This window comes from Heteronotia binoei, chromosome 18 (genome assembly GCF_032191835.1).
Source record: "Heteronotia binoei isolate CCM8104 ecotype False Entrance Well chromosome 18, APGP_CSIRO_Hbin_v1, whole genome shotgun sequence".
NCBI classification, from domain to species: Eukaryota; Metazoa; Chordata; class Lepidosauria; order Squamata; family Gekkonidae; genus Heteronotia; species Heteronotia binoei.
In genome coordinates, this window is record NC_083240.1 from 40288427 (window position 1) to 40408954 (window position 120528).

Sequence of the window (120528 nt, forward strand, 5' to 3'; positions counted from 1 at the left end):
GTCATCCCAGGTAAAGTTGAAGGCGGGGGGGAACGAGAAGCAAGAGCTGGAAGCCCAAGGGACCCTTTGGGTGGACTGAATGTTTCTCAGTGTGGGTAGCCCCCAGTCCCCCGCCATTATTTCCCTCGTCCGTCCCCATGGGGTACAGCAAATCGCATTTGAACACAGCCAGGGCTCTCTCTCTTGGCTCTTGGATGGCAGCTGGGTGGGTCAGATGTGGCCCAGGTGCCTGGCTGCCAGTCTCCCCGTGTCGGCCCTCAGACTTGCAGCCTGTGGGTTTGTCTGGAAGCGATTCCTGAAAGTATCGATAGTGCTGTTGTTGTAGGGCTATTCGAGCCAGTTTATCATGCAAAGATGCTGATGTGGAGTGCTGAGTGTATAGGTAGTTGGAGCCTTTTGGAGCTGTTGGCTCTCAATGTTCTCGCCCGTGTATCTAAAAATGCTCCCATAAGCATCTGCTTCCATTAGCACTCTGTAGCCTCAGCAGGGGAGGAGAAATTCAGAACAGGAAGCTTGGAATCCATTTGGAAAGTAGTCTTCTTTCACTTGCTGGCCCTCTTTTGGTCAGCTGAACCAGCTGCCCAGACTTATACACTGGGAGGCTTTATAAAACTTGCCGCTAACTGGAGAAAACAGCATCCAGTTCTACATGTTTGGTTTTTTTCAAAGAGGTGGAGAAAGTGTTTTAAATACCTACCGGGCAGTCTGGAGGCTGTACAGCGTAAAAAATAATGGGGTTCTTGGAAAGCCCTGCTGGTGCGGATAAAGCCACACATGTCTGTGCGCAAGAGAAGATGAAGGAAATGATGATATTGGATTTATACCCTGCCCTACACTCTGAATCTCAGAGTCTCAGAGCAGCTTATAATCCCCTTTACCTTCCCTCCCCCCACAACAGACACCCTGTGAGGTGGGTGGGGCTGAGAGAGCTCTTACAGCAGCTGCCCTTTCAAGGACAACTCCTGTGAGAGCTCTAGCTGGCCCAAGGCCATTCCAGCAGCTGCAAGTGGAGGAGTGGGGAATCAAACCCGGTTCTCCCAGTTAAGAGTCCATGTACTTAACCGCTACACCAAACCGGCAGGTGAGAGGTTTTGTTCCATCATGAACTCTTTTTTAAACATGTTCCGTCCATAGGCTGCATCTTGCTGCTTTGGTACTTTGCATGGATAGGTTGGGGGTTGCAGTTTTTTGTTCCTGTTTTTGTTTTGCACTGCTCCTAAATATTTTTAAATCTACTCAGAAAGGAGACGAAGCTGTCTGTTAAACAGGCAGCCAATCGGTGCTGTGTAGCCTCTAAAGGAAGGTGGCCATTTTGTGACTGACACGTGGGGACAGGTTCCCTCGAGCCCAGTCCAGGGGAGAGGGCTGCCTGTCTCTTTGAATGGCAGGGGGTGGCCCTTCTGCAGAAGGCTTTCTCCTGACGCTTTTCTCCTGGCGACACAAAGCGGGAAAGCTGAGTCTAGTCACGGCTTCTCAGAATAATTGCCTCACGGGACTGTTGCGAAGCTACCGTGGAGGAAATGAAGCCCTGCGTGCCCCCTCGTGATCTCCTTTTGGGAAGGGCAACCTGGATTACTAAGACCGTTAAGCGTATCCAAGCGTCTGCTTTAGAAAGTATAGGATGTGCATACCGGAGTGTGCTTCTGCATAACCTCTCCTGAGTTTTCTTAAGACTCCTAGGAGAGATGCAGCTGTCTACTGGGTAGGAGGCTGAAAAGAACCCCAGATCCATGCCCCTCTGTGGTGAACCCCAGTTGCCCTGCTTGAAGTGACCCTAGAGCACAGCCCTGGGTGAAGTGACATCATACCCAGGAAGCCTTTGCTCCTTTGCGATCTGGGTCTTGGGGACGTAATCCTGTTTCGAAGCAACAGATAAATCTTACCTTACCCGTTCTTTGGTTTTCGTCTATGTAACTGTGCTGTGAGCAGGTGCTTACGTAAGAAGGTTAGATTTCTTTTAATATAGGCACTCTTGGTAGAAGTCTTTTGAGACTCTGGCTTCTCCCTTTGCTGCCCCCCCCACCCCTGCACCGTTCTAAAACTGTTGTTTTCGAACTACCGGGGCAGGGACCTCTTCTGTAAAGCATTACGTGGGTGAGTTTTGGGTTACAAGGCCGCCCTCTTAGCATTTGAACCATCCTCACACCCCACATCCCAACAGAGTTCGGTGGACGTTGTAAGCCTCCAACCCTGTTTTAGCAAGGCCATGTAAGCGAGCGTGCGTGATCTTGGGGCTAGTTCTCAAGAAGGTTGTGGGCTTGGCTTCGTTGGGTTTTTTGTATCGGCACAAAATGCAGCTGATTGCTAAGCAGGATGCCAGGAGCTCTGCTGCCGCCTTCTGAGTCGGGGCAAATTTTGCTTGATGGGAATTCAGCTCTTGGGTAGGCTAAGGTGGTTGGATGCCATTGTGCTGCTTTTTCGGTTCCAGCACCGGTAAAAATACTTGGTTTGAACCTGTTCTTTTAATGAGCTCCCCAGCCTGAATGAGCTGTTTGAGGAGGCATAAGATTGCATCCTTTGTTCTAGATTTGTAGCTCCCTGTTATAAATCCCCCTGTCCCGTCCTGGCTGAGACGGGACTCCACCGGGAGCCCCCCCCCCCCCGCACCCCCTGGGGCCCAGACATACCTCACCAGCCTCCAGGCGAGGTCCCGACGGCTGAGGCACCCACTAGTCCGAAGAGCAGATGTGCCCGCCCCCGGGCCCAGGGAAACTGGCGGAGCCGCGGTTGCAGCAGAGAGAGCGGGGAAGGCCGAACCCTCAAGCCACAGTGGCACCCCAGCAACCTCAGCAGACCCAAGAAGGGCACGCTGCTGGAAACCCCACCTCAGCGTCCTCACTTATGAGTGAGGGTGGAGTCAGCGGGGGGTGGGACCTGGGAGGCGGGGAGAGGGCCAGGGGAAGGATAAAAGGCCAAAGGCTGAAGGGTCGAGGAGGAAGCAGGCTGATTCAGCGCAAGGGCAACAGAGAGAGAGGGAGTGGAGCCCAAGCACAGCCGGGGAGGGGCAAGAGTAAAAGGAGTGAAGCAACCCAGCTCTGCCCTCCCAATTCTGAGACCTCCGGGACGCCTGGATGGGCCCACGGCAGAGTAGGGCACACCCAGAGCAGCAGCCACGGTGGGGCCACCAGGGGCGTGACACCCCCCAAGTGAAGTCATGGCCCACGTTTCATCGACCATGTGCTGCATGTATTGCGCTGGCAGTGGTATTATCAGATTGTGTATAGTCTTGGCTCCTGCAACTATGCAGATGTAGTTACAGGAGCGTCATGCATAGAACTCAAGGAGACTGGGCATCCATTTCTGAGAGCAGGCCTGTCTAGGGAAGTTTTGGGTTTGATTCCAGTTTCCTATCCTGAAGGCTGTGAAGATAAGCTGGGAAATGAATGCATGAAGCTGCCTTGTACTGAATCCATCAAGCATTGATTGCCTGGACTGTCAGCAGCTATCCAGGTTCCCAGGCAGAGAGGCCTTTTAGAGGATGAGAGGTTTACAAGATTGTGCACAGCATAGAGAAAGTAGAGAAAGAAGTCCTCTTCTCCCCTTCTCACAATACGAGAACTCGTGGACATTCAATGAAATGGCTGAGCAGTCAGGTTAGAACGGATAAAAGGAAGTCCTTCGTCACCCAAAGGGTGATTATGTGGAATTCACTGCCACAGGAGGTGGCGGCAGCTGCAAGCATAGACGGCTTCAAGAGGGGATTGGATAAACATGTGGAGCAGAGAGGTCCATCAGTGGCTATTAGCCACAGGGTATTGTTGGAACTCTCTGCCTGGGGCCAGAGGTGCTGAGGATTGAACCTGGGACTTCCTGCATGGCAAGCAGTGGCTCTACCACTGAGCTATGACCCCTCCCAGTGGTTAAAAATTGGGGCAGTTCCTGGTTATCTCTGATCCCCAAATTGCTCAGGCCTTTGGGCACTGTGTGCTCTGCATAGCTTTGTCCTTCCCTCTGTTTTAACGAAGCAGAACAAAGCAAGCAGAGGCTGATTTTCATTTAACGGTTTGAATCTGGGTGTCCCCCCTGTGTGTAACCGACAGGATTCCCTTATCCACAAACAGCCAGCAAGTGACGTCCTCCCAACCATCTCGTACCATCTCCATAGTATGTCTGTTGTTGTTTTCTACTCGCCAGGTTCAGGGGGTGGGGCCTGATTGGAACTGTGGCATGAGAGGAAGCATCTTTTAAGCCTTAAAACCCCAAGTGCCATCAAGAGGTCCACCAGTGGGGCTGGAAGCCCTGCCACTGTCCCGCCCCCCCCAGCACAAGAATACAGAGCATCACTGCCCCAGACAAAGAGTTCCAACAATACACTATGGCTAATAGCCACTGACGGACCTCTGCTCCATATGCTTATCCATTCCCCTCTTGAAGCTGTCTAAGCTTGTAGCCACCACCTCCTGTGGCAGTGAATTCCACATGTTAATCACCCTTTGGGTGAAGAAGGACTTCCTTTTATCCGTTCTAACCCCATTGCTCAGCAATTTCATTGAATGCCCACAAGTTCTTGTATTGTAAGAAAGGGAGGAAAGTACTTCTTTCTCTATCTTCTCTATCCCATGCATAATCTTGTAAACCTCTATCATGTCATATATATATATAAGAGCCCTGTGGCACAGAGTGGTAAAGCTGCAGTACTGCAACATGGCTTCTCTTATGTTCACTTATGTTCTTTCCTGCACCATAGTGGCTGATCCAGATCAGCCCCCAGTTGCCTGGTTTTTTAAAGAGAACACCGGGTGCAGCGTTGGAAGTTTGGCGCACCAGTTGCGTAGTTGAGCCCTTATTCTCTGGAGCTGCGATTCTGTAGTGCAGCTTCACCGCCAGCAGAACAGGCTTCTAAAGCAGACACTTTCTTCCCTCATGTAGTTCTCCTCTGTGGCTTCACTGGGGAAGCTGCATTGGATCCATAGCAGCGGTGCACATCTCCACACCAGCGATGGTTTGTTTGGATTTAATCCACCCGGACTTCATTCCACGCACTGCTTTAAGAGAAGGGTTAACCGATTTAACTTGTTGTACCCCACCCCTCGTGAACAGCTGGTAACCTGTTCCAGAACAGTACCGTATACATTTTTCTTGTACCTGACCCTGATTGTTCAGAAGGGTGCACCTGGTAGGAACTTCTAAGCGTCCAGCATCCTAGAGGTTTTTCTCCTGTTCTAGTCTGTCTTTGGGGGTGGGGGATTGTATCATTCATGTAGTGAAGAATGCTGCAAAAAATGCTCTGTGCACTTTCTCATTTGCAGACATTCTGCAGCACCAAGAGCTCTTCTTAAAGAGGTGAAAATGTGACACTTGGCATTAAAAAAAAACATTTTGCTCCAAAATGTAGAGTTGTGTGTCTTTAAAAAAAAAAAAAAAAAAAGTTCTGTGCCTTCACTTCAATAAGGTCTTTTATTCTTTGGAATACCAAGTGGCTTTATCGTTTTAAAAAAATACTGATTTTTTTTTTCAATACTGTTTCTTTTCCTAAAAAGAAAACTTACAGACCAGTGACTTCCATAAGAATCTTTGATTACTACGGAAACGTCTCCCATGCGCTAGGAATGGTCTCCCGTGTCTAGAAACAGTACGTTTGTTCTCTCCAGCAGAAATGTCAGGTCTGTTTCAGCATTCGTTGCTTAAATATCTTGTCTGGCTACATTTAAGTAACCCACAGAGTTAAATAAGATGCAGGACTTTCTCCATTCATGAGTTATTTGTGGCCCCAGTTACTTGGAAGTCCAAAATTTTGAAGCCTGCGTTCGCATCAGCTGAATCAAGATCAGAACTTCAGGCTGCTTCTGAAGAATTTCAGTTGTATGAATTTGAGAGAATGGCTACTTTTAACTGTTTTCTGTAATGACCAAGGGTAGAATTCTAGCAGGAGCTCCTTTGCATATTAGGCCACACACCCCTAATGTAGCCAATCCGCCAAGAGCTTACAAACAAGAGCCTTGTAAGCTCTTGGAGGATTGGCTACATCAGGGGTGTGTGACCTAATATGCAAAGGACCTCCTACTAGAATTCTACCCCTGGTAATGACTGATGGTAACCTGATGGTGCAGTCTTCCCTGGCTGGGGCAGTCTTACCTGTGAGCCAAACTAGATGTTACCTCTTTTTCATGCAAGCCCAAATGGGCTTGGAACTGTGGTGTCTCCCCCCCTCCCTCAGCAGTTTCTTTTATGAAAACAGCACTGGGGAAGGGGATTTATTTTGCTGCTCTACATGGAGTAGAAACTGATGAAATACCCCCCAAACACACTTTCCATGTAAGAAAATTGCTGGGGGGGGGCAGGAACCCTTCCTCCCCCTTCAGTGCCATTTTGAGCCAATTTGGGTTCTCCTTTTAAAAAAGAAGTTCCAGTTCCCCGCAGCTGCTGTGTGGCTGTGAGGAAAACCTGAGAGAACATGCAAAAAACACATAGCAAAAAGAGAAAGTCTGTTTTGGCTTTGTGGAGTAGTCTGGGCAATTGCCCAGAGCCCCAACAGCCAGTGGAGGTGATATACTATATGCCCTGCCAAGGAATCCATAAATTTTGTCACCCATTGTATAGAATGAAAAATCTGATGGTGTTTTCATGTATTTCAGTTTTCTCTGTTAGCAACAACAACAAAAAAAGATTACAACAGTTCATTCCAGATGTCTCCCTGCCCTTCGCAAATGACCTATTTCACTTATGCTTCATTGACGGATTTTGAACGATGCCTACACACGATCAATTGACTTGGGGCTATTCGTTAGCGGCGGTGGTTTTTCGAGCATGGCGCTTTATTATTGTTCAAAGCGGGATGGGTGAGAATAAATGTGGATGCGGGAAGTATGTTCTTGCCCCGAGCCCTGGAATCACTTAAGACCGCTCCATTCTCTGGAAAGATGAGGTTTGATTCGGCATCCTGGAACTCAGAATCCATTGACTTTGCATCTCTGCCCCTTCATGGCAAGCAGCAGTAAAATAAACGTATCAACTCAATGCCACTGTGCATCTCTAGACCTAACAGTGAACTGGATGGTTCTTGTCAATCCGTAAACAAGGCCATAGCCAGGATTTCATGTTTGGTGGGGCCTACAGCAGCATTTTTTTTTTGTTTGGGGGGCAGGGTCTAGGGGGCCACCCGGTTTGGCCCGAAACACTTTATCTGCTTCTCAAGTAAAGTGACAGCCCCCCCCCCCCCCCGCATTTGTCTAACTCAGTAAACCTTCCAGTAGGCTTCTACCCCACCAACAACAACCTGAAGCCCCTACAGTAGCAATGCTGCACTTGTTCAGACCAGTGGCAGTGAGCAAAGGGGGCAGATTGGAGGCCTTCCAATGGAGAGGCCATACAGATGGAATTGGGGGCCTGAATGGCAGGGGCCTGGCCCCCCTGTGGCTACGGGCCTGTCAGTAAAGCAGCCGACAAAGACTACCCTCAGATGAGTTAGGAATAGGGTTGCCAGGTTTGTGTTGGAAAATACCCGGAGACTTTGGGGATGGAGCCGGGAGAGGCAGGGGTTTGGGGAGGGGCTTCAGCATGGTCCAATGCCATAGGGTCCAGCCTTCCAAGCAGCATTTTCTCCAGGGGAGCTGATCTCTGCCAGCTGGAGATCGGTTGTAAAAGCAGGAGATCTCCAGGCCCCACCTGGAGGCTGGCAACCTTAGTTTGGAATGTATACCTGGGGGCGGTCCTCAGATATGCAGGAAAAAAAGATTAACTGGTGGGAAGCCCCCCAAACATGTCTGGTAAGGACTGAACACGTTCTAAGAATTGCAGATTTATGCCATGCCCTTCTCTCTAAATCAGAGACTCCTCTATCTTCTCCCCCCACAACAAACCCCTTGTGAGGTGGGTGGGGCTGAGAGAGCTCTGACAGAAGCTGCCCTTTCAAGGACAACTCCTACGAGAGCTCTGGCTGACCCAAGGCCATTCCAACAGCTGCAAGTGGAGGAGGGGGGAATCAAGCCCGGTTCTCCCAGATAAGAGTCCACGCACTTAACCACTACACCATGCAGGCTCTCTACTGAGAGACGCTGAACGAAAGCCGTTTAGTCATTTGAAAGGGGGGAAAGTAGTAGGGGATTGGGAAATTGGCCAGCTCAAGTCCCACATAATCCCTGCAAGAAAGGTTTGTTTGTTTGGGGGGGAGGGGAGGGCGTTCTAAATAACTAATCTCTCCCCGTGGGAAATACCTTGCAGCTGCTCTGCTAGGGATGCAGATCTAGCTTAATGAAGCACCCATTTAAGCAATGGCATTTTTGATAAGACTTTGAAATTTTTCATGCTTAAAATATCTAGGCCACATATAAATGATCTGATCTGCTGCCAAGTCTCATTGGGAAACATGTCAACGCGGCGCCATGTCCTTCCTGGCGTGACTTGGTCCATGGGGTCGCCAAGAGTCGGACTCGACTGTGCGACTTGAACAACAAATGTCCTTCCTGTGCACAGATGATTAACAACAAAAGCCCACGCTGGAAACAGAAGCCGCACATTTTGCAGGCGCAGCCAGGCCTGGAGTACACACCTGAACCCTTTGCCAGGTTTCCAAACCTTGGGAAACATTTAAACATCTACAGCGATATATAAATGCTAAATGAAACGAAACCTTTTATGTAACTGGTGAACAAATTGTGCGTGTACGGCTTTTTTGTAGCAGGAACTCCTTTGCCTATTAGGCTACACACCCCTGATGTAGCCCATCCTCCAAGAGCTTAAAGTAGGCCCTGTACGAAGAGCCTTCTAAGCTCTTCGTACAAAGAGCCCTTTAAGTATATAGAAACCTTACCCTTTCGTGTCTTACATCCCCTATCCTCTGCTTGTATTTCTAAAAACTGACTGTGGGTTCTAGCAGCCTATTTTGATATCGCAGTGCATTGTTTTTACTTTTGAGCACAGAGAAAGCATGATACCTTTACTGTGGTAGGCTTAACCCAAGACTAAAGCATGTTATGGAGGCGCTTTGAATACTGGTTTAAGGAGAGAGTTACTGTTTGAACATATGAAGCTGCCCTATACTGAATCAGACCCTTTGTCCATCAAAGTCAGTCTTGTCTACTCAAACTGGCAGCAGTCTCCAGGGTCTCAAGCTGAGGTCTTTCATACCTATTTGCCTGGACCCTTTTTAGTTGGAGATGCCGGGGATTGAACCTGGGACCTTCTGCTTATATATGAACATTTGAAGCTGCTTTCTACTGAATCAGACCCTTGGTCCATCAAAGTCAGTATTGTCTACTCAGACTGGCAGTGGATCTCCAGGGTCTCAAGCTGAGGTCTTTCATACCTATTTGCCTGGACCTTTTTTAGTTGGAGATGCCGGGGATTGAACCTGGGACCTTCTGCTTCCCAAGCAGATGCTCTACCACTGAGCCACGGTCCCTCTCCATGTTTTCATGCCCTGATTGTCCATTTCCTGAAAAACATCTGGCTGGCCATTGCTGTAAGCAGTGTTCCCTCTAAGCTGAGTTAGTGTGAGCTAGCTCACAGTTTTTTAGCCTCTAGCTCACACATTTTTGTCTCAGTTTCGGAAAAATGGCCCCAGAGCAAACTAATGTATGCAGTAGCTCACAACTTTAATGCCAGTAGCTCACAAACTAGAATTTTTGCTCACAAGACTCCACAGCTTAGAGCAGGGGTGTCAAGCATGAAGTTTGGGAGCTGAATCAGGCCCCCGGAGGGCTCCTATCAGGCCCCTGAGCAACTGGCTATCATCTGCTTTCTCCTCCCTCCCTCTTGCTTCCTTCTGCATAAAGGCTTGCTTTGCCAGATTCTCTCAATTGCACAGCAGAGCTACTGAGCCAAGCCTCTCTTCCTTCTATTAGTTGAGGCTCCTCCCCCCCGCAGTCCCCTGGGGAAGGCAGGAAAGAGCCAGAGCTTCCTTTGCCCAGTTCCCTGGATCCTGTGGGAGAGATACAAAGAAAGCATCTTTAAGACCAACGAGTGCTAACATTTTAATTTATTTATTTATTTATTTATTCGTTATTTATATCCCGCCCTTCCCACGAGTGGCTCAGGGCGGCTTCCAAAAATTGGTCAACCATAAAAATTAAACAATTTAAGTATATAAACAATTAAATATTTAAAACAGTTAAAACCTTAAAAACCAGTTAACATTTCGATTACATATAAACAGACGTCTGGCCAAGTTACATCGAGTTTTCATCCTAGCTAGGTGTAAGCTAGCCGGAAGAGGGTCGTCTTACAGGCCCTGCGGAACTGAACCAGGTCCCGCAGGGCCCTCACCTCCTCCGGCAGCTGATTCCACCATGTGGGGGCCATAACGGAGAAAGCCCTTTCTCTGGTGGATTTCAAGCGGGCTTCTTTTGGCCCGGGGATAGTGAGGAGATTTTGGGTTCCTGACCGCAGTGCTCTCTGGGGAACATGTGGGGAGAGACGGTCCTTCAGGTAGGCAGGTCCCAGGCCATATAGGGCTTTAAAGGTAATAACCAGCACCTTGTACCGGACTCGGTATATCACTGGAAGCCAGTGCAGAGTCCGAAGACCCGGCCGAATATGTCCCCACTTTGGGAGACCCAATAACAGCCGGGCCGCGGCATTCTGCACCAGCTGCAATTTCCGAGTCCGGGACAGGGGCAGCCCCATGTAGAGGGCATTGCAGTAGTCCAACCTCGAGGTGACCGTAGCATGTTTAAAGTTTTTAAAATATATATATATTTGTGTTTATCTGCGTTCTTTATACAAATTTATATCTCTGCTATCTGATCTTAAATAAGTACACACATGGCGCAGCCCGACATGGCTCAGCCTGACCCGACATGGCCTGGTCCAACAAGGTCTCATTTATGTCAGATCCAGCCCTCATAACAAACGAGTTTGACACCCCAGGCTTAGAGAGAACATTGGCTGTAAGGTGTATTTTATGGGTCCTTGGTCTAATCCAGTAAAGCTTCCGCTGGGATCGAAGCTGCCTTACATGTTGAGGGGAGGGACTGGCTCAGTGGAAGAGCATCTGTTTGGCATGCAGAAGGTCCCAGGTTCAATCCCCAGCATTTCCAGTTAAAAGATCTGGTGTTGGGTTATGTGAAAGACCTCTGCCTGAGATCCTGGAGAGCTGCTGCCAGTCTGAGTAGACAAAACTGACTTCAGTGGACCAAGGGACTGATTCAGTAGAAGGCAGCTTCATGTGTCTATCAAGATCGGGAGCCTGTGCAGTGTAGTGGTAGGAGTTCCAAACTAGGATGTGGGAGGCCCAGGTTCAAATCCTCACTCTGCCTTGGAGACTTGCTAGGTGATCTTGGGCCAGTCACAGACACTCAGCCTTACCTACCTTACAAGGTTGTGGTGAGAATGAAATGGAGGAGAGACGCACTGAGTCCCCATTGGAAAGAAGGGTAGAGTATCAGCGAAGTAAATGAGCCAGTAAATGAGCAGACTCTTATCTGGGAGAACCGGGTTTGATTCCCCACTCCTCCACTTGCAGCTGCTGGAATGGCCTTGGGTCAGCCATAGCTCTCACAAGAGTTGTCCTTGAAAGGGCAGCTTCTGAGAGAGCTCTCTCAGCTCCAGCTACCTCACAGGGTGACTGTTGTGGGAAGGGGGATAAAGGAGATTGTGAGCCACCCAGACACTGATTCAGAGAGAAGGGCAGGGTATAAATCTGCAATTCTTCTTTTTCTTCTTCTTGTCTCCTCTGCCTGGCAGAGTCTCAGGTTGAGATTGTTCCCACTGCCTGCTGCCCGATCCCTTTGACCAAAGATGCAGGAGATCGAACCTGGGACCTTCTGCGTACCAAACTGATGCTTTGCTGTAGAACCAGAGCCCTTTTCCAAAGGCAGGGAGTTAGTCCTCTTGTGGGAATTGTGCCATATTTGGGTGTGCTTTCAGTCCCAGCAGTCCAAGTAGGTGGAGTGGTGCAGTCTACACCGTCTGTTTGCGACTCACACAGTTTAACAAGCCAGGAAAACCAGCATTCTGATCTGAGCGGTGGAGAATCTTGGGCATGCAGAAGGTCCCAGGTTCATCTTGAACTCCTGGCTTGGCTGGAGGTTTTTTGGGTGCCGCTACTCAGATGTTTCCCTTTGTCCTGACCTGTGTTGCACATTTACGCCAACATTACTTCCCTGAGAAGTCAGAACAGTCTACTCTCACTGGCAGCGGCTCTGCAGGGTCTCAGGCAGGGGTCTTTCCCATCAACTGGAGATGCCAGGGATTGAACCAGGGACCTTCTGCATGCCAGGCAGATGCTCTGCCACTGAGCCACGTCCCCTCCTTCTCATCTTGTGCTTTAAACAGCATAAGTGTGTGTGAATTTTGAGCCCAGAATGTTGAGCCGGAGGGCAGCTGGTGCAGTTGAAACTGACCAAAGGGTGGGGGGGGGAGGCTGATCGGTAAGGTGGGGCGTCAGAGCATTTATTTATGTATTTTGATTTATATTCCACCCTTCCCACAAGCAGGCTCAGGGCAGAGCACACGATAGTCTCTAAAATACATCAAATATAATAAATACATAGAAAGTACTAAAAACAACACATTAAAACTCTTCTGGTTACGCTATATGCATAATTTCAAAGCATAATTTCGTGGCACTGGATCACTAGACAGCTTCAAGAGGGGATTGGATAAGCATATGGAGCAGAGGTCCATCAGTGGCTATTAGCCACAGTTTATCATTGGAATTCTCTGTCTGGGGAAGTGATGCTCTGTATTCTTGGTGCTTGTGGGGGGGGGGGGCAACAGTGGGAGGGCTTCTAGTGTCCTGGCCCCACTGATGGACCTGATGACACCTGGGTTTGTTGGCCACTGTGTGACACAGAGTGTTGGACTGGATGGGCCATTGGACTGATCCAACATGGCTTCTCTTATGTTCCTATGGACCTCTGGACAGCACCTGGGTTTTTTGGCCACTGTGTGACACAGAGTGTTGGACTGGATGAGCCATTGGCCTGATCCAACATGGCTTCTCTTATGTTCCTATGGACCTCCTGACGGCACCTGGGTTTTTTGGCCACTGTGCGACACAGAGTGTTGGACTGGATGAGCCATTGGCCTGATCCAACATGGCTTCTCTTATGTTCCTATGGACCTCCTGACGGCACCTGGGTTTTTTGGTCACTGTGCGACACAGAGTGTTGGACTGGATGGGCCATTGGCCTGATCCAACATGGCTTCTCTTATGTTCCTATGGACCTCCTGACGGCACCTGGGTTTTTTGGCCACTGTGCGACACAGAGTGTTGGACTGGATGAGCCATTGGCCTGATCCAACATGGCTTCTCTTATGTTCCTATGGACCTCCTGACGGCACCTGGGTTTTTTGGTCACTGTGCGACACAGAGTGTTGGACTGGATGGGCCATTGGCCTGATCCAACATGGCTTCTCTTATGTTCCTATGGACCTCCTGACGGCACCTGGGTTTTTTGGCCACTGTGTGACACAGAGTGTTGGACTGGATGGGCCACTGGCCTGATCCAAAACGGCTTCTCTTATGTTCCTATGGACCTCCTGACGGCACCTGGGTTTTTTGGCCACTGTGCGACACAGAGTGTTGGACTGGATGGGCCACTGGCCTGATGCAACATGGCCTTTCTTATGTTCTTATCACAAGATCCTCTTATTCTTGGCTGTATAAAGTGGTGAGCTTCAGAGCCATTCTGACCCTGGCATGTAGGTATAATTTTTTTTTTACAAAGCAGGTGCAGTTGTCTCCCCCAGCCTTATCTCCACGCCAGGAAAATTCACCTGCTCTTAAAGGCGTAGGAGTGAAAAAGAAAAACACTGGCAATAGTTGTATCCTTGAACTAAGAAGAACTGTTGTATCCTTTGAAATTGGTCCCATTGACTGGCCAGAGGCAGGTATCTTTGGTGGTCTACAGAGGCCCACCAGGACCAGTCCTTAAGAAAAGCTGTGTAAGGTTTGTCATTCAGCGGATGGTGGCCTGTCCCTCCTGAGGGTCCTGACCCATAGCTTGTTTTAGCACAGCGTCATTGTTCCCTTCAGCAGCTGCTTATGAATACGCCAGCTCTGCTATCTGGGATCCTTTATCGGGGAGATGCTGAGTGTCTGGCCTGGGTCCTCCTTACCCATGTAAAGCATGGGCTCTCCTCATTGGGCAGTTGGCCCTCCCATGTCTCCAGGCTCATGGTATTTGTTTAGTTTCTTGGCCCTCTTCCTTCTTCCCAGCCAAGGCAGCTCTGGATTGTGCGAGACTCGCCTTGGGTTAATAGCTGAGCCAGCATGAGAGCCAGTTTGATGTAGTGGGTAAGTGGGCAGACTCTTATCTGGGAGAACCGGGTTTGATTCCCCACTCCTCCGCTTGCACCTCCTGGAATGGCCTTGGGTCAGCTATAGCTCTCCCCAAAATACCTTCCAAGTTTCAAAAGGATTGGACCAGGGGGTCCAATTCTATGAGCCCCCAAAGAAGGTGCCCCTATCCTTCATTATTTCGAATGGAGGGAAGGCATTTAAAAGGTGTGCGGTTCCTTTAAATGTGATGGCCAGAACTCCCTTTGGAGTTCAATGATGCTTGTCACAATCTTGCTCCTGGCTCCACCCCCAAGGCTCCTGGCTCCGCCCCCAAAGTCCCCAGCTGTTTCTTGAATTGGATTTGGCAACCCTACATGGAGATTTGGGGGTGAGGCTTGGGGAGGGGGAAACCTCAGCAGGGTCCACCCTCCAAAGCAGCCTTTTTTCTCCAGGGGAAGTGATCTCAGTAGTCTGAAGATGAGCTGCAATTCCTGGAGATCTCCAGGTGTCACCTGGAGGTTTATATAAACACACAAAAAACCCGTGGAAAATTAACAAACAATATTAAAGATGATTTCATCGATATTAATTAATCAAAAACACTTTTCGCAACTACATGTCACTTAGCAAGGTACAAAACATTAGAACAGGGGTCTCCAACCCCCGGGCCGGGGACCAGTACTGGGCCGTGGCCTGTTTGAGATGGGGCGCACAGCCTCGCCAAACCCCTCCGCCCCCGGCACCTCCTTTTCTCCCTGTTTTCACCATTTTAAGGCCGGAGAAGGGAAGGCCCCTTCCCCGGTCTTAAAATTGTGAAAATGGGGGGAGGAGGAGGTGAGGCTGCACCGATGGCGGCGGTGAAGGAGGAAAACGGAGCGGGGGAGGCTGTGTGGATGGCAGCCGCAGAGGAAGGAGGAAAACGGAGGCAGGGAGGCTGCACAGACAGCGGCTGTGAAGAAGGAAACGGGAGGAAAATGGGGGGGGGAGGTGGCGAGGCTGTGCGTGGGGGGGCAAAGGAGGGAGGAGGAAACGCTGCAGGGGGGAGGCCGAATTGGATGCCCTCACCCTGCTGGACCTGGGGCCGTGGCAAGCAGGCCGGCCCTGGGGCTGGTCCCTGGGGCCAAAAAGGTTGGGGTCCACTGCATTAGAACTTTCAAAAACCAGCGTGCGGAGAATAAAGAATAAAGTCTTCCTTTTCAAATTATTTCCCATTCATCACAATTTTAAAAGGAAGACTTTACTCTCCACACGTCGGTTTTTGACATTTTTATTGTTTTGTACCTTGGTTGAGAAAAGTGTTTTTGATTAATTTTGATAAATTCATCTTTAATATTGTTCGTTAATTTTCCATGGGTTTTTTGTGTGTTTATAGAAATTGATCTGTACTGTGGTACTCTAGGTTTTGCGTCACCTGGAGGTTGGCAAGCCTATGCTCTGGGCTTTCTCCCTTCCCTCCCTTCCCTCCCTTTCTCCCTTCCTTCCCCCCCTCCCTCTTTAGCTTGGAGAAAGGTCGACTGAGGGGTGACATGATAGAGGTTTACAAGATAATGCATGGGATGGAGAAAGTAGAGAAAGAAGTACTTTTCTCCCTTTCTCACAATACAAGAACTCGTGGGCATTCGATGAAATTGCTGAGCAGACAGGTTAAAACGGATAAAAGGAAGTACTTCTTCACCCAAAGGGTGATTAACATGTGGAATTCACTGCCACAGGAGGTGGTGGCGGCCACAAGCATGGCCACCTTCAAGAGGGGTTAGATAGAAATATGGAGCAGAGGTCCATCAGTGGCTATTAGCCACAGTGTGTGTGTGTGTGTGTGTATATATATATATATATTTGGCCGCTGTGTGACACAGAATGTTGGACTGGATGGGCCATTGGCCTGATCTAACATGGCTTCTCTTATGTTCTTATGTTCTTCAACCCCCAGCTTCTAGGCAGCACTTAGTAGGAAAACTTGGTCATCTGGGATTCATCCCTGAAGTAATGAGCAGCAATGGGCTACAAGTGTTTCGTTTGCCAGCCTCCAGGTGGCACCTGGAGATCTTCCACTATCACAACTGACCTCCAGACTTCAGTTCGCCTGGAGGAAATACATGCTTTGGAGGATGGATTAATGATTTGGAGTTGGGAGTAAGCAGTGAAGTGGCCAAGTTTGCAGATGACACTAAATTGTTCAGGGTAGTGAGAACCAGAGAGGATTGTGAGGCACTCCAAAGGGATCTGTTGAGGCTGGGTGAGTGGGCGTCAACGTGGCAGATGAGGTTCAATGTGGCCAAGTGCAAAGTAATGCACATTGGGGCCAAGAATCCCAGCTACAAATACAAGTTGATGGGGTGTGAACTGGCAGAGACTGACCAAGAGAGAGATCTTGGGGTCGTGGTAGATAACTCACTGAAAATGTTGACAGTGTGCGATTGCAATAAAAAAGGCCAACGCCGTGCTGGGTATTATTAGGAAGGGAATTGAAAACAAATCAGCCAGTATCATAATGCCCCTGTATAAATGGATGGTGCGGTCTCATTTGGAATACTGTGTACAATTCTGGTCACCGTACCTCAAAAAGAATATTATAGCATTGGAAAAAGTCCAGAAAAGGGCAATTAGAATGATTAAAGGTTTGGAACACTTTCCCTATGAAGAAAGGTTAAAACGTTTGGGGCTCTTTAGCTTGGAGAAACGTCGACTGTGGGGTGACATGATAGAGGTTTACAGGATTATGCATGGGATGGAGAAAGTAGAGAAAGAAGTACTTTTCTCCCTTTCTCACAATACAGGAACTCATGGGCATTCAATTAAATGGCTGAGCAGTCAGGTTAGAACAGATAAAAGGAAGTACTTCTTCACCCAAAGGGTGATTTACATGTGGAATTCACTGCCACAGGAGGTGGTGGTGGCTACAAGCATAGCCAGCTTCGAGTGGATAAAAATATGGAGCAGAGGTCCATCAGTGGTTATTAGCCGCAGCTTATTGTTGGAACTCTCTGTCTGGGGCAGTGATGCTCTGTATTCTTGATGCTTGGGTGGGGGGGGAGCAAAGTGGAAGGGCTTCAAGCCCCACTGGTGGACCTCCTGATGGATTTTTTGGCTGCTGTGTGACACAGAGTGTTGGATAGGCCATTGGCCTGATCCAACATGGCTTCTCTTATGTTCTTATAATTCTCTGGCATTATACAGCCCTGAGATCCCTTCTCTCTCCAAACCCTGCGCTCTCTAAGCTCCACCTCCAAAAAACTCCAGGTATTTCCCACCATAGAGCTGGCAACCCTAGAACTGAGAAGGGGGAGAAAGCTTTTTTCCCTTCCCCCAAACACTGGAGAGCCAGTTTGGTGTAGTGGTGAAGTGCGCAGACTCTTATCTGGGAGAACCGAGTTTGATTCCCCACTCCTCCCCTGAGTCCCCTTGCACCTACTGGAATGGCCTTGGGTCAGCCATAGCTCTGGCAGAGGTTGTCCTTGAAAGGGCAGCTGCTGTGAGAGCCCTCTCCAGCCCCACCCACCTCACAGGGTGTCTGTTGTAGGGGAGGGAGATAAAGGAGATGGTGAGCCGCTCTGAGATTCAGAGTATAGGGCGGGATATAAATCCAATAACATCTTCTTCTTCTTCTTCTTGAACTTGGAGCAGGGGTGGGAGGGGGAGAGACACCCAACGAAGTCAGTGGGCAACAGATTCAGGACAGGGATAAAAGAACCTTTTCCACATATGAGGTTTAATTACCTTGTGAAAGTAGCTGCCCGCTTGTATGTATCAATGGCTGTAAAAGGGATTTGGCAACTCCGTGGAGAATAAAGCCATCAAAGGCAGCTAACTGGAGATTGAGAGGGGACTCGATTGCTCTCTTTAAAGATTTGAAAGGCTGTTATTTAGAGGAGGGCAAGGAGTTGTTCCATTTGGCAGCCGAGGATAGGACCTGAAGCATTGGGCTCAAATAACAAGCAGAAAAGTACTAGCTGGATATTAGGGGGGGGGAATTTTATGGTCAGAGTAGTACAGAGGTGGAACCAGCAGCCTAGGAAGATGGTGAACTCCCCTTCATTGACAGTCTTCAAAACACGGCTGGATGATTGTCAGAGATAGTTTAGGCTGATCCTGCATGGTGCAGGGGTTGGACAAGACGGTCTTTATGGCCCCTTCCAACACTATGAATCTATGATTCTAACTGGAATTTGCAGGGTAAGTGTCGATGTATTTGGAAATGCCAGACTTTGGTCTCTGTGCCTACTGTGGGCTTTCAAAGGCATCTGGCTGCTGTGGAAAACAGGACATGGGACTAGGTGGACCACTGTTTGCGTCCATAGGACTTCTCTAGTGTTTACCAGGCGGCAAGCTGGTACCACAGGGCAGAGCACATAATATGAAATGTGGAAAACCTGCTATATGAGCTCTTAAACAACTGGGGGAGTCACGGAACAATATAAATACCTGGAGGATTGCTGCTTAAATTACAGATGTTTTTTAAGTTTTCTTTTTCTTTTTTTGACACAAAGTGTCACATGCAATGAAGTCCCAGAAAAAAAAATCAAAGACAATACATATTTCCTGCAAGTGTCGGATCCAGGTTCGAATCTTCGATGAAAACTTGGTGGGTGACCTTAGGCCACTCACACCCTCTGAGCCTCCCCTACTTCTCAGGATAAAATGGAGGACGGGAACAATGTCAGCTACTTCGGGTCCCTATTGGAGAGAAAGGTGAGGTATAGATGAAGTAAATAAAAATGATGCAACCAGGGCTATTTTTGTAGAAAAAGCCCAACAGGACATATTTGCTTATTAAGTCACATACCCTGACACCAAGCCAGCTGGAACTGCATTCCTGTGTGTTCCTGCTCAAAAAAAGCCCTGAATGCAACAATAGGGACCTGAAGTCTCTGGAATAAAGTTACACTCACTGTGCAGTCCTTACTATCTCCTAATGGCTGCTGTCCTGGATTTAATTTCTCTACTGAGCTCCCCAGAATTGTTTCTCTGTGTAGCCGCTCCTCGATTCCTGTTTTCATTACTGCCACGTTACCATCATAAAAACATTAGCTGCTGCTGGAGGATGCAAAGCCAATCCTCGAATACCATATGCGTTTAAAGATTGCTGGTGCGTCCTCTGTTGCCATGCTTCGTTTCCTGTAATCATACTTGTAACTTGCACATTGAAATATTTGCCCGCTGAGGCTGTGGAATCGCAGCTTATCTGCAGAGTGTAGATTTAACTTGTTCCAGAGTAAGAATGACAGGGCAGAGGAGTCTTTGTATCATCGCTATTGCCCGGTTCTCTTTTCTATACCTTCAGGAAGGCTTGAATGAAAGGAAGATGCCCAGGGCTTTTTTTTGTCGTAGGAACTCCTTTGCATATTAGGCCACACACCCCTGATGGAGCCAATCCTCCAAGAGCTTACAGGGCTCTTAGTACAGGGCCAACTGTAAGCTCCAGGAGGATTGGCTGCATCGGGTGTGTGGCCAACTATGCAAAGGAGTTCCTGCTACAAAAAAATGCCCCAAAGATGCCTAACCATAAATGAAATTCAGAGCTTTTTCTTTGCCTTCCATAGTAGCATAAGATCATTTTTCATTAGATCCAGTCAAAATATTGCAGAATGCCACAATGGTGCATTTCCCCAGAACCAGAGCCGGATTAACAATTAGGTCAAGCAGGCACTGGTCTTTGGGCCCCCCTGCTTTTAGGGGGCCCAGGCTGGCTTTCCCCCATGGTTTCTCCCCTGCTTGCAGCCTTTCGAGTCTGCATGAGAAGCCAGCAACTGAGCTACTCTTTGCCCGACTTGCCTGGTGCAGCTGCTGCTGGCGTCACCAAGTTTGCCTCTCTCTGCCTCTCCCCCGCAGCTTAGTAAAAGGGGCTTTTGAGAAGGTGCCTGCAGGCTGCAGAGGGGGCCGTGGGCGGTGGGGCGGGCACTCAGACGCTGAGATGATTTGTAAGGGGTCCCCCAAGATTTTAACTGCCTAGGGGCCTCCACAGGGTTTAATTTGCACTGCCCACCAGAACTCATTAAGCTAAACATTGAGTATGAACTGGGGGGATGTTTTGGTGTACTTTGGAGGAGTCCCAAGTTTGTAGATTGTAGCTGGTTTGGTGTGGTTTTTAAGAGGAAGAAAGGTGCTGCAAACTTAATTCGATGACGTGCGCATAAGCAAAATCAGAAGGACGACGAGAGAGCCAGTGTGGGGTAGCGGTTATATTCTAGGAAACTCAAGTTCGAATCCCGTGGAAACTTGCCGGGTAACTGGGTCAGTCCCACGCTCTCAGCCTAGCCTACCTCACCGGGTTGTCGTGAGGATGAAACGGAGGAGAAGAGAATCGTGTAAGCTGCCGCGGGTTTCCGTTGGTGAGAAAGGCAGGGTATAAATAAACAGGAAATCTCCCTTTTGAAATCGTAAGAGCAAATCGTTCGCTGGATCCTTTCCCCACCCAGACCGTAATACGCTGGGCCCTGTGAGGTTGAGAGAGCTGCAGGAAAATGATACAATCCTTTCTACTAACTGAGGTGGAGAACAATTTTACATGATGCACTAGCTAGCAAGCCAAACTGGGTGCTCTAAGGTGCCAACACTGTCTGTATTCACAGTCCTGTGATACTTTCAGTATTGCCAGCCCTCATTTTGGGCAGGAGCTTACAGGAGCAGAGCTCCAGAACCTCTAAACGTTATTGTGCTTTTTCTCGCTTCCACCTCCTCCCCCTGCCCCAAACCCCCCCCCCCCCATGCTTCTGGGCTCCATTGTTCAAATTCCCTGTGAAAATTTTGCTGAACTCTACGATTTGACAGACTTTCTCATATTTTCCCCGACAATAAATGGAAAAATAACCGAAACATATCAAGCAGACAGATGGAAATCTTCCTCATGCCACTGTGGCCACATAGGAGAAAGTAATTGAAAAGCTATGATGGGAGTAAGGTTTTATTATGGCCATGATAATTCAAGAAGCATTTTAAGGTAGAAGCTGAGCTGATATAATTTCATGCACCTTCCAGTGATGTCAGGGGGTGTGTGGCATCTGCAAATGAGTTGTGCTAATGAGCTCCAGGACCTCTTTTTCTACAAAATGTTTATCTCATTACATATACTAACCCATCTTCCATTATATTTTAATGTATTCTTTTTTCGAATAGCAAATTAGAGTTATGTTTATATGTGTGTTACATGTTTAAATCAAACCTCTGAGAAACGTAGGCCCTCATTTTAACCCAGAGCGAATATTACAAAAGACTCTCATTTATTGCACTTCACATCTGAAGTTGACGGATTCAAGAATGAGTCAAAGTTGATACTAAGACTACATTTATTGATAACCGGTACTCTGGCGCAAGCCTCTAGCTTGCTAAGAATGAAACCAATACATTGATACATGGGTTTTAAGATACACTTCAAAAACATTCCTACGGGGGGGGGGCGGGTTTCAGGAGGAAACATTCACACATAACTACCAGATACTTTCTCAGGCGATAGCTAGCCGTTTGTCCTTGTATTATCATGCAAGGCTTCCTCCCACCTCAGGCCCTGAGAAGGCGCTGACTATTTCCTTCACACCAGTTGCAAATCAAAAAAATAAAGGGGGGAAGGGAAGTAGCTAAGGATAGAACATTCTCAGCAGTGGATCCATTATGATTTTAACCAAGCCTGATGCTTAGGCCAAGATCCCCCAGTCTTTAGTCAGAATCAGTCGATCTTGACAACACCCAGGATACTTCTTGGGTTTAGTACATGGACATCAATCTACTATTCCAACTTAATTACCCTCCGTTGTCATTTCAGCCCAGTTAACATAGTCTAACGAACACCAGACCCCAACTTGTGACTCTTTTAATCTGCTAAAAAAACTTTCCCATGGCTCTGCATGCTAACTCACTGCCCACTTTCTCTATATTTAGGACTGCTGGCCATTCCATACTGTTGTCTGATGAAGTGGGCTTAGAGCACACGAAAGCTTACATTCGGAATAAAATGTTGTTGGTCTTAAAGGTGCAACTTGACTCTTGCTTTGTTCTACTGCTTCAGACCAACACGGCTGCCCACCTGGATCTATCAAAATTACCCCTGGGGCATGGGCATTGCACTGTTTCCGTTCTAAAAATGGACAGATACAGTCTTTCTGGCAGATAGATCCAAGGGGGCAGCCATATTGAGCTGAAGCAGCTGAACAAAGCAGGAGTCAAGTGGCACCTTTAAGACCAAGTAAGTCTTAAATTGAAGGGCCCCTTGGCGCAGAGTGCTAAAGCTGCAGCACTGCAGTCTGAACTCTCTGCTCACGACCTGAGTTCGATCCCGGCAGAAGCTGAGTTCAGGTAGATGGCTCAGGTTGACTCAGCCTTCCATCCTTCCGAGGTCGGTCAAATGAGTACCTAGCTTGCTTGGGGGGTGGGGTGGGGGAAGCGTAGATGACTGGGGAAGGCAATAGCAAACCACCCCGTAAAAAGTCTGCCGTGAAAACGTGAAAGCAACGTCACCCCAGAGTCGGAAACGACTGGTGCTTGCACAGGGGACTGACTACCTTTACCTTTACTTTTTAGTCTTCAGTAAGAGGCAGTGCAGCCTCTCGCCACCAGGTGTCAGAGTAACCCCATTTGTTTATCTCCCCGCCCTGTCCTGTATCCGTCTGGCTTCCTCGCCCGGAGTATTAGAATTCAGCAAGAGAAGGTATCTCCGGGCTGTCTGCGAATGATGCAGGATCTGCAATGCAGCGAGCTGAGTTGGTTAGAAAAGGAAGATGCTCCTCCAAGCTCGAAAGAGCCCCGCAGCTCTTCGCCAAAAAACATCCAAAGGTCTCTCCAGTGCGAGGGCGGCAGCGTGTGACTGCACGTAGCTCACGGATTTTGCTGGGCTTCTCACAATTTCTAGAAGGAGGAAGGTAGCGGGGAGGGAAACGTCGTGCCCAACGGTAGCCAAAAGGAGACTCCCCCCCATACACACACACACCAAGATCCTTGGTGTTAATCCACAGGCTTGGTGTGAAGGTTGTTTGTTGCAGACAGCCCCCGTCCCCCCCCCCAAAAAAAAAAATGCTGGCGAGAGGGCTGTTTCAGCCTTGGGAACAGGGATGCCAGCCTCCAGGTAGGACCTGGGGATCTCCTGGAATTACAGCTCATCTCCAGACCAATACTGCCTCTAAGCCATGGAGTCCCATGAGCAAAACATTCTACTTTGTGAGCTGTTGCATGAATTAGCTTGCTCTGGGGTCATTTTTCCTGAGCTGAGACAAAAATGTGTGAGCTGGAGGCTAAAAAGCTGTGAGATAGCTCACACTCACTCACCTTAGAAGGAACACTGCCCCGGGGTCATCCTGCCTGAGCTAAGACAAAAACGTGTGAGCTGGAGTTAAAAAGCTGTGTGTTAGCTGATGCTAACTCAGCTTAGGGGGAACACTGCTCCCGACTGCAGAGATCAGTTCTCCTGGAGGGCTGCTTTGGGGGGTGGACTCTGTGGTATTATATCCTCCTGAGGTCCCTGTCTTTCCCAGACTCCGCCCTCAACATCTCCAGGACCTTCCAGACCTGAATCTGGGCACACTAACCCCCTCCCCATCCCCTGCCAGTGGTAGGGTGGGGTGGGGGGATGGACATGGCACTGTGGCAGCCCTATGTGGGGAGAGCACAGGCTGCTAAAGACTTCAATAGAAGGAGGAGGTGGGGCAGATTGGTGGTTTAGGAAAGGAAAGGTCCCCTGTGCAAGCACCAGTCGTTTCCAACTCTGGGGTGACGTTGCTTTCACGTTTTCACGGCAGACTTTTTATGGGGTGGTTTGCCATTGCCTTCCCCAGTCATCTCCGCTTTCCCCCCAGCAAGCTGGGAACTCATTTTACCAACCTCAGAAGGATGGAAAGGTGAGTCAACCTCGAGCCGGCTACCTGAAAACCCAGCATCCGCCGGGGATCGAACTCAGGTCGTGAGCTTAGGACTGCAGTACTAACACTCTGTGCCACGGGGCTCTTAGATTGGCAGTTTAACTTCCGGCAAAATGTCCTAGTGGGCCACTGTCCCTATAGAGTCTGGAGTTCTCCCAGCATTAGAACTCACCTCTAGGTGACAGAAAAGAGTCCCCCTGGAGAAAACAGCTGCTTTGGAGAGTGGCATTGGATCCCACTGAGAGATCTTGCTGCTCTCCCTACTACTTCTTTCCCAGGTGCCCCCCCCCAAAAAAAATCTCCAGTTGTTTCTCAACCCAGAGTTGGCAGCCAAGCCCCGCAGCAACTCTCCCAGCGCCTTTGGGGGTTCCTCCCCTCTGCTCCGCCCCTTCTTGGGAACTGGTGTCAGCTGATCACCTGTTGACTCCACTTGCACAGCTGCTGTCTTGTGGGATGAGGATGGGTCAATATTCATGGCTGGAGCCAATCAATTCACAGCATCCCCTAAAATGCTGCCATTGGGGATGGCTGAGCAGCTGGGACCGTTTTCACTTCCCAGTCCATGGCTGTCAGAGGCCTGCTGCATTCAGGATTCCAGAAGTATGATCTTGGGTATATGAGTATAATTTATATTGAACCAAGAACCAGGCCTCATTTTGGGCAGGAGCTCACAGGAGCAGAGCTCCAGAACCTCTTTTTGTGTTCTTTCTTTCTCTCCCCCCCACCAAATACTTGCTTCTGTTCAAACCCCCTGTGAGAATTGTGCTGTTTTGACAAACTTTCTAATATTTTTCCCCCGCAAAAAAAAAAAGGGAAAATATATAGAACTTATAAAGCAGATAGGTGGAAATCTTCCTCATGCCACTGTGGCCACATAGGAGAAAGTCATTTAAAAAGTATGATGGGATTTAGATTTTATTAGGAAAGTTATAATTCAAACAGCATTTTAAGGTAGATGCTGAGCTGATATAATTTGGTACAACTTCCGGTGATGTCAGACATATGCAAATGAGTTGTGCTAATAAGCTGAAGCTCAAATACTTTGGCCACCAAATGAGAAGGGAGCACTCCATGGAGAAGACCCTGATGCTGGGAAAGACAGAAGACAAAAGAAGAAGGGGATGGCAAAAGAGGAGATGGCTGGACAGCGTTACTGATGTAACAAACATGAATTTGAGCAGACTTCGGAGGATGGTGGAAGACAGGAGGGCCTGGCGTGACTTGGTCCATGGGGTCGCAAAGAGTCGGACTCGGCTGTGCGGCTGAACAACAAATGAGCTCCAGCACCTCTTTATTCATTTATCCCATTCTATTTTAAACCACCCTTCCTTGAAGGACAGGGTTCAGAGCAGTGTGCCGCACTATCCACAACTGCATCATTAACACATCAGTAAAACTATATATAGAATCAACAGCGCAGCGAATAACCCAAAGGGGGCGCTAAAAGTTCTGCTGGAGCCACTGTCTCACAGGGAGATAGCGGGTGGGAGTGCTAGAAAGATGTTATCCTCAACCAAATGCCAGGCAGAACGTCTCTGCCTTACAGGCCCTGTGGAACTGTATCAAGTCCTGCAGGGCACAGATGTTGTTTGGCAGAGAGTTCCACCATGCTGGAGCCAGGGCAAAAAACACACCCTGGCTCTGGTTGAGCACAGCCGGACATGTTAAACCAGGGGCATCAATCAGGCCCCCGGAGGGCTTCTATCAGGCCCCCAAGCAACTGGCTGTAGTCTGCTTCCTTTTCCCTTCCTCTTGCTTCTGCATCACAGCTTCCTTTGCTAGGCTTGCTCAACAGCACAGGAGCTACATAGCAAAACCTCTATTTTCTCCATTGGCTGAGGCTTCTCCCTTGGGGAAGAAGGAAAGTTTGCCAGGCCTCTCTCAATTGCACAGCAGAGCTACTGAGCCAAGCCTCTCTTTCTTCTATTGGCCGAGGCTCCTCCCCCTCTTCATCCCCTGGGGAAGGAAGGAAAGAGCCAGAGTTTCCTTTGTCCAGTTCCCTGCATCCCATGGGAGAGATACCAAGAAAGCACCTTTAAGACCCAATGAGTGCTAATGTTTTAAGCATGTTTTATTTTAAATTTTTCTTTACAAAATCTTTAATTGTGTTTGTGTCCTTTATAAAGTTTATACCTCTGCTACCTAATCTTAAATAGGTACACACATGGCCTGGCCCGACACAGCCTGATAAGGTCGTTTATGTCAGATTTGGCCCTCATAACAAATGAAAGAATAACAGTTTCACTATCTTGCCATTGGATTCTAACTTTATACTATTTTGCATGCTTAACTACCCACCGGCTATACCTAGCACATATGAACATGAACATATGAAGCTGCCTTATACTGAATCAGACCCTTGGTCCATCAAAGTCAGTATTGTCTTCTCAGACTGGCAGCGGCTCTCCAGGGCCTCAAGCTGAGGTTTTTCACACCTATTTGCCTGGACCCTTTTTTGGAGATGCCAGGGATTGAACCTGGGACCTTCTGCTTTCCAAGCAGATGCTCTACCACTGAGCTCACTGTGCCCCATTTCATTGTCCATGTAGTCTATCTTCCTGTCTCACACAGTGGCCAACCATTTCCTCTGGACGGCCAACGAGAGGGCTTGGTGTCAAGGCCTTCATAAGAATGTAAGAGCCCTGCTGGATCAAACCAATAGTCCAGAGGTGGCCAACGGTAGCTCTCCAGATGTTTTTTTGCCTACAACTCCCATCAGCCCCAGTCAGCATGGCCAATGGTTGGGGCTGATGGGAGTTGTAGGCCAAACAACATCTGGAGAGCACCCCTGCAATAGTCCCTCTAGTCCAGCATCCTGTCCCACGCAGAAGCCAACCATTTCCTCCAGATGGCCAGCAACAGGGCAAAGAGGCCGAGGCCTTCCCTTGATGTGGCCTCCTGGCTCTGGGACTCAGAGGATTAATGCCCCTGAATGTGGAGGTTTCCCTCAGCCACCAAGGCCAGTAGCCATGGATAGACTTCTCCTCCATTTATCTCTCCAATCCCCTTTTAAGACTTTTTATTTCTATGGCCGTCGCAACATCCTCTGGTACTGAACTCCACATTTAAATAACTCTTTGCGTCAGGTTGTATTTCCTTTTGTCTGTCCTAAGCCTACTGTCCACCAGCTGTCTCCACCCCATATGCATAATGTTATAAACCTCTGTAGGGGTGGAATTCTAGCAGGAGCTTCTTTGCATATTAGGCCACACCCACCCTGATGTAGCCAATCCTCCTGGAGCTTACAAAAAAGAGCCTTAGAAGCTCTTGGAGGATTGGCTACGTCAGGGGTGTGTGGCCTAATATGCAAAGGAGCTCCTGCTAGAATTCCACCCCTGAACCTCTGTCATGTTCTCCCCCCCCCCCCTTAGTAATCTCCTTTCTAAACAGAAAAGTCCCAGACTCTTCAGCCTTTCCTCATAGGGACGGTGCTCCAACCAACCCCCTCATCGGCTCTGTTTTGGGAAATACCATGAGGGTTTTTTTTGGGGGGGGGAGGGGACCTGAGGAGGGTGGGGTTTGGAGAAGGGAGGGAACTCACCACAATACGATACAGTCCACCCTCTGAACTACCCATTTCCTCCAGGGTCACCGAACTCTTTAGTCTCGAGATAAATTGTAATCCCAGAAAATCTTCTGGCCCTCCCTGGAGGTTGGCAACCCTCTAAAAATGCTTAAGGCTATGCACTGGTTTCCCTTCAGATCACATACATCTTTTGTCTTTTATTAAAGAATGCACAAGACTCTTTAACTTCAAAGAAGTGCTGACTGAATGAATACAGCATGTAGCAAGAGAACAATGGCCTTTGTCAACATGTCTGAGGCATGAACTTGGTCTTGAGACTTGGAATATTAAATTCTGAACATGTGAAGCTCCCTTATACTGAATCAGACCCTTGATCTATCTAGGTCAGTCTTCTCTAGTGAAACTGGCAGTGGCTCTCCAGGGTCTCAGGCTGAGGTCTATCGGAGGGCTTTTTTTGTAGCAGGAACTCCTTTGCATATTAGGCCACACCCCTCTGATGTAGGCAATCCCCCTGGAGCTTAGAGTAGGCCCTGTACTAAGAGCCCTGTGAGGTTCTGGAGGATTGGCTACATCAGAGGGGTGTGACCTAATATGCAAAGGAGTTCCTGCTACAAAAAAGGCCCTGGGTCTATGCCATATTAATCTGTGCAGTTTTGGAGATGGAGAAGTTAGCACACCTCTGCATCATAGTATCTTGGATCCTCTTTTCTGCATTTGACTCTTCAGACTAGTACTCTAATAGCAATGGATGAGCATATTGCCGCTAATAATACAATCCTTTCAGTTGCACCCAAAATCAAATATGGAAGCATACATTTGGAATACCAGCAAAATAGAATCGAAATGAAGATGAAGGAGGAGGAGGTGGAGGAGGCGGTGGCATTTTTTATACCCTGCTTTTATTCTACCTTAAAGAGTCTCAAAGTGGCTTGCAATTGTTTTTCCCTTCCTCTCCCCACAACAGGCATCTTGTGTGATAGAAAGAGATTGGCCCAAAGTCACCCAACAGGTTTTCTATGGAGGAGGAGTGTCAGACCCAGTTCTCCAAATTAGAGTCCACCACTCTTAACCCCTACAACCGGCTGGCTCTCAGATGACTGTTTTTGCATCAGTTGTATAAACAGCCTAAGCAGGCCTGAACGAAACGGAAACTCTTGAGAAGGTAACATGCAAAAATTAAGAACCCAAAATGGATGCCTGTGTATATCCCTCATGTGGTGGGTGCAGATGCTCAGCAGCCCAACAAGGGGTTTTCGACAGAGAAGCCTCCCCCCAGACACATACACACACAAACACACACTTTATCACAGAGATAAGTGTTTTGCTAATGGGACTGATAGCACAGACCCACCATGCAAAGTTGCTGTGAGGATTGGGAAGAGGATCTAGTGTGAAAGACTTTGGAGAAACCTTAATACAAGCGCCGTACTAATATAAACAACGGAGCCAGATGCATGCTAGAAATCCTGATGACTCTTATGTAGGCAGCCTATTATGCCAGCCTTAGTGAAGAATTGCATGATAATTTCACAACAGCTAAGCTGGCTGAGACACAGACTCACTGAAGGTCTGGGTGAGCAATCAGCTGAATTGCAAATAACCAGTGGAAAGGATGTGTGTGTGTGTGTGAGAGAGAGAGAAGAGGTGGGCGGATTGTTTTGGAGATATTCCCCCCCCCCTTGGGAGCCTCTTCTGCAATGAGTTAACACATAGCTGCACGTGAACGCTCTTTGGCGCAGATGGTCTCTGTTTTGCTTTGGGGATAGTTCTCTCTCTCCCTCCCCCAAGTTTGTGTATAAACTTAGTAGAAAGGTGATAGCCTCACTACATCCTGTATTATGGCTTAGACCAGGGGTGTCAAACTCATTCGTTATGAGGGCCGGTTCTGACATAAATGAGACCTTGTCGGGCTCAGGCTGGGCCATGTTGGGCCGGGCCATGTGCATACCTATTTAAGATTAGGTAGAGATATACACTTTATAAAGGACACAAGCAAAAACAATTAAAGTGTTTTTTAAAACTTAAAACATGCTTAATACATTAATACTTGTTGGTCTTAAAAGTGCTTTCGTTGTATTTCTCCCATGGGATCCAGGGAACTGGGCAAAGGAAGCTCTGGCTCTTTCCTTCCTTCCCCAGGGGACGAGCCTCAGCCAACAGAAGGAAGAGAGGCTTGGCTCAGTAGCTCTGCTGTGTGATTGAGAGAGCCTGGAAAAGCAAACCTTCCCTCCCCCTTTTCTCCCCAAGGGAGGAGCCTCAGCCAATGGAGAAAATAGAGGCTTTGCTCTGAAACTCCTGCGTGATTCAGCAAGCCTGGCACAGCAAGCTGTTATCCAGAAGGAAGCAAGAGATAGGGAGAAGAAAGCAGATGACAGCCAGTTGCTCAGGGGCCTGATTCAGTCCCTGGACCACATGTTTGACATCCCTGGCTTAGACTATGTTATGGTACCAGCAGTTAGAATGCTTGACAGTGCAGGCTTGAAAACTTGTGGGGCAGAAATGCAGCCAGGGTGTTCTGGAGGGGAGGGGCTTCCCAGGTCAACCTGGTGTAGTGGTTAAGGTGTTGGAGCTGGAAAACCTAGGTTTGGATCCCCACGCTACTGTGGAAACTTGCTGGGTGAGCTTGGGCCAGCCACACACTCTCAGCCTAACCTACCTCACAGGGTTGTTGTGAAGAAAAATGGAAGAGAGGAGAATGATGTAAGCAGTTACAAAATCCCCATTGAGGAGAAAGGCGGGATATAAACAAAGTAAATAAAAATAAAAAACTAAATAAAAAGAGCCCCGTGGTGCAGAGTGGTAAAGCTGCAGTACTGCAGTCGGAGCCCTCTGCTCATGACCTGAGTTTGATCCTGATGGAAGCTGGTTCAGGTAGCTGGCTCCAGGTTGACTCAGCCTTCCATCCTTCTGAGGTTGGTGAAATGAGCACCCAGCTTGCTGGGGGGAAAGTGTAGAGGACTGGGAAAGGCAATGGCAAACCACCCTGTAAAAAGTCTGCCATGAAAACGTTGTAAAAGCAACGTCACCCCAGAGTCGAAAACGACTGGTGCTTGCACAGGGGACTACCTTTAAATAATAAAAAAATGCCCAATCCTGACAAATTAGTTGAGGACGTGGCTACATTCAGGGCTTTTTTTGATCAGGAACACAGTTCCTGCTGGCTTGGTGTCAGGGGGTATGGCCTAATATGCAAATGAGTTCCTGCTGTGAAACAATGGTGATGTCAGGGTGTGGTCTAATAAGCAAATGATTCATGCTGGGCTTTTTCTACAAAAAAAGCCCTGGCTACTTTACATATATTAGCAGCTCCCCTGCGGCATCAAACCAAAGATCCATGTAGCAGAGCAGCAACTAAGACAGGGGTGGCCAACAGTAGCTCTCCAGATGTTTTTTTGCCTACAACTCCCATCAGCCCCAGCCATTGGCCATGCTGGCTGGGGCTGATGGGACTTGTAGGCAAAAAACATCTGGAGAGCTACCGTTGGCCACCCCTGGACTAAGATGCTTCCAGGAAGCACGCGAGCAACTATAAAGGCAAGCTGCCGTATCCCAAGTGTTCAGGACTTATAGGTACACTGCCTCTGCAGATGGAGGTTCCATTGGACATTACCTGTCTTATGGTAGGCCCCGTCTTTCATGAGAGGGTCTAATCCTTTTTATCTGACCAGGTGTGCATGTGCAGGAAAGCTCATACCTTGCATCAAACTTTGCTGGTCTTAAAGGCACCGCAGGACTCAAACTTTTTTTCTTTTTACAACGATCAGCCATTGCTCCGGTAGTGAATTTCCTGTTAATTATATATTGTGCAAGGAAGTACTTTCCCCTCCCATTGATAGCCACAAAGTCATCCCGGAGTTCTCATATCTGTCAAATTTCTCCTTCCTTATGTGAAACACAACGTTGTGTACAGATTGCTGGTGTATACTGAGGATTTGTGCCCACCCAAATAGGCTGTGATTGGCATGCAGTGGTCTTTGACTTGGGGACTTAGTTTCACAAGACTACTAACATGCTTGTGTGTGTGTCAAGTGCCATCAAGTTGCTTCCAACATAAAGTAACCCTCTGAATTACTGACCTCCAGATCATCATTGACAGCCTTGCTCAGGTCTGAGTGCCTTGGCTTCCCTTCTTGAGTCAATCTGTCTCGTGTTGGGTTTTCAACTTTTCCTAGTAAGATTGTATTTTCTAGTGACTCTTCTCGTAAAGTGACCAAGTACGATAGTCAGGGCTTTTTATGCAGGAAAAGCCCAGCAGGAACTCATTCGCATAGTAGGCCACACCCCCGACAACAAGCCAGCTGGAACTGTGTTCCTGTGCATTCCTGTTAAAAAAAAAAAAAAAGACCGGACGATAGTGTTAGTTTAACAGAGTTGGAATCCAGTGGCACCTTTAAGTCCAAGGTAAAAGTCTTCATAAGCAGCCGCGTGGCGCAGAGTGGTAAAGCTGCAGTACTGCAGCCCGAGCTCTCTACTCATGACCTGAGTTTGATCCTGGAGGAAGCTGGGTTCAGATAGCCAGCTCAAGGTTGACTCAGCCTTCCATCCTTCTGAGATCGGTATAATGAGTACCCAGCTTGCTGGGGGGAAAGTGTAGATGACTGGGGAAGGCAATGGCAAACCACTCCGTAAAAAGTCTGCTGTGAGAATGTCACGATGCGACATCACCCCGGAGTCGGAAACGACTGGTGCTTGCACAGGGGACTACCTTTACATTTTTTTTAATAAGTGTTCATAGAAAATTTTGTTGATCTTTCAGGGCCACTGGACTCAAACGTTGTTCTTCTGGCTGCTGTAGACCAGCACAGCAACCCACCTGCATCTAGCCTTAGTTTAGTTATTTTAGCTTCTCAGGACAGTTCAGGCTTGACTTGATTCTATCACCCAGTTATTTGTCTTGTTGGCGTCCATGGTATCTGTAAAATTCTCTTCCACCATCACGGTTCAAATGAATCACCTTTCTTCCTGCCAGCTTTATTCATAGTCCAAGGTGCGCACCCATCCATAGCAATGGGAAGCATTACTGTATGAACTATGGCATAAACGTGTGCTTAGATCTTTTAACATTAAAGTGTCTTCTGGCAGCGAGACGTACAGAGGAAGTAAAAATGAAAAAACATTTATGACATCTGAAATGGAGCGTGTCCGTCTAGCTTGTAAGGAAACGATCTACCAACATGAACTCTTCAAAAGCTGTGTGCAGCTAAGACCTCGAGAAATGGTTTGCTCCTTTTGACTTCCTTGTTGAACCTTCTGTTTCCTCATTATGCCTTTAGCCACTTTCCTCAAAGTTTTCTCAGGATTGCATAAAATTCATGAGAAGTCCTGTATTATGTAACGCGGTTTCCTCTCTAGATTTGACCTTCTGACTTTTCTATTTGTTTTTTTAAAATGTTATATGTGCACGTGTGTTTCTGCCTGGAAGTCATGGTGACCTCTGATGACTGACTCCTACTGGGGGCCTGGAGGATATTCTGAATAAAGCCTGCTTCTGCCTCCCAGCCCTGGTATTCCTTGGTGGTCTCCCATCCAAGTACTAACCAGAGTTGACCCTGCTTAAGCTTTCTGAGATCTGATGAGATCAGGTTTGCCTGGGCTATCCAGGTCAGTTTGACCCTCTCCCTTTTTGTCTTTCTTATTAGTCTGAAACTTCATAGTAGGAGATGCATTTTCTTTCTCCTGCACAGAATCAGTATAGTTCTGGGTGGAAATATTTGTGTTTTGGTTTTCTTAGGAAAGTTTGAGGTCAGTTGTAGAGGAGATCACTAGTGCGTACTTGAATCCCATATAGAACTGGCAGATTTTGGCAGAATTTGCCGCAGCTGTTTTCATCAGAACAACAACAGGACGAAAATCAGCTGGAGAATGTAACTCACATCCATTCCACTTTCAGTGCATTTTGCAACTGGATTTTAGCGTGTGAAACAGCAAAATCCACTCACAAACAGTTGCTGAAGCGGACTGAAATAGCATTATGTAGCGTATCACAAGCTCCGTGGTGCAGTGTGGTAAAGCTGCAGTACTACAGTCCGAGCTCTCTGCTCACAACCTGAGTTCAGTCCCGGCAGAAGCTGGGTTCAGGTAGCTGGCTCAAGGTTGACTTAACCTTTCCATCCTTCTGAGGTTGGTAAATTGAGTACCCAGCTTGCTGGGGGGGAGGGAAGTGTAGATGACTGCGGAAAGCAATGGCAAACCACCCCGTAAAAAAGTCTGCCGTGAAAATGACTGGTGCTCTCACAGGGGACTATCTTTACCTTTTAGTGTTCACACATGCAAAACAATGCAGTTTCAATCCACTTCAGCAACCACTTGCAAGTGGATTTTGCCATTTCAGACTAAAATCCAGTTGCAAATGGTCACCAAAGTGGATTTAAAGGCATTCTTTAGGCCCTGACCCTGGATAGGCCAGGCAAGGCCAATCTTGCCAAATCTCAGAAGTTAAGTGAGCTTAACTCTGGCAAGTACTTGGATGGGAGACCTCCTTGGAATACCAGAGCCCGAAGGGCAGGGGCAAGCTTTTATTCAGCCACTTCCCTGAATATCTTCCAGGCCCCCAGCAGGGGTCAGTCACCAGAAGTTTACATTACTTCCAGGTGCAGAGCAGACACACACAAAAACTATTATTTAGCATATGTGAAAGCAACATTCACTTAGTTTACAAAAGGTGTGTGTGTTGGCATGCATTAACTGTCTTAGCCCAACAACAAAAAGTCAATAGATCTGATGGCAGGTGAGTCTTCCTGGGGAGTTTCAAGGCCTCAGGGAATGATCCGTGAAACGCTTTGACCTTTTACTGTGTGGTGTAAATTCTAAATCGTTACTGTTATCAGGGAGTTCCCCATTTTACACAATATGGCTTTTTAAAAATGCAAGAGAATGCACCAGTCATGGAAGGATGGCTTAAGGAAGTTCGATTTACAATGCCTGCAGCAAATGCTCCCACTTACAAAAGAACTTGGGAAGGGAACAGATGTTCTCAAAGTCAGTTTATTCAAATGTGGCTTGAGTTTATTATTTTTTTCTCATATTTAGTTTAATTACTTAGATATATGACAGAATCATAACTAAAAAAACCCAAATTATAACAAAATTTTCATACACACAAATCAATATCTATCCATACAGAGGTAGAAAGTGAACATAATGCCCTGTTTTCTCCCCAAAAAACTAATTGATAGATTTACCTTATTTTCTCCAATACCTGTTTAGTCTAGTTGAACTTAGTATGCATTATATTACATTATTTGTAACCAATCATAATTTCTTCAATTTCTTAGAAGCTTCTTGCTTAGATATACCATGTGTGAAAGCTATTAATATATCTAATTCAGCTATATCTAAAATGGTAACTATCAATTCATCTATTTCAGGTATCTTACTTTTCTTCCAGTATGATGCAGAAAATTCTGGCTGCAGGCTTGAGTTTATTATATATTGGGGGTGGGGAACAAATCTAAGAGTTTGCAAGAGATGAGATGTTGAATCTTGTTTAATGGGTAAATTGTTGTTCATTGCCCTGAGCCTTGTGTGTACTGGGAAGGGGGGGGGGTCTAAAAGTTTAATTTATAAATAAATATATAAAATATAAATTCTTGCTATATTTTTTGTCCCTTTCTCTCGGTCTGTGCTGTGATTTATCTGGTCAGCAATAGCACAAATTATAATCATATAACATTCAAATTAAAAGTTGTTTGCTTTGTTAGTCTAGAGCAGGGGCAGTCAAACTTGATTAATGGAAGAGCCACGTAGAATAAATGTCAGATGTTTGAGCTAGAAGGAAGGCAAATAGATGGGGGGAGAGGTGGAAAGAAAGCAACTTTAAATGCATTCTCCAAGCCACCGGCTGGCTTAGCTTGGAGAAGTGATTTAAAGAGACAAATGCCTTCTCCAAGCTGGCCTACGGGGCAGTGGGGGCTTCGAGAGAAGATTATTTTGAATTTATATCCCACCTTATACTCTGAATCTCAGAGCAGTCACAATCTCCTTTACCTCCCCCCCCCCCGCAACAAACACCCTGTGAGGTAGGTGGGGCTGAGAGTACTTTTACAGCAGCTGCCCTTTTAAGGACAGCTTCTATGAAAGCTCTACTGACCCAAGGCCATCTCAGCAGGTGCAAGTGGAGGAATGGGGAATCAAACCCGGTTCTCCCAAATAAGAGTCCGCACACTTAACCACTACACCTGGCTCTCAATAGAGAGCCACACAATATGTTTGAAAGAGCCACATGTGGCTCCTGACCCACAGTTTGGCCAGCCCTGGTCTAGAGGTTTGATCTGTGCGCCTATGCTGAGTCTGGGAGCCAACTTCTGCTGTATTCAGTGGTCCTTGTTCCTAAGTAAGCCCATGTCAGTTTGGTGTAGTGATTAAGTGTGTGGACTCTTACCTGGGAGAACCAGGTTTGATTCCCCACTCCTCCACTTGCAACTGCTGGAATGGCCTTGGGTCAGCCAGAGCTCAAGTAGGAGTTGTCCTTGAAAGGGCAGCTTCTGGGAGAGCTCTCTCAGCCCCACTCACCTCATAGGGTATCTATTGTGGGCAAAGAAGATAGAGGAGATTGTAAGCCGCTCTGAGACTCTGATTCAGAGAGAAGGGTGGGGTATAAATCTGTGTCTTCATGTCATTACATCAGTACAGTGCGATCCTCTGCACGCAATCACGTAGAAGCAAATCCCATGGAGTTCTGTGGGTCTTTACAACCGTGTGAGTTTGCGCCATAGTGGCTAGCTCTCTTCCCCCCTAAGAGCCTGAGGCAGTCCCCCCAACCCGAATCCCCTTTCCCGTGTCTTCCAGAGCGGGCCCAAGGGCTGTGGCCTCAGCAGCTGGCTCAGGAGCTTCTCTTAAGCAGCCAGTTGGCTGCTGCAGCTTCCTGAGCCAGATGCTCTTGAACCTGATGCAGCCACAGGATTCCCATCTCTGGCCCACAGCAGCAGAGAAGAGCCCGGCAACCTTAAGAACATAAGAGCAGCCATGTTGGATCAGGCCAATGGCCCCTCCAGTCCAACACTCTGTGTCACACAGTGGCCAAAAACCCCCCAGAAGTGTCCATCAGTGGGGCCAGGACACTAGAAGCCCTCCCACTGCCGCTCCCCCCCCAAGCACCAAGAATACAGAGCATCACTGCCCCAGACACAGAGTTCCAAGAATAAGCTGTGGCTAATAACCACTGATGGACCTCTGCTCCATATGCTTATCTTGAAGCTGGCTATGCCAGGGTGTCAAACATGCAGCCCGGGAGCCTGCAGGGTGTCATCTGCTTCCTTCTGCACAACAGCTTGCTTTGGCAGGCTTGCTCAACTGCACAAGAGCTACAGAGCAAAACCTCTGTTTTCTCCATTGGATGAGCCTCCTCCCTAGGGGAGGAAGGGGGGAAGGCAGAGCTTGTTTTTCCAGGCTCTCTCAATCGCACAGCAGAGCTACCGAGTAGCACCTCTCTCCCTTCTATTGGCTGAGGGAGTCCCCTGGGGAAGGAAGGAAAGGAGCCAGAGCTTCCTTTGCCCAGTCCCCTGGATCCCATGGGAGAAATACAAAAAAAAAAAGCACCTTTAAAACCAATGAGTGCTAACGCTTTAATCATGTTTTACGTTTGTGTCCTTTTAAAAAAGTTTAATATCTCTGCTCCCTAATCTAAAACAGGAACACACGGGCGGCCCAACAAAAGTCTCCTTTACATCAGATCTGGCCCTCAACAAAGGAGTCCGACACCCTGGTCTATGCTTTGCTGCCGTTGGACACTTTTCAAGGAGGACCAGATCGGTGCCTTGGGAGAACGAGGGCAGAAGTTTCCTGGGAACGCCCCACGTGGCTGCAGAGACCCAGCCGGGGGCAGGAGGGCCAGCAGGCGTGAAGGTGTTCCTTGGCGCATGCCTTTGCGCGCACCCGTGGAAGCGCCCCCCGTGCGCCCAGCAGCAGCAGCAGAACCCCCTCGCTCGCCTCGCACCGAGACCGCGTCTCTCCTCCTGCAGCCGCCGCCGCTTTGTTATCCTCCCTCCCCGCGCCCATGCTGGTGAGGCCTCCGCGCCTCCCATTGGCTGCCCGCTCCCCCCCCTGCTGTCCTGGCCGCCTCCGGCTCCCTCCTCCTCCCGCCAGCCCTGCCCCCGCCGCCCCTGGTTGGCGCCTTCCGAAAAGGGGCTGCGGCCGCCAGCAGCCAACCGCGGGGGTGTTGCTAGGTGCCAGGGCGCCTCGATTGGTTCCCTGGGGTGGCCATCAGAGGCGAGGGGGCGGGGCCGGGCTCGGGTGGCCTTTATAAAGGGGCGGGGGGGGCGCTGGGGAAGGGGGCGCTTTCGGCACGGGGAGCTGCGGAGCTGGAGGGAGGAGGAGGCGGAGACTGGCTGCATCGCGGGGGCCCCGCTGCTCCTTTGCGCGCCGCCGCCGCCGGTGGGGGAAGCTCCGGCGCTGGGCAGGTGCAGGTGAGTGGCGGCGCTTCCTTCTCTCCTTGGTGTCCGATTTGGGGCTTGGGGGGACCGAGCGGAGCCCGTCGGGGAGGGAACATCGTGGGAGATGGAGCAGCGGAGAGCGCACGCCGGACTCCCTTTCCAAAGGCGCCGCGGCGTGCGCAAGCGGGAACAGAGGCGGCGGGGAGCTCTCGGCGGGCGAAGTGGGGGCCGGGTCGGGGTCCGGCGGCTCTTGGGAGTCGGGGGCAGGGCCGGCCCGGCCACTAGGTAGTTGCCTAGGGCGCCAGCCTTCTGGGGGGGGCGCGAAATTGCGTCCCTCCCCGTCCATGTGATTCGGTGATGTTCCCAGCGCAGGGGGGCGCCAGGAGTTAGCCTCGCCTAGGCTGCCCGATAGGGGGGCGGCGCGCTCGCCGAGTCGTCCGCGGGCGACGTGACGGCTCTGACCGGGGCTGTGTTCCAGCGCTGGCGACGACAGACCCGCTCGCCTCTCTAATCTCCTCCCGCTGGCCTCTGCCTGCCTGTTGTCCCCTGCTCCTCCCCAGAGGGGGGCATCTCCGGCTGCACCAGAGGACTTTTGGTCACACAAGCCCCAATTTTGCAAAGGGGAGGTTGGGGTTCTCGCTCGGACTCCTCCCCGCGCCCCCTTCTTCCAAGTTCGGAAGGGGCTTGTTTGCTCTCCGGTGGCGTTTTGCACCGGTCCAGACCAATGTTCCCTCTAAGCTGCAGCGCCTTGGGAGCAAAAATTCTACTTTGTGAGCCTTCAAGTGGTGAGCTCCTGCATGAGTCCTTTAGTAAAATTAATTGTGCTCTGGGTCATCCTTCCTGAGCGAAGACAAAAATGTGTGGAGAGGAAAGGTCCCCTGGGCAAGTACCAGTCGTTTCCCACTCTGGGGTGACAACGGAGTGGTTTGCCATTGTCTTCTCCATTCATCTATACTTTCCCCCCCAGTAAACTGGGTGCTCTATCGACCTTGGAAGGATGGAAGGCTGAGTCAACCTCAAGTCGGATATCTGAGAACCCAGCTTCTACTGGGGATCGAACTCAGGTCGTGAGCATAGTGTTCATACCACAGTTATGCAGTACGACTCTAAAGCTAAAAAACGGTGAGCTAGCTCACACTAACTCAGCTTGGAGGGAACGCTGGTCCAGAGGCTTCGGTGGGGGGGGGGGGCATGCGCTGGTCAGGCTCAGCAGGGGAGACGGAGATGGAGCTGCCTATGTTGCAAGATCATAAACACTGTGCTTGGGGGGAGCAAGAGGCCCCCTTTCTTGCAGAGCCGGGGGGGGGGGGGCTGTTGGCAGCAGGCCCAGAGAGGTGGTTGGTTCAGCATCGGTGGTAGTCCCGGACTCGTGGCTTTTGAGGACCGCAGCTGGTTTCCCTGTGCGTCGCTCAGTGGTGGCGCACTTCCTTGGGATGCCAGAGATCGCAGGTTCGATCCCCGGCATCTCCTGCCCAAGTCCCCAGCAAGTCTGCCAGGTGGGTCCAACTCCGTATGGAGCAGCTTCCTCTTTACAAAGGAGACCCTGCCGGAGGCTTCAGTGGATTGAAGCCTAAGTGCTTTTTCATGCTTCTTGTGTACTTTTCTTCTACATGGCAAATTAGGGCAGGTTGCTAAGGATGCCCATTTTAGAGACGGGAAAGCCGAGGCAGAGGGGGTGGTAGAGTAGTGGTTTAGTGGTTTGCGACTGGGTCGTGGCATGTATCTTTCTCTCCTGCACTTCTTCCTGGTGGCTCACGGCAGCAGACACATCCTTCTCCATAATGCCCCCCCCCCCAATGTTACCCTCACAACAGCCCTGTAAGGTAGATAAGGCTAAATGAAGAAAAAGGTGCTCCATGGCAAAGGCTAGATTTGAACTGGAGACTCAGCACTCCGGGTCTGATTGGCTAACCATGAGCATATCCAAGTCCCTGGATCTCTGATGTGAGACAAGGAGTTTGATGTAGCTCAGTTTGTGTGTGTGTCTGTGTATGACAGAGAAAATGGGTGCATGTGCTTGAACGAGTAGTATAGCATTTCTGAAGGAGAGACGTGCTCCTTAGGAAGATGATGATGATATCGGATTTATATCACACCCTTCTCTCTGAATCTTGAGTCTCAGAGCGGCTCACAATCTCCTTTGCCTTCCTCCCCCACAACAGACACCCTGTGAGGTGGGTGGGGCTGAAAGGGCTCTCACAGCAGCTGCCCTTTCTAGGACAACCTCTGCGATAGCTATGGCTGACCCAAGGCCATTCCAACAGCTGCATGTGGAGAAGTGGGGAATCAAACCCGGTTCTCCCAGATAAGAGAGCTATGGCTGACCCAAGGCCATTCCAGCAGCTGCAAGTGGAGGAGTGGGGAATCAAACCCACTTCTCCCAGATAAGATTCCATGCGCTTAACCACTACACCAGACTGGCTCTCAATCTAATCCTAAATGGATGGGTCGGACATTCTTAAAACAACAGAAGAGCCATACTGGATCAGACCAGAGGTCCATTGAGTCTCACCCATTAACTTTGGGGGGTCAACAAGCAGGGCATAGAGGCCAAGGCCTTCCCCAGGTGTTGCTTCTTGGTGATGCCATCGTGCATGCGCTTGGGATCATGAGAGGCAGTCTGGTGTGGTTGTTAGGTGGTTGGAATAGGACTCAATAGGTTCAAATCCCGTTCCTCTACGAAGCTCAGTAAATGACTTTGAGCCAACCACTTGCTTTGTCGTCCTGACCCGCCTTGCAGGTTGGTTGGGAGGATAAAATGGGGATGGCGACAGCCATGTGCCCTCCTCGGGAGAAGGGCGAGAGGTCATTAAATCAGTCACACAGAGGTCCAGAGCAGGATCACGGAGGTATCCCAGAGCAGAACCCAAAGGAACCCTGACTCTTGGGTCCTGTCCTACAAACGGCGGCGGGTGGGTTTAGAACCGATTAGCAAAAGAGCCCACCCTCCTGCCAGGAAAATAGGTAAAGGGTCTTTAAAAAAAAATAGGCTGTCGATACCATGCTGCTGAGTAACATAAACATGTGCAGTGGTGCTAGTAAATGTCGATAGTGAACATCCCTACGTGTGTGTCTCTTGGCTGGGACACGAGTGGTTATCTCTTGCTTCCTGCTTGAGTCATGGTGCATCTAGCTCCTCTCAGAGTAGGCAGTAGCTACCTATTCAGGGTGAGACTCGGCTTGCAGGCTGCTACTGGTGTTCTTTAAACGCCCTTGTTGTAGAATCCCTGCAATTGAAGAAATATTTCAGGTGGCAAGCCATGTGCCCTCTAAGCTGCAGAGTCTTGCGAGCAAAAATTCTACTTTGTGAGCAACTGGCATTGAAGTTGTGAGCTGCTGCATAAATTATTCTGCTCTGGGGTCAGTTTTCCTGAGCGAAGACAAAAAATGTGTGAGCTGGAGGCGAACAATCTGTGAGCTAGCTCATGCTAACTCAGAGGGAACACCAGTGGCAAGTGGTGCAGGGAGGGGGTTGTGGAAGGTTTCTGGGAGGTCTGAGCAGGTCTGAAGCACCCGATGGGGCCCAGCCTCCTTGTGGGTTTTATGAGGCCCCCCTAACCTTTGGCTCCCCCCTCCCCCTAGAGATCCCTTGCCCCTGTAGCCTCAGCACGTGAAGCAGGTAGTAGCACCTGGCAAGCTCTCTCCTGAAACACTCTGAGCAGAGTTGGGTGGGCAGCCACCCCCACCCCCTTATCCCAGCAGCCCTTAGTCCAGCCATGAAGAGTTGAACATATGAAGCTGCCTTCTACTGAATCAGACCCTCAGTCCATCAAAGTCAGTATTGTCTACTCAGACTGGCAGCGGCTCTCCAGGGTCTCAAGCTGAGGTTCTTCATGCCTACTTGCCTGGACCCTTTTTAGTTGGAGATGCAAGGGATTGAACCTGGGACTTTCTGTTTACTAAGCAGATGCTCTACCACTGAGCCACAGCCCCATTCATGGCTCTCCAGGGTCTCAAGCTGAGGTTTTTCACGCCTACTTGCCTGGACCCTTTTTAGTTGGAGATGCCGGGGATTGAACCTGGGACCTTCTGCTTACCAAGCATGTGCTCTATAATAATATAATAATAATAATAATTTTTTATTTCTATCCCGCCCTCCCCGCCGGAGCAGGCTCAGGGCGGCTCACAACATAAAACACACATTACATCAGTTACAATTATAAAACACGGTTAAAACAATTACAAAGTATTAAAATTCACAAAACAGTATGGCGTTATAACAGGTTTCAATAAATTTCAGCAGTAAAAACATTTCAAGAATAAAAGCATTTCTAGCAGCATATCTAGTTTTGTCACAGTTTTTCCACTAATTTTCGCTAGTTGAAGGCCATCTTGAAAAGGTGGGTCTTACAGGCCCTACGGAATCCCTCTAAACATCGTATGGCCCTCACCTCCTCAGGGAGTTGGTTCCACAGTAGTGGAGCAGTAATAGAGAAGGCCCGGTCCCGGGTGGCTTTCAGTCTGGCCTCTGGGGCTCATATGGGGAGAGACGGTCCCTTAGGTAGGTAGGTCCTCGGCCATATAGGGCTTTAAAGGTAATAACCAGCACCTTGTAGCGAACTCGGTATGCCACTGGCAACCAGTGCAGTCCGCGCAGCCCCGGCTGTATGTGCTCCCACCTTGGGAGCCCCAGCAATAGCCTAGCCGCCGCGTTCTGCACCAGCTGCAGCCGCCGAATTCGGCACAAGGGCAGCCCCATGTAGAGGGCGTTGCAGTAGTCCAGTCTCGAGGTGACCGTAGCATGGATCACCGTTGCTAGGTCACGGCGCTCTAGGAAGGGGGCCAACTGCTTCGCCCGACGAAGATGAAAGAACGCAGACTTGGCAGCGGCCGCTATCTGTGCCTCCATTGATAATGAAGGCTCCAGAAGAACCCCCAAGCTCTTGACCCTGTGTGCCGCTTTAAGCTGCACACCGTCAAGGACTGGCAAGGGGATTTCCCCTCCCAAGGCACCGCGACCCAAGCACAGGACCTCTGTCTTCGTTGGATTCAACTTCAGCCCACTCAGTCTGAGCCAGCCTGCCACGGCTTGCAATGCTAGGTCCAGGCTTTCTGGGACGGAGCCAGGCCGGCCATCCATTAGCAGATAGAGTTGGGTGTCATCAGCATATTGATGGCACCCAAGTCCAAACCTCCGGGCAATCTGGGCAAGGGGCGCATATAGATGTTAAATAACATCGGGGAGAGAACTGCCCCTTGTGGGACCCCACATACTAGTGGGTGCCTCCAGGACCGTTCCCCCCCAATGGCCACCCTTTGTCCCCGTCCTTCGAGGAAGGAGGAAAGCCACTGTAAGGCCAATCCCCCAATCCCCGTGTCGGCGAGGCGGCGGGCCAGTAACTGATGATCAACCGTATCAAATGCGGCCGACAGATCTAACAATATCAGCACCGCCACGCCGCCTCGATCCAGATGCCGCTGGAGGTCATCCACCAAGGCGACCAGCACTGTCTCCGTCCCATAACCCGGACGGAAGCCGGACTGGTGAGGGTCTAAGGCGGAAGTGTCATCCAAAAAACTCTGCAGCTGTAACGCCACTGCCCTCTCTATAACCTTACCTAAAAATGGTAGGTTCGAGACCAGCCGGTAATTTGCCAATTCGGCCGGGTCTGCTGTACTCTTTTTTAGGAGAGGGCGGACCATGGCCTCTTTCAAAGATGTTGGAAATTGCCCTTCCAAGAGGGATCTATTTATGATATCCCGTATAGGATATCTAAGCTCCCTCTGGCAGGATTTAATTAGCCAGGAAGGGCATGGGTCAAGGTCGCAAGTTGTAGGGCGTACAGTTGAGAGGACTTCGTCGACTTCCCCAAGACTAAGCGCGTCAAAGTGATCCAAGATAACACCAGAAGACAGGCACGGAGCCCCGGATTCGTCTGCTGCAGTCAATGTGGCAGGAAAGTCCTGGCGGAGTGACGAGATTTTATCTGCAAAAAATTTCGCAAAAGCCTCACAGCCTATTTCCAATTCTTTCATGTTTGGTCTGCCTTGGGGCAGAGTGGTCAGATTCTCAATTATCTTAAATAATTGTGCTGGGCGCGAATTTGCAGATGCAATCCTAGCCGCAAAGTATTCCTTCTTTGCAGCTTTGACTGCCATCTCTACCACTGAGCCATCATCCCTACCCATGTGTTGGGGGCTCCATGTGCTGTCTTTTCCCCCCACTGCCATGAGCCTGAACAGTAAGTTTTTGGGTGGGTGGGGAGAGAGGCCCCTAGATTGCACAGGCTGCAAGAGCAGCTAGTGTCCTTTGGGGTGGGGAGGGAGGGAAGAGGGCAGCCAGGACATGTCTCCGCCAGCCAGTGTGTACAAGCTGTGCATGTTCCCTGCTGCCCCTGGTTGGGGAAGGCCGCAGGAAAGCAGGGAAATGGGGATGGAGCGCAGAGATACAAATCAGCCTTCTTTTGAACCGGGGAATTGGTAGTTGATCACTGCAGGCTGAGCTCCAGGAAATGTAGAAGGGGAATCGGAGCGTACATGCAATTTAAATCACACTGGAGAGAGGAATCATAGAAGAGTCATAGAGTTGGAAGGGACCCTAGTCATCTAGTCCAGCCCCCTGCACAATGCAGGAAACTCACAAACTCCTTCCCCTAAATTCACAGGATCTTCATTGCTGTCAGATGACCATCTAGCCTCGGTTTAAAAACCTCCAAGGAAGGAGAGCTTGCCACCTCCCGAGGAAGCCTGTTCCACTGAGGAATCGCTGTAACCGTCAGGAAGTTCTTCCTAATGTTGAGCCAGAAACTCTGTTGATTTAATTTCAACCCATTGGTTCTGGTCCTACCTTCCGGGGCCACAAAAAACAATTCCACCCCATCCTCTATAGCAGGGGTGGCCAACAGTAGCTCTCCAGATGTTTTTCTGCCTACAACTCCCATCAGCCCCAGCCATTGGCCATGCTGACTGGGGCTGATGGGAGTTGTAGGAGAGCTACTGTTGGCCACCCCTGCTCTATAGGACAGTCCTTCAAGTCTTTGGTGACCCTATCACCTCTCAGCTGCCTCCTCTCCAGGCTAAACATCTCCAGCTCCTTTAACCTTTCCTCATAGGACTTGGTCTCCAGACCCCTCACCATCTTTGTCACCCTCCTCTGGACCCATTCCAGCTTGTCTATATCCTTCTTAAAATGAACATATGAAGCTGCCTTATACTGAATCAGACCTTTGGTCCATCAAAGTCAGTATTGTCTTCTCAGACTGGCAGTGGCTCTCCAGGGTCTCAAGCTGAGGTTTTTTCACACCTATTTGCCTGGACCCTTTTTTGGAGATGCCAGGGATTGAACCTGGGACCTTCTGCTCTACCACTGAGCCACCGTCCCTCCCCGAATGGGGTGTCCAAAACTGAACACAATACTCTGGGTGAGGTCTTACCAGAGCAGAGTAAAGTGCTCTCACCCCCATGCCCCCCCTCCTATGGCCCCCTCCACTTGTGACTCTTAGCTATGGGGCTGGGTCTGAGCCCCATTATTGGAGCTCTCTGTTGCACATGATGCGGCCTGCATGCTGTGGAGATAAGTTATGCTGCTGGCTACACAAACCTCCCCCCCAACCGTGTGACTTGTTTCTATTTATTTATCCCTGCTGCCGCTGGTTAGGTCTCTGGAGAGGAGACAGCTTCTCTCTTTGCAAGCTGTGCTCTCTGGTCTAGTCCAGGGAGGGAGGAGGGGACGTGGCTGTTTGCAGGATTACAATCTGCTATGCAAAGCCAAGGGGGCTAGGTTCAGAATCTGCTATGCAAAGCCAAGGTGACTAGTGGCTTTATTGCACAGATTTTGTGTTCCTCAGAGTAACAATCCTCTTCCCCCAAGTTTTCAGAGCTTGGTAGGCAGAAATCGGTGCATTTGAAACGTTTCTGGATCCCAGTGTTTAGAAAAAAAAAAAGTAAAATGTCATGCTGAAAGCGAATGATTCAATGAAATTGCTGAGCAGTCGGGTTAGAACTGATAAAAGGAAGTCGTTCTTCACCCAAAGAGTGATTAACATGTGGAATTCACTGCTGCAATTTACCTTTAAAATTTACCTTTTTTACCTGGTTTCTAAGTCTTCAGGAGGAGACGTAGCCCACAAGTTTGCAAGGATATTTTCACAGCCATCGCGTGTGTGCCGCTTTTTTAAACTAAAAAGTGGGAGCTGTCAGAGGGCCGGATGATCTTGGCCCTTGTTGTGTCTTTGCTTTGTCATGGTTCTGTGGCCTGCACATGGGCCTGGAAGCGGGAGGAATCCAGTGCCGGATTGAAGCCCCAGGGGAAATAGCTTTTACTGTGCATCTCTTCAAATGCAGCCACAGAGGTTCTCTCTCTCCTGGATGGCTTCTCTGTGTCTCTTTAAAGTGTCCTCCCCCCCCCGCCCCAAATCTCAGGCAGACAGATTGAAAGAAATCCCATGGCAGAAATAGCAAAACCATCTCCTGGTCTGCTTTGATGTCTCCCTCCCACTTTCCTGACTTGTAGGCCTTGCAAAAGTAACCGAGAGGCAGGCTGCTTGGTCATCTTTCTCATGGGAGGGAAACCACCAAAGGAAGTGTGCGCTGTGTAAATGCTGCTGGGAGAGGCTCCTGTGGGTAGAAATAATCTGCAGTGTACTTATTTAGTGTGCTGTAGGGGCCAGGCTTCCATTAGGGAGACCCAGGTTCAAATCCCCACTGTGCGAGGTGCCCTCGGACAGGAGTGGCCAAGCTGTGGCTCGGGAACCACATGTGGCTCTTTCAGAAACATTTTGTAGCTGTCAAAGCCCCCACCAACCTGTTGGCTGATTTGGAGAAGGTATTTCTCTCTTTAAATCACTTCTCCAAGCCCAACAAGCCGGAGTATGCATTTAAAGTTGCTTTCTTTCCACCTCTTCTCCCATTCTTCCTCTCCCCCATCTATTTGTCTTCCTTTTTTCCTGTCTTCAGGCTCTCAAACATCTGATGTTGATGTCTTGCTGCTCTCAAACATTTGACATTTATTTTTTATGGCTCTTAAGTAAGTTTGGGCACCCCTGACTTAGAGTGAGTCTCTCTCTCTCTCTCTCTGCCTGCCTGCCTACCTCACTAGGGCCGCTGTGAAGACGAAAGTGGAATGAGCCCTTGTGTGCCGCTCTGAGTGTCTTGAAAGCATCCTGGAACAAATATGGTATTGCCTCTTTGGAGGAAGCTGCCTTACACAGAATTGAATCACCGCTCAACCTAGCCAGTAGGGGCATGCTCAAGCAGAGAAGAGTCTCAGACTTCTTATTTATGGTCACAGACCAATTAAAATACAGGAATTTAAAAGATTCAACACAAGGCTAGAACCTGTGCTACAGTAAGGATTAAAATGGGCAATCGTTTCGATAAGTTGAATATAAAAAAATGACATAGAAATCAAGACACCAGTTAAAACAGAGCGTCTTAAAACTAAGAAGCAGAGAAGAGTTTTTCTTGACTCCAGAGAGTGCAAAACTGGAGGCAAAACGAGAGCCGCAAGACATGAATGTCTGAGGAAGGAAGGAAGACAAATGGAAGTGAGGAGTGAGGGAGAGGTGAAAAGAAATCAACTTTAACTTTAAATACATTCATCAAGCTGCCAGCTGGCTTGGCCTGGAGAAGTGATTTAAAGAGACAAATGCCTTCTCCAACAGGGCAGTGGGGGGCTTCGAGAGCCGCATACTATGTGTGTAAGAGCTACATGTGGGTCCTGAGCTGCGGCTTGGAAGGAAAATAGCTGGGGGAGGGAGAGGTGGAAGTAAAGCAACTTTACATGCATTCTCCAAGCTGCTGGCTGGCTTAGCAAAGTGATTTGAAGAGAGAGATGCCTTTCTCCAACCTGGCACACAGGCAAAAAGGGGATTTGAGAGCCACACAATATGTGCGAAAGAGCCACATGTGGCTCCCAAGCCACAGTTTGGTCACCTCTGATCCAGGCCAAGATCACTTGTTTCAGCTAGCAGGGGGCCGTGGGGTTTTGGCACATGACCTGTGGGTGCCGTTGCCCAGTGTGGCCCCTGCTGTCTGTTCTGGGAAAGTGGGCAAGGCCCAGGGTTTTGGGCAGAGAAGGGGTTTCCCTTTGCTAAGGGCCCTTGTCCTTGGTGCGCCTACTTTAGTGATGTCTGCTTTGACTTGCAATATTATTGCAATTTTATTGCGATAAAAACGGCCAACGGCATGCTGGGAATTATTAGAAAGGGAATTGAAAACAAATCAGCCAGTATCATAATGTCCCTGTATAAATCGATGGTGCGGTCTCATTTGGAGTACTGTGTGCAGTTCTGGTCGCTGCACCTCAAAAAGGATATTATAGCATTGGAGAAAGTCCACAGAAGGGCAACTAGAATGATTAAAGGGCTGGAGCACTTTCCCTATGAAGAAAGGTTGAAACGCTTGGGACTCTTTAGCTTGGAGAAACGTCGACTGCGGGGTGACATGATAGAGGTTTACAAGATAATGCATGGGATGGAGAAAGTAGAGAAAGAGGTACTTTTCTCCCTTTCTCACAATACAAAAACTCGGCATTCAATGAAATTGCTGAGCAGTCGGTTTAGAACAGATAAAAGGAAGTACTTCACCCAAAGGGTGATTAATGTGTGGAATTCACTGCCACAGGAGATGGTGGCGGCTACAAGCATAGCCAGCTTCAAGAGAGGATTGGATAAAAAAATGGAGCAGAGGTCCATCAGTGGTCCACAGTATGTGTGTGTGTATATATATTTGACCACTGTGTGACACAGACTGTTGGGCTGGATGGGCCATTGGCCTGATCCAAAGTGGCTTCTCATGTTCCTAGTGGATCGCTTGGATACAAGGCCCTACTGTCAGGTTGAACTTTCAACATGCCAGGCAGGTACTCCACTGGAGTTGTGGCCTCCCCCCCCCCCAATTTTAAAACTTGTGCACCTGCAGAGTAATATTAGAAAGGCCCAGATGAGGCATATGGAGGCCCAGACTCATTGATTTGGTCCTTCAGGTCAAGGCATTACTGAATAAGACAGGAGTCCCCCAGCTCTGCAGGGACTCCTGCTTAAGAATGCAAGAGAAGCTGTGTTGGATCAGGCCAATGCGCCATCCAGCCAAACACTGTGTCACGCAGTGGCCAAAAAACCAGATGCCATCAGGAGGTCCACCAGTGGGGCCAAGACACTAGAAGCCCTCCCACTGTGGGCCGCCCAGCACCAAGAATGCAGAGCATCACTTGCCGCAGACAGAGTTCCAACAATATGCTGTGGCTAATAGCCACTGATGGACCTCTGCTCCATATGTTTATCCAATCCCCTCTTGAAGCTGGCTATGCTTATATTCAGTAGTTATGGTGCACTTTCCAACTGGATTTTAGCAGTTCACACAGTAAAATCCAGTTGGAAAGTGGATTGGAAGTGCATTATTTTTTTGTGTGTGATCACAGCCTTTGTTAAAACTCTACTAAGTAGAACCATGACGTGTCTCTGGCATTGTTGACTGAGGTTAATTTTGGGATTTGCTGCATTTCTTTTTTTTAAAGGCAAAGGTTTGAATATTTGGGGGTGGGGTGGAGGGTTCAAGTACAGTCTCTTCCACACGGCAAGGAGAATTTCAGCAACCGCGGGGCATGGCAGCTTGGTGCTGGCAACATACGTGTTAGTGTCTGTCAGCCATGGGAGCTAAGCGGAGCCTCAGTGCTGTGAGGCAGGATACCTGGATTTAACTAGGTGCTAGGCCAGGGGTCTTCCATCCTTCCGAGGTCGGTAAAATGAGTACCCAGCTTGCTGGGGGGAAAGTGTAGATGACTGGAGAAGGCAATGGCAAACCACCCCGTAAAAAGTCTGCCATGAAAACGTGAAAGCAGTGTTACCCCAGAGAGAGCCCTGTGGTGCAGAGTGTTAAGCTGCAGTACTAGCTCTGCTGATGACCTGAGTTCGATCCCCAGTGGAAGCTGGGTTTTCAGGTAGCCGGCTCAAGGCTGACTCAGCCTTCCATCCTTCCGAGGACAGTAAAATGAGTACCCAGATGACTGTGAAAGCAACGTCACCCCAGAGTCGGAAACGACTGGTGCTTGCACAGGGGATCTTTTCCTTAAAGAGCCCTGTGGCTCAGAGTGGTAAAGCTGCAGTACTGCAGTCCTAAGCTCTGCTCACGACCGGAGTTCAATCCTGGCAGAAGCTGGGTTCAGGTAGCCAGCTCCAGGTTGACTCAGCCTTATGAAAGCAACATCATCCATCCTAGAGTCGGAAACGACTGGTGCTTGCACAGGGGACTACCTTTACCTTTTTAGGCCAGGGGTGGCCAAACTTCTTTAACGTAAGAGCCACATAGAATAACTGTCAGACATTTGAGAGCCTCAAGACATGAACGTCAGATGTTTGAGAGCTGGAAGGAAGGAAAAATAGATGGAGGGAGGAAAGGAGAGGTGGAATAGATGGGGAAGGGAGAGGTGTCTCATCTGTGGGCACTGTTGGAATTTTGACATCAGGTGATTGACATAAGCACAAAATGGCCGCCATAAAGGACACCACATCATAAAGCACCCAAGGACAGGGCACAAGAGGAGCAATTTACCCTGGGAAAGGGGGGGAGGGAGAAGGGCGGGGGCAACGTTGTGATGGCCACTGCCACCATAACATTATTTTAATTTGAACAGCCAATTAGAGATCCAAGTTTGGTATAGTGCAGGGGTGGCCAAACTTGCTTCATGGAAGAGCCACCCAGAATAAATATCAGATGCTTGAGAGCTTCAAGACATGAATGTCAGATGTTTTGAGAGCCACAAGACAGGGAAGGAGGGAGGGAGGGAGGCAGGCAGGCAAATATTGGGGGTGGTGGAGGAAGAGGTGGAAAGAAAGCAACTTTAAATGGCTTCTCCAAGCCAGCCGATGGGATGGTGGTGGCTTTGAGAGCCGCACAATATGTGTGAAAGAGCCACACGCGGCTCCCGAGCCACAGTTTGGCCACCCCTGTGCTAGCCTTCAGTGGGAGATGGCTGTTGCCTGCATGGGTTGGTTTGTTTGTTTGTGCTTCTTCCAGGCTGCCTGCTTCTGAAAATGGATCGATGGGCCTTTGGTCTGAACTTGTAGCAGGCATTTAAACATGTATATGTTTAAAGTCAGGAATTGTGGCAGGCCCAGCCCAGGTTCTCTGGCTTTGGGTGTCTGCAAGGGTGTTGCCCCATCCGAGGCAAAAGGTGCCGTGGGGAGGCTGCCTGGAGACTGCGGTGGTGACGGACCGGCTGGGCAGCCTCCCTGGCTGCCGGGGAGGTCTCTGGGTTCCTCTGCAGTTGCCAGCAGAGGCCTGGTAGCAGCTGCAGTTTCCTGGCTGAAGCAGCACATTTCCGACTTGTATATCCACATTGTTTCCCTCGGACTGCTGGCCTAGCTATAAATTACGCCGCTGGCTGTCTTGAGGCCCCATTTCATTAAAGAGCTCATCGGCCTGATGAAGATGCTGGCCCGTGGCTGGCAGCGCCATCAGTAGTGGAAAGGGGGGGGGTTGCGTTTGTGAACATCGCGCCCTCCTCTCGCGTTGGCTCACCCCGAAGGCTGGGCAGAGAGAGAAGACAGAAGACCCTCTTGAGCCCAGTGAAAGTGCTGGAGCTCCCTTTTCAATGCCGGCTCTCTGTTCTGGGCTTTTGAAATAAATCACGAGAGTCTCTGAGCATGAACTGAGTGTTTTGTCACTTACCAAGGCAGGAGTAAACACCCTATTATCAGGGGTGGCCAAATTGTGGCTCAGGAGCCACATGTGGCTCTTTCACACCTATTGTGCGGCTCTCAAAGCCCCCACCACCCCGTCAGCCAGCTTGGAGAAGGCATTTCTCTCTTTAAATCGCTTCGCCAAGCCAGTCAGCAGCTTGGAAACAGCGTGGTAAAGTTAAAGTTGTTTTCTCTTCCCCTCCCTCATCTGTTTGCCTTCTTGTCTTACGACTCTCAAACATCTGGCATTCATATCAGGTTCAGTCACTGGCATCTCCAACTCAGAAGGGTCCAGGCGTGAAAAACCTCAGCTTGAGACCCTGGAGAGCCGCTGCCAGTCTGAGTAGACAATACTGACTTTGATGGACCCAGGGTCTGATTCAGTAGAAGGCAGCTTCATATGCTCATATGTCTTGTGGCTCTCAAACATCTGACATTTATTCTGTGAGGCTCTTACATTAAGCAAGCCTGGCCACCCCTGCCCTATATATTTGAGATTAGGGACTAGTATGTTCCAGAGTTGGTGGGCTGGGGTCTCTTCTCTCCCTCCCTCCTGCTTTCACGTAATAGACTGGGGTAAGAGAAGATACTGGATTTATATCCCACCCTATACTCTGAATCTCAGAGCAGTCACAATCTTCTTTACCTTCCCCTCCCCACCCCACAACAGACACCCTGTGAGGTGGGTGGGGCTGAGAGGGCTCTCCCAGCAGCTGCCCTTTCAAGAACAACTCCCGCGAGAGCTATGGCTGACCCGAGGCCATTCCAGCAGGTGCAAGTGGAGGAGTGGGGAATCAAACCCCGGTTCTCTCAGATAAGAGTCCACACACATAACCACTACACCAAACTGGCTCTCAAACTTCTGAAGTGGTGATTGGAGAACTGGCTTCATGCCTGAGGAGGGATCCGAGCTCAGGTCTCCTATCCGAAGACAGTTTGTTGCACTGTTTTCTCCTTGAGCTCCGTGTGTTTTGCATTCCTAGATACACTCTCGGGTCACACTTAATTTTAAAAACATTTCCTAGGTTGCCTTAAGTTGAAATCTGAAGCCAGAGGTGCTCCCTCCGTGCTTGGGAGTCACGTGTGGGTCATTGGCACATGTCCTGTGGCTCTTTTGGGTGTCGTTGCCCAGTGTGGCGCCTGCCGTCTCTTCTGGGAAAGTGAGCGAGGCCATTGCCCTTTGGGGCTTGAGGAGGACAATGTGGTTCCCGTCTAGAAGCTGCTGCAGCTGCTCGAGGACAGGTAAGCTGTGAGCCTCCTGAGCTATGGGCCTCATTCTAGGAATGGAGGCAAATGGCCTGTCGTTTCCAACACCACCCTGCAACCCATCCACTTCCTTTGCAGCCCAGCACCTGGGCAGCAGCTGCTTAGAGAACAGCAAACTGGCTGCAGGGAAGAGAGATCATAAGCAACACCATGGCAGTATCTGAAGAAGTGAGCCGTGACTCACAAAAGCAGGGGTGTCAAGCATGCGGCCCGGGGGCCAAGTCAGGCCCCCAGAGGGCTCCTATCAGACCCCTGAGCAACTGGCTGTCATCTGCTTCCTTCTCCTCCTCTCTTGCTTCCTTTGGCATCACAGCTTGCTTTGCCAGGCTCTCTCAATTGCATGGCAGAGCTACTGAGCCAAGCCTCTCTTTCTTCTATTGGCTGAGGCTCCTCTCCCTCCTGGCCCCCCTGGGGAAGGAAGGAAAGAGCCAGAGCTTCCTTTCCCCAGTTTCCTGGATCCCATGGGAGAAATACAAAGAAAGCACCTTTAAGACCGAGCGCTAATGTTTTAAGCATGTTTTATTTTAAGTTTTTTAAAAAATCTTTGTGTCCTTTACAAAGTTTATATCTTTGCTACTTGGCATTACATTTTATGGAACACGTGGTCCGGCCAAACAAGGTCTCATTTATGTCAGATTCAGCCCTCATATCAAATGAGTTCGACACCCCTGCACAAAAGCTCATATTCTGCTACAAATTTTGTTGGTCTTTAAGGTGCTACTGAACTTCTTCTCTTTCTGCCATGGTGATAAGCAGGGCTTTTTTTGTAGCAGGAACTCCTTTGCATATTAGGCTACACCTCCCTAATGTAGCCAATCCTCCTGGAGCTTACAGTAGGCCCTGTAAGCTCTTGGAGGATTGGCTACATCAGGGAGGTGTGGCCTAATATGCAAAGGAGTTCCTGCTACAAAGAAAAATTCCTGGTGATAAGGTTACCAACTCCAGCTTCTAGGGGGGTTCCTGGAGATCACAGTTCCTGTTGAGAGGAGGAAGTTTGGAGACGGATGTCCCCTAGGATCCATGGTATATCATAGATCAGGGTTGGCCAAACTTGCTTAACATAAGAGCTACATAGAATAAATGTCAGATGTCTGAGAGCCACAAGACAGGAATGTCAGATGTTTGAGAGCTGCAAGACGGGGAGGGAAGGAAAGAAGATGGGCGGAGGGGGAGAGGTGGAAAGAAAGCAATGTTAACTTTAAATGCATTATTCAAGCTGCCACCTGGCTTGGCTTGGAGAAATGATTTAAAAAGAGAAATGCCTTCTCCAAGTCAGCTGACAGGGCAGTGGGGCCTTCAAGAGCCACACGATATGTGTGGAAGACCCACATGTGGCTCCTGAGCCACAGTTTGGCCACCCCTGTCATAGAATCTGCTTCCCCAAACTGCCATTTGCTCAGAATCTCTGTAATCTGGAGGCTGGATGTAATTGTGGCAGACTTTCCAGCCCAATCCAGAGGCTGGTAGTTCTACATTTTGGCAAGCCACCCAAGAGAAAAGCTAGTAGTATTCTCCTTTCCCCACGTCCAGCTTGCTCTCCTCTTTGCTTTAGCGGTATCACTTGACTGAACCGCTGTGCCAGATGCCGAAGAGAAAAGTGGGAAGACGGGGGAGAAAAGCCCTGCGTTTCGTTTGAGATACAAAAGTTCAGCAGCAGTTGGGAAAGGCAACGCAGGAGCAATGAAAAATAATTTAAAGGGTGATATATTTAATATTGGAATTTAGGTAATTGTCTAGGGTAGGGTGGCCCAGAGGGCATCTCGGCATGTGGCTCTTTTTGGTTGGTGACAGTTGTAAACGTGGCTCTCTGTGAGTTGAAGAATGCTCCTTTAAGCATGCTGCAAGTTCTGCTCAGTTGTTTATAAAGCAACAGAACAAAGTTTTGAGTCCGGTGGCACCTTTGAAGTCCAACGAAGTTTCATTCTGGGTATAAGCTTTCTGTGCACGCACACTTTGTTTCTGTTACTGCATACCGACACGGTGAGCCCCTTGGATCTGTGTTTATAAAGCACGTTGCCAATTGCTTTCCTTTTTTGTTTATATTCACCCATGTGACAGTCCAGTGGCCCCAACTTGTTTGTTTTGCACATGAGTAACAGAAGCAGAGAGAGGCTTGGCCCCCAAGGCTGTGCAGGGAGACAGTGGCAGAGTCTGGGATCCGTATACAACGTGCTGGAAGGAATGACTGGGGCGAAAGGATTGGGGCTGTTTTGATTTGGCAGGCTTACCACAGGGTAAATGAATGCGTTGCCTCAATTAGAAAACATCTTGCTCCAAATGGGATTTTGCAATACTTACCTGGTCTCCGTTCAAAATTAATTGTCCATTTCCTCTGGGATCACTTGGAATTAGAGCATCTTTGTTACAGAGGGCAGAAGAGAGAGGGTGAAATGGGGGTGGGCCCAGTGTTCTGTAGCGGTGCTTGATCCAAGCTTTGCACAGTTTAGGTACCCTAGACTGTTCTTTTCCTACATTGACTGGTTTTGTTGTCTTTGCTGGTTTTCATGTTTGCCTGCATTGTTTTCCAGTTCTTCAGTCCTAGCCCCAAGGCATTGCTTAGCTGTTTAAAAAAAAAAAAGGTATAGTCAGTCCCCTGTGCAAGCACCAGTCGTTTCCGACTCTGGGGTGACGTTGTTCTCACAATGTTTTCACGGAAGACTTTTAATGGGGTGGTTTGCCATTGCTTTCCCCAGTCATCTACGCGTCCCCCCCCCCCAGCAAGCTGGGCACTCATTTTACCGACCTCGGAAGGATGGAAGGCTGAGTCAACCTGAGCTGGCTACCTGAACCCAGCTTCCACCAGGATCGAACTCAGGTCGTGAGCAGACTGCAGTACTGCAGCTTTACCACTCTGCGCCATGGGGCTCTGCGCTGTGGGGCCCTGTGAGCTCTTGGAGGATTGGCTACAGCAGGGGCGTGTGGCCTAATATGCAAAGGAGTTTAGCTGTTAGTTTCATTGAATTCTTTTCATCGCGTTTTGTAATCCACCTGGAATCTGAGTAGGAAAGGTGGGCTATAAAAGAAGTTAACATTCAAACTCCTGTCTCACACAATGGCCAACCAGTTCCTCTGGAGGGCCAACAAGAGGTCACAGAGGCCGAGGCCTACTCCTGATGCTGCCTCCTGACTGGGATTCAAAAGTTGACTGCCTCTGATCATGGAGATACTGCATCCCTCCCTGGGAACGACGAGGGTCTACAGGAGATGGAAGCCAAAATATGTTGTAAACAGTCTAGCAAAAAAGGGCACACAAATGGACATCCAGCAGGCCTGCCCTGTTGCCGAAGGCATTTAGCAGCTGATTGTGGGAAGACCATGCCTAACCACCCCGTAAAACGTCTGCCGTGAAAACGTGATGCGACGGCACCCCAGGGTCAGAAACGTCTGGTGCTTGCACAGGGGACTACCTTTACCTTTTTTATGGTCCTGAGAGGCATGACGGAACTAAGCCAAGCTTGTGGGGGGGGGGGAATGGAACAGGACAGACGTCTAATACAATACATAAATCCACGTTTGGGGTTGTTACCTGGGTTCTGCCAATGTGATACTTCTGACAGAGCTTCGCGTGCACATGTCAGATGGCTGGCGAGTGCTTGGCCCTTTAGTATTCTTTTAACATTCAGAATAACTTCCAGTGAGAAAACAGTTTGTAAAGGAAACCGCTTGGGCTGAGTTCTGTGGAGGTTTTCCTTGCCTTGTGCCATCTTAGGAGACCCTCCCACTGTGTCCAAGCTAGCAGGAACTCCTTTGCATAATAGGCCACACACCCCTGATGTAGCCAATCCTTCAGGAGCTTACAGTAGGCCCTGTAAGAAGAGCCCTGTGAGCTCTTGGAGGATTGGCTACAACGGGGGCGTGTGGCCTAATATGCAAAGGAGTTCCTGCAGCAAAAAAAACCCCCTGCAGTTCCTGGATCTCTGCTGTGCCATGCCGAACGGAGCTGCAGTTCCAGCTGTGAATGCAATCGATGTTTCCACCCGCCGTCCCTTGTGGCAGCAGAGGAAAAATACAAGGCCCTGATTGCTTGCGCCTAATCAGGATCTCTGCAGTAGAGGCTTAGGGAGGCTATATAGGCTAATGAGGTTACCGGGTGGGTTACGTGTGCTTTGTGTAATGTCCTGCACACAGGGTATCAGAATGTCATGCCGTCCCTTTCTCCACCCCCGTCTCTCCTTTTCATTCAGGAGGACTGTTGGTTCCTCCCTCCCTTCTTTTTTAAATACTGTAACTGGGGGGCTGCTGATTTTGAACGGGAAGGCTCTGAACGAATGAATCTCCCTCCCCCCGTCTCGTTAGCAGGACGAGCAGCTATCACTGAGCCCATGTTCTCATGAGCAGGTGGGAAACCAGATTCCAAGTTGCAACAATTCAGGCTACGGATAGGTCCGGTGCCACTGGCAGATATCCATGCGCATATACAAACTGGGAGAGCCAGTTTGGTGTAGTGGTTAAGTGTGCGGACTCTTATCTGGGAGAACTGGGTTTGATTCCCCACTCCTCCACTTGCACCTGCTGGAATGGCCTTGGGTCAGCAATAGCTCTCGCAGGAGTTGTCCTTGAAAGGGCAGCTGCTGTGAGAGCCCTCTCCAGCCCCACCCACATCACAGGGTGTCTGTTGTGGGGGAGGAAGGTAAAGAAGATTGTGAGCCGCTCTGAGACTCTTCGGAGTGGAGGGCGGGATATAAATCCAATATCTTCTTCTTATCCTTGCACACAGAAAGCTAGCCTAGCCTTTTCCCTGCTGTGGCGAGTTTCTACATAGAATCATAGAGTTGGAAGGGACCTCCAGGGTCATCTAGTCCAGGGGCGTCAAACATGCTGCCCGGGGGCTTAATTAGGCCCCTGGAGGGCTCCTCTCAGGCCCACAAGCAACTGGCTGTTGTCTGTTTTCTTCTTTCTTGCTTCCTTCTGCATCACAGCTTGCTTTGCCAGGCTTGCTCAATCGCACAGGAGCTACAGAGCAAAACTTCTGTTTTCACCATTGGCTGAGGCTCCTTTCTTGGGGAGGAAAGGGGGGCTGAGCTTACTTTGCCAGCCTTTCTCAATTGCACAGCAGAGCTACTGAGCCAAGCCTCTCTTCCTTCTATTGGCTGAGGCTCTGCTACCTAATCTTAAATAGGTACACATATGGTCCAGCTCAACACGGCCCAGCCCGACATGGCCCGGCAAAGATTCATTCATGTCAGATTCAGCTCTCATAACAAATGAGTTCGACACCCCTGATCTAGTCCAACCCCATGTACAATGCAGGAATCTCACAAATACCTCCGCCTACATTCACAGGATCTTCATTGCTGTCAGATGGCCATCTAGCCTCTGTTTAAAAACCTCCAAGGAGGGAGAGCCCACCACCTCCCAAGGAAGCCTGTTCCACTGAGGAACCGCTCTAACGGTCAGGAAGTTCTTCCTAATGTTGAGCTGGAAACTCTTTTGACTTAATTTCAACCCATTGGTTCTGGTCCTATCTTCTGGGGCCACAGAAAACAATTCCGCACCATCCTCTATATGACATCCTCTACATGCAAGGGAATAGATAGCATCTTCGGCCTCTGAGCCCCGTGGCGCAGAGTGGTAAAGCTGCAGTACTGCAGTCCTAAGCTGTGCTCACGACCTGAGTTCGATCCCCGGAGGAAGTTGGGTTCAGGTAGCCGGCTCGAGGTTGACTCAGCCTTCCACCCTTCTGAGGTCGGTAAAATGAGTTCCCAGCTTGCTGGGGAGAAAGTGTAGATGACTGGGGAAGGCAATGGCAAACCACCCCGTAAAAAGTCTGCCGTGAAAACGTGAAAGCAACATCACCCCGTAATCGGAAACGACTGGTGCTTGCGCAGGGGACCTTTCCTTTCCTTGGCCTGTGACCCAGGGATGGAATTCTAGCAGGAGCTCCTTTGTGTATTAGGTCACACCCTCTGATGTAGCCAGTCCTGCATCTTACAGTAGGCCCTATACTAAGAGCCCTGTAAGCTCTTGGAGGATTGGCTACATCAGGGGTGTGTGGCCTCATATGCAAAGGAGCTCCTGCTAGAATTTCACCCCTGCTGAGACCACATTGGCTTCCAAGCCGCTGTCTGGCTGCCCCTGTTATATAGCTTCTCATCGTCCAAACCTGAGCTTTTGACATCGCACGTATGCAGAGCTTTCACGACTGAGCCTTTATTGCATAGCTAGTTTATCAGCCAGCTATTCTGATTCCCTCCCCCACCCCCAGAAGGCTCAACTGGTTCCTACTTCATACCAGCCCTGGAGGGTAATATTCCGGGGAGTGTCTCTGTGAAAAAGAAGGCCAGGTGTCACCGGGGTGGTTGTCATTTTGAACCGACAGGAAACGAGAGCACAACAGCAAAATTTGACCTGCCCACACCTTCCTCTTGGCACCGAAATCACCTAGCAAGCATTAATTAAGTGTTCCATTCATCCAGCTAAATATACAACTCCTTTTTTTTTTTTGCCCTCTCCGCTCAACAAGTGTCACTCGGCAAGAACAGGATGGTTGGATGCTTGCTGGAGCACGCTGCCTCAACGACAACGCTCAATAAATACCCTCAAGTTTCTAGTCCTCGCGAAGGTTAGGGAAAGCAGGCTGAGGCTAGGAAGAGGGGGGGGGTTGTCAGGGCTCTGTGGGCCGAAGTGCCAGTTCAGGTGGCAAACGGGGAAGTAAATTTTACCCCGGTGGCTGATTGGTGACCGGTGCTTTCTGCATTCATGTTGTTGCGCCGTTGCAGACGCTGGGAGCCAAGCAGCCCGGCAGACACGGGAGGGAGGCGTCAGTGCGGATAAGTCATGGTGAGTGATGTACATCGGTGGCTGCATGGATGAACGCATCACCATCATTCACAGGTTGTGAATGCTCGGGGGCCTCTGGTTTTAGTTCATACAAGGGGGACGCCATGTGCATGGAGCCAGTTTGGTGTAGTGGTTAAGTGGGCGGACTCTTATCGGGGAGAACCGGGTTTGATTCCCCACTCCTCCACTTGCACCTGCTGGGATGGCCTTGGGTCAGCCATAGCTCTCACGGGAGTTGTCCTTGAAAGGGCAGCTGCTGTGAGAGCTCTCTCAGCTCCACCCACCTCACAGGGGGAAGAAGGTAAAGGAGATTGTAAGACACTGTGAGACTCTGATTCAGAGAGAAGGGCGGGGTATAAATCTGCAGTCTTCTTTGCATATATTGGATCCACTCAGGGCTTTTTTTGTAGCAGGAACTCCTTTGCGTATTAGGCCACAGCCCCCTGATGTAACCAATCCTCCTGGAGCTTGCAGTAGGCCCTGTACTAAGAGCCCTGTGAGCTCTTGGAGGATTGGCTCCATCAGGGAGGTGTGGCCTAATATGCAAAGGAGTCCCTGCTACAAAAGGGGCCCTGGATCGACTTCCAGGCACTCTTGGCAAGCTGTTGTGGAGAAGAACTTTGGGCTGCAGCCTCCATAGGCTACATCAGGCGCTCCCAACACGGTGCCGGTAGAGGCTATGGTTCCTGGTGTCTATCAAGTATTTTTAGGAAGTGGTTGTGCCCGGGTGGGGGGTGCTGTCTTGCAGGGCTTCTGATTGGCCGCTGGAATTTAGAAGAGTTGCATATATACCCTGCCCTTCGCTCGAGTCTCAGAGTGGCTTACAGTCTCCTTTTCCTTCCTCTCTTCACAACAGACACCCTGTGAGGTAGGCGGGACTGAGAGAGCTCTAGGATCCAAGGTATATCATATCATGGTATATCCTAGAGCACGGCTGACCAAAGTTGCTTAACATAAGAGCCACAAGGCATGAAGGCCAGATGTTTGAGAGCCACAAGGCATGAAGGCCAGATGTTTGAGAGCTGCAAGACATGAAGGCCAGATGTTTGAGAGCCAGAAGGAAGATGGATGAATGAATGGATGGGGAGGGGGGGAGAGAGAGGTGGAAAGAAAACAACTTCAACGTAAAATGCATTCGCCAAGCTGCCAGTTGCCTTGTCTTGGAGAAGTGATTTAAAGAGACGAATGCTGGCTGCTGGGGGAGGGGAGGGGCTCCAAGAGCCACACAATATGTGTGAAAGAGCCACATGTGGCTCCCGAGCCACAGTTTGGCCACCCCTGTTGTAGGATTTGCCAGTAAATCCTGCAACATCGCCCCTAAAATCATGATAACCTTTCTTTTTTTTTTGTGCTGGAAGTGAAGTTGCACACCAGCCTGATGCCCCCACACCTTTCCCTGGCCCCCACATTCTTTCAGGGGCACAAGGCGGTGGCCTGGATATTCTTCTTTTTCTCAGCGTTCGGATGGCTACAGCCTTCTTGCACATCTCAGCAGCCCAACAAGGTGCTTTGAGAGGAGCTGGAGTCAGTCCTGTGTTTCCAGGCAAGGTTGGCCTTCTTTCGTCGTTGGTCTTTTCCCCAGTTATGCCCGCCTTGCCCCTTCTCAAACCTTCAGGCAAGGCTGCATCCCTTCTGCCCCTTCAGCCAAGTGTGACGTCCCTGGCAGAAGGCAAGCGACACGGCATGAGGCACTGGCATCGGATGGCTGGGAGCGGCTGGGCACTCGCTCGCAGGTCTCTTGTCCTTTTTTTCATCATCCGGCAAGCTTGGAATATATTTAGCCCATTCAGTTGGAGGGCCGGTGTCCCGTTACCCCAGACTGCTGAGCTGTTTTTAAAAAAAATTTAAATGTAAAAAGAAGACAGATCCCCCTTTGTGTTTAAATTAATTTGACTTGCAATTTTTCCCCCCCTCTTGCCTTGCAGCCCAAATAGCTGGGGCGGGCGTGGATGTCCCCCCCCTTCACGTTTGGGGCAAGCTTTGCTTTTAAAGTGCCTTTCTTCCTCCCCCTTCAGCCTGGAGCCTTTTGCCTTTCTGCTTTCTCCTGGCAGCCCACGCAGCTGTATCTGTCTGGAGCTGTTATTGCCTCTGAGAGGCCTAGAAGAGACAAAAACCGACCTGCCAAGTGAAGGTGGCTGCCCTGCTGTTATGGATTTGCTCCCTTGCTCGTGTGCACAGATTTTTTAAAAAATCTGCTTTTGCAACAATAACTCCTGCTTTGAGAACTGCTGGAAGCCGGGATGTTTCAAAAAAAAAAAGTGGCTGTTTTGTTGTTCTAAGGAAAATGAGCTTGACCCAGGGGTGCATTTAAAGAGCAGCTAGGGAAATGGTGAGTTTCCAGACCAAACCAGGGCAGTTACAAGCCCAGGGGATTGCTTTGTATCACAAGCTGCAGATGGAAAGTGGCACATTTTGAAGGAGGGCAGACAAAATACGCTGCTGTGTCTTGCTGGAGGGGGGGGGGGGACGCCTTGTGGCAGTGGCGGGGAAGGGTGAAAAGGCTTTCATGCTAAGGCCACGTACGTGTCTCGATTGCCCATGTTGCTAACCCGTGTGCAGCTGTTCTTAGTTACGGCACCATCTTACATTTTAATTTAAAAAAAAATGTTGGTAATTTTCCTAACTGCAAGGATGGCATCGATTTGGCGGAGATCTTAGACCAGAGGTGTGAAACATGCGGCCCAGGGGCCAAATCAGTCCCCCGGAGGGCACCTATCAGGCCTCCGAGTAGCTTGCTCTTGTCTGCTTCCTTCTCCCTCTCTCTCGCTTCCTTCTGTTGGTTTTTCCTTCTGCATCTAAGTTTGCTTTGCAAGGCTTGCTCAATCGCACAGGAGCTACGGAGCGAAACCTCGATTTTCTCCATTGCTTGACACTCCTCCCCATCCTTGTCCCCTGGGGAGGGAGGGAAAGAGCCAGAGCTTTCCTTGCCCAGTTCCCTGGATCCCACGGGAGAAATACAAAGAAAGCACCTTGGGGAGGGACGGTGGCTCATTGGGGAGGGATGGTGGCTCAGTGGTAGAGCATCTGTTTGGGAAGCAGAAGGTCCCAGGTTCAATCCCTGGCATCTCCAAAAAAGGGTCCAGGCAAATAGATGTGAAAAACCTCAGTTTGAGACGCTGGAGAGCCGCTGCCAGTCTGAGAAAACAATACTGACTTTGATGGACCAAAGGTCTGATTCAGTATAAGGCAGCTTCATATGTTCATATGTTCACCTTTAAGACAAACAAGTGCTAATGTTTTAAGCATGTTTTGAGGTTTTTAAAAAAACCTTTAATTGAGTTTCTGTATCTTTTAAAAAATTTGTATCTCTGCTACCTAATCTTAAACAGGTACACACGTGGCCGGCCCGACAAGGTGTCATTTATGTCAGATCCGGCCCTGAGTTCAACACCCCTGTCTTAGACTCTGTTGGAAACTTAGGTGCACTGTTGGAGAATTGGACTATCCTTGGCACTGCTGCTGGTGTTATGACCCAGTTCTCCAACATGGCACACTGGCTTCCCAAAGAGTCTGACACCAAAGTTGTTGGATGAGTTGATGGCCGTAGAATGGAGTAACTCAAAGACAGTTGGGGTCTCACTGGGAGGGATCCACAGACATCACCTTACCAACAAGGGTTCTTGCCCAAACTCTGAGCGCTCTTTGGATGCAAACCAGCCTTATGCACTGTGGGGAGGTCTCAGATATATGCATTGTTTCCTGAACTTACTCTGGGCATGCCTCAAGTGCGGAACTCTCGATGGATGTAACCAGAAAATCCTTGGAGAGACTTGGGAAAGTCTCCCAGCCCGGTTGGTGGTGGTGGTGGTGTTGCTGCTGTTAAGCTGACCACATATTTGAATGGAAGCTAACAAGTAAAATTGTGCCTTGAAGGGCTCAGACCAATGTCCCCTCTAAGCTGCAGAGCCTTGTGAGCAAAAATTCTGCTTTGTGAGCTGCTGCATAAATTAGCTTGCTCTGGGGCCATTTTTCCTGAGCTGAGACCAAAATGTGAGAGCTGGAGGCTAAAAATCTGTGAGCTAGCTCACGCTAACTCAGCTTCGAGGGAACACTGGTTCAGGCCCATGTTTTGGCGACAGTTTGCGTGAGTCAGTATGTATTGATCTGAGCCCTTTTCTGTGAGCTTTGTCCTTTTTTTTTTCTAAAGTAGATTAATAAAGGCAATCAGTGGTTAATCTGCAGCAGATCTGCAGGTTGCTGTGACTTGTCTGACCTTTCTGGACCTCCTTGTCCCATTAAGGTGTTGTTTTTTTTAAAACTCCTTTGGATAGATGATGGAATTGCTGCTAGGTCAGGAACTGCGAGCTCCTGCATTTTAAACGGCCGATCTGCAGGGAGGTGAAAGGGAGAAGTCATCCCTGGGGCTTCTAGCTGGCCAGAGTGGGAAAACCAGCCCAGCCTATTCCAAAAGGCTTCTAAGAGCAGCCCAGTGTGCAGAAATGAGCAGGCGAAGGTGTTGGGAGCGGAGCATAAATGAGATGCATGCTTGCCTGGCAAGTTCTGCTTTCAAAAGTACAGGAGCAGTGGCCGGGGTGGGTGGGAACTGCCAGTCCTAACTGTACTGCTTTAAAGGTAAAGGTAGTCCCCTGTGCAAGCACCAGTCGTTTCTGACTCTGGGGTGACGTCACATCACAACATTTTCTTGGCAGACTTTTTACGGGGTGGTTTGCCATTGCCTTCCCCAGTCATCTACGCTTTCCCCCCAGCAAGGTGGTTACTCATTTCATTAAGCTCGGAAGGATGGAAGGCTGAGTCAACCTCGAGCCGGCTACCTGAACCCAGCTTCTGCTGGGATTGAACTCAGGTTGCAAGCAGAGCTTGGACTGCAGTACTGCAGCTTACCACTCTGCGCCACAGGGCTTTGGGTGAAGTCTTATGTGGATGAATGTTTTCATTTTTAAAACCCCTGCATGTGGAAATCTAGCATGTCAAGAAGCAGAAAAGGAATGATGAGGGCTGGGTTTTGAGGTGTTCTTCCCAACCCCAAGCCCTGCTTTGCCAGTTTCTGCCTCAGTTATTGCCATGGAATTTACACATTTTAGTTGGGAAGCTCACCACCCATGGGGAGAGCAGGTGTTAAAACTGGAAAGCTCTGTCTCTAAGGCTGCCATCCTTTGCTGTTCCTGGTAAGCCTCTCTGTAGTTGTTGGACCAAGGTCTATCTGGGCCACCTTTGTGCTCTCCCAGCTATGGTCTTAGGTTTGCCAACTGCCTGTCTTGCTAGCTTTCTGCATGCGGGGCGGACATGAACAAACTAGGGTTGCCAATTCCCAGGTGGGGGCACAGGATCCCTGGTTTGGAGGCCCTCCCCCCGCTTCAGGGTCATCAAAGTGGGGGAGGGAAATGTCTGCTGGGCAACTCCATCATCCCTATGGAGATTGATTCCCATGGGGTATAATGGAGAATTGATCCATGGGTATCTGGAGCTTGGGAGGGGGGTATGTTTTTAGATAGATGCACCAAATTTTCAGCATAGCATCCAGTGTCTCTCTCTAAAATAACCTTCAAGTTTCAAAAAGATTGGACTAGGAGCTCCAATTCTATGAGCCCCCAAAGAAGGTGCCCCTATCCATTATTTCCAATGGAGGGAAGACATTTAAGGTGCTGGTTATTACCTTTAAAGCCCTGTATGGCTGAGGACCTGCCTACCTTAGGGACCGCCTCTCCCCATATGAACCCCAGAGAGCACTGAGATCTAGCTCTCAAAATCTTTTACAAATCCCTGGGCCAAGAGAGGCTAGACTGAAGACAACCAGGGAGCAAGCCTTTTCAGTAATGGCCCCTCGATGGTGGAATCAACTTCCAGAGATGGTGCGAGCCCTGCGGGACCTGAATCATTTCCGCAGGGCTTGCAAAACCTTTCTCTTTTAGCTTGCTTTCGAGACAGAACCTGGCTAAACTGACCTGTAGCCATCTAACCATCTTATGCATGATTGTGACCTATAGTACCTTATAGCACCTGTTTTATCTATTTTAATTAATTTATGTAACTGAATTGTATTTTAAAATTGTTTGCTTACATTGTATTTTATTCAAATCATGGTATTCCGTGTCTGTGAGCCGCCCTGAGCCCGCCTTTGGCGGGGGAGGGCGGGATATAAAAATTAAAAAAAAAAAAAGATGTGGAGTCCTTTTCAATGTGATGGCCAGAACTCCCTTTGGAGTTCAGTTATGCTTGTCACAACCTTGATCCTGGCTCCACCCCCAAAGTCCCCCAGATATTTCTTGAATTAGACTTGGCAACCCTAGAACAAACCCAAACATGCTATCTTCTTTCTGGCCAAGATGCATACCAAAACATCTCCCCCCCACCCACCTAGTAACTCAGTCATCCAGCCAAGATCCTTCTGCCCAAGTCGTCATGGGAAGATGTTCCCAATTCCATTGGAGGGCATAGCAGATGTGGGCATTATTTTGTACCCTTGGTCAGCATCAGCTTGCGGACTCTGTGTGTTGTGCTTCTGTAACTGCCGGTTGGAGTCCCCGGTGGGTTTTCCTGGGTGGAAGAGAAGAGGAAGGACCAAAATTCTTGCTAGATAAGCCATGCCAGCAGAAGGTTCCAGGTTCAGTCCTTGACCTTCGCTGGTGAGCTGATGCCAACCAGCATGGAGAATGCAACCAAGTTTTGGTGACCCCAGAAAGAGGTTTTCAAGGCGAGTGAGGAGCAGAGGTGGTTTGCCGTTGCCTTCCTCTGTAGAGTCTTCCTTGGGAGTCTTCCAACTGAGTACCAGCCCTGCTTCCCTTTTGAGATTTGACGAGATAAGCCTGTGCCATATCCCAGTCCTAGCTTATGTGTGTGTTAAGTTCCATCAAGTTGGTACCAACCTGGCAACTGTGGCTTCCCTTCTTGAGTCAACGCGTCCCCTGTTGGGTCTTCCTCTTTTCTTGCTCTTTTCCCTAGCGTTGTTGCCTTTCCCAGCGTCGTCTTTCCTTCTCATGATGTGATCAAAATACAATAGTCTCAGCTTGGTTGTCTTGGTTTCGAGGGTGGTTTCCAGCTCCATTTGACATAGCGCTCACTTATTTGTCTTTTTGGCAATCCATGGTATCTGGAAAACTGTTTTCCAACCCCTCATTTTGAATGAATCTGCTTTCTTCTCTCAACTTCCATCATTGTCCAGCATTCACACCCATGCACAGTAATGAAGGAAGATCCAGGCTTGTTGTTCAGTCACACAATTGAGTCTGACTCTTTGTGACCCCCTGGACCAAGTCACGCCAGGCCCTCCTGTCTTCCACCGTCTTCTGAAGTCTGCTCAAATTCATGTTAGTCACATCAGTAACGCTGTTCAGCCATCTCATCTTTTGCCGTCCCCTTTTTCTTTTGCCTTCTGTCTTTCCAGGCTTAGGGGGACCCAGAACGATGGATGCAGAGCAGCTTCAAGTGGTTCACTGCACTGGTCATCGTTGGTACATTCTCCTCCTCACCACTACCACCCCAAGCCGAAGCCCCTCTTTCCCCCACTTCCCTTGATCCCACCTTGGATGAAATATTCCCTCGGTTTGCATGGTGCACATCCAGGAATTTGCATCTGTACCAGGGGTGGCCAAATAGTGGCTCTGGGAGCCACATGTGGCTCTTTCACACACATTGTGTGGCTCTCAAAGCCCCCACAGCCCCATTGGTCAGCTTGGAGAAGGCATTTGTCTCTTTAAATCACTTCAGCAAGCCAAGCCAGCCAGTGGTTCGGAGAATACATTTAAAGTTAAAGTTGCTTTCTTGCCACCCCTCCCTTCCTCCCTTCCTTCTCTCAGACTTCTGATGTCTTGCATCTTTCAAACATCTGATGTCTTGCATCTTTCAAACATCTGATGTCTTGCATCTTTCAAACATCTGATGTCTTGCATCTTTCAAACATCTGACATTTACTCTATGTGGCTCTTATATTAGGCAAGTTTGGCCGCCTCTGATCTATGCACTGCCCTACAGATTGCGGGGGACGTTATTTTGAAAGAGGTGGCCTGACAGTTCAGCACAGCTTTGTCCCAGAAAGCATCTCTTTGGGGAGAGTCTGATTCGTATAACTTTTGAGTATTTGGGGGTTTGCTGGAGTGGTTTTTTTTTCTCTCGATGAGTCTCGGGCAGAATAATGATGGCTTCTGCTTTCCTCTGCAAGCTGCCAGGGGATGGCATGAAGCAGCAGCAGCAGCAGGTGTGCCGGCTCGCAGGGGTGCCTCTCCTCGCCCGGATTTGTTGATGTCTTTAATTACGACTTTTCAAAAACCCTGCAGAGGCACTGAATAGGAAGCGGCGCAGAGTGGCTGGCAGATGTGCCGTTCTCCCCCCTCGCCTGAATCCATCAGATAAAGGCACTTGTTTCATGCTTGTCTCCGAGGAAATGCATCTAACTGGTAGAGAGATGTACCGGATTGCAGTTACTGGCCATCGGCAACAGAAGGCCCTGGGGTGGGAGGATAATTCAGAAGCCCACGAGTCTCAGTCTTTAGCATATATTAGGGTTGCCAAATTCCAGGTGGGTTCTGGAGATTCCCCTGATTCCCTGCCCCAGGAGGTGGCGGCAACGACAGGCATAGCCAGCTTCAAGGGGGGGTTGGATAAACATATAGAGCACATGTCCATCGTGGCTATTAGCCAGAGCATATTGTTGGAATTCTCTGTCTGGAGCAAGAGATGCTCCGTATTCTTGGTGCTTGGGGGGCACAGTGGGAGAGCTTCTGGTGTCCTGATGGACCTCCTGACGGTGCCTGGGCTTTTTTGGCCACTGTGTGACACAGTGTTGGACTGGATGGGCCATTGGCCTGATCCAACATGGCTTCTCTTATGTTCTTATGTGACACACAGTGTTGGACTGGATGGGCCATTGGCCTGATCCAACATGGCTTCTCTTATGTGACTCAGAGTGTTGGACTGGATGGGCCATTGGCCTGATCCAACATGGCTTCTCTTATGTTCTTATGTTCTAATTACAACTAAACAATAGAGATCAGTTCTCCTGGAGAAAATTCAATATAAGCTTTCATGTGCATGCATTCAGAGACACACTTCAGATGCATGTGAAAGTATGTACCCAGATTTAAACTGTTGTTGGTCTTCAAGGTGCTCCCGGACTCTGACTTTGTTCTGTTGTTTCAGACCAGTGCCATGACCTCCCTGAATCTGTCTGCTTGGAACAATCCTTCTCCTAATGTGGGTTCCTAGATCTGGAGTCAGGTAGAAATGCTAGGGGGGAGGGATGGAGGAAGGGTAATTGTCACTCTTTCTAAAAGTGAAGCTTGATCCATGTAAAATAAGTAGGCATGCCTCCAATTTTAGCTTGTATGAAAAGGTTATTAGATTTTATTTGGGGGGGGGGGGGAGAACACTGCGTGCATTACCAAGGCGAGAACATCTCTGCAGTAGTTAACATCTCTGCATTTCCTGCATTCTTGTCTTGCTTGGAATCTGCTGAAACGAATCCTTTGAAAGTAGGCAGGGAACAAAGCCTGGTCTTGGGGCAGTGGGGGGGGGGGGAAGAGATATTCTTTGGAGAGGCGTTTGGCTGTCTGTCAAAGTGTGCTCAGCGAAAACATCTGTTGCCCCACAGGGAGACGTGCCAGGAGGCAGCGATTAGGTGTTATGATCCCAAAAAAAGCAAGGGCACACGGACACGGATATATAAAAGGGGCGCGTGACTCCCCTCTATTCTAGGAATCGCTCCCTTCCAGGCTTGCCGAGTCCTCTCTCATGCCAGCCTGGAAAGAAGGGGAGAAAATAGAAGCTGGCTCCGGTGCCTAGATGAGATGCATTTTGGGGGATGTTGAGCAAGCAGAGTCCGGCCCTTCCTTGGGGAGGGGAAGCAGGCAACTGAAGTGTGGGGCTCCCAAATCCTCTTATTACGGCAAGCTGGATAGCAAAAGACCCACATGGCCATTTAGTGGGCGGCAGGAGGGATGTTGGTGAGTGTTGTGTTGCCTGCTTTATGATATACCATGTGTGTAAAGTGCTGTCCAGTTGCAGTGGATTATGGTGACCCCCTCCAGGGGCTTTCAAGACAGATGATTAGGAGAGGTGGTTGGCCATTGCTTTCCTCTGCAGAGTCTTTCTTGGTGGTCTCCATTCCATGTACTGACCCTACTTAACTTCCAAGATCTTACTGCAGGAGTGTCAAATTCATTTGTTATGAGGGCCGGATGACTTCTAATGCCAGGTAGCAGAGATATAAACTTTTAAAAGCATGGTTAAAAGAGTAGCACTCTTGCAATATTTTGTTTATTTAGCAGTTTCTGATAACAGACACCTCTTGCTCTGAATTATTGCATCCAAGTCTGGAGACGATGTCTGTGCTGTAGCAATCTTGAGTAGGTTGTTCAGTTGTGTGTCTGTAAGTTGCAAACCTACTTTTGATTTATTGCCATTCATTACATAAATCTCACGGTCAATGCTTTGAGCCTAAGACCCAGGAGGGAAATATGAAATGGCTGGGCACTGTGAGCTTTTGTACATAAGTTGCTTCATGTGCTGGTCAGCCAGTGGAGACTATAGAGAATTTGCTCTGTAGCTCCTGTGCGATTGAGCAAGCCTGGCAAAGCAAGCTGTGATGCAGAAGGAAGCAACAGAGAGAGAGAGAAGCAGATGACAGTGAGTTGCTTGTGGGCCTAATAGAACCTCTCCAGGGGTCTGATCTGTCTCTTGGGCTGCATGTTTGACACCCCTGTCTTACAGGCTCAAACTCGACCATGCGGCCTTACCATAGCTTAGAAGGAATGGAGGTCTTGGAGTGATTTCGCAGTTCCCTGAGCTCCATTCTCATCTCTGTCCTCCCATGTACCTCTTTCCAAAACTTCAGGAATTTCCCAAGCCAGAGTTATTACATGATACTCTCACCAGTGACTTTATGTAGCAACAGTGTGATTGTCTCTTGCTTAACAGACTTAAATAGGTCAAGCTAGCTGTGCAGTTCACACATTTAGCTGCAAGTCATCCAGTGTTCAGTCACAGAGCAATGCGTATATGAATTGGCCATTGGAATCTCCCTACTGAAACTGTTTGCATTTAGGGACCAAAGGAAATGCAGAGGTTTTCCTTCAATGAGTGTCGGAGGCTGCAGTAATGGAATTCCAGCAGGGTTTAGAAATGCTGCACGTTTCAACCATGTTTACTGTTAAATGTGAATGTTAGGGTGCAGTGCACATTCTCTTTTATATCTGCAAGGAAAAGGGCTAGAAACTGGGTTTCATTTTAATGTGAAAGCTGGGGATCCAGAGATGATGGCAATAGATCACTAGAACATGAGCGTACACATATGCAGTAGCATTTACTGATTTGTAATTGTCTTCAAAAAGGGAGCCAGTATGGTGTAGTGGTTAAGTGCGTGGACTCTTATGAGGGAGAACCATACCTTGAAAGGACAATTTTGAGCCATGAAAGGACAACTGCTGCAAGAGTTCTCTCAGCCCCACCTACCTCACAGGGTGTCTTTGCAGGGGGGGGGGGAGATATAGGAGATTGTAAGCCGCTCTGAGTCTCAGAGAGAAGGGTGGGGTATAAATCTGCAGTCTTCTTCTCTGGAGGCAGGGCAAGGAAAATATAGTGGCTGTGGCTGCAGGAGAAAGGTCAGAAGGATTACAGTCAAGCATCCTGTCAAACAGCTGCAAATGGGTTAATGAACAGTTAAAAACTGATTATTGAAAACTTGGCTTCCTGTTCACCACCAACAAACAAGACATGAGCCAAACTGTCAAGTATTCGAGCATTCCTAGCATGGTGTAAGTCTGGAGACCGACTGTTAGAGGGCCTTGGGTGGGGAGTTCTGCGCTCCTATGACCATTTGTGATTAAATACTTATGATTACTTGCTCATTGTGCCCTTTAGAGCAGGGGTGTCAAACATCCGGCCTGGGGGCCGAATCAGGCCCCCGAGCAACTGGCTCTTGTCTGCTTCCTTCTCCTTCTCTCTTGCTTCCTTCTGCCTCTCAGCTTGCTTTGCCAGGCTTGCTCAATCGCACAGGAGCTACAGAGCAAAACCTCGATTTTCTCCATTGGTTGAGGCTCCTCCCCCTCCTAGTCCCCTGGCGAGGGAGGAAAAGAGCCAAAGCTTCCTTTGCCCGGTTCCCTGGATCCCATGGGAGAGATACAAAGAAAGCACCAACGAGTGCTAATGTTTTAAGCATGTTTTAAGTTTTTTTTAAAAAAAAATCTTTAGTTGTGTTTGTGTCTTTTAAAAAGTTTATATCTCTGCTACCAAATCTTAAATAGGTACATACATGGCCCAGCCCGGCTCGGCCCAATAAGGTCTCATTTATGTCGGATCTAGCCCTCATAACGAATGAGTTTAACACACCTGCTTTAGAGTGAGTAATGAAAAGAGCCTGTGACCGAAGCACTGGAAACATTGGCTTCTCTTGTTCGAGCATGGCTGTTGAAATTGTTGACTGAATCTCTGTTCTGCCCTATGGGAGGTGTTAGGTGGGGGGCTCCCATAGATGGAACAATTTCTTGTTACCAGCGCCCCATCCAGAGCACCCTCCCCAAGCAGACGAAGTTGGCGCTGACATCTTTTAGATGCTGGGTGGACCCAGCTTTCTGTGCTTGAGCTGAATAAGAATATAAGCATAAGAGAAGCCATTTTGGATTAGGTCAATGGCCATCATTCTGTGTACACAGTGGCCAGGTGCCATCAGGAGGTCCACCAGTGGCCAGGTCCATCAGGAGTAGAATATATTTCTTTGTACGGAGTGCATTTCTGTGTTGCTGCCAGAGCTTTGAATTCTGGCTGGAAACAGATAAATCCTTCAGCACAGGGGCGATAACCAATGTTCCCGCTAAGGCGTGGAATCTTGTGAGCAAAAATTCTGCTTTATGAGCATCTAGCATTAAAGTTGTGAGCAAGCGATTGGGCTACTGCATTAATTAGTTTGCTCTGGGGCCAGCCTTCCTGAGCTAAGACAAAACTGTGGGAGCTGTAGGCTAAGAAGCTGATCTAGATCGCACTAACTCAGATTAGAGTGTCAGAGAAGTAAGCTAATTTCATTGCCACAGGATCGAATGTCTCCCCTCTGCGTAGAGTTTGCCAGCCTGTTGTTGGCTGTTTTTGAGAGCTTTCTGTGGGTGGAGCCTTGGGAAAAGGCTTGACATCATTTCCACGTGAAAACCTGGAAGCGTTTTCACAGTCTGTAGATAGGTTGGTGGAATTCCTAGAGCATCGCAGTGGGTAGTGACATCCCTTCCAGGTTTTCACCAGGAAATGATGCCATGTCCTCCTGATTTTTTTCCCTTCCTACCATCCTATTGACTGGCAGTGGGAAGGTGAGTGGAGGAGTGGGGAATTCCCTGCTTGTGGTGGTCAGTTTGCATCCCTAGCACTGGGCTGCATTATTTGAATTCCGATTGTTGAAGACACGGGTGGCATGTTATAAAAACCCATGCATGGCTGCTGCCCGATTTAAATCATTTTTGCGTGTGACTTTTGCGCAAGTGCTGAATCAACTCTATATGAATAAAATAATAACTTTTTGTGTGTGTGGGGGGGGGAGCAGATGCAATCTTAGAACGAGGCATCCCCTCCAATGTGAGAGAGAAGCCTGAGTGCTTCTTCTTAAGTCTAAATCAGGGGTGGCCAAACTTGCTTAATTTAAGAGCCACATAGAATAAATGTCAGAAGAAGGAAGGAAGGAAAATGATGGGGGACAGGGGAGGGAGGGGAGTTGGAAAGGAAGCAACTTTAACTTTTTTTTAAAATAAATTTTAACTTTATTCAAAATACCACATAACACGAACATAACAGCAACATAAGTAACAATAACGAATACACTAGTCAACATAGCAAATATACAACAATCAGTCCTCCCAGACACCCTCTCCCATTCACACAAGAAGCATTGGGGATTAGTCAGTTCATATTTCTATTGTTCCATAACGAATCCTTTACTTTTCGCCCATACATATATAGGGTCCCATGTCTCTTTACATCTTTGCAAATTACCTATCTTGTAATCTTGTAGTCAGCATATCTAATTCTGCGGCTTCTAATAGTTTGGCTATAAATTCCTCTTTATTAGGTATTTTAGGTATCTTCCAGTATTTTGCATATAATCTTGCAATCGTTACTATATGCAATAACCATTTTGTGGTTGTCTGGGGGAGGTTTTCTCTACAAATACTTAAGAGATATAACTCTGGTGAGTGACGGATTTTTATTTTAAAAATTTTTTGAGACCATGTATTTATCTGGGCCCAAAATTTTTTCGCATGTTCACACTGCCACCAAATATGAAACAGAGATCCCTTACTTTTTTTTACACTTCCAGCATTTGTTCGAATAATTCGGATATACATTAGCTAATCTTTCTAGAGTGAGGTACCAGCGATACATCATTTTGTACAAGTTCTCCTTAAAAACCGCTGACCTGGTTAATTTTAAGTTTTGTTTCCATACTTTTTCCCAATCCGCCAAATCTATATTATAACCAAAATCTTTTAGCCATTTAACCCAGCACTCTTTCACAACCTCTTCTTGCATTTTATTTTGAAGTAACCATTGATAGACTTTCGAGATAAGTTTCTGATTTGTTTGTATTATTAAATCAAGCTCATTTAATTTTTTGGAAAAACCTTTTTCTTTATCAGTTTGGAAACGCGATTTCACTTGGCATTTTACCCACCAGTCCAATTTAACTGTATCTTCCAAATTCAAGTTGCATTGATTATCTAACAAATGTTCATAACTATACTGGTTTCCCCAGTCATACAGATTTGGATGCATGGAAGCCTCTATAGGTGACAGCCATAATGGTGTATAGGAATAATTTTTCTTAATTTCCAGCCACACTCTAAACAATGACTTCCTTACTTCATGTCTTAAAAAGAAACTACTTTTTGAAGGGTTATGGTACCAGATATAATTATGCCAGCCTTCTCCTGCTCCTTCAAGGACCAGTAACCTCTTATTCTCCAGCAAGAACCATTCTTTTAACCATACAATACAACAAGCTTTGTAATACAAACTCCGTTCTGGTAATGCTAGCCCCCCTCTTAGTTTGGAATCCTGTAACACTTTTAATTTTATCCTGGGCTTCTTGCCCTGCCAGATAAATGTCATAATCATTTTATTCAGTTGATGAAAGAAGAGTTTGGGAAGAATAATTGGGACCATTTGAAAGAAAAATAGAACTCTAGGTAGCACATTCATCTTAATCGTAGCCACCCTTCAAGCAACTTTAACTTTAAATGCATTCTTCAAGCTAGCCAATGGGGCGGTGGGACCTTCGAGAGCAAAACAATATGTGTGAAAGATCCACAAGTGGCTCCTGAGCCGCAGTTTGGCCACCTTTGGTCTAAACATTTATACGTTTTTAAATGTATGTTTGATGAATCCGGGCATCCCTGTTGAGTTGATCAAAATATTTTAAAGTCAATTTTAATATAAGTAGTTAGTTGCAATTCAGTTTGTTAAACTGCATTAAGTCTTAACTGTGGTGGCGCATGACCCACTAACACGCATCCTCGCATGTTCCTCAACAGTGCGGTCTGGGGTAGGAATGGGGTTGCCAGCTCTGGGTTGGGAAATACTTGGAGATTTTGGGAACAGAGCCTGGGGTGGGGGAAGAGTGGCCTCAGCAGGGTACGTTGCTACAGAGTCCAAGAGCAGAGTCCAAGAGCAGCCAAATCCCCCAGCGGAACTGATCTCTGTTGCCTGGAGATCAGTGGGAGAACTCCAGGTGGCACCTGGAGGTTGGCAACCCTAGATAGGAGCCAAATTCATGTGGGGGGGCAGGTGGGGGAACGAAAGTGGAAAGGCGACCAACAAAACGAACACTGGACATGGCAAACTAGGATTTGACTGCTTGTCTGCCTGCTGAATCCTGGTTTCACAAACTAACAATAATGAAAAAAAGCCATGGGTCCAAATAGAGGCCAAAGAGAGCTTGGATAGGACTGTCGAGCGTGGCTGGCTTCTAAATCTTAGCGACAGTTGAGAGGAAGGCATTGCAGCCTTCTGGCTGTGGAAGGAGTGAACGTGGCTCGGTTGTGTTGAAATGGGCATTGTTCACCGAAATGCGAGCAGTCGCGGCCTTCCACGGCAGCCTCTTTGCTGCTTTGGCTGGCCGCTGCAGAACATGTGAGTTATTTAAAGCCAGCAGCAGAGTCTCCATTCACCGTGGGAGGGAGACAGCGGGGTGTGGAGGCTCCAGGAGTGCTGGGTGCCTGATTATTTTCTTTGTCAATAGCAGTTATTAGCGTCACATTGCTTTGACCTGGATGGCTCAGACTAGGCCAGTCTCATCAGATATCGGAAACGAAGCGGCTTTCTAAGTCCTTGGTGGGAGAAGAAGAAGAAGATGATATTGGATTTATATCCTGCTCTCCACTCCAAAGAGTCTCAGAGCGGCTCACAATCTCCTTTACCTTCCTCCCCTACAACAGACACCCTGTGAGGTTGGTGGGGCTGGAGAGGGCTCTCCCAGCAGCTGCCCTTTCAAGGACAACCTCTGCCAGAGCTATGGCTGACCCAAGGCCATTCCAGCAGGTGCAAGTGGAGGAGTGGGGAATCAAACCCAGTTCTCCCAGATAAGAGTCCGCACACTTAACCACGACACCAAACTGGCTCTCCAGTTTGGGAGACCACCAAGGAAGTCCAAGGTTGCTATGCAGAGGCAAGCAGTGACAAGCCACCTCTGTTCCTGTCTTGTCTGGAAAACCCTGCGTCACTGCAACTGAATGGCACGTCCCCTGTCCCGCATTTGTATTGTGTTAACTTGTGACCTTTACAATCCCCCATGTTGTGAAAAAGTCCTGACTCTTGAAAGTCAAGCCCTTACAAGCAGGAAAGGGTATTTTTTGCCTCCTCCCTGTATCAATAATAAGAGCCCTGTGGCGCAGAGTGTTAAAGCTGCAGTACTAAGCTCTGCTCACAACCTGAGTTCGATCCCCGACGGAAGCTGGGTTCTCAGATAGCTGGCTTGAGGTTGACTCCGCCTTCCATCCTTCCAAGATCGGTAAAATGAGTCCCCTGCTTGCTGGGGGGAGGAAGTGTAGATGACTGGGGAAGGCGATGGCAAACCACTCCGTAAAAAGTCTGCCGTGAAAACGTTGTGAGAGCGACGTCACCGCAGAGTCAGAAACGACTGGTGCTTGCCCAGGGGACCTTTCCTTTCCTTTCCCATATCAATGGGCAACCATGATACAGTGTATAATACCCCAGAGTAATAAAGATGTGCCCAAGTGGTTTTTGAAGCCCTCTTGCTTGACAGGAAGTCCTCTCTCTCCCCGGTCCTGGATGTGCAGTGGCTGCACTTAGGTTATTAGTTAGGGAAATGCACTCTGTGCATGTTCAGAGGAACCATGTCTAGTATTATAAGTTCATATCTATTTTTGCTGGTGTTTAATCTCTCTCCCCCCCCCCAAAAAAAGGCAGAGGCGCTCTTGTTGGAGAGATGATACGGATTGATGCCGAACAAACCCCAGTTGATATGTTGGGGATGTTGCATAGGTCACATCCTCTGCGCTGTATGTAGCCTCTCTAAAGCAATATGGGCAGGGCTTTTTTTTGTAGCTGGAGCTCCTTTGCATATTAGGCCACACACCCCTGATGTAGCCAGTCCTCCCAAGAGCTTACAGGGCTCTTAGTACGGGGCCTCCAGTAAACTCTAGGAGGATTGGCTACATCAGGGGGTGTGACCTAATATGCAAAGGAGTTCTTGCTACAAAAAAAGCCCTGAATACGGGGATATATATGGCTTCCCCTTCAATATCGGAACCAAAGTGGCTTATATCATTCTCTCCTCCTCCATTTTATCCTCACATGCACGGGTGCCCCTCATGAACTTTTAATATCTTTTTGAGAATTTTGTTTCCACAAAGAGGTTCCAGAACTCTGTTCCACCATGTTCCCCCAGAAAAAAGCCCTGCTGTGAGGAAGGTTAGGCTAAGAGTATGTGATTGGCCCAAGGACACCCAGTAAGTTTCCATGGCATGAGTGTGGATTGGAAAACAGGGACTTCCGGGAGACTGCCGTTGCCAGAAACTGTTTTGGAGCTCCGCGGTTTTAAGGTTTTTTTTAAAATCCTACTAATGACTTTTAACTTTTACAAAGCACTTGTAGTCCCACTTGAGACTTTTTTTTAGCAGACTCTCTCTGTCAGTTTTTAAGACTGAACTGTTTTGTGTTCCTTCAGGAGTCCTTATTTTATTTTCACTATTTAAGCTGGCACCTCCTACCCTCTCCTGCATTGTCTTCAATATCTAGCTAATTAAGATGGCAACTCTTTCTTGGAGCAAATGATATTTTTTATCTCTACCTCCCCTGAGAACTGCAGCTGTGACCTGCTGGTTCAGAGAACTTGAGTATATTCCTAAGGGAATAAAGTTAGGAAAACAGGAGTGTGGATTCAGTCCTGGGTCTGCCACAGCCTAATCTGATAACTCTTAATCACTTCATCATACTGGTTCTCAAAGCCACACTGGAGAGAGTACACATTCTTTCCCTCTAGGCAGCATATGTGTGTATTTCAGCAGACACCTCATTAAGAGGTGTTCCCTCACCTGTGCGAGAGGATGTGCCTCTTTGAAAAAAAGATGCCCGTTAACTTAACTTTCCTTGTTTAAAGATCGTGCACTGAAAATAATTCAAAACTTGGGAAAAGCTTCCTGATTGTTTAGAGGTGCCATTTCTGTAACAAAAGCTTTCAAATCTAAGGCTGGCTACAGCAGTCTTCCTCCATGTCCCTCTGTCTTTGGAGGTGAGGCGGTAGTCACAAGAGGCAGGGTCTTTTTTGGTGGTCAGAAACTTTCTCCGAACTGTTGCCTCATACTAAACCCTTTTTGAGTTTTAGGCACCAAGTGAATAACATTTTTTCCCATATTTTGTGGAGGGTTTTTTCTTTGTCTTTGGTATATTTGGTATGTTATTGTTTGGAGGGAAGGCAACATGGTATATTCTCAATTTCATCAGGTCTCAGAAGCTAAGCAGGGTCATTGTACGAGAGGTCACCAAGGAAGATTCTGCCAGGAGACGTTTGGAGACGCCAGTGGTCCATGCTGGACTCAACGAGAGTGTCGTGCAAACAGCAGTGTCCCTCGAGTATGTAGCTCGAAGCACACATGTGCCTAAGGAAGCGATTCTGGGAAACGAGGTCTTACCGGTGTCCTGTCGCACAAGACCTCCACACAAGGGACTTTGGACACTTCTGGACTGTGGATCAAGCATTGGAATCTCTACAGAGCCATTAGAACTTTTTTTTTTAAAAAAAATTGTCCTCAAGGGTTTTTGTGAAATGGAGTGACTGCTCTCTATGAATTTCTTTAAGTGTTTTTGAACGTATGATTAAATGTATTCATGAATTTATATAAGTTTTTTCTACAAGTTTTTGCAGCATTGTTTGGTTTTGCAGCATTATTTGGTTGTGTGCCTGGCGCACACACGCTCTGTCTCTCTCTCTCTCTGTCTCTGTCTCTCTCTCTCTTGTTTACAGCAGTTTTAATTTTTATCCCATCCTGGCTGGAAGGAAATGGACATGGTTCTCCCTCCTTTGCCTTTATTCTTCCAGCAGTCCTGCAAGGTGGATTTGGCTAAGAGAGAATGACTGACCACAAATCATCCTGTAACAAAGCTCAAAATGTATTCGACAAGTGTCATAAAGTTTGACTTGGACGTAACCTCAGGGATACGTGAGGGACCCCCTGCTGCTTAGTTGCCTGACTGTTTTTCTGCTGGCTATCATAGACGATGTTGGGGCAATCGTTAAGACCTTTCATTCCTGTCATTTTGTCCCCCCAGGTCCGTACGCACCCGGCAGCTCCCGTGCCCGGTTCTCTGACCCTGAAGCCGTTGCCAGCGTGTGGAGCCCGCCCCACACCCGTCCCCTTCCGAATCACGGCCTTTACCTGCGTCTTCCAGTGTTTCCCTTGCGACCCATCCTGCGGGGGCACCTCGTGGGCCACCCCCGAGTTCACGCAACATTCGGTGGCTCCAATGGTGAAGATGACCCGGTCCAAGACGTTCCAGGCGTACTTGCCTTCCTGCCACCGAACTTACAGCTGCATCCATTGTAGAGCCCACCTGGCAAACCACGATGAACTCATTTCCAAGGTAGAGGGTCTGCCAGGGGTTCCCTTCCATGCAGTTTGGGGGTTAAAACCTTCAGGTGGCTTAGGTGCCTGCTGTCTGCAGCTGTCTTCGTGTGGGGGAGAGGGGAGGTTTATATAGTGTGTTCATTTAACGGGATTGCACATAGAAACTGAGCATGTCAGGAAAGAGTTTCTAGCCAAGCTTGTGTTCTTGTACGTCCACGCTCCACATGCAAGCAGTTTCTCGCCTCCCCTTAGACCTGCTGGGTTTTGTTACCTGTCCTGTGAAAAGAGGAGATCTGACCACCAGGTTGCATTTCACTCATGGCTATCCTGTTTGAAGACAAGCCTGCATGAAGAGAGGCTGTGGCTCAGTGGCAGAGCATCTGGTGGGGTTCAAGGCCCAGCTTCTCCAGCTTAAAAGGATTCAGCAATAAGCGTTGTTCCAGACCTCTAACTGAGACCCTGGAGGACTGCTGCCTTTCTGAGTGTGCAGTTCTGACTTTGATGGACTGATGGTCTGATTCCAGGGCTGGATTAAACCTTGTGGAGGCCCCGAGACAGTCAGAATCTTGGGGGCCCCCTTGCACATTATATCAGAATTGGAGCAGCTGCCCTGCCACCCACAGCCCCCACTGCAGCCTGCAGGCACCTTCTCAAAAGCCCCTTTAATAAAGCTTCAGGGGAGAGCCAGAGAGAGGCAAACTTAGCTGACCCAGCCACACCAGACAAGCCGGGCAAAGAGTGACTCAGTTGCTGGCTGCGCGTGCAGGCGGGGAGGGCTGCAAGCAGGGAGGAAACCGGGGAGAAAGCTGGCCCAGGGCCCCTAAAGGCATGGGGGCCCATAGGCCAGTGCCTACTTGGTCTAATTGTTAATTCAGCCCTGCCTGATTCAGTTTCACTTCTAGTCTGTTAGGGTTGGAGAAGAAGAGTTATACCCCACTTTTCTCTACATTAAGGAGAAGAAGATGATATTGGATTTATATCCCACCCTCCACTCCGAAGAGTCTCAGAGCGGCTCACAATCTCCTTTACCTTCCTCTCCCACAACAGACACCCTGTGAGGTGGGTGGGGCTGGAGAGGGCTCTCACAGCAGCTGCCCTTTCAAGGACAACCTCTGCCAGAGCTATGGCTGACCCAAGGCCATCCCAGCAGCTGCAAGTGGAGGAGTGGGGAATCAAACCCGGTTCTCCCAGATAAGAGTCCACACACTTAACTACTACACCAAACTGGCTCTCCTCTCAAAGTGGCTTACAATCACCTTTCCCTTCCTGACCCCACAACAAGCCCCTTGTGAGATAGGTGGGACTGAGAGAGCTCAAGAGAACTGCGACTGTTTCAAGGTCACCCAGCAGGCTTTCTCTGGAGGAGTGGGGAATCACACCCAGTTCTCCAGATTAGAGTCCAGCATTCTTAACCACTACACTGGCTCCACACTGAGCCACATTTCAGCAGTGGTTAAGAGTTTGATCTCTCAGCATCTCCCTTCTTTGCCCACCTGGCAGCCCTAGTGGTGGTACAGTGCCCTTCAGCCTATGTTGTTGCCGGTGGAGGTGTTGCATGAATGACTGCCATCTCCTCAGGGCAAAGGGAGAGAAAAGTGGGGAAATTTGCTTGCAGGTAGAAAATGAGTACATCAGGAAGAAGGCTACGCTCAAGTCCTCTCCCTGACCTGTTAGGTTTTTAAGCCCCTGTCTGCAGAAGTTCTGGTGTGGAAGGGAAATGTCAATCAGCCAGTCCCCACCTACATTTTAAAATGGTGGATTCCCTGGAACTCTGTGCCAAGTGGTTGAAGTGCATGTGCAGACTGACTCTGAAGGCTCTTCTAAGGGAACGGTAGGAGATACTGAATTGCTCCTTAGCTAGCTGCTCTCTCATTTTGAGCTTCCAGATCACCTGTCCTAAATAGTAGTTTAGCACCGGCCATATGCTTTTCAGTGTTCTTCTGTCTCTCCTTGTAAACCCCCCCACCCCCTTCATACCAGCCGGCCAGCTTCATGGAAGGGAAGAAGCCCTTCTTGAAGAGGTCTCTTTGAGGAGCCTCAAACTCTTAGCCAGTTGTGGGTTGTTGGGCAGTTGGTTTGATCTCCCCGACACCGGCTCTGTCCCTCTGGCGCAGGGACATTAATGGGATTTTGTGACCCTTCAGTTTTGAATCACAAGTTCAGATTCCTTGTATGTTTTCTTCAAACTTGGAAGGAAACAAACTGTCGTGTCTATTTTTCCTAGTCAGGTTAATAAAATTCAGTAAAATAACACTGTCTGTGGTTGCATGGATTGTGTGAAATCAAATGGCATGAAAAACAATAATTGGACATTTTGACAAAGGAAATAAGATGAAATAGATGATTTGAAAACAGTTGTATTGACCATGTGTGAAAGCAAAAACAAATGCAAAATTTAGGGTTGCTAGCCCTGGGTTGGGAACCACCTGGAGACTTTGTGGGCAGGGTGGGGTTTGGGGAGGGGAGGGGGACCTCATTGGGTATAATGCCCATAAAGCCCACCCTTCGAAGCAGCCATTTTCTCCAGGGGGACAGATCTCTATTGTCTGGAGATCAATTGTAATAGTGGGAGGTCTCCAGGCCCCACCTGGAGACTAAAAGTATACAACACTGTGAGGGTTTTTACTAAAACACATAATACGAAAACCTGTGAGCTCTCTATCTTGACATACCCACCTGGAGGCTGGCAACCCTAACAAAAGTACCTACGTGATCATCCCTGCTCCAAAGTGCCATCTTTGTTTTGTGGTTTTCCTCTTACGGGTGGGAAATACCGGATACTGCAGAATCTTTCAATCGTTACACTGTGTTGTGTTTTTCGGGAAAGGGAAATTGGACAGATCAGCAGTAGCTATTTCAAGGAGGGGAATTGATTGCTGGCACTTTTAGCCAGCCTGCACCTTCCCACCCAACCCATTCTGAGCAGCAAGTCCTTGGACGTGTTTTGCTTATTCATTGGGCTCTTTGTCCCTGGCAGGTGTGAGTGAAAGTTTGGTGTTTAGCTGCATTGTGTCTGGTGCGTAAGGAGATCTCCGTTGTGGCTTTGTTGTCTGGCCAAGAAAGTTCTTAGGAGCCAAAGCTAACCAGACTGGCGGGAGGCAAGTGGAGAGTTTTCCTTTTGCGGCTTCTCAGGGAATCACTTTGCAACAACTTTCAATGCGGCAAGGGCAATAAGCGCTGGAGCAACAGCTGCTGCCGTTTTGCCTGGGAAGTACTGAGGTGATGTTGAGGGAAGGTACTGAGGTGGTGTCAGGTCAGACGGGTCATGAATTAGGCCTGTGAATGGATGCTCTCTCGTGTGGCTGGTATTTGAGGAAGGAAATCCTAGGAAATAATGTTAGAAAGGTCCTGACAAGACACTGCCTCTCTAGGCAGCTGGTGGCTTCTTCTTGGCAGCTTACAGAAGTACTCCCCGATCAGGCTTCAGGCCTAGTTAGGAATGGCAGAGCCAGAAATAAAGTGGCAGAGCTCAGAGATTATCTTGGAATGGGCTGCAGCACTTCAAACATCTTACTTTTGAAAAAGTCAGATAGAAAATGACTATGGGCGTTTTCCCACAGAGCTTACCTTGGAGCGACGTCCCTCTTCACCGCGCAGCGTCTGTGCGGATTTCCCACCAACTGCTCCGCATAACCAGGAAGAGCCGCGGCTTTTGCGTCACAGATGTAAACTGGTTTTTAGCAGTTTACATCTGAGACGCAAAAGGTCTGGCACTTCCGGGTTATGCGGAGCAGTTGGTGGGAAATCCGCGCAGACGCTGCGCGGTGAAGAGGGACGTCGCTCCGAGGTAAGCTCTGTGGGAAAACGTCCTATATTTGTTTCTGTTGTGCTGCACTTTGTGTATGTGCTGGTGATCTGGGGCTGCCAAGTCGTCCGTGGTCACCAGCAGGGGATAGTGGGGAGATAGAGTTACCAGTTGGGGAACGCCTGGAGATTTGGGGATATAGAGTCTAGGGAGGGCAGGGACTTCAGTGGGGTATAATGCCAGAGTCCCCTCTCTAAAGCATCCATTTTCTCCAGGGGAACTGATTTTTGTAGTCTGGAGAGGAGCTGTAGGCTGGAATCCCTATCCGAAGAGGGAGATGATACTGGATTTATACCCCACCCTTCATTCTGAAAGAGCCCCATGTCACAGAGTGGTAAAGCTGCAGTGCTGCAGTCGGAGCCCTCTGCTCATGACCTGAGTTCGATCCCAGCGGAAGCTGGTTCAGGTAGCTGGCTCCAGGTTGACTCAGCCTTCCATCCTTTAGAGATCGGTAAAATTAGTACCCAGCTTGCTGGGGGGAAAGTGTAGATGACTGGGGAAGGCAATGGCAAACCACCCTATTAAAAGTCTGCCATGAAACACTGTGAAAGCAACGTCACCCCAGAGTCGAAAAAGACTGGTGCTTGCACAGGGGACTACCTTTACCTTTTACTTCATTCTGAATCTCAAGAGTGGCCCACAATCTCCTTTATCTTCCCTCACCCTCACAACAGACATCCTGTGATGTGGGTGGGTGAGGCTGAGAGAGCTCTCACAGAAGCTGCCCTTTCAAGGACAACTCCTACAAAAACTGTGGCTGACCAAGGCCATTCCAGCAGCTGCAAGTGGAGGAGTAGAGAATCAAACCTGCTTCTCCCAGATAAGAGTCCATGTACTTAACCACTACACCAAACTCTGGCTCTCAGATGAAATGTAATAGGTGGGAAGATAGTTCTTGTGAGCCCTGATCCTTTCTTGGTCTCCCCTCCCAACTTTCCAGCTTCCCCATCTAATTCTTTGCCCTTCTTTCCGTAACACCTGCTTTCCCTCCCCTACACACACATTTCAGGTGGACTTAGGGTTGCCAGCCCTTCCGTTAGGCCTAGCATTCTCCTGGAATTAACAACTGATTTCCAGACTTCAGAGGTAAGTTCCGCTGGAGAAATTGGCAGCTTTTGAGGGAGGACTCTATGGCATTATACCCTGCTGAGCTTCCTCCCTTCCTCTACCCCAGCCTTCCCATGCTCCAACCCTTGAATCTCCAGGAATTTCCCAAGCTGGAGTTAGCAACCATAGATGGGTCACATCTGTCTTGCAGTAGAGTCATTTTCCAGAAAGAGGGCTTTCCCCAGCTCTAACCTCAGTCCTTCTGAGAGCAGACTTTAGTTTCTTACCTGTCTGCCTCTTTGAAGATCTCAGGCCGACTTACCTGGTTATTGCCTCCCATCCAAGCACTGAGCAAGTTGAGACTTGTTCTGCTTAGTGCAGGGGTGTCAAACTCATTTGTTAGGAGGGCCAGATCTGACATAAATGAGACCTTGTCGGGCTGGGTCATGTGTGTCAAAAAGGGCACAGACGAACAGTTAATTTTTTTTTAAATCTTAAAATAGGGGTGTCAGACATGCGACCCAGGGGCTGGATCAGGCCCCCAGAGGGGTTCTGTCAGGCCCATGAGCAAATCAAAGGTAGATTTGCAGCTTACAGATATACACCTGAACAACACCCAAACAGCATTCTCAAGATTGCTACGTTACAGGCATTGTCTCCAGTTTTTGATGCAATAATTCAGGACAAGAGGTGTCAGTTATTGGGAGACTTAAATAAACAAAATACTGCAAGAGTGCCAATGGTATACCGAGTTCGTTACAAGGTGCTGGTTATTACCTTTAAAGCCCTATATGGCCGAGGACCTGCCTACCTGAGGGACCGTCTTTCCCCATATGAGCCCCAGAGAGCGCTGAGGTCAGCTGGGAAAAACCAGCTGAATATCCCTGGGCCAAGGGAGACCAGATTGAAGGCCACCCGAGACCGGGCCTTCTCTATTGCTGCTCCACTGCTGTGGAATCAACTCCCGGAGGAGGTGCGGGCCCTACGATGCTTAGATCAATTCCGTAGGGCCTGTAAGACCCACCTCTTCAAAGTAGCCTTCAACCAATGACAAACCGGGAAGTGCCATTGAAAATGCTTTTAATTGCTGAATTCTGCTGAAGACCTAACGCTTAGTACCATGTTGATATTGCTATTGTTAATTTTAATAATTGTAAATTGTTTTAACTGTGATTTTATAAGTAAACTGATGTGTAATGCATTTTATGTTGTAAGCCGCCCTGAGCCTGCCCCAGCGGGGAGGGCGGGATAGAAATAAAAAGTTGTTGTTATTATTATTATAATGTTTTCAGCATGTTTTAAGTTTTTAAGAAATCTTTAATTGTGTTTGTGTTCTTTATAAAGTTTATATCTCCACTACCAGGCATTAAATTTCATGACACACATGGCCCGACCTGACAAGGTCTCATTTATGTGAGATCTGGCCCTCATAACGAATGAATTTGACACACCCCCGACTTTAAAACATCCTTAATAGTTTAGCAGTCTTGCAATATTTTGTTTATTTAACAGTCTCTGATTAACACCTCTTTCTCTGAATTATTGCATCAAAATCTGGAGACAATGTCTGTGCTGTTGCAGTCTTGAATATGATGTTGAGGTGTTGTTCAGGTGTGTGTAAGTTGCAAATCTACTTTTGATTTATTGACATTCATTATAGAAATCTCATGATCAATGCTTTGAGTTTAAGACACAGGAAAATATGAAATGTCTGGGCATTGCAGGCTTTTGTACGTAAGTTGCTTCATGTGCTGGTCAGCCAATGGAGAAAACAGAGGCTTTGCTCTGTAGCTCCTGTGCGATTGAGCAAGCCTGGCAAAGCAAGCTGCGACGCAGAAGGAAGCAAGAGAGAGAGAAGGAAACAGATGATAGTGAGTTGCTCATGGGCCTGATAGGAGCCCTCTGGGGGCCTGATCTGGCCCTCGGCTACACGTTTGTCACCTCTGGCTTACTGGTAATCCTAGATAGCACCTTTGTGCCACCAAGGCATTGGTTAATATGGAATGAGTCAGTGTCAAGTAGACCAGGGATCCCTAACCTTTTTGAGCCTGCAAGCAGCTTTGGAATTCTGACAAAGGGCAAAAGGCACAATCGCAGAATAGCTGCCGCAGAAAGTGGAGTCAACCACAGAACATCAGAGGTTGAAGTTATTCACGGCAGCTCATCCCTTGCCACAGATTTCATTAGCCTAAGACAAGGGTGGCCAAACTATGGCTCAGGAGCCGCATGTGGCTCTTTCGCACATATTATGTGGCTCTTGAAGCCCCCGTCACCCTGTCAGATGGTTTGGAGGAGGCATTTCTCTCTTTAAATTACTTCTCCCAGCCAAGCCAGCTGGCAACTTGGAGAGTGCTTTTAAAATTAAAGTTGCTTTCCTTCTACCTCTCTTCCCCATCCTTTTTCCTTCCTTCTGTCCATCCTGTGGCTCTCAGACATCTGATGTTTATTCTTTGTGGCTCTTACATTAAGCAAGTTTGGCCACCTCTGGTCTAAGATGTTAACTGGAGTTTTGCTCTTTTTTACTACAACTCTTTAACAGTCACTCTTTAGCGCTTCAGAAGCCCTGTTTAGCTGGATGCCTCTTAATCAGCATGGCCAATCAGTAGCCCTGCTGGGAAAAATCTCCACCCTGCCCTGCTCACTTTCTAACAGCAACAGCACCACATCCGGGACTCGGCAGTAGACACTGGGGTGAAGGCAAAGGGTTGGGGTGGGTGAAATTGCCCTCCGGAAAGAGGGGGTTAACCTCTTTGCTCCAAGCCCTGTTTTCTGGTTTGGTTGAGCTGGTGCATTTGCTTCAGTGAAAGGCAGATTGCTTCAACTGGAGTGTTCCTCTAAAATAGCCCCCCCACCCCGCAATGCACTCCATTGCTGCTAAATTAAGTGTAATGCAGTCTGAATGAAGACACAGAACGTTGGCGAAGAATGTTTAAGGCTACTTTCCTAAGGCAGGTTCTGCAGGGGAAGCTTTAAGATGCTGCTAAGGGAGGCTTTCTCTGCCGTATTGTAAGAAAGACCCAGAAACGAGATCTGTGCAGTCTGTGGCGAAATCCATTGGAATTTAGAAAATTGCCCAACGCTTTTTTGGGCAGGTTGCTTGTTTCAAGATTCTCAAAGATGGTTTTGCCATTGCCTGCCCGTGCAGATCGACCCTGGTGGAGGTCTCCCATCTTCGGGCTAGCCTGGGCCACTATGCTGGGATTTACAAAAAGTATTCCATGTCCCCTGTAGCACCGTCAGAATCTACCCACCCGTCTGTGTGCCTCTCATTTCTAGAACAAAGTTTGAGTTCAGCGGCACCTTTAAGACGAACGAAGTTTAATTCTGAAACTTTGTTCTGTTGCTGCAGACCGATATGGCTACCGGCCTGAATCTCTCATTTTGAGTTCACTCTTTCTGGATAACATGTAGTCCCTCGCTCTGTATTTTAGCACAACTACCCTGGCAGGTTGGTCAGACTGAAGGATACCCATTGGGTTCAGTGTCAGAGTGGGGATTCGAACCAATATCTCCCTGGTCCTAATGATGGAACTAGTCCATCACACTGGCATTGCTGATTTAGTGATAAGGAAGGGGCATTCAGTATGTGAACAGATGCACTCTGGTTTGCAGTAAATGTGGAGCAGAGGTCCATCAGTGGCTATTAGCCACAGTGTACAGATGGAACTCTCTGTCTGGGGCAGTGATGCTCTGTATTCTTGGTGCTTGGGGAGGGGGGGCAACAGTGGGAGGGGCTTCTAGTGTCCTGGCCCCACTGATGGACCTCCTGATGGTACCTGAGGTTTTTCTGGCCACTGTGACAGAGTATTGGACTGGATGGGCCACTGGCCTGATCCAACATGACTTCTCTTATGTTTTTCAAATTAGGGTTTACCAGATCCCCTGGCCACTGGGTGGGGGTGGCCAGATCGGGAAACTCCTGGAGATTTTGGGATGGAGCCTGGGGAGGTCAGGGACCTCAGAGGGGCACAGTGTCATAGAGTCCACCCTCCAAAACATCCATTTTCTCAAAGGGAACTGATCTAAGTAGTCTGGAAATGAGCTGTAATTCCAGGAGAACTCCAGATCCCATCTGGATGCTGGCCTCTCTGTCTCAGATACATATTTACCTGAAAAAGGTAAAGGTCGTCCCCTGTGCAAGCACCAGTCGTTTCCAACTCTGGGGTGATGTCGCATCACAACGTTTTCATGGCAGACTTTTTACGGGGTGGTTTGCCATTGCCTTCCCCAGTCATCTACACTTTCCCCCCAGCACGTTGGGGACTCATTTTACCGACCTCAGAAAGATGGAAGGCTGAGTCAACCTGGAGCCGGCTACCTGAACCCAGCTTTTGCCGGGATGAAACTCAGGTCGTGAGCAGAGCTTAGGACTGTAGTACTGCAGCTTTACCACTCTGTGCCATAGGGCTCGTGCAAAGGTAAAGGTAGTCCCCTGTGCAAGCACCAGTCGTTTCCGACTCTGGGGTGACGTTGCTTTCACAACGTTGTCACGGCAGACCTTTTTACAGGGTGGTTTGCCATTGCCTTCCCCAGTCCTCTACGCTTTCCCCCCAGCAATTGGGTAGGAGCAAATATCAACTTCTGGGACCCTAAATTTCTTTCTTTGTGTGTTGCTTTACCTTTCAGTCACACATTACAAGATGAATGGGGAGGTGGGGGTGGATAATCCCTTTTAAAATAAGGTGCTTTTGTGTTTTGAATGCCCGTTTGTCCTCCTTTTAGAAAAGAAGAAGAAATACTCCCAACAGTGATGTACTTGATTATATAAATATGTAGAGAATGTTTTCTGGCCTCCTACATCCTCCTCCTTTTAGTAAAAAAAAAAAAAATTGGCTATCCCGACTCAAATACCCAGACAGTATAAAATTCTTTCATGTTGGCTTGGCCATTCTGTGGGAGTTTCAGCTGCCCTCTTTTGATATTTTCACTGCGAAGTCTTTTTGGTATCTGCAAAACTCTTGTGGTTAAAAAGTAGGACAGTAAATTCCAGATTAAACGCTGAGTCTAGGTATCTCCATGAAGAACCTCTGCCAGAGCTCTGGCTAACTCAAGGCCATTCCAGCAGCTGCAAGTGGAGGAGTGGGGAATCAAACCTGGTTCTCCCAGATAAGAGTCCATGCTCTTAACCACTACACCGAACTGAAGGAGGTTGCCTGCTGCAGCTCTGCATGATATACTGGTCTAGGCCTGCTTCTGTCTTACATTTTCACCCTGTTCCTTTTCTAAGTAGCTCAGTCAGCCTCTGTTGTGCACCCGCGTCAGGTATGATCGGAACTTGCTGCTTTTGTTTCTAATGCTGAATGGCTGGACAGTGACTCGCAGGGAGGCAGAGGGCAGGAAATCCTTATGCTAATGTCCTTTAAAAGCAAATATTGTCAGGTGTGAGAGCAGAGTGTCCCTCCAGCTTTAATTAAAAAGCAGTAAGGTGTGCCTGAGCTGTTGTCAGGTGTTCAGGAAATTTTAAATGTGCTGGTAGAAGAGGTGGGTGTTTCCCAGGTGAGAAATAAAACGTGGGCCAGTTTGGGTCTAGGCAGGCTTCAGAAATGACATGGGCTTCAGTAGGGTTCCCAGTTCTGGGTGGGGAAATTCCTGGAGATTTTTTTTTGGGGGGGGGGGTGGAAGCTGGGGAGGGGAGGGACCTCAGTGGGATATAATGCCATAGGGCATGGGTGTCAAACGTGCAACCCATGGGATTGATCAGGCCCCCTAGCAAATCATTCTGCATCCTTCTCCCTCTCTCTTGCTTCCTTCTGCGTCACAGCTTTGCTTTGCCATGTTTGCTCAATCGCACAGGAACTACAGAGTAAAGTCTGTTTTCTCCATTGGCTAAGGCTTCTCTCTGGGGGAGGGGGGGAGGGCTTGCTTTGCCAGGCAATCACACCAAACAAGCACAAGGAACCCACATTGTATAGGTTAACAACAACAAAAAATTACAAAACGTTGGGTAATTATCAATAAAAGCTCGGTAAACAATTCCACTGTATGGGCTCTTTCAATTGCACAGCAGAGTTACTGAGCCAAGCCTCTCTTCTTTTTATTGGCTGAGGCTCTTTCCCCTTCTCATCCCCTGGGGAGAGAGGAAAACAGGAAGAACTTCCTTGGCTAAGTACCCCAGATTGCTAAGTACCCCAAATACAACACATCTTTAAGACTAACAAAATGTTATTCAAAGTATGACCTTTTGCTTGGGGGGAGGAGGAAGAGAGAGTTTTGTTGCCTCCTGGGTGCAATTGTTTTTGCCTATCCCTTTTCGCTGTATTCATGCCTTCAAGATCCAGTCTTTCTCAGTATGAAAGCAATGCGAACTATTTAGATAAGGATTAACAACAAGCCAGTGAGGTGGACTAGGCTGAGATTGTGTGTCCGGACCAAGGTCACCCAGCACATTTCCTTTGTAGACGGGGGATTTTAAATCTAGGCTTCCCAGATAAGTAGGCTGATACTGACCATTATACATTCCTCTCTCTATTCTTGCACTGCCTTGTAGGAGTTATAGTTGTTTCTTTGGGGAAGACTATAGTTTTTGTAGACAAACACATGGTCCTTTGTCTGGTCATTGTGCCTTCACATGTCCTTGACCAGCACATGAAATAACTTATGTAGAAAAGCTCACAATGCCCAGCCATTTTGTGTTCTCCTCAAAGCATGACCATGAGATTTCTGCAATGAATATCCACAAATCTGTAACTTACAGATACAACTTGAACACCTGAACAGCATATTCAAGATTGCTGCAGCACAGACATTGTCTCCAGATTTTGGTGCAGTTTCAGAGCAAGAGGTGTTGGTTATCATAGACTGTTAAATAAAATTTTTGCAAGAGTGCTGATCTTTTAAGCATGGTTTATTTTAAGTTTTTAAAAGATCTTTAATTGTGTTTGTCTGTATACTTTGTAAAGTTTATATCTCCGCTACCTGGCATTATATTTTATGATACACATGGCCTAGCCCAACAAGGTCTTATTTATGTCAGATCTGACCTTCATAACCCCTGCCATATAGTTTCTAAAGCAGCCATTTTCTCCAGGGAAACTGATCTCTATCACTTGGGGACCAGTTGTAATATTGGGAAATCTCCACCCACCACCTGGAGACTAGCAACCCTATTTGCTAAGCCAGGGGTGTCAAGCTCATTTGTTATGGGGGACAGATCTGACATAAATGAGACCTTGTTGGGCTGAGCCATGTCGAGCTGGGCCTGTACCTATTTAAGATTAGGTAGCAGAGATATAAACTTTATAAAGGACACAGACAAACACAATTAAATATTTTTTTAAAAAAAGAAAAAACATGCTTAATACATTAGGACTTATTGGTATTAAAGGTGCTTTCTTTTGTATCCCATGGGATCCAGGGAACTGGGCAAAGGAAGCTCTGGCTCCTTCCTTCCTTCCCTCCCAAAGGACCAGGAGGGGGAAGGAAGAGAGGCTTGGCTGAGTAGCTCTGCTGTGCGATTGAGAGAGCTTGGAAAAACAAGCTCTGCCTTCCTCCCCAAGGGAGGAGCCTCAGCCAATAGAGAAGATAGAGGTGTTGCTCTGTAGCTCCTGTGTGATTGAGCAAAAGCAAGCTGTGATGGTGAAGGATGCAGAATGATTTGCTGGTGGGCCTGATAGGAACCCTCCAAGGGGCTGCACGTTTGACACCCCTGAATAAGAACTTTATGTGCACACATGCGGAGATTGTGAAAATGAGATCCCATGCAGAATTTAAGCTACCTGAGAACCACTCCTTTGATTTCCCCTTCCCAAGGTTCTAGACCTTATGGTTGCAGTGTTATGCTTTGAAACTGCCTGGGCGACACAAGCTGAATTCTGCAGTTTGAAGTGGTGTGTTTGTCTGTATTCCCTGTGCTTAGCAATACTAGAATAAATTAGGGGTCCTTGGTTCAGGTGTGCTTTAAACCCATGTACGTCTGGCTGTATGTGCGGAAAAGGTTGGTGAGACTTTTTCCCCGAAATTGTTTGGACAGCCATTAAACGTTCTTCATTCTCCAGGCATTTGTTTCCCTCCTCTCCCTTCCCCAAACATCTAAATGAAAAATGGTCCTGAGTGAGAATAGGTTGAAAATAGATTTTTTGATATATTGCTTTCTTACCTGTTTGCTGTTTCCTTTGCTTTAAGATGGACGCTTTAAATCAAACTCTGCTACCAGTGTGCTGTCAGAGCCGTGAATCCTCTTGCCTTTCGTGGCAAGCTCTGTGCAAAACAGTTTGCTTATTTTGCTCTTATCGTTTTTTTAAAAGTTGCATAGCAACATTTATATTTCTTTCATTTGCCAGTCTCAGCATTCTTTGCCGTCTTTCAAAAACCAGGTTTTCCTTGGGTTTGGAATGGATCCTGGGCTTGGCCATCAGAGGGCGCCAGATTTTCCCAGCTTTTGCCTTTTTCCCAGCAGCCTCTTGTGAGCAATAAAAAAGCCATGCTTGGCTTTGGAGGGGGGGCCGGGGTTGAGATTCCTGTGTGGACCAAAAGCTTTGTGGCAGCTGCAGTGAGGAGGCAAGGCGAGCCAAATTGCCCTGCCTGCTTCTCTTTCAGTTGGTGCATCTGCTAGAAGAGCCAGGAGGGTCATTTTCACCCACTCCTTGCTGCTGTGTCGTTTTTTATCCAGGCAGCTCACCCAAACACCATCATTTAGGGCAGGGGTGTCGAACTCATTTGCTATGAGGGCCGGATCTGACATAAATGAGACCTTGAGGGGCCAGGTCATGTTGGGTTGGGCTGAGCCATGCCTGGTTGGGCCATGTGTGTACCTATTTAAGATCAAGTAGCAGAGGTATAAATTTTATAAAGAACACAGACAAAAATATATATTTTTTAAAAAAACTTTAAAACATGCTTAAGATGTTAGCACTCATTGTCTTAAGGATGCTTTCTTTATATTTCTCCCGTAGGATCCAGGGAACTGGACAAAGGAAGCTCTGGCTCTTTCCTTCCTTCCTTCCCCAGGGGACTGTTGGGGGGGGAGCCTCAGCCAATGGAGAAAATAGAGGCTTTACTCTGTAGCTCCTTAGCAATTGAGCAAGCCTTGCAAAGCAAGGTGTTATGCAGAAGGTAGCAAGAGAGAGAAAGAGAAGGAAGCAGATGACAGCCAGTTGCTTGGGGGCCTGATAGAAGCCGTCCAGGGGCGCCCGAACTGCATGTTTGACACCCCTGATTTAGGGGTTACAAACTCTAGGAGTGGAGTTATCCTGGTGATTTGGGAGTGGATCCTAGGAAAGGTGTGAGGAGTGGAAAGACCTCCACAGGAAATTGATCTCTGCCTAGGGTTGCCGGATCTGACTTTGGAAATATCTGGGGGCTTTGGGGGAGGAGCCAGGAGCCTTTGGGGGTGGAGCCAGGAGCAAGGTTGTGACAATCAGGATTGAACCCCAAAGGCAGTTCTGGCTCTCACATTTAAAGGAATTGTTATTCTTTTAATTGCGTTTCATTCACTGGAAACGATGGAGGATAGCGGCACTTTCTTTTGGGGATGATAGAATTGGACTCCCTGGTTCAATCTTTTTAAAACTTGGAGGGGGGTGGTTTGAGGAGAGACATCAGATGCTATGCTGAAAATGTGGTGCCTCTCCATCAAAAAACAGCCCCCCTGAGCCCCAGATACACATGGATTGATTCTCCATTATACCCTATGGGAACCAGTCTGGGGCAGAGGTGTCAAACTCGTTTTGTTATGAGGGCCAAATTTGACATAAATGAGACCTTGTCGGGCTGGGTGTGTTCCTACTTAGGATTAGGTAGCAGAGATAAAAACTTTATAAAGGGCACAAACACAATTAAAGATTCTTTTAAAAAAAACAAACTTAAAACATGCTTAAAACATTAGCACTCAGTCTCAAAGGTGCTTAAAGGAGCTGAGCTGATACTGCTTACTGACAGTCATTTGGCTGTGCCATCTTCTCATTGTAAAGCTAGCTAGATGACAGTTCTGCAACAGCCCATACGACAAAGTTTAGGTCCACCCTCCAGGGCCTTTTTTCCGCTAGGGGAACGTGGTGGAACGGCATTCTGGAACCTCTTTGTGGAATCAGTTCTCAAAAAATGAAAGGTCATGAGGTGCTTCTCCATGTGTTTCTCCTTCACTTCCCTCTTGAGAGTTCCGGCACCTCTTTTTCCAGAAAAAAACCCCCGCCACCCTCATTCACTCCTGCTTTCTGCAAGGAAAGACAGAAGCAAGAGTTAAGGTTTCCATCTTCAGCCTGGGAAATTCCTGGAGATTTGGGGGTGGTACATGTGGAGGGGGAAATTATAGGGAGGGAATTTCTCCTAAAATCCATGGTGCACCGTTGAATTTGTCCTCTGGAGGTACCATTTTCTCCAGAGGAGCCGATCTTTGGAGTCTGGAGATGAGTTGTAATTCCAGAAGACTTCCAGACCCCTCGCTGCAGTTGGTAAAGGCTTGTCTAATCAGGATTGAGAATAGAGTTCAGCTCTGAATTAGTTCAAATGAAATATGTTTTACCCAAAAAGTGATTATTAAAAGTGTGGAATTCACTGCTGGATGATGTAATGATGGTCACGGGCTTTAAAAAGGGATTAGTCAGATCCATGAAGGATAGTTCGATCAGTGTCTACTTGCTATGGTGACTAAAGAGAACCTCCACATTCAGAGGTAGTCAGCTCCTGAAACCCAGTGCCAGGAGGCAATATCAGAGGAAGGCCTCAGCCCTGTTGTTGGCCCTTCAGAGGAACTAGTTGGCCATTTTGTGAGGCAGGATGCTGGACGTGATGGACCCTCACTGGTCTGATCCAGCAGGGCTCTTCTGATGTTCTTAAAACAGGCTGAGGCTGAAGAAGGTACTTCAGATGAATTGTCCACATCAACAGGAGACAGAAAGTGTGTTCTTGTTTTGGAAATACTTCTGTACAGAAGTACATATCTTGAAAAATTCATTGCCACAAGATGCAGGCGTTAACAATTCCTTAGTAGGTTAAGAGAACATTAGACAAATTCATGGAGAGGTCAGTTGAGGCTGACAAAAAAAAATTGTCTCAACATATTGTTTGTCATGAAGGTACCGCTGGACTCTTGTTTGCTGGAGCTGAGCAGACTAACATGGCTGTTGAGGAGCACCTTGATGGTTCAGAGGCGGAGCAATACCAGCTTGGGGGGGGGCAACAACAGTTCTCCTGCTTGTAAACCCTTGGGGAGGCATCTGTTGTTGGATTTTTGCCGCAATGCCGATCAGTTTAGGCGGTGCCTTCTGCCTGTGGTTAACCAGGAATCATGTTGACATGTATAAATTGTTTTAATCACTTGCTCCATTTCTGCTTCCTGACGCAGAGATTGCAGCAGTCTCTTTCCCCATCATAGCTTTGGAAGCCAATATGCAGGTGGGGGTCTAACAATTCCTCCTAGAGATTGTTGTGTTTTCCCTAAGGGCCATTGCTGATCAGCTGGCTGGCGAGGGACTTACTGGCAGCTTGGTGCACACTGGAAGTGATGTCATCATGTTGCTAGTAGCAAGGGACGCTCTGGTATTTGGGCAAAAACTCTGTGGTAAAAACAGCCTTTACTATAGAGCTTTTCTTGAATAACAGAGTGTTTCATGTATCCAGTCACCAACATTGTTACTTCCGGTCTGCTCTGGAAGTGATGTTGTTGGCAATGGTGCTGTGGGGCCAGGCTAGGCCTCCCTGTTGCTGGTTAGCTTTCCCTGCTGGTTGCTGGGGGGAACCGACAGCCTCACTCTGGGAGGTGCTTACATGCCACCAAAACAAGGGCGCAGGTAGGCAGGAATGCCAGCAGCCTTCAGACTGTGTTCTGAGGAATCTTGGAGTTCCCTTTCAGCTTCCCCCTGGAGGAACTGGGTCATGGCAGATGAGCTTCCCTGAAACGCAGCTAGTTGGCCGTTGCTGATCTTGCACAGCTGCAAAGGCATGTTGGGCACATTCCAGAGTATGTTCTTGGCCCACACAGGGTGACAGCGAGGCCAGAACCCTGTGCAAACTGATGGCAAGATTGCTTCACTTCTCTAAAGTAATCATCACCTTTTCCAAAGATTCTGATTTCTGGGTTTCAAGGCCGCCTAGTAGCTGCAACTTCAAATCTTTTCCTCCCTAGTCTCATTTGCAGCAGTTCTGTGAGCGGAGTTAATGCATACCCTGGGGACTCCCAACATGATATCGGGCTCAAGAGTGCCCACTAATACCTTTTGTGGCGTCCACCATGTCTTTTTAGAAAGTGGGTGGGGACCAGTGTTCTCTCTGTGCTTAGTCAGTGTGAGCTAGCTCACAATTGTTTAACCTCCAGCTCACAAATTTTTGTCTCAGCTCAGGAGCGAACTTATTTATGCAGTAGTTCACAAAGTAGAATTTTTGCTCACAAGACTCCACAGCTTGGGGACCAATACTCCCTCTACACTGTGGAGTCTTGTGAGCAAAAATTCTACTTTGTGAGGTACTGGCATTAAAGTTGTGAGCTACTGCATATTTTTTCTCTGAGACAATATTTCCTGAGCTAAGACAAAAATGTGTGAGCCATAGGCTAAAAAACTATGAGGCAATTCACACTAATTCAGAGGGAACATTGGTGGGGACATGTGGGTCTCCTGCCCAGGAGGGCTTCTGATTGGCCACTGGAGATCTGATTGGCTGTGAACATATGGAGCTGCTTTCTACTGTATCAGACCCTGGGTCCATCAAAGTCAGTATCGTCTACTCAGACTGGCAGTGGCTCTCCAGGGCCTCAAGCTGAGATTTTTCATGCCTATTTGCCTGGACCTTTTTTAGTTGGAGATGCCGGGGATTGAATCTGGGACCTTCTGCTCACCAAGCAAATGCTCTACCACTGAGCCACCATCCCCCCCCCTGTGCTGATCATATTTTTTTTTTCAGCTGGAGCAGCCCCCCACAGTATTGGTTTTATTTTCTCTTACCCCTTCCCCAGTGTATTTTTTTTAAAATTACCCCTCTTCTCTGCTACAGTTGAGCTGGCTTCTTGTACGTGTTTGGTTCCACCTCCTGGGGGCAGCCATTTTGGAGCTGTGCCCAGAATTCCAAAGCTGGCCATAGGCTCAAAAAGGTTGGGCGGTCTCTGGCCCATCCTATGATCACACTTCTGCCTCGCTTTCCCCTCAGTAAAGGGGCAACTGAACTGTACCCCAAAGATGAATGCGTGAAGAATTCGAGGAGTCGGATAGATTGTTAGAATGGACGTGAGTGAGGCAAAGCCACAGACTGCCCACCCCAAAGTGACGACATTTTTCATGTCCGTCACTTGCCTGATGCCTTCTGGTTCTAAAAATGGTTCGTGGTGTTGTCTTTGCTGCTGCCCTTCTGATGGGTGGAGGAGGGGGGTTGGCTACTTTATTACATTTTCTTGCCTTTGGCTCCAGCAGAAGCAGCTCGCCAAAACTTCTTTCTCTAGGGGAGGTCATGTATTTTTAACTATGCAAGCGGTGTTTCAGAGAGGCTCTGTCTTTTTCTCCTAGAATTTCCTCCTCCTCCTTTGCTTTAAACTAACTTTAAAATAATGCCACTTCCCATTGTCCTTTCTCTAAAAAGCTGCACATTCCAGGTGGTTTTTGCCTAGGTGTTGTTGGGGTTTTTTTTGGGGGGGGGGGTAGAATTTCAAGCATTTGATGGAGGGCAAACAGCAGTGGGCTAGAGAGAGAAGGGACTGTGAATGCTGATTAAAAATAGAACTGAATCATTCTGTCTGAAGGGGGGGGGGAAATCTACAGCTCTTGGGCTTTGACCTTTCAGATCTGAAATCTGCTCAGCGTTTCTATGGTAATTGGGTCCCTCTCTGGGGCTAATCAAAGATATTTTTTTAAGCCAGCTGCAAACCCTGCCGGGTTAAGAGACAAAATTGCCGTGTGATCTCCTCATCATAGATGAGTCTCTTGTTTGTGCAAAGTCTGTTTTTTTCAGACTGGGGCTTCTAACCTTTCTGTGGCAAAGAGATCTGAGCATGGCAGACATTGAGGGGACATGAAATCGGGATGGGTTTGCTAAAAAAGAATGGGGGTCAATAGTTGGGATAATTCATTCACAACCAAATTCTGTGTATGGATGGCCAACGCTTTCTGCTTTCATGCGCTGCAATGCGAGCTAGGAGGAGCCTGGTTAAAACCTTGCATCTCTCAAAGCTAGGGTTGCCGAGTTCCCCTGGTCACTGGTGGTGGATGATGGGGTAGGGCTGCCAATTCAGATTGGGAAACTAGTGGAGATTAGGGGGTGGAGCCTAAGGAGGACAGGGACCTCAGAGGGGTACAATGAATAAGAACACAAGAGAAGCCATGTTGGATCAGCTCAGTGGCCCTTCCAGTCCAACAGTCTACTCCTCACAGTGGCCAAAAAAACCAGGTGCCATCAGGAGGTCCATAAGGACATAAGAGAAGCCATGTTGGATCAGACCAGTGGCCCATCCAGTCCAACGCTCTGTGCCACACAGTGGCCAAAAAAACCAGGTGCCATCAGGAGGTCCATATGAACATAAGAGAAGCCATATTGGATCAGACCAGTGGCCCATCCAGTCCAACGCTCTGTGCCACACAGTGGCCAAAAAAACCAGGTGCCATCAGGAGGTCCATAAGAGAAGCCATGTTGTATCAGACCAGTGGCCCATCCAGTCCAATGTTCTGTGCTACACAGTGGCCAAAAACAGATGCCATCAGGAGGTCCATAAGAACATAAGAGAAGCCATGTTGGATCAGACCAGTGGCCCATCCAGTCCAACACTCTGTCCTACACAGTGCCCAAAAAAACCAGGTGCCATCAGGAGGTCCATAAGGACATAAGAGAAGCCATGTTGGATCAGACCAGTGGCCCATCCAGTCCAACGCTCTGTGCCACACAGTGGCCAAAAAAACCAGGTGCCATCAGGAGGTCCATAAGAGAAGCCATGTTGTATCAGACCAGTGGCCTATCCAGTCCAGTGTTCTGTGCCACACAGTGGCCAAAAAAACCAGATGCCATCAGGAGGTCCATAAGAACATAAAAGAAGCCATGTTGGATCAGACCAGTGGCCCATCCAGGCCAACACTCTGTCCTACACAGTGCCCAAAAAAACCAGGTGCCATCAGGAGGTCCATCAGTGGGGCCAGGACACTAGAAGCCCTCCCACTGTTGTCCTCTCCCCCCCCCCCAACACCAAGAATACAGAGCATCACTGCCCCAGACAGAGAGTTCCAACAATACGCTGTGGCGAATAGCCACTGATGAACCTCTGCTCCATATGTTTATCCATAGAATTCACCCTCCAAAGCATCAATTTTCTCTGGGGATACTAATCTCCGTAGTCTGCAGATGAGCTCCAGAGAATCCACAGATCCCACCTGGAGGCTGGCATCCCTAAAACATGCACCTTCAGCCTCAGCCCACTGTCTGTAATGCTCCTCTGGTGAGTCAGAATCTCTTCTAGGTGACCAGACAAGCCAGTTTTATTTACTAAGAAGGGCAGCAAATTCCTTTAAGATGCTTTCAAAGCTCTTGTTTTTGTTCTACTGTGGTAATCACTTGGACCCACCTGTGAGGGGGCATTATTTGAAACAGCCACATGGAGATTAAACCCCCTCTTTGACTGAATTAAAGCACTGTATTACCATTAATTTACAGCACTGATTGGTAATTGATTGTTGCCGTAGAACATTTCATTCTCTGCAGGACAGTGCGCTCGTTCTCTAAGGGGATACACTGAGGTTTATTTGTTTATATTACACGAGATTCAAAGTAAAACCCTGCTATTTCCCAGCCAATAAATAGCCAATGTATTAAAGTAATTCAAAAACTCTATAGAAAGCAGAACACTGACATACCTTATAGAAATCAATTCTGTATAAGCGTACATGTCACTCCTATACTGCCTAAATTGACTTTAAGAAAAAATGGTTTCGTTTCAGTGCTTCTTATTTGAAGAAGAGGAGTTGGCTTTTATACCCTGCTTTTCTCTTCTGTAAGGAGTCTCAGAGCAGCTCACAATGGCCTTCCCTTCCTCTCCCACAACAGGCTTGTGAGGCAGGTGGGGCTGAGAGAGTTCTGAGGGAACTGACTAGGCCAGAGTCACCCAGCAGGCTTCTGGTGAAGGAGGAGTGGGGAATCAACCCCCCCCCCAAGTTCTCCATAATCTGCCACTGTTAACCACTACACCATTCTTGCTGAAATAGGGAAACACAAACATCACTGAAGTCCAAATCTAAGAGATTTAGAGTTTATTAAGTGTGGCTGTCTTATATTTGTAGAAAAAGAGGTGCTGGAGCTCATTAGCACAGCTTATTTGCATATGCCACACACCCTTGACATCACTGGAAGGTGCACTAAATTATATCAGCTCAGCATCTACCTTAAAATGCTTCTTGAATTACAATTGTCATCATAAAACTTTACTCCCATCATACTTTTAAAATTACTTTCTCCTGTATGGCCACAGTGGCATGATGAAGGTTTCCATCTGTCTGCTTTATATGTTTTGGTTATTTCCCCCTTTTTTGTGAGGAAAAATATTATGAAGTCTGTCAGTTCTTCAGAGAGTTTAGCAAAATTCTCACAGGGGGTTTGAACAATGGAGCCCAGAAGCAAGTTTTTCTTTTTTTTCCCCGGAGGTTGAGGGTAGAAGCAAGAAAGAGCACAATAAAATTTAGAGGTTCCGGAGCTCCGCTCGTGTGAGCTCCTGCCCAAAATGAAGCCCGACTAAAACTAAGACGTGGGAAGGGAGAAGGTATTTATCCACTTTGGGCTGCAAATGGCTAGGTTGCTGTGTTTTTCTCCCATTTTGAATTTTTATGGCAATAGGGATGTGAGCGTGTTTTGATGTATTTTAGTTGTATTTGATATATTGCTCATATTGGATTTCTTTGCCTTTAATGTTACAAGCTGCTTTGAGTCTGTCTTCCAAGAAAAAAGTGGCATATAAATCTGTTACGTAAATCAATAATGAATTACATGGGCCAATGCGTGACTTTACTATAAACCTTCAGGTTCATGCTGTTTAAAGGCATGATACTTCCGAGCATCCTAAATAATAATTGTTGCAAATTCTATTCTGCTGGTTCTGTGATTTATTCTGGGCATAAAGTCGTTTATTCATATCAGGGTTGAAAACTGTAGATCAGCTAGAACTGGGGGTGGGGGGTGGGTGGGAAGCAAGGTTGAACCTAAAATAGAACTCTCAGATTTGCTGCTGGAAAACATCCTAAACAGTGATTTGTAAATATCTGCAAATCTGCCACCCCCACCCCCCCTTAACTCATGCTCAATATCTTCTTGAGGCATTTTCTGTCTTCATCAAGCCATTGTCAGAGATGTTTCTTTCCCCTGAAAGACTTGAATCCCTCAAGTATGGAAATGCTCTTGCCAAGTCTGTTGGTATCCTGGTTTTCTGCTGCTTTTGTGAGCTTGATTTTTTTTTTGGGGGGGGGGGGTAGCCACTTAAAAGGAGTGATTCCTAAAAAGGTTAACAATAGAATATTATGAGGTAATGTTGAGTGACTCATAGAGTTGTGTGAAGAAAACAGTGTGTTCATTGCGAACACATGTTTCAAGCAACCAGACAGATGATTGTATACATGGACATCATCAGATAGCCAATACAGAAATAAAACAGATTATATCATCAGAAGCAGAAGATGGAGAAGCTGTATTCTCTCTGCTAAAACAAGACTGGGAGCTGGCTGTGCTACAGACTTTTTAAATTAATATCAAACATTAGAATAAAGCTGAAGAAAAACACCAAAATATTCAAAGCGCCCAAATACAATCTAAACAACATTCCTGAAAAGTTTAAGAACCACATAAAGAACAGATCTGTATTTCTAAGTTTTATTTCTAAGTTTTCTAAGTGTACGTGAATTGGAAGAATCATGGGTTGAAAGCAGAGATGTTACCAAGGAAGAATGTGTAAAGGCTGTTCCTGTAGCCAAAAGAAATGAAAATTCTTGATGGATGACTGATCGTACTCTTCAAATTGCTTAGGGTAGACGAGAAACAAAAATAAAAGGTGAAGGAACTCGAACTAGTATTCTAAATGAGAACAAAAAAAGAAAGAACCAAGAGATCGGTTCCACAAGATCCAAAAAATCAAAGGCAAATTTAAAGCACAGTTAGGCAAGCTGAAAAGATCAACATGGAAAGAAAAGCCTACAGTTTTAGAAAGTGAAGTGAATGCTGCACTGAAAGAAACGGGGAGAAACAAATCACCAAGAATAGATGAGATATCAGTAGAGCTATTACAAACCACAGACACTGAGTCCATCAAAGTTTTAACAAGAATGTGCCAACAGATATGAAAAATAAAACAATGGCCCGCAGACTGGAAATGCTGAATCTACATTCCAGTTTCAGAAAAGGAGACAAGATTGCAGCAACTCTGAGAACATGGTATTAATTTCTCACACGAGTAAAGTGAATCTCAAATTCTTACAACAAAGACTGAAGCGTATATGGGATGAGAAATGCTAGAAGTTCAAATTCGATTCAATCCAAATTTAGAAGAATTGGTTGATAAAGTGCTTCAGGCTGCTGAAGCGGATATACTCTTGGCTCTTTTGAAAGGGGAGTCCAAGCTAGCGGCGAGTAGTAAATGGGAGAAAATATATAGGTGGGTTAGTAAGAAAGTAAAAGGAGAGGGAAAGATATGAAGTAACTGGAGGAGATGAATTAATGATAAGAAAAGGAGTATATAAAAGAATGATGTTAGAAAGGATGGTGAAAGCCTCCTCCACTTTTTTTTTTTAGTAAGGTAATTTAACTTTGTGGTAATTATGTTTAGTTAGGCTGGAAACGATGTAGATAAACTGATTATGTATGAAAACTGGTATGTTGCCATGATGTAATATTATGTTGATGTAATATAAGGTTGTTTTGTTAATAAAAAAAATTAAAATTGAAAAAAAATCAATTCAGAAAAGGTGTGACACATCACATTCTAAACGTGCATTGCTTACTGGAGCATATGAGAGAATTTCAGAAGAAACTAAGCTTGTGTTGCATAGGTTACAGCAAATCTTTTGACTGTGTGGATTGTGAAAAGTTATGACTGATTTTAAACGAAGTGGGTCTACCACAACCCGGGCTTTTTTTGAGCAGGAACGCAGTTCCGGCTGGCTTGGTGTCAGGGGGTGTGGGCTAATATGCAAATGAGGTCCTGCTGAGCTTGTTATACAAAAAGCCCTATGTGAGACAATGGTGATGTCAGGGGTGTGGCTTAATATGCAAATGAGTCCCTGCTGGGCTTTTTCTACAAAGAAAGCTCTGACTACAACTTTGTGTTCTGATGTACAACTTATACTCTGGACAAGAGTCTACCAGGGCTGTTTTTGGAGAAAAAGCCCAGCAGGAGCTCATTTGTATATTAGGCCACACACCCCAATGGCACCATTGGTTCACACAGAGCTTTTTTTTTGTAGAAAAAGGCCAGCGGGGACTCATTTACATACAGGGGTGGAATTCTAGCAGGAGCTACTTCGCATATTAGGCCACACACCCCTGATGTAGCCAAGAGCTTACAAGGCTCTTTTGTTGTAAGCTCTTGGAGGTTTGGCTACATCAGGGGTGTGTGGCCTAATATGCAAAGGAGCTCTTGCTAGAATTCCACTCCTGCTTGCATATTCGACCACACCCCTGGCACCAAGCCAGCCAGAACTGCGTTCCTGTGTGTTCCTGGAGTCTACCATCAGGACAGGCTGTGAAGAAACACTGGCTTCCAATTGGCAGGGTGTCAGGCAAAGGTGCATTTTACCTCCCTACCTGTTCAATCTGTATTCCGAACATATAAGGAACACGGAATTAGATTTAATGAAGGTGGAGTGAAAATTCGTGGAAGGAGCATTAACAATTTGAGATATGCGGATGACACCTCCTCCCTGGCAGAAAAAAGTCTTGAAATGACTGCTGATGAAGAGGTTAAAACAGGAAGTGTCAAAGCAAGAATGCAATTGAATATCAAAAAAGACAAAAGTAATGACTACTGAGGAATGACACAGCTTTTAAAGATTGATAATGAGGAAACTGAAATTGTTAAAATATTTTCTAGTCCTTGGCTTCATCATCTGCTGAAAGGGAGACTGAAACCCAAAAATCAGAAAGTCAGCCATGAAGGAACTAGAAAAGGTCCATATGCCAGGGGTGTTGAACTCATTTGTTATGAGGGCTGAATCTGACATAAATGAGACCTTGTTAGGCCGGGCCATGTCAGGTTGGGTCAGGCCATGTGTGTACCTATTTAAGATTAGGTTGCAGAGGTATAAACTTTATAAAGGACACAAACAAACACAATTAAAGATTTTTTAAAAGAAAAACTTAAAACATGCTTTAAACATTTAGCACTCATTGGTCTTAAAGGTGCTTTCTTGGTATCTCTCCCATGGGTTGCAGGGAATTGGACAAAGGAAGCTCTGGCTCTTTCCTTTCTTCCCCAGGGGACCACGAGGGAGAAGAGCCTCAGCCAATAGAAGGAAGAGAGGCTTGGCTCACTAGCTCTGCTTCGTGATTGAGAGAGCCTGGCAAAGAAAGCCCTCCCTCCCCTGTTCCTCCCCAAGGGAGGAGCCTCAGCCAATGGAGAAAATAGAGATTTTGCTCTGTAGCTCCTGCACGATTGAGACAGCCCAGCAAAGCAAGCTGTGATGCAGAAGGGAGCAAGAGAGAGGGAGAAGGAAGCAGATGGCAGCCAGTTGCTTAGGGGCCTGATAGGAGCCCTTTGGGGGCCTGATTCGGTCCCCAGGCTGCATGCTTGACACCCCTGCCTTAAGTGTAAGAATGTGCTGCTGGTGATTAAGATCAGTAATTCATACCATAATATTCAACTGTACTAGGTATGGGGGTATAAGTTGGACAATGAAGAAAGCTGACAGGAAGAAAAATCCGTTTGAAATGTGGTGTTGGAGGAGAATTTTATAGATAACTGTGGCCAAAAAAAAAAATCAAATCAGTGGGTTTTAGGTCAAATCAAGCCTAAACTCTCCCTAGAAGTTAAAATGACTAAGCTGATGCTGACATACTTTGGTCACCTTATGAGGATACAACACTCACTGGAAAAGACAGTCATGCTACAGAAGTTGAAGGCACTAGGAAAAGAGGAGAACTCTCTGGAGATGGATTGACTCAAACAAGAAAGCCATGGCCTTCAGTTTGCAAGACTTAAGAACATAAGAGAAGCCATGTTGGATCAGGCCATTGACCTCTGCTGTCCGACACTGTTACGCAGTGGCCAAAAAAAACCAGGTGCCATCAGGAGGTCCATTAGTGGAGCCAGGACACTAGAAGCCCTCACACTGTTCCCTTCCCACAAGTACTAAGAGCATCACTTGCCCCAGACAGAGAGTTCCATCTATAACCCCTTGTGGCTAATAGCTTCATCTTCTGACAAAGAAAGGGGCCCCAGGCAGTGCTGAGGAGTGTGAGGGGCTGCTGCGTCTGCCTCTTCCTCCCCCCCCCACCGGGCACCAAGAGCGGCCGACCAACCCCCCCCCCCCAAGGTTAAGGATAAGATGTTTTTGAAGTCATTCATTCAGAGAGTCATCAGAAGTGACCTGACGTAGCGCTCACACAATGCTGATTCACCAGTCCTTTCTATGCAGAGGTGATTCTCTGTAGGCTATTACGGTTTTAGCAGTGTTGGTCTGTGGTAGAACTGCTGGGTTATTACCTTAAAAGACCAAGATTTTGGGGGTATAAGCTTCAAGAGTCAGAGTTCCTTGAAGGCCTCTAGGGTGCTTTTGGGCTCCAGTCTAATTGTTCTGCGGGGTATTACGTAGCTGGAGATTCTAAAGTGAGGAAGACCCTTTTGCAACCCCATTGTATCACGCTGCAAGGCATCTTTCTGAATTTGCCTTTTCTATCATTGTAGAAATTGTTGAAAACTGGAACTCCCCCATAATAAAGGTTCTTTAGGAAAACGGGGGTAGATGGAGAAGTTCAGTTAGAACAGCAGAGTTCAACCCATTGACCATCAAGGGGAGGTCCAGTGAGTCCCATCTGCTGGACAGCAGTCCCTTACAGAACTCCCATTTTGTGGCTTATTTTGACAGATGGGGAAAGGCCTAGTGCTAGCGCCCCACACCTCCATCCTCTTTCTGCCTGCAAGTTCAGAGGACCAGAGCAAGGTCTCTTGGCAGCTGAGAGAATTCCTTTTTAATGCTGGCAGGTTCAGGTAACCTGGCTCCTCCTCTTCCTGTCTGTGACATCATGTGACTTTCTGCCACATGTTTTGCAGCCAGAGCTAGGTCGAGCCCACCTCCATCTTGGGATAGCTCCACTCCCTCCATATTGATGGTAGGAATGCCAACCTCTAGGTGTGATCTGGGGATCCCCCAGAATTGCATCTCATCTCCAGACTACAGAGATCGGCTCCCCTGGAGAAAATGGGTGCTTTGGAGAGTAGACTCTATGGCGCTTGTACCCCTTGGAGAATCCTGTCCTCCCAGGCTTCATCCCCAAATCTCTAGGAACTTTCCAGTCTAGATCTGGCAACCATAATTGATGGGTATAGAGCAGGGGTGGCCGAACTGTGGCTCTTTCACACAAATTGTGTGGCTCTCAAAACCCCCAACAACCCATCAGCTGGTTTGGAGAAGGCATTTCTCTCTCTAAATCATTGCCAAGCCAAGCCAGCTAGCGGTTCAGAGAAGACATTTAAAGTTGCTTTCTTTCCACCTCTCTTCCCCAATTTATTTTCCTTCCTTCCATCTTTCAGCTCTCAAACATCTGACATTCATGTCTTGTGGCTCTCAAATGTCTGATATTTATTCTGTGTGGCTCTTATTGTTAAGCAAGTTTGGCCACCCATGGTATAGAGTTAGGGTAGAGTGGTACCCTGACCTGGTTGGCCCGGAGTAGCCTGACATTGTTAGGTCTTGGAAGCTAAGCGGGGTTGGCCTGCAGCAATCCCCAAAGGGGATGGTCCTTGATAAAGACAGAGAATATTATGAATGTATTCCTGAATATGATGACCAAGGCTAGCCTGATCTTGCTAGTTCTCGGCCTTGGATGGGAAACCACCAAGGAAGTCCAGAGTCGTGGCAGAGAGGCTGGCCATGGCAAATCCCCTCGGTTTGTCTTGGGCTTTGAAAACCCCTTGAAGGGTTGCCATGAGTCAGCTGTGACTTGACTTCACTTTTCTCCACCACCAGGGTGGGACTTTCCAAAAGTTACTTGAGTCTCTTGCCAGTTACCTGCAAGAAAGACGAGAGGATGGCTAGCTAGCCGGAAAGGGAGCAGGAAGCCAGGACCTGTGTCGTCATTGGCTCTTGGCCCCGAACTGGTCCTGATTGTGGCTTGTTGGGTTCCACGTCAGCCAGTTTGGTGTAGTGGTTAAGTGCGTGGACTCTTATCTGGGAGGACTGGGTTTGATTCCCCACTCCTCCACTTGCACCTGCTAGCGTGGCCTTGGGTCAGCCATAGCTCTGGCAGAGGTTGTCCTTGAAAGGGCAGCTGATGGAAGAGCTCTCTCAGCCCCACCTACCTCACAAGGTGTCTGTTGGGGGGGGGGGGAGGTTAAAGGAGATTGTGATTGCTCTGAGACTCTTGAGATTCAGAGTATAGGGCGGGATATAAATCCAATATCATCATCATCATCTCCTTCTTCTTTTCTTCTTCTGGGTTGGCAACCTCCTGGTAAGGCCTGGAGATCTTCCAGAATTCTAACTGGTCTTCATACTGCAGAGGTAGATTTCCCTGGAAGAACTCAGCGGCTTTTGAGGATGGACTTGTAAATCATTCCCCCCTCCAAATCCCACTCACCCCCAGGCTCCACCACCAAATTTCCAGGAATTCCCCAGCCTGCAGTTGGCAACCCTGTGCTCGGGATTAAAGTATCTAAGAAAGATTTAAAACCACTACTGGTGAATATAGGCGTGCACGGGCCAAGTACATTTTGTTTCTTGGGGACTCGGAAGTCTGTGGATTTATTGCATACCTGGGTTTATAACGCTGGTCTGTTTGAGTTTAGAAGTCAAAGGAACCATTCTTTCGGAAGTGCCACAGTAGATTCCTTCCAATTAGCAGCGGAGAAATATTCTTAGGAAAATTCAAAACCAGTCCTCCTCCTTTCCTTGGGCCGCTTTGAGAAAGAGGGCGGGGAGGACAGAATTGCTAGGCCAAGGAGCTGATGTTTCCCATCGTCCGATTTGCCCTGTCCTGCTTTTAACATGTTTCTCAAAGAGTGGGTGGGCCTTTCAGAACCTGATGCGTGACATGGAAATTTCCCCCGCCAGAACTTTAATGCAAACCAAATGCTTTTTTTTGGAAAAACATCAGAGGAGGGAGGGAGGGAAGACTGGCTGTATGTCTTTCTTCAGTCTTGCATCTGAGTATTATAGAAGGGGATTTACAAATCAAGAACAGTGGCCCTTAGAGGTGGGGGTTTTTTTTGGGGGGGGGGGTTAGCTGCTCCTAAGACAGGGTCTGTGTCTGGCAGCTGGGAAAGGGAGGGGGAGGGAGGGGACACAGGTGAGCTGAATTTGCAGGAAGCAGGTGGCATCCCAACCGATGTTCCCTCTAAGCTGCAGAGTCTTGTGAGCAAAAGTTCTACTTTGTGAGCTACTGGTATCAAAGTTGTGAGCTGCTGCATAAATTACCGTGCTCTGGGGTCAATTTTCCTGAGCTAAGACAAAAATGTGTGAGCTGGAGGCTAAGAATCTGTGAGCTAACTCACAGCATAGAGGAAACACTGGTCCCAACCTTTTGGGAGAATCCTGAGTTTATTTTCGAAACCAGTTTCTGTGCAAAAGGGTCAGGAAATCTGGAAGGTGCATGTTCCGGGTGAGGTATCTTCCAAGAACAGTGGAAAAAACTGCTGGCCGGTTTTTCTTCCAGCACAACTGCCAGCATGACTGAACAGCCTTTGTCCTCCTCAAGACCAGGCTTAGTTCTTTTCCTTGGTTTCCTCCTTGCACCCTGCCCAGGTTTCAGCCCCCTCAATTTCTGCCTTTTCCTGATATTTTCCTCAGTGCATTCTCTGGTCTACCAATGTTCATATAGGTTTCCAGAGTTATTCCCTTCAGGGCTGGCTGCAAAGAGGTGGGGCACTTCCTGCCCTTCTCAGCTCGCAAAAGACCCACCACAACAGTAGTGCCAGTCTCACTTTGCATGGAACAAGGAGATAATCAGGGGAGAAAATCTGTAGGGTGCTTGGCCTACGGCTTCTGGGCCCAATGCATGCGCCTTGTTAAAGGCTCCCGCCTCTCCACAAGTCTGTTATCTGCACTACTAAAGTTGTGGCTTGCAATTTCCGGGGACTGTATTGAGTCTTTTCGGGCCTGGTGGTTTTCTACGGTACCAGCCTTATTGATTTTTTTATTTTTATTTTTTTGCTTGCCTTGCAGTCTTTCCAAGGAAGCCAAGGGCGGGCGTACCTCTTCAATTCAGTGTGAGTGGTTTTTTTTTTGGTAAAACATCGCTGTAGCTTTTCCGTTACCAAGGGTATGGGGTTGTGTATTTCCTGCCTTTCCTCTTTCCTTCCGAGACAGTGCAGTTCTGGGTTCAAGTTGCTTGATGTGAAATACTGTATTCTGCAACCTGGACAAATTTTTGCGAAGTAAAGCTCATTTTACAAATTTCATGCAAAATAACTGCCTAAAATCCTGCTTGTTAGGGCGAGGGGTAAGTAGCCAGTTTGAGATACTGAAATTCCCTCCCCCCCTTCTCACTTTGATGCAATGGAAATCTTGTACAGTTTCTCCTCTGAATTCACCAAATGTTGCCCACTTGCTTTCAAGTGTCAAAAATAATTATCTTAACTTGCAGTCTTATGGACTAGAAACGTGATTTTTTTTTTAAGAGAGAGATTCTCTTCTCCTGGTACCCTTCTTCCACATATGCAAGCCCTAGAGTACCCTGGAGAGAAACAGGGCAACTGAATGCATAAAATGCTACGCTGTACCTAACCCCATAACTAATACTGGAGCATGGCTTCCATGTTTTCTGATATAACCATAGAGATCAAATTTCTGGGATTTGCTGTCAGTAATCCTGGGTAATCAATGTTATTAGACTAGAAAGCCAAAAACTTGTCACAACACATAGCCCAAATCACCCTGATTCTTAGGCACGTTCATATTTAAAGACCCATGTACATGTAAAGACTTCGGCATCCAGAAGTTATGTATTTGCCGCAAACATGCCAAGGGCTTTTCTGCATGGGTATTTTTCCTTTGGTTCTGGTCCCATTTTGCTTTGGTTCATCCCCTGATTTCTGCACAAGTTTTTGTGCCTTTATTTTTCACTTCAGGTTTTTTGTCCCCCCCCCCCCCCTTCCCCTCTCCGGCTCCAATTCTGGAAGTCAGTTTTGAGTTGTCTTTTTCCTAGTCTGTAACGTTTCTGTTAGTTTTCTTTGTCCCACCCACCTCCAGCCCGCTTTTCAGAGACTGGACTGTTGTCCACTCCCTCTCCCCCCACAACAATGATTTCAGGGTTTTTCCAAAGGCCCTAACATATCAATATAACACTATAGTGTTGTAGCGATCATTTAAGCAGGTTCTCTGAACTCCCAGCTTTTAATAAAAGTTGAGTCTCTAGCCTCTCCTGTTGTGGAGATATAAGGAAAAAGACATACCTGGAGACATTTTTAACCAAAGCTGAGAATTCGGAGAACCTGCTTAAACTAGATCCAAGTGTTGGTCTGATGGTCTGAAGCACTACAGCAGTATAGCGATATTTTAGTGCTATTTTTTTTTTAAATAAGGAGGGTGCTGTGATGCCACTGATGACTGGATCCTCCCTTGAAAATCCTCGTTATTTAAGCTACACATGGAATTAAATAAACCGATTCCACAAATGTAAAAATGCACAGGCAGGGCAGATGTGCAGCAGAACCCTGCCAAAACCGATTCTGACGCTTGTAGGTTGTCTCGCAAGAAAATCAGGAGTAACTTGAACATTCAAGAAAAGATCAGTGTTTCATGTAGTATTTGGAAAACGATATACTCTAGCATTCAACCTACCATGCCATGCTAGGTTTCCCAGCAGTGGCGCATCAGACAAGTTCTGTCAGATGAACTTTGGAGAGTGTGATAAAATTCAAGAATAGTTTCTGACAAGTGCAGCATAGAGGTTGCCAGAGGAATAAGATCTGGAAGGGTGATTTCCCCACTGGATCAGATTAAAAATCCTTACTCCCACAATGGTGATGTAGATATTCCTGAAAGATCTGCAAGTAGGTTGTGGCATCCAAAGTCATCTCTTGAATGTAGAACTACATTTCCTTTGATCCTGGATATTCCACGTAGCCATTGCAATTCGTACTCATCAATAGACTTGTTCTTCAAGTGTTTGTCTAATCCCCGCTTAAAATTAAGTCCACCACCCCATTTCGTGGCTATTAATTCTATTGGGTAATTTGTGCCTTGAGTGAAGAGCTTCCTTTAGCCTACCCTAAGTAAAGAGCTTCCTTTAGTGAAAAGTGAAGAGCTTCCTTTAGCCTACCCTAACTGCTGATCTTACTTGGTTAGATACTCTCACCTTCAAAGTCCCGTCTTATGAGAGAGGAAGAGGCCCTGACCTGGATCAGCCAGGAAAGCCTGATCTTATGAGATCTGGGAAACTTAAGGATCAAATCTAGCAAGTACTTGGATGGGAGACCTCCTTGGAACACCAGGACCGGAGGCAGGGGCAGACTTTATTCAGCCACCTCTCTGAGTATTCTCCAGTCCCCCAGTAGGGGTCAGTCATCAGAGGTCAACATGTCTTCCAGGTGCACACACACACACACACACACACATACACACACACACACACACGAAATACAGAAATACCAACGAGAGAGAAATTACCTCCAATTTCACCATGACATGCCTCATTGTTAAAAATTCTCTTTTTTTTCTCCCCCTCCTCCCCCAGTTGTCTTTTTTTGTCTGCTAAAAAGCCCCCAGACTCTTTCATCCCTCCTCATAGGGAAGGTGCTTGACCGTTTTTCCAGATCTGAAAAATGTCCCTTTGGAACTAAGTCATCTCTCTTCTCTTCCCCCCCTTCCCATTTGCAGAGTTAATGTGGGTTGCGGCCCAGCAGAGGAACGGGTGCTGCTAACAGGTCTACATGCAGTTGCCGACATTTACTGTGAAAACTGCAAAACCACGTTGGGTTGGAAATACGTGAGTAGCCACATTTTTCTTGCTTTGCTTGACCCTGCCCCCACCCCACCCTGGGGAGGAGGAGGCTGGGAAGGGGCTGGAGTCAGATCTCATTCTTCTGTTCTTGTTCAAGTGACGGACAGCTGCTCATGAGCTAACTAAAGAGCAGAATATAATTTGTTCAATTTTTAAAAAAATTGCAGTATCTCCCTAAACCAGGGTAGGCCAAACTGTGGCTTGGGTCCCACATATGGTTCTTCCACACACATCGTGTGGCTCTCAAACCTCCACTGCCTCATTGGCTGGCTTGGAGAAGGGATTTCTCTCTTGAAATCACTTCTCCAGCCAGTTGGCAGCTTGGAGAATGCATTTTAAATTAAAGTTGCTTTCTTTCCAACTCTCTCCCTCTTCCATCTTCCTTCCTTCCTTCCTTCTCTCAAAGATCTGGTGTTCACGTCTTGGGGCTCTTAGACATCTGATGTTTATTCTGTGTAGCTCTTATGTTAGGCACCCTTGCCCTAAAACAGAAGTGAAGACCAGGGAGGTGTGAATTCAAATCCCCATTAGGCCGTGAAGCTTTCTAGGCAATCTTAGGCAGGCCAACTAACCCCACCCCCCCCTTAGCTTAGCCTACCTCACAGGATTGTTGCGATAGGAGAAGCACATGCATCTCCCTGCAGTCTTTGAAGGAGTGAGGAATGAAAGTGTCAGATCAATTTTATTTCTATTTATTTATTTATTTACTTTAACATATAAACAATCTGAACTACATAAAAGGTGCTACAAGAAAGATTTCATTAGCGGGTCCCAATCTTTGAACATATTCCTGGGTTCTCCCTAAGAAGTGCAAACCAGCTGTCCATTTGCTTTGCAGGAAAGTGTCTAAAAATTAGGGCAAGAGCTTTCAGACTTTTAAAAATGCTTTTAGGAACTTCGGTCATGTCAGCTTTTCTGCGGAGGTACACCGGATCCTTTACTATGGGCATAGTTCAGAGGACGGCCGTGCTGGTCTGCAAGAAAACAGGTTCAAGTCGAAGTAGTACCCTAGAGCAGGGGTGGGCAACGGTAGCTCTCCAGATGTTTTTTTTTGCCTACAACTCCCATCAGCCCCAGCCATTGGCCATGCTGGCTGGGGCTGATGGGAGGCAAAATACATCTGGAGAGCTACCGTTGCCCATGCTGGCTGGGGCTGATGGGAGGCAATGGCCATGCTGGCTGGGGCTGATGGGAGGCAAAATACATCTGGAGAGCTACCGTTGCCCATGCTGGCTGGGGCTGATGGGAGGCAATGGCCATGCTGGCTGGGGCTGATGGGAGGCAAAATACATCTGGAGAGCTACCGTTGCCCACCCCTGCCCTAGAGACAAACTAGAGTTTCAGCATAAAAGAGAGTTTTGGCTCACAAAAGCTTATGCCAAGAAATTCTTGTTGGTTCTAACCTGGTCTGAAATCTGCTTTACTGTGGCATAGTTCAGGGGTGGCTAAACTGTGGCTTGGAAGCCACACGTGGCTCTTTCGCACATATTGTGTGGCTCTCAAAGCCCCCATCGGCTAGCTTGGAGAAGGCGTTTGGGGATGTGATTTAAAGAGAGAAATACCTTCTCGTCACTGGCCAGCAAGGCGGTGGGGACTTCGAGAACCACAAAATATGGGTTTAGTCCCTGATCTCTCCTGACACTTGGAATAGCCTTTCAATGCTTGATGTCCTGGATAGTCCCTTCCCAGGGCTTTCTTTGTAGCAGGCACTCCCTTTCCCCCCCCCCCCAGTTTAAATTTTTTATTAATTAATAATAAACACAATTTTACAAACATCAACTATAACGATAATATTAACAATAACTAAACCATAAGCCATCCTGTTCTGTATATGATATACCTAGTACATGTCTAATAAAAAGCAAAATCTACGTATTTGTCCGGTAATTTACAAAATGCACTTTGATCGGAATGTACATAGGCAAAAAAACGAAACCATTTTTCTATACACATATTCTTCTCGCTTCCTTTATCAAGTGCTTCTGAAATTTGTATGGTACCAGCTATTTTGTCCATCACAATTAAGTCCCAAATTTTTAGAAACCATTTTTGTTTGGAAGGTAGAACTGAAGCTTTCCAATGTTGAGCTATTAATAATTTTAGCAGGCACTCCTTTGCATGTTAGGTCACACACCCCTGATGTAGCCAATCCTCTTGGAGCTTATGGTATGCCCTGTACTAAGAGCCCTGTAAGCTCTTGGAGGATTGGCTACATCAGGGGAGGTGTGGCCTAATATGCAAAGGAGTTCTTGCTACAAAAAAAGCCCTGCCCCTGCTGGTTGAGATCGGAATGGATCAAAGGTCTGTCTTCTGATAATGGGTCTTCATTATCAGTGACTTTGCCTTCCTCCTGGCAGAATCAGTGGCTTTTTGTTTTTATCGGTGTATCAATCCTGTGAAGTCAGCCAAGCGGCCGAATGCGTGCGGGATCTGAACTCAGCTCTCCCTGTTCCTAAGTCTAACATTTGGTCTGACTACAACACACTGGGCAATCTCTGATTTCCCCCCCCCCCTCCTCTATCTTCAGCAAATGATTTATGAACCACAGTGTTGAAGTTGCTTCTTTAAAAGGGAACCTGGGAAGAAGTCTGTGGGGTTCTGCATACATTCACAACAGCATTTGCCTGCCTATTTCACAGAGAAGTGGAGGTGTAGGGCTGTAGCTTTTTAGTTAGATTAATTAATTAGATCCTTTTGATCGGTTTCAAAAGGGGACCTCCCTCCACCCCCAGCTTGCAGCGATATCTTTGCTTTCTAATTAATGCAATAAAGCAAACAGGCTTCTCTAAGGGTCTGGACAAGGAATGACTGGCTGCCCTTTTCATTGTTATTTATAACTGTTTCCAAGCTTTCTAACTGGTGGGACAAACAGTAACATTCAAATGTGGAAAGGTTATAAAAGGTGTTCAAAACAGTGCTTGATTGGTTGGCTGAAAGGTGTCAAACTCATTTGTTATGAGAGCCGGATCTGACATAAATGAGGGCTTGTTGGGCCGGGCCATGTGTGTACCTGTTTAAGATTAAGTAGCAGAGATATAAACTTTATAAAGGACACAAACACAATTAAAAAAAATTTTTTTAAAAAGAAAACCCTTAAAAATAAAATATGCTTAAAACATTAGCACTCATTGGTCTTAAAGTTGCTTTCTTTGTATTTCGCCCATGGGATTCAGGGAACTGGGCAAAGGAAGCTCTGACTCTTTCCTTCCTTCCCCAGGGGACCAGGAGGGAGAGGAGCCTCAGCCAATAGAAGAAAGAGAGGCTTGTCTCAGTAGCTCTGATGTGTGATTGAGAGAGCCTGGCAAAACAAGCTCTCCCTCTCCACCCCTTTCTCCCCAAGGAAGGATCCTCAGCCAATGAAAAAAACAGAGGTTTTGCTCTGTAGCTCCTGTGTGACTGAGCAAGCCTTTCAGAGCAAGCTGTTATGCAGAAGGAAGCAAGAGAGAGGGAGAAGGAAGCAGATGGCAGCCAGTTGCTCAGGAGCCTGATAGGAGCCCTTTGGAGGCCTGATTCAGCCCCCATGCCACGTGTTTGACATCCCTGATCTAGATACCCAAATTCTGGCAAGGGGCTGAAGCATCTTTGGGACTGGGTGATTGGATTTGCCCAGGGCCTCCACCACTTCAGCAAAACTGGCCACTGGGTTGGCTGATTTTTGAGCAGGTGAGTGACTGAGAGCTCACATGATCTCTTGGAACAGATCCATGAATTTGATCCCGCTGCAAAAAAAGGGGGGGGGGAAAGCAACCGGGGAGTTCACGAGGGTAATGCATGAAAGCTTTCAGTCCTTTAAACAATAGGATTATGTTTCTGAAATACAGACAGTTCAGAACAAAAGTGGAGTCTCTGTAAGTTTCTTTTCAGTTGCAATGCACAGCTTTTTCAAAAAAGGAACTGTCGGGTTCATATATTTCAGTCCTGCGAAAGAGAGAGCCATGGTGGTACTGATATCTGCTGCATTCTTCAGTGTCGACCCTAATCTGGTATTCTCATTTCTGCTGTCCTCATTGAAAAATAAGGAACTTGGACAGTCAGGGACTGGAGCTAGGGTCTCCTACATTCAGGCTTCGTACTCCCTCCCAAATTTGCTAATGTTATTTCCCCCAAAAGTCACAGGGCTGGTCTTTCTGAGCCAAATATATCTCTAGGCAATACAGAATCCCTTTTCCTTCCCCAGTGTGCATGGGGCCAGTTTGATGTAGTGGTTAAGTGCGTGGACTCTTATCTGGGAGAACTGGGTTTGATTCCCCATTCCTCCACTTGCAGCTGCTGGAGTGGCCGTGGGTCAGCAGAGCTGTCTTTGAAAGGGCAGCTTCTGGGAGAGCTCTCTCAGCCCCACCTACCTCACAGGGTGTCTGTTGTGGGGGAGGAAGGTAAAGGAGATCGTAAGCTGCTCTGAGATTCAGAGTGAAGGGCAGGGTATAAATCCAATATCATCATTTTCTTCTACCTGTCACTACACAAACAGCGTTGAGGAAAACAAAATTTGAGTTTATTCTCACCTGTAAGACCAATGAAGTTTATTCACAGTATAAGTTTTCATGTGCAGGCACAGTTCTTCAGGAAAGATAAGTCAAGTTTCCATGCAGACCTCAGATGTGGCTGATAGTTCCCTTTGTTTCCTCTGAGTGACTGGTATTTCAGAGGTACACTGCGTTTGAATAAGGAGGTTCCATTTCGCCACAAAGGGACTTGTGCTCCATACGTTGCCCTAATTAAGCCCTCTAAGCCAGCAGCCGTACCTACATCTTGTAGAGGAAAAGTACAAAGACCTCTGTGAAAACCAGCCTCAGAAATTAACAGAATTAATAGAAACTTACAACAGTAGAAGTGTATTTATACAAAAAGTTGAATTCAGTCACATTTGAGGTGCCAAAACACTTGAATCTGCCCGTACCCAGAGTACTAAGCATGCAACAGTGCTGAAATTCTCAATATGAGGGGTCCGGGCTGTGTTGACAAAGTCGATTCTAATATACTTCTATTGTTGTAAGTTTCTACTAATTTTGTTAATTTCTGAGGCTGGTTTTCGCGGAGGCCTTTGTACCTTTCCTCCGCTCCATTCCCGCGATTCTCTGTTTGGTTGCTGTACCTACATCTTGTGGCAGTGAGTCCCACAGCCCTTCCTCCCTTTCTTAACGCTGCCATCTTAATTTTTTGTTGTTGTTGTTGTTCAGGAACACGCGTTTGAAAGCAGTCAAAAGTATAAAGAAGGCAAATACATCATTGAATTAGCTCACATGATCAAGGACAACGGCTGGGATTGAACCAAGAGGGAAGAAGCATGCCCTTAACTTGAGAGAGAAGGCCATCCAACTGAACATTTATCTCCAAGACCGAGAAGAGTGACTGTGTGGGGGGAAAAAATGCTTGGTTCCATGCATTTGGGGCGGTTTGGGGGCTGCCTCGGGACACACCCTCGCACCCCGCCTCCGTCCTTAACTGATGGCCAGCCTTGAAACTTCTGTCTCTTTTGCTTTGTAATCTTTTTGTGAGTTGAAATCCTGATTCCCTTCCTCTCTCTTTTTTTTGCCCATTCTGGCATTGGGGTGTCTTTTTTCAATCCAGTGCCCGTAACCATTTCACAACTGAAGTCTAGGCACAAACTGAAGGCAGGGTTTGGGGGGGGCAGGGAGGAGGAGGAGGGACATTTTTGTCCGAGGGACCCATCTTGTGGGTAGGAGACGAGGCAGGTGGACTCCAGTTGCTTTTTTTCTGTTTTTAGCTTAAACCTTGGTCGACCATGACTTGAAACTTGCGAACTGTCAAAAATATATACCTCATGGCTGTTTTCTCTCTGCATCTCAAAACTTGCTGCTCCAAAAATTCAGCCAATGGAATGCACCATATGTAGCCCTAGATCTCCTTGCTAGACTCATCCCTCTGAGTTCGTTTGGGATTCCCCCTCCCCCTTTGTACTAACAGTCTCAAGGGGGAGGGCTTAAGGCCTCTGTGGATCTCCCAGCCCTGCCGTGTTGTATCCTCACCCATTTTTCTCGGGGGGAGGAGCCTGTAGAATGTTGGCCTTGGGAATCCAAACTGCTGGCCAGTTTGCTGTTTCTGGGGATGCAAACCCATTCTGCGTACTAGAGAGGCCAGTGTTGAAACATACTTTGGGGGGGTTGCAGATGAAAGGATGAGGCAGTCTTTATTGACCCTTGCCCCCTGCATTGCAAGCATTTTGGCACTCTTGAGTGCTTCGGGATCCAGTAATTTCACATGAGAAAGAACCTTGCAGCCAGTTTTGCCGACTTTTCTGGCCAACTCCATCTGCGCTGGTTTTAAACTGCTGCTGACTGCTGCAATGCAAACGGGAGATGGGGAGCGTGGCTTGCGGTGGGGAGAAAAATGTATTTCGAAGCCTCACGGTATTCATCTGATCAGCAGATCAGTTTTTGTAATGGGGGGGGGGGAGAGAACTGCATTAGGAACAGAGAGAGAGCGCTGCACGGTCTTGTCTGCATTGGCCCTGCCCACTAGCTCACAAAGAGCTCATTAACGTCTCCCTCTCCATCTCAGTGTGAATACCTACCCTCTGAATGCCTCCAGCTGCTCATTCCGATATCCTGTGTATTTGACCTGTCCCAGGGACTTGGGCAGTGGAGGGGGGAAATTCTGCCATAGCCTCTTTGCTGTTCACAGGGAATTGGAAGGGCCCTTAAAGAACCCTTTGTCTGACTCTCTGTTTGCGTGGGAGGACAAGTGTTTGACTTCCGTAATAAAGGGGTTCCTGGATCGGGTGCTGTCCTGGTGCTCTTTGAGCCCAAGGGCAGCTACTCTTGAGGGCCCTTAATCTTATATCCTCGTTTTCTATGCCAAGGACATTGAAAAACGTAATACCAATCGAAATGGATCACGACTCAGAACAGGAGAAAGTTGTTCTGTAATACTTTTTTTTAACAAAATAAAACCATCGTGCTGTGGGAGATGTGGTTAAAAATTATGAATTCTTGAGCGGACTCCCCCCCCCCCCCCCCAAAAAAAAAAAAATCACCCCTTCTTCATTGCACATGTTTTTTCTGGCTGCAGTGTTGCCAATCCTGCCTTCCACCCCAGTCATTAGGGAGGGCGAGGGTGTGCGGTCGCCACCGCCAGGTTGAGAAACGGCGGCGCTCCCTCCCCTGTAGAGCCTGCAGCAACTGTGTTTTGGACAACCGGGTGTTCCATCTCGGGCAGCCCATTTTTAAATCCATCTAGTCTCTCTGTAGACCGTTCTCAAGCCAGATTTTAAGGACGGAATGAGCGAGGGAGCCCCGGCGGCGAGCGCTGCTCGCCGACAACGCCGCCATCCTCCATTCTGCTGGAAAGCGGATCGGCTTCCAGTGTGTTTTCTGCACCCAGCAGAATGAATCCTTGATTTCCCTCCGTCTTTCCCTTGCCATCTGTTTCACGGTGGGGGAAATCTTTCCTGTAAATTAATCCGTTGGGCAGATCCCGCGCAGCGCGAGGGTCAGAGAGGCCTCCTGGCTCCCTCCGCTAGGGCTTTTTGTTGTTGTTGAGCCGGAACGCACAGGAACGCCGTTCCAGCTGGCTTGGCATCAGGGGTGTGTGGCCTGATATGCAAATGAGTTCCTGCTGGGCTTTTTCTACAAAAAAACAAAAGCCTTGGTTGGTCTTAATGATGGTTGGCGCCCAGTGGCAGAGTTTCCAGACCTCTGCCGATGGCGCGGGGGGAACCATCTGCTGCTGATCAGTTGACCGGCAGCAAAGGAAGGCCTAGGCTGATGATGCCACTTCGGGCACGCACAGGAAGTGACATCAGTGCGTTGCTGGCGATGCCATAGTGTCGCCAGGCCAGGCTAGGTTTACCACCCAACACCATCAAGTCCAGTTGATATTCCCAGTATATAGCTGGTAAGTCTTTCTCCACCAGGAGGACCTAGTGACCTTAGCTAGTGGTGAGATTTCAGCTCCCACAGAGAATACAGGTACTTGGCTTAGCAGCTAAACAAGAGGATTTCCTTTAGTTTTTTTCCACTAAACAAGAGGGGAGGGACGGTGGCTCAGCGGTAAAGCATCTGCTTGGGAAGCAGAAGGTCCCAGGTTCAATCCCCGGCATCTCCAA

At 47.9% G+C, this 120528-nt stretch overlaps 1 protein-coding gene across 1 annotated transcript; it reads left to right on the forward strand.

The window, feature by feature from the left end:
* The first annotated feature begins 37798 nt into the window (after window positions 1-37798).
* Window positions 37799-119389, forward strand: YPEL2 (yippee like 2). The gene is made up of 5 exons (XM_060258907.1): window positions 37799-37935; window positions 79281-79592; window positions 109685-109728; window positions 112340-112448; window positions 117641-119389. The coding sequence occupies exons 2-5, from the start codon at window positions 79476-79478 to the stop codon at window positions 117728-117730; spliced, it is 360 nt and encodes a 119-aa protein (XP_060114890.1). The 5' UTR covers window positions 37799-37935; window positions 79281-79475; the 3' UTR covers window positions 117731-119389.
* The last annotated feature ends 1139 nt before the right edge of the window (window positions 119390-120528 follow it).

Bases quoted from the DNA above. Each gene is read 5' to 3' on its own strand.
- YPEL2 (XM_060258907.1), top strand. From the start codon at position 79,476: ATGGTGAAGATGACCCGGTCCAAGACGTTCCAGGCGTACTTGCCTTCC. The intron at 79,593-109,684 runs GTAGAGGGTCTG...CTTGCCTTGCAG, and splicing joins ACGATGAACTCATTTCCAAG to TCTTTCCAAGGAAGCCAAGG. The intron at 109,729-112,339 runs GTGAGTGGTTTT...TCCCATTTGCAG, and splicing joins GCGTACCTCTTCAATTCAGT to AGTTAATGTGGGTTGCGGCC.